The 114,158-nt window shown below is 48.0% G+C and overlaps 1 protein-coding gene across 2 annotated transcripts; it reads right to left on the reverse strand.

Moving 5' to 3' along the window:
* Window positions 1-269: 269 nt before the first annotated feature.
* LOC144111114 (uncharacterized) lies at window positions 270-101,481 on the reverse strand. 2 transcript variants are annotated; one of them, XM_077644255.1, is made up of 4 exons: window positions 100,996-101,481; window positions 35,812-35,884; window positions 6,697-7,049; window positions 270-4,184 (listed from the first exon to the last, which is right to left on the reverse strand). In XM_077644255.1, exons 3-4 carry the CDS (start codon window positions 6,985-6,987, stop codon window positions 3,924-3,926), a joined length of 552 nt encoding a protein of 183 aa, XP_077500381.1. In that variant the 5' UTR covers window positions 6,988-7,049; window positions 35,812-35,884; window positions 100,996-101,481; the 3' UTR covers window positions 270-3,923. The 2 variants fall into 2 exon arrangements, with proteins under 2 accessions (XP_077500381.1, XP_077500380.1); XM_077644254.1 differs by lacking the exon at window positions 100,996-101,481 and adding an exon at window positions 68,927-69,307.
* Window positions 101,482-114,158: the final 12,677 nt, after the last annotated feature.

Genomic DNA, 114,158 nt, shown 5'->3' on the forward strand with positions numbered 1-114,158 from the left:
GCACGCCAACTTGACAATGCCATTCAGTAGTAAGTAAATGATGGCATCGAAGCTTTTCAATTGAGCGGAAGTCCTGGTCTGCTTTGAATGCTGACGCATCGCAGGGATAGAGATAGAGGTTTTATTTAAGGCAAAGCTAGGGCCCCACAGGTGATCCTCCGCCAGTAGAACCATGGCCATTCGTTTTTGTTCGGAGTCCAGTAACCTCGGAAAGTTGATCCGAGACTGAAGAGTGAAAAAAAGACAGTCGAAGACCACGAGACATGCGGTACTCTTGTTCGGCCTTTTATTGCATAGTGATTTCGCCGCTTCGTATGTACAGTCAAAAGCACCCATTCAAACCGCAGGCATTCGTAGATATATTTTTGTACACAGGCGTCATTGCCATACCCACCAATGTTGGTGCCTTTAACGCCAACCACTCGCTTCTTTCTCGCATCACTTTCTTTTAGCGTGTGTCTGTGTGTTGGTTCAGTAGATCTCGTGTATATATACCTCTTTATTGTGTGTGGAGCAAAAATGGCGACGTCTAAAGCACACAACATCTGACTTTGAGAAGCACAGAGACTACAGGACACAGCGCTGGAATATGCAGTGTCATTACCACACAAAAGCTGCTCTGTTTGAACAAGCGAAAGAGAAGGCATGGAGGTTAATCGTACTAGAAGTGGTGAAAAACGTTCAGTCATTCGTGTCGCTGGGAGGTTAGCGTAGACAATAGGGAAGCACAGCTTGTAAAGAGATAGGCAGTGACAATTCTTAAAAGTACACATTAGAAGTTTCTCTCTTTTCTCGAATTCACCTTCTTTCATATTTTTGTTATAGCACAGACGGCGAGAATGTTTGACAGCAATAGTGTTTCAAAGCGAACCTCTTTTGCTATCTTGTTGTCGGCCGTCAGTCGGAACTGTGGAGCAAAGGACACTGGTTATAAAGACGCGGTCTCTCTCGAATGAAAATGTTCGTGATTTCTCCTCCAGAGTCCCGGAACTTACGTGTGACCAGTATCACTGATTCATCACTGTGACATATTCCGAGAGGAACACACGGAGGAATGTAATTACGTAACGTGTCCCTCGGATGGAACATGTTAAGAAAAAACTTACACACAGCGGATGACGCGGAAATAATAAGTCAGCTGCGCACTAACAAAACGCGCGTATTTGTCGTGCGAGCCAACCGAGCAATCCGCTTTTGGCTCCTCTGCAGCCCTTCATCAAAAGAAAGTGAACTAACAAAGCAATAGCTGGTATGTACGCACCGGGCTGGTGGAAATAGTTCAACTAGTTAACAGGTGGCCGTCATGTCTTGCTAGTGCCCTCTTTTTGAGTCCCTTATTCGCCTGTACGCTGATTATTCTAATGGCTGCATATATAGGCTATCAGCTAATTTGACTTTAACTTATGTAACATGCGAAAAGAAACCTTAGAGTTACTCTTATAACTTTACATTCTAATGGCAACAAGGCGTGATTCTTAGTGTGTAATAAAACAAATCAGGTAGCTAAATACCTGCAGTACACTCCTCCCGAACATTCTCCCTGTGCACTAATCTTACAAAAAGGTAACAACGGTCACCTGCGCGCAGACTCCTTTATTCATCATAAACACTTATTTCGACACAATTTAGGAACTGTTCCCTCCCCTGTAAAACCAGAACACACTGCAGTGCCAAACTGGCCACACTGATGCGCTGGCTGCCATGACTTCGCTGAAGAAACGCAACGCTCAGTCTTGAGCACAACCTGCGGAACTTGCTAGCATTGTTGCGACTACTTTTGGCACATTCGAACACGCTTCATGCGTACAGTGCAAAGCGTTTATTTCTGCTGTCCTTGCGTAATTGAATCTCCAATACTTGATAACTTGGCGTTATACATTTTCTTGCTCGCGTATTCGACAAAAGATTCCAACAGAGTAAGGCATTACTAGAATAAAAAATGGCGGTCTAGTGACGCCAGCTCGCAGATTGTGATAGTGTGTGCTCCATGCGAGGAACTCGACAGAACTGCGCGCCAGTGTGCAAGCCTTGCCATGCCTGACTCGAGAGCAGTTGCTAGAAGAGGCTTCTACTTGTCAAGCCTTCGACGCTGTATTTTCAGGTGGCGATTTAGTTGCAATGCACCCGATATTGAGCGCACAATATACACGGGTGTTATCGAAGGCACAAGGGTTTCTATTTGAGCAATTCATGCGACCCAAAAATTTCAGTACTGCTGCAACACACTAAAGGTGCCTTCAGTTATTTAAAAGAAGCTTGTTCCGCAAATACAAGTAGAAAAAGTAAGCGCCGACACGACTTCCTTCATTGTAAATGAATGCGATGTTATGAAATGGATCAATTCAGTTCAGCAAAGGGGCTTATTCAAGCGCGGTGCGGCAGCAAGAAGCCCATGTGGGCTGATAGGCCGCATGCCCCGTAGACCTGTAAACCTCATGTAACTGCATGCCAACGATCTTCCGAAAACCTTTGTTATTGGCTAACAATACACACAACCTAAAAGTAAAAAGGAAACACCATTTGTGATGATCAAAGTAAAAATATCACAAAACAAACAGCATGAAACCGGCCTTGGATGAAAGGCCCAAATAAGGTTCATGGGCTCGAATAACAAACAGGAAACTGCCCACACAGGAAGGATAACAAGATGAGCTTAGGGCATGATGGAACGCGGTTATTTCTAAGAAGTGAACAAGAAACATCAAATATACACAAGCTGCAAGCTCTTCAAGGGGGTATCTCGATGCTTCTGTATTTCCCAGCTTTCACCAGCAACGAAGTCGTCTTAGTTCACAAAATGGGAAATTTGTGCCATAAGCCGCCGTCTCTGTCGCACGGTCGAGGCACTGTTAGCCTTTCATTTCTGCCAACAACGCACCAAATAACGCACAAAAAACACGACGTTGTTGATAGGCAAGAGGCCAGAAAACGGCGCTGACCTATTTGCGAAACGATTCCTACGATGCTGGTATCTTACGTATGATCCTTAAAATATAAAAACCTGTGAGAGACGCCAAGCAAGAAATTGGCTCCGAAAACAACCTACTACGCACAGAAGTTCTAACGCTGTCTATTAGCAGTCTCTCTGTCGTGACTCAGCAGATGGGACTTGGCGCCATTGTTACAAACGCCAGCGCTTAACGCCAAGGAGTTACCCAGTAGCCTCCGCGAGTGTGAACAAAGAGCTTGCATCGACGCCAAAAGCAAGCGCTTGTAGATGCTGGCTTGAAAACAGGCGCACAGTTGGATGTATCCGCCATAGGACAGGACGTGCGATCTTTGTTGCAACTGCGTTCATATCGCGCGGCAAGCTTACTGGAATGCGTCGATGCTCACTACATGGAAAGCGTTCCGAAGTCATCAGCTATGGAACCCTTACAGTGGTGAGTCCTGGTAGTCGACAGTTCTGTGTCCCGAGCTCTTGTGACGACGGCGACTCAAGCCGTAATAGCCCAGCGAAACTTCGCCGGCGAACAAAGTTCGTCACCATGGTGCATATCGTCCATATCTATCTCTCACCTGCGAAGGACTAGCCGTTCCGCTAGGGGCGCTACGAAATGTCGCAACGCTGTCTTTCATCACAAGCGCGCTGCTTTTACAGCCACTAAGACTCGGCTCATTTGCGGCTCATTTGTCCGGGAACACCTCGACTCCAAGCAGCATGTGTCGCAGTCATCCCGCATTTCTGCAAAAGCCCCGCGACGTTTAGGTACAAGTCACGTCTTCCAGAAAAGTAAAAAAAAAATCCCGCGCACTTTTTCCTTAGGGGCGAACAAAGTCACACAGTCACAAATAGAAGCACTCATACTCGGAAGCCCCGTGGGAGCAAAGCACATAGAAAGATCGTAGAGGACAGTTGGTTGGCTTATCGCAGGTGTCTCCGTACCACACTGGGTCACGGCACCGTTTGTAAGTGGCGGACTTCATCGCTTTCCCTTTCCCTTAATGCCGAGGAACTTCCAGAAGGATGGCTGGTTCGAGGAGCAAGACTCGGTCACGGTCCTTCCGGTGTCCTCTACGGGCTTGTTGTTGGGCTCCTTGAGCATGTCCAGGAACGTCTGGTCCGAGCGAGCAATCTTGGCCCTCGTCAGCGTGATGACCTGCGGCTGCTGCGCCGGAGGCTGCCGGCTGTGGTTGTTGTTAACCGCATTGTTGCACAGCACCTTTGGGTCCTCGACAAAAGCCTGCACCATGAAAGCGAGCAAAGAGAATTCAGAATGCCGCAGTAAGATTCGAATACCATGGTGAGCGGTAACTTTTTTTCTACAAGTCTTTCGCAAAGCGAGGTAATGACAATTGCACTAAATCACTAATGCGTTAGCATTAGAGCGTCAGCATTAGAGCCGCGGCAGCAGCTGCTCCGTCCGTGGGGAACACAAATTCTAACGCATACTCTGCCGCATGAATTTCACCACGGCCAGGTTGTTGCTTTTATTTCTGCTTATCTAGCTTATGAGAGCTCGCTGTTTTGTTGTGTTTTATGGAACATAGGCAACTAAGGACATCATGCGCCAAGCACAAGGTATATACGAAAAGAGTTTCGTTGAATTTTATAAAAATGTGAGAAAATCATCGGTGGAGTAGAGGACCTAAAACGCTAGTACTACTAAGTGATCACATAGAAAAGTTTGAGAAATGACGACTAGTAAAAGCTCTATAAAGGGCTGGGTAACCTCAGCAGCTATCCTTGGCTGGGCACGGATCTTCAGGCTCCCAACGACCAAATAAAGATCTCAGCCTTTCTCTCAGGATGGACAAAGTGGCTAAAGTCTACGCAAAGCCCAGAGCAGCTGGTCAGAATTTACACTTTCTAGAGAAATACTGTTTTTCCCTTTCTCGAGAAATCCTAAAAACGCGACATGTCAACGATTTCATTACCTCCTAAAAGCATTGTTGGACGAAACGGAATGTATTCATTATACAATTGAATAAAGTGCTTTCTTTCTTAGTTTTTCCAGTTTCGCGCAAGAAAATAAGATGAGGTTAATCGTAAGTACATCTCCGCATTCTTCGCAAACAGATTTGTCTTGTTCCGTCAGCAGGAAGTTGTATAATTTAAGGGGGTTTAACGTCCGAAAGCGACTCAGGCTATGAGAGACGCCGTAGTGAAGGGCTCCCGAAATTTCGACCACCTGAGGTTCTTTAACGTGGACTGACATCACACAGTACACGCTCCTCTAGAATTTCGCCTCCAAGGAAGTTGTAAGATGTGTGTAGCCTATACTAAGACGGCTGATAATCACTTCCTTGAAACGTTCCTGGAGCACACATGACTTCCATTCACCTGCAACTGGTTTTACCAAGTCTAGTGTGATATTTATTTCGTTGTTCCAAGCGGACTGCCATTTTTTCCTTGATTTACTATGTACTAAGTTCATGCAATGTTTATAGGGCATATTAACATTTTTAATTTGCTTGCCACGCTTATGAGAGCTCTGTTTTCAGTGAAAGTACAATCTTTGCCATTGGAATGCGGTCACCTATCGATATAGGCAGCTCAGTTTTTCTCTCAGTGCCATTTCGATCATAAACAAGACAGGATTCGCGGCCGCCGAGGCAGAACAATTTTATTCATAGCGCACCACTCAGGTGTCAGAGATGACGTCTTGAGCCAGGCACGCCATAGCCAGCTGCCTGTCGGATTGGTCGAATCGAGGCAGGTGGGCTAGTCAGAAAAAAATCGCTGCAAACAGCGCACCCGAAAGTTCACATTGCCTACCCGCGTTAAGGCCCTAGCCTGCGCGCCAGCGATGTGGTGCGCAAGCATAGAGTTATACATAGAAATACCTCTAAGAAACACCTGCAGTACTCTGCGCCGCGGGAATGCCGGGACAATGTGAGCTTGGTGTATGGACGGCTAGTAATTTGCAAAAACGCTGACTTAATCTTAGAGCAGAAATGCGGTCTCCCTTGTATGGAAACCTACAAAGAGGGCTCGTTACAAATTTTGCGACGCGTGATTTGACTAATACATATGAATTCGATTACTGCACGCTTTTCACCGTTCTAGCCGTGTGCGGTGCGCTCTTCAAGGAACACGGATTGACAGTTGCGCATGCTTTACAGTGTTACGCATACGCGTCGACGCCGCTGAGTCAGGAGTTAACAGCTGTCGCTGTAAAATGTTGAGCGCGTGGTCGCGAGCGCCGACAGACAACAAAGCAGCCCTGCAACTCCGAAGGGGCTGTTCTCGAGTGGTTGCTTGTTATCTCGCAGCTATAGGGGACGCTCCTCTATAGGCTTCTTGGCAGATTTTCGGTTGTCTGCCACTTGCTCACACACCCGCAAGTTGTTGTAACTGAGGTGTCACACACATAACCATTCAGCACATCACGCTAAAACAGCACCAGATGAAACTCGAATCGCTTTAGTGAACATTGCCGCATCTTTTTCTCCTTTTCTCAGACACCCCATTATCCGCTTACACTCATAAAAGTGTTCCCTCATACATCCACTCGGACTCACGTCTACTTATGCCGACTTACACTCACATCTACTCGCATTCACCGGTGCTCACTCCAACTGCCTGCCTCGGTGCACTCATGAGCCTGTTCACAGAGAGCCCCTAACTGCTGCAGAGCTTGGTAGAGGTCGCAACCCGTCGGCGACTTTTTCTCCCTATTCAATAACGGGTAAAGCGACCCTTATATCCGACGTCAATAACAAGAACTGGAGAACTGCCTGTCGACACGTCACCTGAGCCAAGTTACGGCTGATCTGCTTCCGGATGGTCTTCTTCATGGACAGGTGGCGCTCCAGGTGCCGGAAGTCGCGCTCAGTCAGCGGGTTCTGTTGATGCGCTCCCCCTCCGTCGATGGGGTTGCTGGGCGCCTGGTGCCGGTTCTGATTGGACTGGTTGTTGGGGGCGTGGTGGCGCGGCGCAGGCAGCGGGCTGGAGGACTCCTTGCGCCTCGACCTGGGAGAGTGGTCGTAGGAGCGAAGGTCGCTGAACACGTCTCGGACGTGGGGAATTCGCCGCTCCATCATGCGCGGTTGTCACCGACTCATCAGATCGTCCTCCTCTCGCTCCCGGAGGCGGCCTGGTTCGCCTGCGAGATGAAAAAAATGCAGCGATCAGCCTTACATGCTTTTAGCGAGCTTGCAAAGACCGTGTATTCTGAGAACCGAACAACACGTCGCACTGATTGCGGAAACAATTATTTCGAGATTTCTCTAATATGATATTCACTTTCGCTGGGCTTTTCCAGAGTATGAAGTGTGACATTCCTTGTGTGCTGCGAGGTTCCACGTTCCACGGCGCGGCGTAGACGGAGACCCAGATGACAGCGGCATCATCAATTACCCAGCCATGCACTTTGAGTGACGACCAGAACGAAGGGACCCGCCGCCGTGACAGCGGCATCATCAATTACCCAGCCATGCTCTTTGAGTGACGACCAGAACAACCGGACCCGCCGCCGCCGCCGCGGGGAAACAGGCTTTATCCTCCCCAATTTCCGGGCACATTCCAGGACAAGGGAGCTGTCAGCGGGCCAGAGCGCGCCGTACCACAGCCGACGCTATGCGCTACCGCGAAGACAACATTCTTTCCCTCCTTCCCCTTTCGACGTGGGCTATCGCCGGGAAGGCACCCACAGCTTCCCGCCGTGCCTCGTGAACAAAAGCGCATTCCCAGAAGGGCCGTGACGGACACCTGTCATGGCGGACAGGCAGTACTCGCCAAGAATGTGGAAAGACAGGCGCTAGTGAATTAGCTCCGAAGAGAGAGCCTGTGTATACTCTCACTTGAGAGAGAGTGGTGGCGTTTTTGTTGTTTATTTAGTTTGTATTGTTAACAGACTCTGGGTTCGAGGCTAAGCCCAACCCAAGGGGTGGTCCCCATCTCGCATGTTATTTTGGATTGGAGAATTGATGCTTTGGGCGGGCCACTGGAAATGACCGCCCTTAGTCCTTTGTTAATCAAGTGCTTAAAAGCACATGTAAACGGATGCAGTCCAGTCTGAGCTGGGGCTCCATGCTTAGCATGTAATGTGATGCTACTTAGGCACTAACCTGCCCGGTCGATGAGTAAAGTAGTGCAAAGTTTGTTCTTTTGTAAATTCAGTTCTGCTTTTTCCAGTTTAACTCTCTGTATATGTATGTTGTAAAATTATGCTCTGCTGTCATCATCTACAAGCTCGCCTCCTGTTCATCTTCCAAGCCGAACGACACTAGAGGAAGGGTTTGTGAACCATCCTCGAAGAAACGGACGACTATTGAAATTCTACTGCAAACACGCTCAGGACGACATCGTTCGCCAAGAGGGCCTTCAGCGCCGAAGCCCGACGGCGTGCAGCTTCTGCCAGCAACCGCTCGAGCCCAACTCCGGAGCCACTCCATCGCCCCCATGAAGTCGTCGGCACGTAAGCTCGGACGCCCCAGCCTCTGATGTATAATCTTAATCATGTGTAATTATTGAATATACCTGTTTGTTTAAACTGAGCCATACGGTGTCTCTTTGCCTCTCCGTCCCGTGTGGACCTGCGCATTATGGGGGTCATCACAGAAGTTACGAGCGCCCTGTTATTCTTCTCATTTTATTCGCCCCTGCATATCATTCATCTTCTAGGTTAGCAATTTTATCGCGAAAAAAATGTGCGCTCTCCACCAAAGAATTCATGCGCACTGCCTGCCTTTCTAGCTCTATAACTCATGGAGAGAAATCTGTCTATAGCATTTGTATTGCTTACAGACTAGTCTACAGAATTTATCTATAGTAAGTATGCGGACTTTCAGACAAAAGATCTATGGACAGTCTATAGATTGTCTAAATAGATTTTTGTAAGGGACATGCACCGACATCGCACAGCACACGCGATTCTCATGTTTCGCCTCCATCGAAATGCGACCGCCGCTGCCGGGATCGAGCCCGCGTCTTTCGGGGCAGCAACCGAGTGCCATAACCACTGAGCCACCAAGGCGGCTCACGCAGTATGTTGTATGGTAATAGTCCTTATGTAAGCAATATAGAGAAGGCAGGTGGTTCCACTCCCGACATGTTTCTGGTAGGAACGAATAACAGTAATGAGCGGTGTTTTGGCGAGGTACGGAGCTTTGTGGGCATGTTCCAGACGCGGTGATATCAATGAAGGCGATCTCATTGATCCTGATTTGTGCAGGTCATTATGGTCATAAATTGTATGAAAATTTCTTATATCACAATGGACGTCAGGAGCAGCTAAGAGATACAGAAATGATAAAAGACACTTGTTCAGAAGAGAGAAAGTCCGAAACAAACAAACGGAGCGCATTTCAAGAACATTCCACCTCAGCAATAATAATGTGCGGTATCTGTCCGAACAGCAAAGCCGAGTTCCTTCAAAAAGGCCCTCTGAAGGATGCTTATAAACAATCTTAAGCAGCTCTCGCCGCCCTTAAAAACCTACGACCGCATCCTACCCATAGTCATTCTGTGGAACCGCTGGCTGGCAGCGATTCGACTATTGCGTTAAGCAACGACTTTTACTCTGTTTTGACAGGTGAAAGCAGCCGTGACTTCACGACAGCGACGTATTCAGTAATCACTGAAACCATGCAATCATGACGTCATTCAATAGCACAATAATCTGAACTACTTTAGGCTATCGACATTCCCTGGACCTGACAAGCGCGCGCGTTGAGGCCGGTCGTGATTTAGCAAAACGGAGAAGGTATAGACAAACTTCGCGTTTGTGAACAAAGGTGGCGTTGTTGTCGGCAGCGACGCAGGGTAGGCACGAAAGCAGGCTGCGCCTGCACATCACTCCACGTGACGCTGCATTCGAAAGCAACTCCCACACATGCGCGAGTGTTTTCATACCGTCGCCTGTGCTCAGCAACATTTTGGTTGATGCCAGAGAAGCAGTTTTGCGCTTTTTTCGTCTTTCGTTCCACGCGAAATTACCGTGCAAAGTAGTCAATCCGTTTCAGATTCAGCTCCTCGTTGGCAGCAAGTACGCACGGTTACGGTGGGCGACCACGTTGATGAATTAAATGAAAGCGAAAGAGCGAGGTATGCAGTGAAGTTAGTCGTCCGCGGCTCTCAACTTCCGGTCCCGCGTAAAGTACCCGGACGCTAGAGCGAGAAATGAGACGGCGCGAAACGTCTTTGTTCGTACTTTCCCGTGCATGACGAACATTATGACGTGGTTCCTGTTTTCTCCGAGTCACTACTGTCCGTATAAAACGTAATTATTGCAAGACACTCGAGTCATGGAATTACTTTGCACAAATACAATTCTGTTGTGTGCGTTATATATCAGCAACTTTCTTTACTCTGCTTGCTGAAACAGACAACAGTGGGAGGAGTCAAGGTCTCGCTGGACGAGCTATGGATGCGGGTCCGCAAGAAGGCACTCTCTTTTAATTCCTCTTTACAGTTTTGGGAAAGCTCCACATGAACTTATATAGAGGCTTTCACGAACATGAAACGAAATTTACCTTCACTCTGCCACGCACAATATTTCATGTCATACTGCTTTTTTTTTTTGGATTTGCATTCAAGTACGCCTCTTGTGAGTTTTCAGAGTGCCTTTTGGTGTGGCATCTGCTCCGCGAGCCCGGCTCTGAGCCACTTGCGATGAGGAAATTCTGAAATCTAGGAACATGCGGCGAGTTTGGCGAGACCACCTCGATGCTGCATCGCTTTCTACGAATTTACATTCACTCTGAATAGAGCCCCTTAGTACGCGTCGTACTAAAGTCGAACCTCGTTATAACGAAACGGTTTATAACTAAATAACGGATATAACGAAGAAATCACGATTCCCCTTGAATATCGGTCAACACGGGCTATAACGAAGCTAAGGCTATAACGAAGTAATCGCCGGACCCATCGTCTACAACAAGGTTCAACTGTACTACTGCCCAAATCCTGTGCTGCTTCGGCAACGTCGCACTCAGCGGCTGTCTGTGCTGCACGCCCAAGGCGACTGGCAAAGTTTTCCATCTTCTCGGCCCATGCGTATTCCAAGTGACTCGGGCCTGCCAACAGGCTGCCTTCGTTCAACAACTTGGGAAATCACTTTCCGCACACAACATATTGCTCCTTAATTTCTCCCCGTACACAGCACAACAGAACACGGAGAGAGTCTCAGACGTATCTTTGTACTGGTCGTCAGATATTAAATACTATAGTCGGATACAACTCAAGAAAAAAGCGGTTTTCCCCGTCAAAATCCCCTTTCCAGGCAAGGCGTCAGCCGCTTCCCATACGTGCTAGCGTGACAATACAGGGAGTGGCCGATGAAAGTCTCCTCCCTGCATTGTCGGGGATAGTCCCTTTCCTGCATTGTCATGCTACTCCCGCTACGGGTTCATGAGGATCGTCCGACGCCATTGGCTGGAAGGGGGCTTTTTGACAGGGAAAATCCGCAACGTACACCATATACCTACCATATAAGGTATGCCAACCAAAAACAATTTGTCGCAGCTGCCATGGGAGCGCGGAGCATGCATCCTGTATAAGTTTATCTAATACGTTCTCTGTATTAGCGCATTTTCATCGTACACAGCTCATTTCCCAATAATAGCAGTTGGAGCTAGATGGTGATGGAACACAGTGAGGGTTACAGTCTCACATGGTCTTCCTGCAGTGTGTAACGCTTATTTTTCACTACTATTTCGCCCAAACTGCCATCATTTTGAAGATAACTCTACACTTAAATAAAACACCCATCGACCTCATCACTAATTAACAGATTTCAGGTAATTAAAGTAGGTGAGAAAATGTGAAGTCAGAAATCGGTCAATCAAGGTATGTGGAACACCCTCTATAAACTGATTTTGCTGTTTCTAATCCACATTAACAAAAACACCCGCCGACCAGTTCACTCCATGCTCACACATTTTGACAGCGTGGGTGGAACCTAAGTATAGGTAGCTTCCGCGCTCGCTGCAATTGTATACTCCCGGAAGCGAGCCGCGGGCTTCCGGACTGAGCTATCTCTGTTTCTTTTTCCTCGAATGTATTTTACATTTTCGTTCTGAGCGACAGCCCGGAGCTTTATGATACGATTGCACACGTTTCGAATGGGAGTAGACGTCGCCGCTAGTCGGTGCAATGCTGTCCATGCAGACTCGAACGAGTGGGCGCCGACCGGCGTCGTGCATTTGGCTAAAGAAAACAATAAAAAAAGGAAAAGCCTACGAGGATGAGCGCGTACAACAGTGGGCAGCTCTTATAAGCCCCCCACCCCCGACTTTTGTGGCGCACGGTAGGCCTAGCCGACTCCCGTCCAGATCGCGCTCGCCCCCGTAGACAAGAAGGCTGCACCGAATCTCTGTCTGGAGAAGCGGGACAAGTGGCCGGGGGGAGAGGCAGAACAAAACACAAGCCTGACTACAATCGCGCCGTAGGAACAAAGCGGAGCGGATAAGTGGCGGACCGAGCGAAGACGGCAACGCCATTGTTTGAGGCCCAGCGAGCGAGAGAAGTGAGCGGCGGGCGGAGCCGCCCGGCTGCTTGCCGCAGGCGGGGTTGCCACTGACTCGAAAAGTGGCTCGGACAGTGCGGCGGCTGGGCTGCTACCGCCTCGGCCGGTGTGCGATTCGTGACTCGGCTCGGCTGGCTGGCTGGTTGAGTGGCCCTCTTCTGGGTCGACTTGCTGCAGTGCCAGTGCATACGCGCGCCGCGGTGAGTCGAGCCGAGCGGCAGTGTTGTGCGGTCCCTCTACTACAATTCGGCACGGTCTTCGCTGGAGAACTTTGCCTAGACCTGTAGTCGGTCGCTGTTTTCAAAGTAAAAAAAAATCAAGATTTAAATGTTGGACGCCAGACTTGTCAGTACGTGTCCTTTGTCTCAATATGTGTGGACAACCCTGGTAGTTATGAAGGCAGGGTACTTTGTCTTACCTCAAAAATGGATTTTCTTTGGCGCGTTGCCATGGGGAATAGAGCAAAATGGTTCGCAGTTGGGCCTCGTTTTACACAAAAATTACTCCGAGTCTCGCGTCTCACTCACTTGACCGCACATAACCGCAACATTTAAGACACCGCCATTGCCAGATAAACTCACTTCAGATAGCTTTATACGATTGTCCCCTTAATATTCCATTTGGTAGAGGGGGACGGGGTTACGTAAAGCGTCCTCTAGAGAGAAATGGATGATCTACATATGCATGTTTTCATGGATGGATAAGCAGTTGGAAGGATGGATTAGGAGAAGGGTGTGCACTGGCGGAGTTCATGGGAAGGCATTGACGGCAGTGTCGTGAAAGAGGCCGTTCCAGTTCGAAGCCGCACGATTTGAAAAAAACTGGCACGGAAAATGCAGCACTGCGAGCAAGTGGGCGGGGAATTTGAAGACGCGGCTAGTGCATTATATATACGTGCTGGAGGGAAGATGTAGGGCGCATGATCGAGTAAGGTGAAAGAAAAATAGTAGGGAGAGTAGAGACTAATAATGGCCTGCGACAAGCACTGTTGAATAATCCGGACCCTGTTTTCAAGCGAGATAGGGTATCGTAACGTTCGTGTTCGTTACCCCCCGACGTACATGTTTTCAGGGACTGCCCGGCGCTGCTCATAGAAGACTAGCCGGCGGCCTTGCCTTGGGGGTATCAAATATGCAGGCGCGCGGTGAATGACCGCGCGGGAGGACAGCCGGAATGCAGACTGCTTTTGGAACGGCAAAAACCGGCGCCATGTGTGTAAAAAAGGACACGGCGGTGGAGAAAAGGCCGAGCCGGGAGAATTCGAAGCGTGTGAATCGTGCACGTCAGCGTCAGCCAAGGAAGTGGTCGGTCGGCTAGCAAAGAGCTCCGGCCGGGACCCGAAACGTCAACTCTGGTGAATCTGCTGCCTCGAAGAACAAGCCGTCGGCGCACGCTGAGCGCCATCCTCTACGGTGCATCTATACGCCCCCTCAAGTCGGACTTCGTTATGCGCAGCGCTCGGTATCACTATCTGCCTTCTAAAGACTGCCTTCAAGTACGCCTTGTATTATTTTTTACTGGGAATCATTTTTGGTTGGTTTGGTTTATGGGGGTTTAACGTCCCAAAGCGACTCGGGATATGAGGGACGCCGTAGTGAAGGGCTCCGGAAATTTCGATCACGTGGGGTTCTTTAACGTGCACTGACATCGCACAGTACACGGGCCTCTAGAATTTCGCCTCCATCGAAATTCGACTGCAGCGGCCGGGATCGAACCCGCATCTTTCGGGCCAGCAGCCGAGCACCATAACGACTAAGCCACCGCGGAGGCACTGGTAGGCTGCTTTGCAGTTAATTTCAGGTATATCTGTAAACAGTCCTTGTATGCATACAGTATTTCACCGTAATAAATACTTCGCTAAATAAAAAGGCATCCGGGCTTAATGCCTCAGACTGCCCGAAAAAAAATTGAAAATTGATTTTCAGGAAAGGAAATGGCCCAATAACTGTACCACATATCTCGGTGGACACCCGAACCGCGCCGTAAGGGAAGCGATAAAGGAGGTAGTGAAAGAATAAAGGAAGAAAAAGGTGCCGTAGTGGAGGGCACCGGAATAATTTCGGCCACCTGGGGATCTCTAACGTGCACTGACGTCGCACAGCACACGGGCGCCTTTTGCGTTTCGCCTCCATCGAAACGCGGCCTCCGTGGTCGGGTTCGAACCCGGGTACTCCGGCTCAGTAGTCGAGCACCCTAATAACCACTGAGTCACCACGGCGGAGTCTGGCTTCGAATCCAGCTCTGGACGCTTTGGATTTTTTTTCTTGTATACATAACTGCCTTGGAACGATTACCTACGCATACGTACTGAAATTCCCGCCCGAGATTAGGTTCCAGTATAGGCGTAAATTCCACAAAATGTTCAATTGATAATGCTATGAATGATGCCTAAAGGCCTACAGACACCAAGTTCTTGCTTGCATGTTTCCTGCTTTTGAATGATGCGTTAGACGTTAAAATGCATGTATCACCACGTGGTATTCACCTACGACAGCTGAATAATTTATATTTGGTTTTCTTCTCTCTCGCATGTGGGAGGTGCGGGATTCGATCCCCAATGCCGTCGGGTACCCACCGGCGATAAAATGGGTACTAGCTTTCCCGTGGCCTGGTGATCGGCGTCTTTAGGTTGAAATGCTTGGGGAATGGGTTTTTGACCCCACCTTGAGGAGAAAAAAAAACGTGTGTCATGGCACTCTTTGGCCACAGATGCCCTTGAGCCATAAAAAATCATCATCATCGTCACAATTTCTTCTCTCACACTGTTTCGGTTCTGGTTTTGTTAACCTAACGTTGGCTGTGACGTGTAAACTAAGGCCATGTGAGGCACGAAAAAAACGGCAATATAACCGGTGACACGCCGTTTGTGGTCATTCCAGCTCTTGAAGCAGGCTGGTTAGTGAATTAAAACTACATATAAGCATTATATTGTAGGTTTTTCCGTGACTCACGTATAAATACACGACACCGTCATCGTTCTGTCGATGAAAGAAAAATAGCATGACTAGAAATTCAAATACAAAATTATTTAGCGGTAGTAGGCGAATACCACGCGCTGATTCATGTATTTTAATGTCTAACGTATCATTCGAAATAAGAAAACACGCAAGCAGAAATTTGGTGTCTATAGTAGGATACAATTACAAAAAAGCAGCAGTTGCTAACACATGGGTCATGGTCCGCGGGGCACTGTACTACCCCCCTGGCTGATCACAATAGTAAATGAAATCTATTTCTCAATGTTTCACTGTATTAAACAAGTCTCGTATCAAAATTCTCGAGCTTGTAATTTTAAAAAAGTTTTAACAACGAACTACGTTTCTGTCGTGGAGGAATTCTGTGCGGCTGTCTTGAATGTCGGCAGAACTTCACTGCAGGCTTAAGTTGTATCCGACTATACAATCTTTTAAAGAAGTAAGGAAAGGTGGTAGAAGACGGCTGACCGTGACGTGATGAAACTAGGCCGACGTCACTGGTCGGAGAGCGTTTCTTGCCGCTTTGCTTCTGAGTCGCGCTTCCGACAGCACCCTCCCTCTCACGCATGACCAGCACAGAAACGCACACTTGACGACGCCAACGACCACATATGTTTCCGCTTGGCTCCGCCCAAAAGCACGACGATCGCTAGTTCCTGTCTCGTTCACAACCAACGCATCTATTGCCTCCGCGGCCCAATGGGCCCTGGAACTCCCGTGGACGTACGGCGGACGTCCTAAACGTCCACAAGACGTCCATGGGAGTTCCAGTGCCCATTCGGCGCTATACAGTGTGAGCACCCCGACGCTCCGAATTCTGCTCTGTGAGGCGTTATCACTGGCCTCCATCTCCCGGGCCCGATTTATCGTTGTCTCCACCAGTTAATGTCTGCTCCGTCCCCGGTATAATGCGAAGCAAATGCACCCGTACCGCCCAGCACCTCCGCCTCGGCAGAAACGATCCGCGTTGCACATGCTTCGTCATCAGGGGCGCCAAATGCAGGGATCCGCACCCCGCCCTGTCTCTGAGCGGAGAACTCGCAGAGCTATTCCCCACATATCGGTGTTTCTTAACCCAAACTATTGCATATACTGATTTGATTTGATGTATGGGGGTTCAACGTCCATAAGCGACTCAGGATATGAGGGACGCCATAGTGAAGGGCTCCGAACATTTCTATCACTTGGGCTTCTTTAACGTGAGAGAGAGGGACAGAGAGGCAGAGAGAAACCCTTTAACGAAAAAACAGAGAATTTAGTCGGTGTTTAAAAATCGCTGGCATGCTACTGAGGGGAATTTGGGAGATGAAGGCGGAAGACAGCTGCGTGGAAAACGTAAAATAAAAAAATACAAAAAAGGCAGGAGATAAAATGCGGCCAAAAAACGCGTACTAGGGTGCACCGGCTCGTAATGATGTAACATATGAAATGATTAAGTGCATAGTCCGACAAATGACCTGACAAAGTTCACTGCGTGAAGAATGCATGAGGATACCATGGAAGGTGAAATTACAGCTTGTCGAGATATCCCAAAGTCATTTAAATATGCGAACAAAAAGTGTGTTTGTTGCCTAAGGCAGGCTAAGAGACCTATGTCCATAGTTACAGGAACTGGGGAGAGTTTCTCGATGGAATGTGCCCTGACGTACATAGCACAGTACACGGACCTCATGCATTTTGCCTCCATCGAAATGCGACCGCCGCGGTCGGGATCGAACCCGCGTGTTTTGGGTCAGCATCCGAGCGCCATAACCACTGAGCCACCCCGAGGCATTGCATATATTAACGGTCACTCTTTACCGGTGTTTAACGCATCGTATTCTGTTTTTCTATGCGCCTTTCGACACTCACACACTTTTGTTACGCTTTTTTTTTCAATTTAATGTACCGCTAATTAACGGGTGGCTCCTAGGCGTATAGCCCGATGTCCTCTCTCAGTCGCACGCATTGTCCCGTTCTCGGCGACGGACAACAGCTGAGGGCGCCAATTTCGACTACGACATGCTTCAAAAACGCGACAACAGATGGCACCAGAGACCCTGAAAAAAGTCGAGTCGACGAAATACGAAGAAAGTCCTGCATGCCTTGTCAACCGGTCCGTGACCGGCTGGCACTTCGGCCACTGAGTCCCGCTGCCATCAGTGATCATTCACTGGAGTCGGTTGTTACAAAAGTGAGCAATATTAGAGCTATATACCCTCCGTAATTATAGGTGCAGAAAATTGTTTCGGCACTCGAGAGAAGTTCTTCCATTGGTTAGCCCTTGAAAAGCTGGCGCAGGCCTTAGCGCGACGTCGCGCGCATTTTGCGAGGGTGCAGCAGCGCCGGAAGCGCTCCACTTTGTTTGAGAGCAGCGACTGCTTTCTCGGCTCTTTTTGGCCGTGCAGCCTACTCAACTGCGCATGCGCGCTCCGCAGAAAGCCAGCCTCCGGCAGTGCCGCGGATTATGTTGGTCGTCGAGGGGGCGACGCACGGCATCGGCCAGCGATCTCGCGCCAAGGATTTGCCGCCTGCTTTTCGCGCGCTTTTGGTCCCGATGAAGGTGAAAGCCCACGCGGGTTGGCAAAAGCCGAAAACGCGCGCGCTATGTATGTGCCGTGCTACTGATAGCAGCGCGCCAATAGCGCCCTAGGGTAATGCGGATTGCTTTGAATTTGCCCCTTACGGCTGTCTTCAACCGGCCGCTAGAATTTCCGCTTACAGCTAAAGCACTGGGGAAAAAAAATGTCCCTATAAACGGCCGAAATGTGGCGGATTGCTCAACGCCCCTCAATGCTCCCAATGGATATTAAAACTATCCTGGACGTCCTGCAGATGTCCTGAACGTCTGCAGGACGTCCAAGGAACTTCCAGTTCCCATTAGACTGCAATGATTGTTTTTGAAGAGCACAATAGTCAGTCATACGTACAGTAGTCATTCTGGCATCAAACGTTGATTCGTGCGTATTCTGACAAGGTTGCTGACTAGGCAGACGCTGTTGTAGGCCGGTCAAAGAGTTAGCGGGCTGTGAGAGCCCCCACTGTGTATCATTTTTAGAATCCTGTACGGCTTTGAGAATGAATGAGGGGCTTTCGGGTTTAGTCTCGTTAGAAATTTCAATCTCATGGGAAACGGTGCTACTTCCGTTGATATTCTTGTTAGAGTTTCAGATATTTCGGAGGCCAAACGCAAAAATCATCGTGCACATGTCCGCGATGTCCGCGCATGTCAAAGAACACCAGGTGGTCGAAACTTATCCGAAGCTCATATCCGAGTGCCGCTTTCGGACGTTAAACCCAATATACTACATATTTCAAATCTTCGAGGGCAGCTAATCGTGATTGCGCTTTATGAGCTATGCATGAGGGTATAAGGGCAGCGACGCTGCGCTGCCTGTGAGTGCTTTTTGCCCCCTTGGTTGATTACTAGCACATGCTCGCAGAGGATTGTTACGACGGCCCCAGGCGCGGCACGCTGACGTTAGAAAAAAAAATATGATCGGCCGTACAGCCTTGTTCAAAATTATGCAGCCCGCTGGATTTGCTCTGCACAATGCGTTTTGGTCGGTTTGGCGTCATCACCATTCACAATCTCTTTAAGATGAGAGCAACTCGCCCCCATTCCGTAGGTTAGGATATTGACGGATGATAAAAGGGCCAACCGCTCAGAAGCGAACCTCTTGGGCTGCGTATTTTTGAGAAAGACTGTATGTTCCTCGCGAATCATGACTACTTGGTGCGTGTGTCAAAGGCGCACTATTTTATTTAGACCTGAGGCACAAAATGGACCAGCCTGAAGTTTGCGAAAGAACATCTTGTAGGACTGTGGACACTTTGCCCGACTGATTGAAACCGTTTATTTTTTTTTTTGCGCGTGACCAGCGTTACGCAATTACATGACATGCAAAGCTGCTACAGTGCTCGATTCTGGTACACAGCTGGTTGTGTGTACCAGCTGTGTGCACAACCATCATGATGATAATGATGATGGTTTTGGCACACGGGTATGTGCTACCTGGGGCTCGCGCTTAGCGCGCATGTTTGCTTTTGCATATGCCATGGACAGCTTTCGAGGTTTTTAATAATACCACAGGAGCGTCATCCAGACGGTCGCTTAGCTTTCCACGCAGCACAGAGTTTGTCAATATTACCTAGGGGGAAAGGTGGCGCTACGATCGCTCGTCCACCATAAAAAGGCGCCGGAAATGGTTTTGTACTTGGCTTGGCTATTGTTCGGCATGAAACGTGGACTCACCCGAAACAATGCGACTCCTCTCGCGGCATACTTCGAAGAAATGCTGTGAGAGTTTGCATACCGGCCTTACACCCGGGTTAGATTTATTTAGAAAGTGGAAAACGCACTATTAAAATAGTTTAATGTCGGCGCAGAGAAGAGGTCCTCGCGCTGCATTTACTGATTCAGAGGCAGAATCCACTTTGTCGGCCCGGAATCAGCCAAGCCAAACACGAAACCTCGTCTTTCCGGCACTCCCGCGGTGGATCAAGTGCTCTGCATATAAGAAACTCGCATAGACGGTGACGTCACTTTTACATCTGGGTAATGATGAGAAAGTGTATGCTATGCAGGGCCGCAGTGGTGAAACGGACGAGAGTACTCGCATACGCACAGAGCGCTAGCGAGCTGCAGCTTTGGCTGCTGGGCTGTGCTGCTGGAGTCAAACATCCCCCCCCCCCCCACCCACCCAATGTTGCCTGCCTGGGGTAACTGGCAAGCGCTTTTTGCGCATGCGCGTACTTTCGTCCATTTCGCCACTACAGTCCCGTACAGAACACTGAAAAACAGCCAGGTCCACGCTGCCGTGATATTATTAACAAACTGAATAGCTGTACTGTGTTAGGACATGTCGCGATTTGAGATTATATCTGAATGCTCGATCACACGGCGGTTGCTCTTTGAAACACGCGGATGTGATTTCGTTTTGATGAAATGAGTCTTCACATCGACACCTGTGCATGATTCCAGCAATGTTGGGTTCTAACCTACATGTAACATTTGCCCTAAACGCGGCTTACTTCTCAAAGCTGCCAATTCTTAAGTATAGCCTCAGACTATCACGATTTCACCGCACGTGCGTCTTACGGCTTGCCGAATGCGGCGAGTGCCTTTCGTCATATCGCGAACCACTGTCTCTTAAACAATTGCTCGACACTGTCACGCAAGACGCTGCGGAGTGAATTTCATCTACTGGTATTGCTAGCATTGCAGAGGATAGTGTACACAACAAATGCAGCAAGAAAAAAAAACAAATGCAAGTTACCGCGTTTTCGATGTGCTGGCCGCATGCTACGAGGTATATGCCTGACTGCCACTCCCCTGTCACCGATCAGAAGATTTTTATCTGAGCTGACGCTACCACAGAGCGATGCGGTTAGCTGGGCTAGCTCATATGGTATCATGCTACGAAGACAGCGCCAACAAACCAGACAGAAAACACGTAAGACATCGCAGCGCTGTGAAGCGACCCAGGCAGAAAACACCAAAGACGACCCATTACTCTGTGTTGTCTAATATGTTTTCTGTCTGGCCACTTCACAGCTGTTTTCGTATGAGTGTCATCATGGACCTTTCAGGTTACTGACATGGAAAAAAAAGAAAACAAACCGAAGAAAAAAGAGTGGGAGAGCCAGGAGCTCTATACACACAGATCCTGTCTGCGCGTACCCCTTATAAAGATGGCCCACAGACAGTATCCAGACTTCTTATGAACTCTATTGCCTTCTTATAGATATTTCTTTGTCTATTCATAGTCTATAGACTGTCTATACAAAAGTCTACTAAAAGTGTATGGCCTTAAATCTATAGATTGTTCATTGAGTGTCTATAGGATATGTATTGCCTGTAGACTATTCTTAAGGATTTGTCTACAGGCAGTCTATAGACTCTATAGAAAAAGTCTATGTACAGCCTATGGACTGACTAAAGAAATTCTTGTAACCGGTTCCCACGCGTTGTACTGTTTACCGCTTTTGGTGCCGCGTTTGCCACTCGGCGTACCGTGTGCAATGGCTCGGTGCAGTGGACCTCTTGCCGGCCGGCCGACGGTGCCCTCGCTAACATACGAGGAAGGGCTTGGAGCAAGGAGAAGGAAAAAGCGGCGGCGGCGTTGGGTGGGCATCAATGGACCGGTTTTCTTCTCGCTCATCAACGCACCTCACGAAACGTGGGCCGTGAACGGGAGGCCATCGGGTGTGCGGCGTCGAATCGCCAGCAAATGTGAGGGTACACTCGACGCGCCCCGTAGGAGGCCGCGCTGCAGACTGCGTGCGCTGCTGTAGTATCTGTCGCTGGTGATAGGACTAAAGGCGAAGAAGGCGGGTTTCAAGACGCCTTCAGACCTGACGCTTCTTTGTGCAGACAAGTAGTGTCAGCGTTAAATTAAAGACGAACAAGATAGTGCAAGAAGGGGAACAACAAAATCAGACATTTACAACTGAGGGATACTGCATACTGAGGATTTGATCGCCACGTCTGTGTCGCGAAGGAACCTGCGTGGAAGTGTTAACGGATTCAGCCGGCATTTCATCCCCAGCATCTAATGTGTTTATGTTTTTTTCACGTTTCAGTTTTGTTAAATAATGTTTAATTTGACGCAGACAGTGCATTCGGACTTCTGAAATGAGAGCGCTACTGTTAAACAAAGACAAATTAGGAATATTGTCGCAGTGTCTAAGTGAAAGGCAGCGAAGAAAACGACAACACAAAAAGAAAGGCACATGCGTGGGTTAGAAAAGTGTTAGCTTTTGCGCATATCATATCCTGGCGTCTCGTTTTGTTGTCCTATGGGTGCTACAATCTATCGTTATACCTGATGACTCTGTGGCGATGAGACATGTGATGCTATTTGTGGTGTGTATAAATGCGTGTTCTGCTCATTTGAACAGGCACTTTGTAGTGTGTGCCTATGGGTATCCTTTCTTGGGTCATCTTCTTTGCGTCCTTTCACGTAGAGAACATGAAACCAATTCACCCAAATTTCACCAATCTGAACTGCCCCAGCCATAAGAACTAGATACGAACGAAGATGGTGACGCTTCGAGAAGAGACTTATTCTGAAGGTTGCAAAAACCAAGCCTTCCTCCAAAAGTCTGTCATTCTGAACTGCCCCAGTCATAAGAACTAGATACGAACGAACATGGTAACGCTTCGGCGAACCATGTTCGGTACATGTTCGGAAACCATGTTCGGAAACATGTTCGGTACGTACGACAAGGACAAGTCTTTCAACGGTACCGATTCCTCTATTACAAGCACAGTGAAGCATACAGCCCTTCTCTTTTCGTGTCTTTTTTTCTCTCAGTGATCAAGAATGCTGATCCGGAGTTCCCGGGTTCGAACCCGACCGCGGCGGCTGCGTTTTTATGGAGGAAAAACGCTAAGGCGCCCGTGTGCTGTGCGATGTCAGTGCACATTAAAGTTCACCAGGTGGTCGAAATTATTCCGGAGCCCTCCACTACGGCACCTCTTCCTTTCTTCTATCACTCCCTCTTTTATCCCTTCCCTTACGGCGCGGTTCAGGTGTCCAACGATATATGAGACAGATACTGCGCCCTTTCCTTTTCCCCCAAAACCAATTATTATTATTATTATTATTATTATTATTATTATTAGAGCGCTTATATAAACAAACCGTTGTCTCCGACACTTCTGGAATCCTGCGTTCAAGACAAAATCAGTTGTGGCCAGAACGCTACGTAAAGGCCAACGCTTTAAGATCCATAGATACGCGACCAGATACGGCAAAGCAAGACGCTGTGTATACGTCCCTACATTATTCAATAGCCTTCCTGATGATGTGTAATCCGCTATTTCTAAGGCAACTATTAAACGCATGATTAAAACTCTGTGAAAAGCGTTTGTGCCAGAAAACAAATGACACTTGAGATTTGTAGTTTTATTCAGTGTATTATTCAGTATTTATTAATATGTATTCAGTGTGTGTACTTTATTATGTGACTTGTATTGCCATCACTTTCCGCTGCCGATGATGCCGGGCCTAGTCCTGCAAGCCTCCTTTTGGCTTTGACAGGCCCAATCCTGTATGTATTTCAATATGCTGTGGCAATAAATTATTATTATTATTATTATTATTATTATTATTATTATTATTATTATTATTATTATTATTATTATTATTATTATTATTATTATTATTATTATTATTATTATTATTATTATTATTATTCCAGGTATTTGTATGAATGCCATGAGTTTTGCCTGAACCACTCGTTGGGATTTTTTCTAGCTTTGATTTAATTTTTCTCATTAATTAACTAATTATGCTTGCTTTCTGTGCGATGACTTGACTCGTGCTGCCAAATGTCGTCAAATATGGGGGAAGCCGTCTTTTCAAACTGATCTTCGAAGCAGCTTTATTGCCGTTCCTCCTTTCCTTGTACCAAAGAAAAATTAACTACTACTACTACTACTACTCCAGGTATTACTCCAGGTATTAACTGGAATACCTTTACATATTCACACAACAATCATTATGTAGTTAGTAAGTGCAACCGGCTTTTAGATTTCATAGCTTTTAACACCTTGCAGCAACACAATTTAATTGAAAACTGTTGTGGTAATGTTCTTGACATTTGTTTATCTAATTTTGAAAATGTTCGAGTCTCGTCATCTGACATCTCACTTACTCGCTGTGACAAATTTCATCCTCCAATTCTAATAACGGCTTCGGTTTCTGTCCCACCTTCTGCTAATTCAAATCGTGCGGGGAATTCCCCCCGTTTCGCTTACGCACTTGGCGACTATGTTGGTCTCTTCGCTTTTTTCTCTTCTGTCGACTGGTCTGTTTTAAGCGAAATCAGCGATGTTGACGAACAAGTCAGTCGCTTCACTGAAATAGTTCTCAATGGTATGCGCCAGTACATACCTATGCACACTCCTACTCGCAGCAAGTTTCCGTTCTGGTTTTCCAAAGAACTTAGAACAGCGCTGAAACTTAAGGAGCGGGCCCACCATAAAGCGAAACGCCCTGGGCTGGATATATGGGCAGATGAATTTCGCCGCTTGCGTTCCCTTTGCAAACGCCTGTACAAGCGGGATCATGAGTCCTACCTTGATTATTTAGAGAATAGTTCCTCTAATCGTCCTACTGAATTCTGGCGATACGTTCGCAAGCGTTCGAATAAATCTGATAGTCATATTCACTTAGTTGACTCTCATGAGAATGAAATTCGGAATGTCGCTGACGGCTTTGCTCAACACTTTTCCTCCGTGTACAAATCTCCACTTTTCGACTCCGTGTGCATTCCAGCTGGCGCACATAATTCCGTTCTTCTCGACGAGAAGTTAGTAAGTGAGAGTCTTAAGTGTTTGAAACCATCTTTATCCCCTGGACCTGATGGCATTCCAGCCGCCATAATAAAAGCCTTCAATAGTACCTTCGTCCCTGTTTTAACCACGATATTTAATAACTGTTTGAAAAATTCTGCCTTTCCCCGCGTGTGGAAAACGGCGCGTGTTTTCCCTGTCTTCAAATCAGGAAACAAATCTGATGTTTCGAACTACCGCCCCATTTCTCTTCTTTGTGCAACCTCTAAGCTTTTTGAATTAGCTTTGCACAAAGTACTTTCTTTCCACCTCAAAAATGTAATCATTCATAATCAGCATGGTTTCATAAAAGGTCGTTCAACTACAACTAACCTTGTGACTTTTATGACGTATACATCAGCTGAAGTCCTTCAGAGGAGTCAGGTAGACGCTGTGTACTGTGATTTGAGCACAGCTTTCGACGTTGTTACTCACTCATTACTTCTTCAAAAGCTTCTGCTGTTTGAGATCGACGTTTCAATTGTAGCCCTCCTACGCAACTATCTTCTTGATCGGTCCTGCTTTGTCAGTGTAAATGGACAGACCTCATTTGTTTACACTCCAACCAGCGGAGTTCCTCAGGGCTCGGTATTAGGCCCGCTTCTGTTCTCTGTTTTTATCAATGACGTTTCCTCCGTGGTCAAAAACTCCTCATTTCTCCTTTATGCGGACGATATAAAAATGTTCAAGGCAATACATACTCTTCACGATTGCTTGTCATTGCAATCTGACATATCCGCCTTCTCTGATTGGTGCTTGAAGAATGGGCTCACTCTCAATTCATCTAAAACCAAGGTTGTCTCATTTACGCGTAAAACGCACAGTCTTCTCTACTCTTATTCTGTGAATGGTAGGCCGCTGCCCAGGGTTGATGAAATTAATGACCTCGGCGTACTTTTCGACCGTAGCCTCAGCTTCTCCTCTCATACAAAACGCATTGCTCTACGGGCTATGCGTACACTCGGCTTCATCTGCAGGCTTTCGAGAGAGTTTCGATCCCCACTTCCTTTCTTAAAGCTCTACCTCTCCATATGCTTGCCGCTTTTGGAATATGCGTCTGTTGTTTGGAACGGCACTTGCCAGTCGAACTGTGAAAAAATCGACAGAGTTCAGCTAAAGTTTTTACGCATATTTCAACATCGGTTTTCTTGCAAAACTTCCAGCTCTCGTCCCAGACGGAGTAACTCACTGCAGCTTCCTTCTCTTAGCTGCCGTCGCGTGAGGGCAGATATAATTTTCTTGTATAAACTTCTTCATGGTCACATTCTATGCCCTCAGCTCCTAGCGCGTATCCTTTTGCGTGTACCGCGAAAGAGCATAAGGGAATTCAGACCATTCCAAGTTTCTGCGCTCCTGCACTCCCTCTCCCCTCTGGACAGAATGCAAAAGTTGTTTAATTCTCTTTGCCCTCACCTAGATATATTCGAAAATTCTCTCCCTTCCTTTATATTGGATGTCCGTGACGTTCCACTTTGAGCACTCTTTTTCTCATACATAACTTCCCCTTTCATGCATTTTGTCTTTACTACACTTGTGCGTTTGCACCGGTATTATATTGTTTTTCTCTCCTTAATTGTTCATCACGTGTACTTGTTTTCATTAATATTATTTCTTTAATACTGTATACTCACGCCTGATTGTCTGTAACGCGTTCACTAATTACGTTTCTTATTGTGTATGATTGTATTTCTAGCTTGTATTTCAGAGGTTTCATATTCGTTCATATTAGTATTGGCTTTATTCTTTTTTGTATTTTGCTATATGCTGTACTTGGCTGTTATCGGTCGTTCATTCTCTTTGTTTATTGTTTCATTAGTTATTTATATGTCTGTTGCCTGTTCTAGCTGCTTTCATTTACCGCTGTTCTCCCTGTTTTCTTGTTTTCGCTTTTTTGCTTCATGCTTGCTGTCACGCCTAGTTTATATGTCTTTTTTTTTTCTATCGCCTTGACTGCTGCATTACCTCTCCTGAGTGTCTTCCTTTGTAGTGAAATAAATTTACATTTTGTGCGTGTGAATGGTGTACCAGCACCAAGACCTTTGGGTTGTTCCTGGGCACCGAAAATAAAGATTGATTGATTATTATTATTATTATTATTATTATTATTATTATTATTATTATTATTATTATTATTATTATTATTATTATTATTATTATTATTATTATTATTATTATTATTATCAAGAATGCTGCATGAAGCTGTATACCAGTCACACGATTACGTGATCAGCTTATCAGGGCTCGTAGAAACACTTTTGGCTGAACAGAACTGCCGGACGCTTCGCACCTCCAGGCATTTTTGTCAACTGCCAGTTTATACCACGACGGTTCGTACCAAGACAGTTCGTACAGAAGGCCGATGTCATCTGGCGAATACGTTCCGGCCGTGGGACCGGCCCTCAATACACTGTTCCAATAAACTGTTCTACGCCCTGCTTTCTCACATTTGACAGTGCCAAGATTTGTCCAGAGTTGTTGGGTATGTGGTATCGTCTTTCGGTAATACAGCGGCCGGTGTAGCCTCTGTCGCATGACAGCAATACCGAATAAACTATACGCCCTATAGGTGTATGTTTTGAAATGCTGACAGTGGCGCTTCACTGCCTAGTCCCGAATATCCTTGCACAGTTAACTGACGCCATAGGGTTAGGCCATCTGGAACGATTCGACACGGACGGCGTATATATAGAGGCGGACAGCACTGCTGCAACTTTTCCTGTCCGCCTCTCTACACCATCAGTGCGAAATCCTGCATGCTGGCATAGCCGTATGGGATCGAACCACAATTAAACTGGGACTATGCCGGTTATTTGACGCGTTCACAAACACTAGAAAGACTACGAGGAGCTGAGAAGACTACGTTCACCCCTGTCATTACGTGTCATTCCTGCTTCAAATAGCTGCTGAAGCGTGGAAAAGAAAGCACGCTTCCTAAATAGTACTTGGGAAATTCCTCTACTATGACCTTCATCGATAGCAACGAACAGAGCGCATTCGTGTCATCATCGTCGTCAGCACTGCAGTGCAAAGTAGTAGTAGTAACTGGGTTTATTAAAAAAATATTAAAAATGAAGGAAAAGATTTTTTCAAGCCCGGCAGCCCCGCCGCGGTGGCTCAGTGGTTAGGGCGCTCGACTACTGATCCGGAGTTCCCAGGTTCGCACCTCTCTCTTCCTTTCTTCTTTTACTCCCGCCTTTATCCCTTCCCTTACGGCGCGGTTCAGGTGTCCAACGGTATATGAGACAGATACTGCGCCATTTCCTTTCCCCCCCCAAAACCAATTATTATTATTATTAAGCCCCGGCACCTGCCACCGATACTGAAGCACCTGAGCTGGGGCAGCGGAAATAAAGAAAGCCTCTCCTATATATTTCCAGTTAACCCTGTCCTGTGCAAGCTGCAGCCACCGTATCCCCGCAGACTTCTTAATCTCATCCGCCCACCTAACTTCCTGCCGCTCCCTGCTATGCTTTCCTTCTCTTGGATCCACTCCGTTACCCTTAAGGGCAACCGGTTACCTTGCCTTCACATTAATTGCATGCACTCCCCAAGCCCATTTCTTCCTTTTGATTTCGGCTAGGATGTAATTAGCTCCAGTTTGTTTTCTCACCCACTCTGCCCGCTTCCTGCCTCTTAACGTTACACCTGTCATTTTTCTCTCCATAGCTCGCTGCGTTGTCCTTAACTTAAGCTAAACCCTTTTCGTTAATCTCCACGTTTCTGCCCCAGAGGTGAGTGGCGGTAAGATACAGCTGTTGTACATTTTCTCTTCAGGGACATTAGTAAACAACCCGGGTGAAAATGCGGAGGTTTTTCCAAACTGTTGCAGGAAAGCGGTACCACAACAGATTTCTAGGTCCGATTAAGTACGGCGATTGCTGATTACAACAGAGAACATGATTGGCGCACACATCACTCGTCATCGACAGATGCTAAACGTTATGCGGAAGCTGAATGAACGCATACTGAACTGCCATCATTCGCTTCTCAGGAGTCGCTGATGTACTGCCTTCTGCACGGTCGGCCTTTATGATTGACTGGCGTAGGAGTTCGCCATAATCATCGCTAAGTGTATCAGAAGTTTCTCACCGAAACAAGACCGGACACACTCATCGAACATGGCAGTAGCTTTCCAGTACAAACACACTTGAAAGGCTGGAAAACACTTATGACAAGGAGTGCACGTGTGAAAAACACTGCAGGCCGACGAAATCCAGCTGCGCAGACATTTGGCATTTAACGGCCCTTCTAGTTACCGGTTCCCCGACGTTCTGTGCTCACAGGCCGATGAAAACAAATTACTTCTCGCTCCGCATCGCCTTTCCTTCCTCCCAAAAGCACAGTGGAGCGCTTCAAAGAATGACCTCTAATGGAAGGTGTTATGTGGAACAAAAAAAAAATAAGAGAAAGTGGCTGTTCTATTTAAACCACCGCGTTTCGCTTACGTGACGAAATAATAATAATTAATAATAATAATTGGTTTTTGGGGAAGGAAATGCCGCAGGATCTGTCTCATATATCGGCGGACACCTGCACCACTCCGTAAGGGAAGCGATAAAGGAGGGAGTGAAAAAGAAAGGAAGAAAGAGGTGCCGTAGTGGAGGGCTCCGGAATAATTTCAACGGCCTGGGGATGTTTAACACGCGCTGACATCGCACAGCACACGGGCGCCTTAGCGTTTTGCCTCCATAAAAACGCAGCCGCCGCGGTCGGGTTCGAACCGGGAAATCCGGATCGGTAGCCGAGCGCCCTAACCACTGAGCCACCGCGGCGGGTCTTACGCGACGAAAAAAACTGGAAATTTCGCGCCACAAATAAGCATGCTGATTCATTCTAAAACGAGTGTTGTTCCCAACAAAATTTGTTGAACAGAGGTTATATCTGCAACCTATGTGTAACAGACCAGAATATATGTAGAACTGAAGTGACTCATTTCGAAACGGGGGTCGTTGCAGATAAAATATGCGGAACAAAGCTTTTAGCTTAAACTTACGTGGAATCGAGCAAGCCATTTCGAAACCAAAGTCGCTCCGAATAAAATATGTCGAAAACAGGTTTTATCTGAAACTTATTTGAAACTGACCAAGCCCACGTAGAAGTAACCAGACTGATTTCGGAACGAGTGTGCTTCCAGATACTGCCGGCCCGAAAGACGCGGGTTCGATCCCGGCCGCGGCGGTCGAATCTCGATGGAGGCGAAATTCTAGAGGCCCGTGTGCTGTTCGATGTCAGCGCGCGAAAAAGAACCACAGGTGGCCGAAATTTCTGGAGCCCTTCGCTACGGCGTCCCTGATAGCCTGAGTCGCATTGGGACGTTAAACACCCATAAACCAAGCCAAACCATCCTTCCAGATATGTGGAACACAGATATCAGCCGAAACTTTAGTGGAACCGATCAAGTCTACGTAGCACTGAGATTAAGCTTGTTTGAGAACGACACGTGGAGCGAATAAACCTTCTCTAAAAATGCCAATTTAATGTATCGTAACCCTGCACAGGCTGCCCATAGATACCCCGACATCTCGAGGCCAGCCGGCTGGTAGTCTCGGTCCCGTTGGTAGCCAGTCAAAATTAATAATAATAATTGGTTTTTGGGGAAAGGAAATGGCGCAGTATCTGTCTCATATATCGCTGGACACCTGAACCGCGCCGTAAGGGAAGTGACAAGGGAGGGAGTGAAAGAAGAAGGGAAGAAGTAGGCGCCGTAGTGGAGGGCTCCGGAATAATTTCGACCACCTGGGATCACGAATACGCAACATGGGAGCCAAAAAGGGAGTTGGCTGTTCTGTAGCAGTCTTCTTTAAGACCAGGGTATGCTGACCAAGTTCCGGAGTAGGTTTCGATCACTAAATATACGGAATACTTACTCTTGGCAAAAGAAGTAAATTCTCACTGCAAATTGCAGTAACTTGATGTAGTTTACGATGGGAGGAGGCTTTTAAATCCGGAACTGGAGGTGTTAAGGTTAGCAAAGAGAGGAGGTTGAAACGTCTCGATTAAAATCTTCGTAACTGCTAGAACTTCACGTGTTTTCGAGAGGGAATTTGTATCCGTAGCGAACCCTGAGTATTCTGTATTTTTAGGGATGGAAATCTACTCCAGGACTGGCAGAATACTATGCCCAGTGAAGGGTGTGCCCTAGAAGACAGCTTAATTTCTTTTCGATCCCTTGCTGTTTAGAGTGTATAACCGGCCACAAAGTGGCGTAGCGTGCTGAGCCCGGGACTGTGCTGTCGCGTCAGGCGCATTTCGACGCATGAAACGCACGCGCGAACAACAGCAAGCGGCCAAAGTTTAAGCCTACGGCCTCCAGGACAGCTCACGGATAAGGCGCTTTCGACGCACATAAAAGCGTTGTGCTCCCCTTCAAGCAATTAGTCCGTGCCCTTTTGCAAACCGCCAAATTTTCTAGAAAACGTCCGAAAAAAAGGCGGACGCGATGAGCTCGTCGGCGCTTGCGTGTACCGGCGCTTCAGGCGGTCGAGTCCTAAAGGTGCGTTCCCAGAGATTCACCGCAGTCGGCAGCGACAAGGTCGGCGCCGTGAGCTTCGCGAGACACCCTCTGATGAAGAAAACGTGAGGCGCGAGTCAGCGGTGTCGTTTTCCCGCCGGCGAAACCTGTCGTGAACAGTGACACAAAGCAGAGAGAAACGGAAAATATAGAAAAAAACAGAAGAAATGCGCGTTGGCTTGCGCCAGTGAATCAGAAGAGTCCCAAGCGCAGTCGTATTTTGCGGCCGTCCTCACGATTGAGACAGGTTACGCGTGCGAGATGCATTATGACGGTCACCGGCTGCGCTCCTCTTCCGGTTTTCGTGCAAGAAAAACTGGATTCCTGAGCCGTCGCCATGTATTGTTCAGGTGAAGGTATATATACGAAGGAAACTCGCAAGAGAGGGCACGGCCAGGTATCGTCAGTCCGGCGCCACGCTCTTGACGCTGGTGACCCGCCTCTTCCGACGGTGCCAGGAGACTGGACGCTGGATAGACTAACGTTTTCTTGCGCCTAAGCTTTTAAACGCCACCTCTCCGGCACCACCGCAGCCACAGGGACACCCTGCACAGTATTGTTCTTTATTCGACGCGGCGACGTTGAAGTGTCCACGTTGAAGTGAAACAGTTACTGCGCCCTTTTCTTTCCTCAAATCCGATATTAATTTCCCACTGATATATACAGCGTCCTTGATAGTCACGTGGTAGTTTTTTTTTTGCGTGCTATTGTTCACTACGGCACCTCTTTCTTCCGTTCTTCTTTCCCTCCTTTATCCTTCCCTGACGGCGCGGTTCGGATGTCCACCGAGATATGTGAGAAAGTTACTGCGTCATTTCTTTTCCTCAGAAACCAAAACCAAACCACCCAGAAAAGATACCTCTTTAAAGAGACACATGACAGAGAAGATCGCCTGTATCAAGAGGGTGCCGCGTTCTAATCGCAAGGAGACCACTCTCACCGAAAAAGATTTTGCAAGATAAAAAGGCATAAAAACTAAATACAGGCGTCGCCATCACCAGTCGATTTCGGAACTAAAACACGTACGTTGATGCCAATTTCTTGACGCGGATCTAAAAGGCTACGCTGAGCAGCCATTGCCTTCAAAACGGTGGCCGCTGGCAACTCGCCCTTTTAGGTGAGGACATCCCGAGTTTGAAGCGACTGGTGGAGAGACTTTCAATTTTCAGGGCGATAAATGCGTCTTCTGATGTCGGAAAAACTTCAACATAGCCAGAAAGATTCAGAGAATCAATTTTTGCTCTGAATAATATTTGTCTTCAGTGTCCCTTTAAGACTGCATAAGCGTTTGTACGTTCGTTTTAGCGTAATGGTGATTGACCGCTAAGGTGAGTAGCATATTGCACACGGCACCATCTCGTGAGTAGCAATATAGGTGTTTCTTGATTAAGTAAGTTTGCAATGTTTGGTTTTCGAAAAAAAGTCCACTTATTCAGTCACGACGTTGAGAATAGTAGTAATAATAATAATTGGTTTTTGGGGAAAGGAAATGGCACAGTATCTGTCTCATATATCGGCGGACACCTGAACCGCGCCGTAAGCGAAGGGATAAAGGAGGGAGTGAAAGAAGAAAGGAGGAAAAGGGTGCCTTAGTGGAGGGCTCGGGAATAGTTTCGACCACCTGCAGATCTTTAACGTGCACTGACATCGCACAGCACACGGGCGCCTTTTGCGTTTCGCCTCCATCGAAACGCAGCCGCCCCGGTCGCGTTCGAACCCGGGAACTCCGGATCAGTAGCCGAGCACGCTAACCACTGAGCCACCGCGCACGTTGAGAAATTGTTGGCGCTTTTTCGCACGTCAGGGCCCTCTTTTCGTCGACGCTTTCGCTCGGCTCACGGTCGTGGAGGCCTCTCAGAGTCGTCGCTAGCACTCGTGATAGTGATGACATTCGCTTTACTCTCCAGAATACTACTTTGGCCAACCCGTCTTATCTCCCACAGCAGCCAGCGAGCAGCTCGCCGGCCACCTTGAGGTAGACTGTCGAGCCAAGGCAGGATAGCCCCCTAGCTCGTCCGGCCACTTACGGCGACAGCAGCTGCTAGGGTGCTGTTATCGCGCGCCTCTGAAGGGTTGCTCGGCAGCTGCAATCGGTAGCGCTTGCACGCGGTAGCTGTCACGCTCTGCTCAAAGGTCGACCTACTCTCCTTTGCACTAGCGCTTATCCTGCCACGTGTCTGCATGACGGCTTGCTTATGAGGAAACACCGGCGACGAGATTACAACCAACCTTGCCTTGCACAGCGGTTTAACCGGGTCGAATACGAAACCAGCGATCTACACAAACATGAAATAGCAGACTTTTCGCTTTCTTTCGAGACAAAGATACAACTAGAGATGCAGTGCTCCGCTTTGAGAGGACGCAGCCACCTGAATCCATTACCACAGATAGCCTTTTATCGCTGTCCGGCATTCTGATTCGACAGCCTCGGGTTTTTATTATCCAGGTGTGACCACAACTGGCTAGTCCCCAATACATTTTGCGTTTTGTACAAATCCCCTTAATGCAGCACTACAAAAGTGCCCCAGGCTTTTCCTCTCCCTTGACTGTACAGCACCGTCCCTGTAAAAAGGTCCGCGCCATTGGCCCACCATTGGCCCATCATCGGAACATCATTGGCACATTATTGGCCCACCACTGGTCACCGGGCGAAAGTGGGATTTTCCGATTACGACATCACAAGGCAAGGAGAATTACGTAAAGCCTCCACGGAAGAAAAAAAGAGTTGGCGCGTATTTCTTACATTCGCTTCGCTTCAAAGCGGCCTCCGAAGCGTTGCGCACGAGCCGTCTCAGCGGCCGGCCAATCCCACCGTATACGAAACAAACAGCGCCGCTTCATCTCTGCTCGCTCTCTTTGTTCAAGCACAAATCTACTGCCGACTCCTCGCTCGGCCCAGAACTGTCATGTCCGCCGCGCACGTTCGCCCCGCTCTGATGCATGATTCGAATACGCACGCGTGCAGTTCGTGCGAAGCCGTCAGAGCGAATACTCGAGAGACACGGGGAAGTCGGCGGGAAGCGAAATGAGAAGAGCTGAATGCACGTGACGCAACATATCGATTGGAGGAGGCGAAAAATCGGCGCCGCGCTGAGCAGCGCACGAATCCGGATCGAAAGCTCATCAAGCATTAGCTCACTAAGTTTCGAATTGATTGGGATGAAAAAAACTCGCTGGACGGTTACCACTGGGTAACGAGATATTCAGCGATAGCTATTGAATTTCTTTTTTTTTCATTTCGCAATAAAGAATTTGACAGGGGCATGCATCTATGTATTGTTTGCAACACATACTAGTTAGTAGACTATACTATAGTCATATATTGTTACGGTACACAGTCGCGAAGCGAAGAGGACGTTTTTGTGTCGCTGAGCAGTTGACGACAAGTACGCGCTAGCCGACCCTAATACCAAAGTCGTCATCAGTGACTCTCAACAGGCTATTCGCAATTACGATGCTGGCCGTATCTCTTGCCAGGCGTTACATATTCTACGTTCTACAGCACCCTCTTCCACATCTCGCTTACTTCTTTGGGCTCCAGCCCAAGAGTCGCTCAGCGGAAACGCCCAGGCACACACACTCGCTCGAGATCTCAGCTGCCGAGCCGAGAGTATGATCAGCCACCCTGCTTCCGCTGACACTAATATCCCACGCGCTTCACTATCTCTACTCACCACTTACACGGACATACTCCAGCACTACAGACTCCAAAGGTGCACATATCCTCCCGCACACCGCGATCTAACAAGGCGCGAGGCCGTCCAATGGCGCAAACTACAAACTGGCAGCTTCCCACACCCCCTCTTATACAGCAAGATCTTTCCGGAACAGATAGCCCCCATGTGTAAACACTGCTCAACTCCGGCCACACTCATACACATGGTGTGGACATGTCCACATTACAACAGAGACAACGCAAACACCCCAGAGACGTGGGAGTCTCTCCTGTGTACTTCCAAGCCAGCAGACCAACGCTGGCTTATCCAGCGCGCGGTGGAGGGCGCGGCATCCCAAAGGATCCCCGCCGACCTCCTCTAAGTCAGCGCAACCGGTCCTTTGACTGGTCCCCTGTTTTTGGGCGCAATAAAAGAGTTTACCTACCTACCTGCAGCTAGTGCTTGAGTGATCTGGCTTTTTGGTGTGTCTTCTGTGATTCCTGCTGCTGAACTAACCTCGTAATAATATAACTGAAGATCGAAGCAGCAGACAGAACTCAAAAGAGGACCTCCCGCCAGTGACGTCGTCCGATTGTCGTGGCTCGCGGTTAATCCTATTCCACGGAGGCACCTGCTAGCCACTCGCGATGCCATGCTAGGAGATTAACCGCGGCGTCATGAAATCCAGTCGACGCTGATGACTAGAGGGCTTCCTTTGGGGAGTGTTTGCAGTTCGTTCTAGCACTTCAGGTCTACTCCAGTCTGGCGCTTCAAACCCACGGCGTTCCTACGTTGGATCTGTGCAATGGCCGACTCACGTGAATATCTAGGCTTCAGAATAGCGAAAGCAGATTCCAGCGGGTTATCTATGCCGCTCTCACTAATCGACTATTCCCGAGGCTTTAAGTCGTTTCTTCCGAAGACAATCACTCACCTCTTTTCCTTTTTTTCTCCGCAATAGCGAGTGCCGCTTAGCCGCTCAGCACATCCTTCCTTTGTCCTTCATCCTGCAAAAGCGATAAAAAACTATCAGTTCATAACAACGTCGAAAGGTGCAGCCAGACAGGTATAGTAACACACAATTTCCGATTAGGAAACACCGCATACTTTACATTTCTGTGCACCGAAGTTAGAACAAAAAAAGAGGGAAAGATTTCTGAGGGTTCTCGCACACGTTTGTATGGTTCTCATTGCGCAAAGCATAAGGAAAACGTGCCGAACCCTCGATTAGGTTAGCAGACAGCCAGTCATGTGGCGCTACGTCACAGATTTCTATAAAGTGTCAGACGTGGTAAGGGGAGAGCGCTTATTTTGTCGCCCTTCCTGTGTCTTTCATCCCTCCGCGCTGAATTTTCCGCCAGAATGGTCCCGTACCGTGTCTTGTTTGTGGGCTTTTCGCGCAACTTTACCATGTGTGGTAACTTGACACCAAATAGCCTGGCAACATGTTCTACTTTTTATAAACTGATAGGCTGGTAACGAATATGAAGCATAAAAAAATGCTATAGTGCAGTCGACGGCCGGAAACGCCTCTTGGCAGTGCCGTGCAGCCATGCTTGAACCAACGTTGATCGCACGCGGAGCAACAGTAACCAAACGGGTTGTCCCGGAATCGCTTGTGAAACAAACGCATCCGTGCTTTTTCCTGCTTTCGCTTGCCCCTGAATCCGCCTTGCTTCGCCTCGTGCGCTACGCACTCTGCGGCCTTGATGCCCAAGGTGTCTTGCCCCAGCTTCGGAGACACGTGCTGCGATGTCTCGACGCCAACGCCTACTGGCCTCGCATTCTGCTGCACGGAGTGCGGGGTCCTGGCGGGATCCTCGCCTTCTTTCCTCGTCTTGAGCACCTCGTGTGGCTCGTGTGCCTCAAGGAACTAATCGTAGGGTTTTCCGTCGCATACGCTATACATCTGGCCGGCCAGCCTGCCAGGAGATGCTGGCGCGAGCCTGCGGACGCCGACGACACCGAGTCCGCGATCTCGGGAGTTAAGGCACTAACTGCTCTCGCTGTAAAATCATGGCATGAGACCACGAAGATGATTTTCCTTTGTGCTTTGCTGCAGGGGCCATAAGGATTTAAAAACCCAACGGAGAGTTTGTAAGTGGAGCCAGAAAAGGTCAGGCGGGCGTATCGTGACTGATGCTCCTGTCTTGTGCAGATGTTCTGTCGAGTGCTATTTTGCTCTACAGTCAGTGTCTATTACTTTTTTTTGTGAGAGCTTTTAATGGAGGCCATTCTATACGCAAAGATTTCATCCCATTTTCCCATGTGACACGCTTCCCTTCTGGGGGAAATTGGAATATACTCTGTTACATTAACGTGCCATCAATTATGATTCGCCCTAGTTCATTTAAACTGCGAATTTCGCTATCATATAAATGCGTATTGGTTTCTCAATCTATGCTGCTGCCTCACTGCCTCTTAAAGTTAGTTGCCCTGGTAGCGGTGTTTTCCATCGATTGCTGCACCGTCCTGATATCTAACTTCAAGCTTCTTCGTTGGCCTCCATGTTTTGGCCCCACGGAAGAGTACCGACAAGATACAAATACTGCACACTCTCCTTTTCGGCCGCACAAGTGAATTGATGTTCGCAATCCGAGAGTCCATGCCAAATAGGCTCCAATTCTCTCAATTCCAATTTTAACAGAAAACACATTCAGTGGACACGTGCGAACCACCTCACACTCATTCCTAACGGGAGCTAGACGCCGTTTGAGTTTCAGCGTGGACCTCCCGTGACGTGAGCTGAATCGTATACAACGACACGATGGCTTCGCTCCCACCAGCAGCAAGCAGCTGTGGGAGCGTGATTCGAAACCAAGTCTATAAACCGCGGTGCTTGCGCGGCAGCACGACGCCCCCGAAACCTTTATAGCCACCGCGCTTTCGCTTGTACGCGGCGGTTGGCTTTTTCGTTCTTCCCAAAATACATGAAGCGATACCGAGCAGCCGACAGACACGGTCATGTGTTTTTGCCCAGAGCAGGAAAAAGACGCCGAGCTAAACAAGGAGCCACCGTGCCGAATACCTTTTTTTCCTGTTCCCTCGATCAAATGGCTTTGGCACACGAGGGTCTCAAACTATTTTCTTTATCCTTGATGCCGGCGGATTTCTCTTGACTGTTACGGTGGGCACATGTTTAGACACAGGAGCTCGCCCACCAAGCGGGCTCAGCGCGCGAGCGGTCCCCACCGAATTCAAGCGATAGGTGGCCGCCGCGGCAGCTTCGGACAAAGGGTGATTGTTCAGACTACCGCCGCCGCCACTTCTTGTGTCGCGAAGTGGCGTGCAACGGCGGATCTTGGCGCTTGCCGTGTTTAGTGCTTGTGGCTGCGAGGCGTATTGCCGAATACGCATGTGGAAATGATCAGCGTAGCAAAGGGCACGATATTTTCTTCTTCTCTTTTCTTGTACAGTACAGCGGCGAGGCATTGTTGCCTCCGTCTGACTTCGTGGGAAGAGATCCACTGGCTTGAAATAGCGGGACCGGAAAACGGAGCACTGACAAAACGATATCCACGCTTTGAGGCACAACACTATACTCAGTGATGGTCTCCTGTCTCTAAAAGATGCTTCCCTGCTGTATACGTCGAGTTCGGGCGCAAGCTCTTCCTACCAGCCACAGACAGACCAGCCGCCGAGAGCCTCCAAAAGTGAACGAGACGCTTGGTGCATTTCTACTGTACTGAGTTCCGAGTTGATGGCTCGCCCCACGGGAACGTACACGTTTTTACGAACTGCGGTGTCTGTGACCGGATTATTACACCGCATCTAAAGATTACTTAGCACGCGGTCTCAGCGTTTGATCCTTGTGAGGATCTAACACTGAGAACCTGGGTGGGAAACACCTCCACCAATGAGAAAAATCGATAATTTCCAAGCGTAGCATGGAGAGCGTTTGCTAGCGGCTAAGTCGTCGCCTGCGTCATCTTTCATCCGGAGCCGGATGAGTCAAGATAAAGAAAGCCGCGCCTACTCTCGCCAACGACACACGAAGGTGAGAAGGCGGCCGAGGCTATCGAACCTGTCGCTAAAGCTGAACAACAGCAGGCGAGCACATACAGCACGAAAAAGAAAGCGACTGAAAGCGCCATCTCGTAACGCACCAAAAGCGAAAGCGGCGAAGTATACGCCAAATGCACTTTTCAAGTGGAAGTGACGCCAGTAATAGCGGCACCTCCTGAAGCCGCGAAAGCTGCCAGGGAGTTAAAGCACGCTGCCTAGGTGTCAAGTCCGGATGGTGTCATGAGTTCATGGTTTTTGCTGTTTTTTTTTCTCTTTGTATGTGTTTTCGTCTTTTACCCACGATCGGGTTTGTATAAATATGAGCCCCTTCGAAAATAAACTCAGTTGGTAGTTTGCCCTCATTGTCTCGTGTTGTTTCGTCCGTTTCGTCCGTTCTGAAGTTAAGCGCTCCCCTATAATAATGAACCGAAGAATACATATGTGTGCGAAAGCAGCGGCTCGCCAAGCAGCCAGAGAACCTCCCAATACCCGGGTGCAGCTGCCACCATTTATGAACAGGCATAGAATGTATTACGCCTTTCCTGTCATACATTTTACGTCTGCACTTAGTCGCCATCGAGAGCAAGACAGTAAATTCTTAACGCGAGAGCGTTAAGGCTCATGTTCAGCAGAAAATCCAGCGACGTTAGTGTCGTCGTCATCGTCACTGATGTTGCAAGCGAAAAAGCAGATGGCACGCCTGCCATCTAGGTCACGTGGCCTCATGACGCCATCAGAACCTGCCCACCATGGGAGGTGGCATTTCAGTTAATGATCGGTCACGACAGCTTACTTGGGGAGAGCAACCAACGTCTCGCAAGACACACCAGTGGCTGTGTTTCAAACAGCCACCTGCCGGGTCAGTGGCGCTTCACTTTAACGCTGCCCCACTGCGCCAGAGTATACTGTGGGGACTCGGCGCGATCTATGATCGTATAGTAATGAATGACTAATTCCGCATATATGCGCATGTAGGCAGAACCTTGGCAACCGGAAAGGACTACTTGTGCGGGAGGGATCTGTAATGTCATCATCATCAGCAGCAGCAGCCTGGCTACGGCCACTGCAGGGCAAAGACCTCTACCATAAATCTCAAATTAACCCTGTCCTGTGTCAGCTGTGGCCACCTTATCCCCGCGAACTTCTTAATTTCAACCGCCCACCTAACTCTCTGCCATCCCCAGCTAAGCTTACTCTCTCTTGGAATCCACTCCGTTACCCTTAAGGAGCAGCGGTTATCTTGCCTTCGCAGTACATGCCCTGCCCAAGCCCATTTCCTCCTCTTGATTTCGACCAGGATGTCATTAACACGCGTTTGTTCCCTCACCCACTCCGCCCACTTCCGGTCTCTTAGCAATACACCTATCATTTCTCTTTCCATTGCTCGCTGCGTTGTCCTCAACTTAAGCTGAACCCTTTTCGTTGGCCTCCACGCTTCTGCACATATTGGTGAGTACCAGTAAGATACAGCTGTCGCATACTTTTCCCTTGGTCTCTAATGTAATCTTATTTTATTTCATTTAACCGTTATATGATGGGGGATGCCCATAAGACGGAACTTAAGTTTCCCCTCAAGATTTCCTAAAGTTCAGGGTAGTTTCGGCTGCGGCTTCGCCGCGGTTTCGGGACAGTGTGTTCACCTGTGGTTGCGGAAAAAGGGAACTAAAAGAATTTTATGTCCAGCATTCCTTCATGAGCGGCCTGAGTCGTTATGAAAAAGGAACTGCCTGTCCCAGTGCGGGTGTGGCCCATATTTCACGCTCGCTGCAGGAACAGTAACAGGCAGGACAACCCTCTTACCACTTCGCGTGCCTTGAGGTGGTACAGTAACGGTGTCGGCGACGGTAGGGTACGCTAATCGGTCGCGCGCCTTAAATAACGCTTGGCGCAGCTCTCCCTCTTGAAACCTCCTTTCCCCGTGACCCGCTGTCAAGCCCCTTTCGGCGACGCACAAAGCGGAACTCCAGAGCAGACCGAAAGGACACAAAGGAACTGCCGCTTTCAACGCCTTACTGAATGTGACCATAGAGGTGGAGGGGGTGACGTCTTGCCAGCGGTCTTCCAACGGCGCGAACTCGGCCGTCCAAAGCCCGACACGCTTTCTTAGCGCCCGGCTTTTCTAAGACAACTCTTTTTCCCATACGTGCGTTTTCTGCAAGGACGATGTCTTGTGAAGAAGAGCCTCGCAAAACAGGGGAAAGTAGGCGAGAAAGAAAAAGAACATAATGAGATTAGAAGCGCCCTCAAATGGAACACAGGGTGTTTCACCCAGCACTTTACGCAATTTTAAAATAAAGCCTCTGAGTTAGAAGAGCGCTTTCATCGGCATAGCATTGTCAGACATCAGAATACAGCTAAGGCGTGCTAACTAGCAGGCTGGTAGGAAGTCGAAGGTATCGCCGCATGGTTCAACGAGCAAGTTTACAGGCTGAGGCCCGAACTACTAAAAAAGTTAAGCGAGATAGCATCCCTGGCACACAGGCGAGCGCGCACAGGACGACAGGCCTTCATCCTTCCGCCAGCGGCCAGAAGAAGTGCGATTCCATAGTGATCAGTGTCAAGGCCACAGGCGAGGGGCAAGAATTTGTTTCTCAGCAGGCATGCATATCTAGTTTGCATTCGACCCCCTGGTTAGGTGACACTGCAAATGTCCAGATGACAGCCATGCCCCGTTGATTTCGTGTTCTGTTGGGTTTGATGGCTCATAGGCAACTCAGGTCATGCATGCACCAAACTCAAGGCATAGGGAAATTGTTTTCTGCAGAATTTTATAGAAATATTAATTATCGCTGATATAGAGGGCCTAAAACATTGGTTTGTATTACCTAGTGACGAAAGAAGAAATTTTATGAATGGCTAATACTTTCGTAATGGCCTCACGGGAAACCACTGCAAACTCGACCTTAGTGGGAGGCATTACCATGAGTATTGATATGGGGACGTGTCAGTTAGTCATAGCTTAAAAGACAGCATCAAGATACAGCATTTCTTGTCGTTCCTAAATAAAGTTGTTCGAGGCTGCGAGGGAAGCCGTAAGAGTTTTGAATGAATTTCAGCCACCTAGTATTATCTAATTTGTACTGGCATCGCACAGCCCACGGGCGCTATCGTATTTCGCCTCCGTGGAAATGAGGCCGCCACAAATGGGATTCGATCCTGCGACCTTGGCTTTTTGGAATAATAACTTCGACACATTTGAAGTGCACTACAGGTAAACGGCTACTGATTCGAAATCAGCCGTGCAGCTTGCGCCGACCAGAGCCGCAGTGTATCTCATCAAACTCCAACATAACAAGCAATTCTGGACAAACGCATTTTTGAACGGGAAAAAGTTTATGGGAGCCGTCTTGTCTTATTTTGTAAGATTTCACTATAACAATCATTATATTCGCCGATCTCCCGTCGGCAGGCTTGCATTATTTCTGCTATTAGCGATCTTGTTATCGTGAGAAGTGTTCGCCATTGGTTTTCTGTGGCAGTCTTAACTGCTCGATGCAAGCAATGGAAACACAATATAAAATAAAGATTTTGTTTGCAACACATCGGAACATATCGGAATTCAAAATTTTTGTTCAACAATGTTGGACATGGGGAGGCGACCGCTCCTCCGTCAATCCTTCCCACAATCCCCCACTGACTCCAGCGTCAAGATCCAAGAGTTTTGTCCAAAAATGTCGGACACGACACAGCTAAACATTCTTGCACCCATAGTAGGCTTATTTGTGAAGCACAACTTCACGAGGCCAAAACGGACCACCGAGAGTTTGTGTGAAGCTTGACCTTCAGGGTGACCTCGGCCAATCCATAAATAAATAAAATAAATGTTACCGCGGCTAGGATTCCAACCCATGGAGGCGCAAACAGGTCAGCTTCGCAAGCCACTGCCCGAGAACACTATGCTATCGCCGCAGCAGATCACTCCTCGTGTTAAACTGCAGCACACTCTCGCGTTGTGCACTGCACATCTTCATCACTTAATGCTACTCTCGAACTAATATCGTCGCTAGACCTGCCGACGACCCAGCGAAGCAAAACCATCCCAACATGCTACACACATGTATGCTTTCCACGGTTTAACTACGTTAGAACCCTACCACTTTTTTGCTATCCACTGCCCCAAAAACGCAGTCGCGCTGAAAGTCGATAGAGTCACGAACGGGCACCCACACTGTGGTTGTATTGACGCCGTACGGTGTTTGCTTTCTTCGGAGTCCCCACGAAGATTGACATCACTTTACCACTTCCACTGCGGGAATTCTCCGGAAGCTTCGTTAAGAAAGAACACAAAGACAGCGCAAACCTCCGTCCCTTTGGCCGCGGCGACGCGAGCCGACTGCGAAGCGAACGGAACGGGAACAATAGCCGTAATGAGCGCCGACACGCGGAAGCCGCGGTCGACCGCGTCCGTGGGCCGGAACCATTCTCGGCTCCTCGCTGTGACTCCTGGCGGTGCGGTGCGCTGCGCATGCGCCGGCAGCAGCACTGCGGGCTCGGAGACGCGCTTTTCTCGGTTGGACGGCAATTTCTCACCGCAGAAGGCCGAGAAGAAAACTCGTTTAATGCAAGATAAGGGAACACGGGTGAAAGAGACAGATGGAATTGTAGTTGAACCTCGTCATAACGAAGTTGAAAGGGAACGCCGATTACTTCCGTTATAAACGTAGCTTCGTTATAGCCCTTGTTAGCCGAGCATCCAAGGGGAATCGTCATTCCTTCGTTATATCCATCATTTCGTTATAACGAGTTTCGACTGTTCATAATGGAAGCAACGAAAATAGAGGAAAGCCAAGAAGCGACCTTATGTCATCAGGATCACCTGACAGTCCGTAGAAATGCGCCACTTATCAAATTATCCGTAATATCCGTCGGTGAAACGTTGCGGCGGCCGTTCTGTGTTCCAGGCGTGCTCCGAGGGTGCTTTTGCCGCGTTTCCATGGCCTGTCCTTCTGTACTGGGATCGCGCGGAGTTCTTACCCTTTCTGCCTATAGCATCAGCGCGTCTTCAACCTTCAGCGGTGGCTCAGTGGATAGCGCGCTGGGCTGCTCAGTCCGATGACGCGGGTTCAATCCGGGCCACGGTGGGCCGAAGCCGCGCGTTTCTTGGTTGGGCAGCAATCCCTCTTTCGTCTTTCACTCCAACCTTTCTCCCTTCGGTCAAGGCGTGGTCCATGAAGTGAGACAGTCACTGGACCTTTGATTTCCGCAAAACCAATTTAACCTATAACGCGATGGCACTGCGCGTTAAAGACCCCCAGGTGGTCGAAATTATTCCGGAGCCCTCCATTACAGCACCTCCTTCTTCCTTTTTTCTCTCATTCCCTCCTTTATCCCTTCCCTTACGGCACGGTCCAGGTGTCCTCCGTAATGTAAGGCGGACACTACGCCATTTTCCTCTAACGAAAAGGGCTCAGCTTAAGTTGAGGACAACGCAGCAAGCCATGGAAAGAAAAATGATGGGTGTAACGTTAAGAGACCGGAAGCGGGCAGGGTGGGTGAGGGAACAAACGCGAGTTAATGACATCCTAGTCGAAATCAAGAGGAACAAATGGGCTTGGGCAGGGCATGTAATGCTAAGGCATGATAACCGGTAGTTCTTAAGGATAACGCAGTGGATTCCAAGAGAAGAAAAGCGTAGCAAGGGGCGGCAGAAGATTAGGTGGGCGGATGAGATTAAGAAGTTTGCAGGCAAAAGGTGGATGCAGCTGGCAAAGGATAGGGTTAATTGGAGAGATATGGGAGAGGCCTTTGCCCTGCAGTGGGGGCAGTCAGGCTGATGATGATGATGATGATGATGATGATGATGATGATGATGATTCCATTATGCGATGGAAATGCGACAGCTTTAGCAGAAGTTGATGCCTTCACATTAAGTAACGTCACTTCTGGTCTGGTGATGTCACTTTCCTGCAGTTAATGGACGAATTTTACGACAGACGACGCGTTTTGGCCACATGGGGCTTCTAATGCTTTAAAATTATTCCGCAGCACTCCACCATAGCACCTCTGTTTCTCTTCCTGACTATAGATATGAGGTCTCATTACAAACCAAAGATTACAAACAATGAAACAAATACAGCTCTTCTTGATGCAATCAGCGCGATGTGTCCAGCCATTCGAATTCACTATCCGAAAGAGCAATGCATCCAATGCTGACACATCTTTTTTTTTTCTATTGCAGCAGCCCTATTCACATACGCTTCAAGAAGCTGCCTTTCACCTTGACTGTTTGAATTTGCTATTTCGGCGAATATAACTTCGTGTAGGAGCATTACTGTTTTTTTGTGATATACGTGGCACCCCTGTGAGCTCAAAAGCCACATACAGTTTACCTTGGCTCGTTTGCTAGCAAGAGCTGTTTATGTTCAAGTAATTAAGGCATAAATGGCTCTTGAGAAACTAATCGAATGGTTTAGACAGTTTTGAATCTTCCCCATTTGGTTCATTAAGCGAATCGAAAGAGAAGATATTCGAATCACTAGCCGAAGACAGAGTAAACAGTCCAGGTCTATATAGAACAGTGGTGAGAACAGCAATGCCATACCTCTTGCGACCCCTACGTGACCCTTAAAGGAGGCCTGCGTGCAAAAAAAATATGAAAGTTGCAGAAACGAGAACTTTGAGATGGGATGTGTAGAGTGACAAGAATTCCTCCAGAACAACCACATATCAGCAACGGTCCAGATCACAGATGTTGAACGAGCGATTCAAGAAAGTAGGCTGCTATGGTTTGGTCAGTAATGAGGAACGGCAGCGAATACTTGGAAACCCCGTGAAGAAACTTGAACTGTGTGGGGGGTAAGAGGCTGCAAGAGCGATTGAATAAGTGGCAAGACATGAGGAGGAAGGGGTGAAGAAGCTCAAGAGGGAATGGGTTAATGACAGGTTAGAAGTGGAGAGGGCTCACTAAAAATATGGGACAGAACAGCAAAGAGGTGAAGAATATTCAAAAATTTCGAGTATTCGCAAGCCTTTAATTGCTCACACTACTCAAAGGGCGTCGTCTAATTCAGCACCTGAGCTTCTAGAATTGATCTTTTCAGATATGGTTACATACCGAACAATTCTGGACAAAAGCATTTTTCAACAGGAAAGACTTTATGAACGCAATTTTTTTTTCATATATTTTAAGATTTCACCCGCCGCGGTCGCTCAGTGGTTAGGGCGCTCGGCTACTGATCTGGAGTTCCCGGGTTCGGACCCGACCGCGGCGGCTGCGTTTTTATGGAGGCAAAACGCTAAGGCGCCCGTGTGCTGTGCGATGTCAGTGCACGTTAAAGATCCCGAAGTGGTCGAAATTATTCCGGAGCCTTCCACTGCGGCACCTCTTTCTTCCTTTCATCTTTCACTCCCTCCTTTATTCCTTCCCTTACGGCGCGGTTCAGGTGTCCAACGATATATATGAGACAGATACTGCGCCATTTCCTTACCCCAAAAACCAAACATTATTATTATTATTGTAATATTTCACAATAAAAATCAATACTGCAGATCTCCCGTCAGCAGGCTTGCATTTTTTTGCTATTAACGTTTCTGTTATCAAAAACGTTCTCCACTGGTTTTCTATGGCAGTCTTAACTGGTCGATGCGAGCGATGTAAAAAAAAACTTTATAGAAAGATTGCGCTACGCATCGGAAGTATCGACCGTTACCTTCAATATTTCCATAACAGTACCTTACAATATTCCAAATTTTTGTCAAGAACACTGGGCATGTAGCACCTCAGAGCGCAACATCAGAGGCGTTGACAAGACGTGCGTTCTGTACGAGACAATTATCGCAAAAACGCTTCTTTACAAACGGCTGAAAATCACCGATTGCACGATGCTGTGGCGTACAATCGTTTGGACGAAACGGCACCCAGTCCCGAAGGTTCCGTTGCCCACAAAGCTCATGCAAGCGGAGCGCACCCTAGTAGCTCCATCTGGTGTTTAGCGAGACACGTTTGCGCCCACCAGCGACAGCCCTCATGGGAACTTGATTTGTACCGGAACAGTCGGTCGCTGTAGACAACGTATACTACTGAGGACAAAAGTTTCCGGGACGCGAGTTCTAATATAAACGTTTATAGTAGCTCCACCTCACTACCCACCCTTTAAAAAATGTCTTTAAACAGTCTGTAGATTGTCCATAGACTTCTGTCTATAACGTCTATAGATCTCCACAGCAAACCCTACAGAAAAGTCTATGGCCAATACAAATCCCATAGACAGTGTATACACAATCTATAGATTTATGGCCATACACTTTTAGCAGACTTTCATCTATAGATAGTCCGTAGACTGCGAATAGACACAAAGAAATATCTATAGGAAGGCAGTAGAGTGTATAAGAACCCTATAGACTGCCTATAGACCATTTTTGTAAGGGCAGTCGCCTGATATTGTGAAGAGAGGAAGGAGCATTTAGGCCTTTAATGACTTCGTACAAAATCGGGCGACTGGGTATCGAGGGGGAGCTACTGTGAATGTTTGTACTAGAGCTCGCGTCCCGGAAAATTTAGTCCCCAGTAGTACATTCGTCGATTCCCTTAGTAATATTACGGGATCATCGACCAGACGGTCGTTCACCGTCTTATGCAGGGCCACAGTGGTGCAACCGAACACGGAGTTTCGTTATATTGACTAGAGGGAAAGCTGGCGCTCAGTTTATCCGCTATGGATGGGCGCAGGAATCCCGAAAAGATGAGGTTTCGTATTTTGCTCGGCTATTGTTGGGCATGAGACGTGGATTCAGTCGTAACAATAAGACTATTCTCGCGGCAAGCCTCGAGGAAATGCTGCCAAAGTTTCCATACCAGTCTAACACCGAACTTCCACTGGCGTTAAATATTCTGAAGAATTCAAAAAAGCATTATTCAAAATCATTTAATCTGCACACGGAGGAATGCATCGCGCCGCAGCTATCGATTCTGAGACAGAATCCCCGTTTTAGGCCTAGCACTAGCCAAGTCGAAAAAGAAACTTCGTCTTCCCGGCATCCCCGACGCGAATGAGTTACCCTTTAATAAACTTGCATAGGCGGTGGCGCCAGGTTTCGAAATATTGAGAAAATTTATGAAACGGACATGACACGCATGCGCACAAACCGCTTGCCAGTTGCGCAAGCACACGAGCCGTGGGGGTTCTGCTACGTCAGCAGAACAGCCGAGCAGACGACGGTACAACTGGAAAGCCCTCTGTGCGCATGCAAGTTCTCTCGTCCATTTCGCCACGCCACTGCTGTCTGGCGTGGAACGCTAAACGACAGTCCGGTTGCCGATCTCGTGATATTACTTCAAAAGAATCAAAGAGCTGTACATGAGCTTTTGAGGGACAGGGGGGGGGGGGGGGGGGTCCCGCCAGCGGAAAAGCATAGCGGAGGAGGCACGGTAATTCTCGCGCTAGGCACACCCTCGGTCGTTCGCGCTTAAGAGGCAAGGGGGTTATGAGATGAAAGGTTCATGCATAAATTTGGTCCAACGTTCGCCCACTTGAGTGCAAATTTACGTGACTGGTGTAAGTAAAAACGTTCAATTATCAGCAACGCCACGTAGACTAGTTGAAGCGTGGCACGGCACGGCCAGACACGCCGCAATTACACGAACAGCACCAAGTGGATGTGCTCATATACCTGTGAGTCAGTGCGACAGCTTAAAGTGAAATAAAACTCGCTGCTTGCGTCAGAGGAAATCGGTACGCCACATGCCTTTGGCGAAGAGTGTTCGCTCACTAAACGAACTATATATAGTTCGAGCGCGAACATAGGCAAAATAGGGATATTAGCCTTGAAAAAAAGTGTTGTGTAAGAGCGGTTACATCCGACCCGTGCGTGCATATGAACATACGATAAACGCGACGTCAAAACATGTTGTCTCGGTTGTCGAGAATTAATTCCACGCTAAGAATCCTAATGGCCATTAGCCAACTTCTCAAGGTTCGGTAAGTGTGCGCCGGATTCGACTCTTCGCTTGAAGTCGGTCAGCCGAATTTGCCATTAGTCACACCACCCACCGCGGTAGTTCAGTGGTTGAAGCACTCGGCTTCTGTGATGGAGTACCCGGGTTCGAAACCGACTACGGCGGCCGAGCTTTAGTGGAGATGAAACGCAAAAGGCGTCCGTGTGCTGTGCGATGTCAGTGCACTTAAAGATCCCCTGCAGGTCAAAAATTATTCCGCAGTCCGGCATCTCTTTCTCTCTTTATTCTTTCAGACCCACTTTCCTATCTTCCCTCACAGCGCGGTTGAGGTATCCACCGAGAAGTGAGACAGCTACCCCGCCTTTCAATTCGTGATAAATAACCGATCATGAGTATCACCATACACCTACGGATCGATAATAACTGTCGTCGTAATGGCGGCATAAAAAGGTACGCCTTACAGCGCCAGCTGTTATAGCCGAGTCCTCGCGGTTTGACGAAGTCGTCGTCGTCCCGTCCACACACCCTCCTCTCTGCCTTCCCTTTCCCAAACGGAGAATGGGGGAGGAGTGTACAGGATTGAACAGAGGACGAACGCGCTCGGGACGCTCTACACACGCTGCACGACAAGATCCCCGTCAGTGCCCACACACTTATCACAGTATAGTCCCATAACAAAGGCAATCGTCGTAGCGTCATGCGTTACGTCATTGCGTCAATAATTTGACGAACCAGCCAGTGCTGATCCCTCGTAACCTTCGGGTAATCGGTAGAAACTTTTTAGCGGTTCGCAATATAAGCATGCTGTAGAAGACGAGATGTAAGAATGACGTCACATTAATGGCGTCCGTCATGGTGCATTCGGCTGCTTTTGAAGCGGCCGGCCTGGGCGACGATGAAAAGGAGCTTGGCGAATAAAAGTAAATGCTGCAGATCTAGGACGGACGTGAACGAAAAGCGTCCAGTTTGACAGGCTGAAAATAAAAAATTAAAAAGTGTAAAGGAGAACTCAGAAAAAATGAGGGACGAGAAGAGCATTGTGGGAAGGTTAACTCATCAAGAAAGGAGAAGCTAGGTTTCACGTAACTGGCATTTTTTTTCTCCACAAAGGAGTGCGCGCACGCGGGCGCTCAGTAAAAGCAGGCGTCATCAGGGCTTACGCACAACGAAGCGAAGAAGCCGGGTTATTACGCTCCAGGAAGGTGTGAGTCGGCGCGCGAAAAAAGAAAAAGAAGCAGAAAGAGCACCAGATGGCAGCGCCGAGCGTAGCGCGAACGGCACTGTGAACCTCGAGAAATCAGCGCTGGTCAATAAAAGACGGCGCGCACGAAGCGCGCGGGAAACGTTAGTCGCGACGAAAAAGAAGTCCAGACTTGTTCTCTGCTCCAAGGCCGAAGGAGAGAAAAAAGGTATGAAAGAAATCACGCTTTTAGTTCTTTTTTCTTGCAGAGGAAATCGAGGTGAAACCTCGAAGCTCGCAGCAAAGAGACTTCGTTTGTCTGCCACGTTCCTCTCCTCGAAGCTCACCGCGATCTGTTCTTCACTTGCGCTCCACGGCCGCGCGAGCGACTGCAGCGCCGTGACGGCGCGTTGCAAAGCGGGCGACAAAATACCACCAAAGACGGCCTCCCGTCCCCCACGGTTGAAGCGCGCACTGCCATGCTATAAACGACTCGGGCTGAGGAAAGAACAGTCACTTTGCACTTCCAGCGATGCACCTTTTCCTGCTTATTCCTCCGCACAGCGGCGGGCGAGCGATGGAGCACGTCCGCAGTTAGATCGACGGTGTCGCCCCGCGCCGTCGCCTGCGGAAAGCTGTACCATAGCGCGGCCAGCGCGACGAATGCCGTCTGGCTCGCACATCCGCTGCTTCTCAGTGCTTTGTGTTTTCATTGACGGGACCACGTCTGCCTTGTCTGCCTTGCGCAGACCGGCGTAAATGGAGGAGATTGTGGAAATCTTTGTACTGGTTTTCATTCACGCTGTTACCTTTATGTTCTGTCTGCGGAATTTCCTATGATGCGTCTCTTTAGTCTTTTCATTGTTAGTGGCGAAACCCGTTTGTTGGTTTAAAGCTAGAGAGGACACTTAAGCACCGCCTTAAGGGTATGACGCGATAGCGTAGTGGGTTAGGCTTTCCATTCTGAGCAGTTTGACACCTTTGAACGAATTTTTCATTTTTCAATTGTTTAAATTAATTAATTGACCAATTGCACGCTATCAATTCTCTTAACTAACATCATCAAGCATTGGCTTTTCATTCTGACCATTTTGACATATTCTGAGTATTTTGACACTTTTTTCCTTTAATTAATCAATTGATCAATTAAATAAAACGATCTCTAACTCGTCATCGCCAATCACACACTAATCAGTCATCAATAACTAGAACCACAAATTACCACGATTCGATTTTTTTACGCAGCCCCCTATTATTTCCGAACAGTGGTGCCGACTACTACACTACGCCGACGGCTTTTCGACCGAACGAGCTGTATACGCTATCGCGTAAAAAAGGGATGAACTTAATCGCCGCTCGATAGGTGGCGCTGATGCGAGTTGCGTTGCTTGTGGAGAGGAAGAGGAAACGGCTGAACACTTGACACTTTTCTGTAAAGGGCTTCAACCAACAAAAATTATGGTGGGGCAGGCAAAAAGATTGAAAAAATAAAATGCCCCAGCTCCTGTCACTAGGTAAGGGCTGCAACCTACAGTGGAAAGCAGCGGGGCTGATTTGCCCAAGGCATTGGGGTTTAAGGATAGTGAAGGGAAAGTGGATTTTAAGCGGGTAGAAGTAACCAAGCGAAGGTTATCTGATTGGTGCCTAAAATCAAGACAAGAATAAAATTTCATAAGTCATGGCTAGGTGGCTTGAGCCACCGCCCCATTTTAAGGGCTCAGCCTTATCCATCCATCCATCCATCCATCCATCCATCCATCCATCCATCCATCCATCCATCCATCCATCCATCCATCCATCCATCCATCCATCCATCCATCCATCCATCCATCCCTCCATCCATCGATCCATCGAAGGTGAAAGGGATGGCCGCTCGTAGGAGGCGTAAATTTATTTACGGATTATAAATTTATTTACGGATTATATGTTTTTCTTTCTGTTGTTAGGCAGCGCCTACCTCAAAGTAAACGGGCCAAAGAAAAGGTGCGTCGTGGGCGAGGAAATAGTTTCTGCGTATCTCATTTCTCAGGAGTGAGAAATGCGGGCTCAGAGCAAACAAAGGAAAACAGAAAAATATCTCGCAGGATGGTTACCGCGGTCTAACAAGAGATTAAGCGTAATCTGTTTGCGGTGGTCAATACAGAGCAGTTTATTCATTAAAAATGGTTGTTGTGGAAAGGAAATGGCGCAGTATCTCTCTCACATCTCGGCGGACACCTGAACCGCGCCGTAAGGGAAGGAATAAAGGAGGGAGTGAAAGAAGAAAGGAAGAAATAGGTGCCCGTAGTGGAGGGCTCCGGAATAATTTCGACCACCTGGGGATCATATGATCTGGAACTGCCCGCAGTCCCTACCCGCGAGTCACTTCATTACCGACTCTGCTCATCGGGAGGCTCTATTGCTCAGCCCCGACCCGGGGATACAGATCAAGCTCCTCCAGCTGGCTGAAGACGCCGCCGCTGCCCAAGGGATAGCGGCCGCCGTTTAAGCGGGGGGCGACTTCGTGTCGCTCCTCTATATCCGCTGGAAATAAAGTTTCACAACCAACCAACCAACCAACCTGGGGGTCTTTAACGTATACTGCCATCGCACAGCCCACGGGCGCCTTTGCGTACCGATTATATCGAAACGCGGCCGCCGCGGCCGGGTTCGAATCCGGGTACTCCGGATCAGTAGCCGAGCGCCCTAACCATTGAGCCACCGCGGCGGGTTAGCTTATTGATTATTATTTTCCTTGTTGGCAGCGAGAGATTCTACCCAGCTCGAAGAACAGAAGGCGAATCTCCGCCATGCCCGGCTGGCAAGGGGACCTGGCAGATACCAGAGCTGCAAAAAAAAAAGGGGGGGGGGCAGTGCATTTCAAAGTCAAGATATCTTATTTAGGCAGAAACAGTTGCCTAAGAGACAGCCACAAAGGCAACTAATTCCTGACTCAGTGTCAGCTCCTTCCCCCCTCCTCCCAGACAAATCTCTCAACAGTAGAGTAGATATAAATTAGTCATGTCTTTACCTCTATTCCCTCGACTATCAGGTAAATTGTATTATATTGTTTTACAGCGCAGCTGCTAAAGGGTCATTCCTGGCGCATCCCGCGCAGACGGCATCGTCGGCGCTGTCGCTGAAGCGCGCTAATCACATGACCCTGAGCCATGACGTCATAGCAAGCACATGAAGCCGTTTGCGCCGCAAAAGCACAAATCACAAATGCGTTCAACTGCTGCGCCGGTTAAACGGATCAATAAGAAATCAAAATGACAGGGACATACTATGACTTCTCGACTTTCCGACTGTCAAAGTTTTGACACTAGATGATCATACACCCATGATGCTTCGTTCCGATCACGAACTTTCCGGTTTCCGGTTTATCAAAGGAGGGTTATCGTTACCATCCCGCCTGGCTGCCACGTCGCCAGAGCGGTGCGCTTCTCCTTTCAAAGGACGGCGATATCCGTCACTTCTTTCCCCCCTCCCCTCCGCGCGAGTTCTGCCTCCGCCTTTTGTCTGCAGCCAAGCTGGCCCCCATTGTCTCGCAACCACTCCTCACCTTCTTCTGTCGTTCCGTGTGCACCGCCGCCACGGTGAAGGAGAATACGCTCCTCACCGAGAAGCGCAATGGCCCGGCACACACTCGCACGTCCTCCTCCTGTGCTTTCTTACTTTCTGTTTACTCTTCCCGTCGACACACGTCGGAATACGTCGTAATCACCGTAATACGCCGTGCACAGCAGCGCACAACAGCGCACCGCTCGGCGCCGGTCCCATGAGCTCGCCGAGCCTCTCCGAGACACGCTTAATTCTGTCTCGCTTTCGTGGTCTTTCCTCGTTTCTTTCATTCACCGCTTTGCCTTCTTGTATTTCTTTCTTTCCTTTCTTTATTTCTTTGGTTCTTCCCTTTCCCTTTCTCTTATTTGTATAGCGTCGTTTCTTGGCTAGTTCTTGTGGATAATTCTTTCTTTCCATATCTCTTTCTTTCTTCAATTCCGTCCTCCCTTTCTTTCTTGCCTTTCCTTTTAGTTTGTATGTTGTACCTCCGCTTCTTCGTTCGTTCTCGTGGCTCCTCCTTCTCTCTTTCCCGATTCGGTTCAGTGCGCGGTGCTGTTTTCTCTGCACGCCTCGCAGACTGCCGCAGTGAAACGAACGACCCCATCATCACCGTCGGCTGGCTGCTTTTGCTGAGCGTGTGTGTGACATGCCGTGCGATTTTCTCCGGCGCCTCGGATTCGTTCCTGCTCGACTGGCTGCGTTTTTATTCATTCATTTAGAGAGTATTGCCAGCCTTCGTCATTGGACACCTCAATCAGTGGACACCTCAATCGTGCTTTCAGGTTCTGCCTGTCCCCCGGTTCTGTTCTATCCCTGAACTGACCATGCAGGTTCGTGTGAAGGTTTGCTTATTGCCTTCACACCGCTCTGCTGCTGACGTTCTCGATTGCTATAGTGAGATACAACTCAAGAACGTAGCGGCTATACCCAGTCAAAGGACTCCCTTCCAGCCAATGGCGTCGGCCGATTCTTATGGCCCTGCTATAGCGTGACAATGCAGGGTGCGGCACCACAATGGAGAGAGAGCTCTATCCTCGACCATAAAGGGAAGAGACTATCTCTCTTCATACACCACTCCCTGAACGAAGAAGGGCGAAGACATGACGGTTGCTACACTTACAACTGAATAGAAAGAAACTACATACATAGTTCGAAGGCATTTTTGAGTGTTGTGCAACGTGCGGCTTGTAATCCCGGTGAAAGCAAGATTTGAAGTACCTGGGTAGATGTTCACCTGTCACAGCCGTTGCGCACTCGTATAAGCTGGAATACCCGAATAACATCGCGCGAGATCTCTCCGCTCCGTGCGGCACATGCGTGGGGCACAAATAAACGATTCGCTGTATTATATCAGCGCCGTCGCAAGTGGCCGGCGCTATGGGTATGCCAGAGGTTACAGCCGTCCCACAATTTGACTTTGTCATAAAGGTATTCAAATGAATGACCTCTACAAAACTCTTTTTTAAAAAGAACAAAAAATTACTTGACATGTCGATGACGATCAGAGGTTTGTGTTGTGTAGTAAACGGCGGATAAGAAAGCCTGAGGGCAGCGAATAGTCACGGCAATGCTACAAGAGTCACCCTACGAGCACAGTGCAAACCATTGCTTAAAACAGGTCTGTACAGGCAGTCGCCGTCGCATGAAGGGCGCTCACTGGGCAGTGAGATCCCGCTCCTTCGCGCCGATAACTGGATTTACAAGGCTACTCATCATCATCATCATCAGCCTGGCTAAGCCCACGCCAGAGCAAAGGCCTCTCCCACGTCTCTCCAATTAACCCTGTCCATTGCCAGCTGCGGTCACCATATCTCTGCAAACTTATTAATCTCATCCACCCACATAACTTTCTGCCGCCCTCTGCTACGCTTGCCTTCTCTTTGAATCCACTCCCTTACATATGAGGCGGCGCGGTTAATTTGCATTTGCATTACATGCCCTGACCAGCGCTGGCCGTTCAAGAAGCGATATTATTCAAGGAAGTTAAGCTGCGCAATTCGCTGCGTTGCGTTGCAGTCGCAGTGAATTTGAGCCAGGATATAAGCAGTTTCCGTAGCGTTCGTGACGTCACTTCTCTCCGGCACAGAGCCAGAGGTCGGGGAGTTTTTTAGTCTCCTGCTTTGCAGTAGACATCGAGTTAAAAGGCGGGTATCACTTTCAGATTTCGGCCTCCGCGTGTGATTATCACCTCCGGTTTACGTTTTTTTCTGGTTCAGAAAAACAAGACGACAAGAAAGTTTAGTCACAGCGCACGTGTGGACGTTTCAATACTTTCCTTTCTCTATTTATTTTGCACTGAATTAAACGAATGCGTATACTTCACGACCTCGTAGTCTAGTCCACGACCTACGATCACGCTCATCCGACTTGTTAAAGCAGCAGTCACACCATACACCACAATCCCGTCGTGCCTTAAAAGCAGACGCACGCGTTTGCACACGACCCTTATTATTTTTCGTCTCAGCGTTGCCCCCATCACGGCTAAGAGCTCCCGTTGCTAAATTCTGCCGTCACCCTCGAATCTCCTTTCTTTTTTGTCGGCTTTACAATTCCTGCGTTTCTTTTGTGCACAATGGATACAGGACCACTTAGTTCGAGGGTTCTCGCTCACTCGATTGTCGTCTGCCATTTGGTCGGGTACGTACAGTCTTTGACAAAAGTAACCAGGCTGCATGGTTTGCTTCTCCCTCATATAGTGGAGCCCCTACAACTTTCCTAAAAAACCAAAAGGTAATGGAAGGTGGGAGAAAATGTTCTCCATACCTCACGGCGGTTTATAGTTTGATTGCCGCGATAACTGTTCCGCTATACAACTGAGAAGCAAACCGGGTTTGCTTCTCAAAAGTAACTAGGCAAATTCTGGCTAGTCTTGGCAAATGGGGTACCCCCTTTGCAAAAAGTAACCGAGCAGCATGTTTTTGCTTCTGAGCCGTATAACGAAGCCTTCACGGCACCTCTAGTTACCAAAAAGTGGCTAAACGTGAGGATAAGGGTCCAATTACCTTACACACATTCAGAGCTTAAGGGCTGCCATAAATGCTTCGCTAGGCGGCTAAGAAACAAACCACCGCTGCCCGGTTACTTTTGGCAAATACATTTTTCTTTGCCGATGGCCGGTCGACTGGCTTCGGCTTGCTTTGGCTCGACCGCGTGCACGCGCGATCCTGTGAGTGATGCCATCGTTCCCGTTTGCATATTTACGCCCGCCACCGTGGCACGCCTGCCTCCGAACGCGAAAAGAGGGCCACCGAGGGGGAGATAAACGCCGAAGCGGGGGCTCATGCAGCGACCGGCGGCCCACTTGCTTGCTTGCCAAGGCGGATGACACGGGCCGGATCATTACTATACCACGACGCTCTGTTCTGCAGGACGCGAATTCCGCTTAGTACGACGAATGCCGCTTAGTATGACAGTATAAATGGGACCTGCACAAATGCCGCTTGGTATGACAGTATAAATGGTAATGCGAAGCTGATAATTTGCCACAGAACAAGAGTGGCAAAAATGCTAAGTCGAAGCTCGCTGCAACTCACAAATGAGGAGAAATAGAAGTAAAATAAGTTTCGTAGCTAGTTTGCAGATGTTGTTAAGCTTTATGGAGCCATGGTTACTAGAGATAAGTTGAGTACTTCACTTCTCAAAGGACAGATAGATAAATTAAACGGTGTAATAAAGCTAAACAAACAAAACTCAGTCATCAAAGAAATCCTTGGATTACTAGAGAAATAGGCACTACACGTTATGACTGAGACGTAAATGAAACGCGTTTTCACTTAAGCCGAACTCTGACAGTAACCTTTCCACTAGTAGCTTCAGCCAGGAGTTAAAGGTTATCATTAAGAAATCTACACAAGGGATTTATGATGTGACAGTCGTCTGGCATACCTTTAATAAATGTCGCCAGGATCAGGCACCAACAGAGCTGCAGTATGTGATACAACTCAAACACCCTGAAGCAGACATTAAAAAAATATATATATTTTTTTATTCAGCGGCGCACCAGCAAAGTTTTGAATACAATAAAGTTTCTGCTCCTCCTTCTTGTTCCAACTTCTTAGCATAAAAAAAGCTTATTACTTAGAAATCAAGGCTAATAAAGCATCAGGACACTGCCAAAGTAAGTTTAATGAATTATCAGTTTCGCATAATGATTGTACTTAAGTATTGTTATTTTCCGCACACAATCAAAGACTCGGGCAATGTACCATACTTTCCTGTGTCATTTTCATCACAAAGCGAATACATCCAGTAAATAGAAAAATTTATGTAAACAACTACGGGAAAGCAGTCCGATTTTCTTATGTGTCTTATTCTGAGACCTTAACTTAATGCCTTTTGTCTCTCTTTAGATATTTTCAGTGTTTATGAAACTGCATTCCTGTTTTATGTGCGCTACCAAAGCCTTCAATGTTTTGCCTCTTTATGTATTTCATACCTTGTATTATTATTTATGTACCTTCCGCGGTGGCCTTGTGGCTACGGCGCTCAGCTGCTGACCCCAAGATATTGAATCCCTGCCGCGTCGGCCCCATTTAGAATCGAGGCGAAGTGCCAAAACGCGCAGGTGCTGTGCCATGTCAGTGTACGTCAAAGAACTCCAGGAGACCGAAATTAACCCGGACCGCACCGCTACGCCTTCTGTAATAGTCCATGTGCAGGGTAGGACATTAAACTTTACGTACCAAATCGCTTATTAATTACCTACTGACAAACAACTTAATTAACTCATGAAATGAAACGAAAATAAAATGAAAATTGACCAAGAATGTACGGCTGCCCGCATATTCAAACCGGACAAGCAAGGCATGCTTCCAGGGGTCTTATGTGGCGTACATTTGCGGCAGATGGTCCAGAGACAAATCGAACATGTAGTTCAATCTCCTTGTGGCAGATCTTATTCAGAGTTAGTGAATCTTAGTGAATTCGGAGCTAGTGAATCTCATTCTGACAAATAAAGGGATTTGATTCGTTAGCAAATCGCGCTTCGGAATGTAGCAGCGGAACATCCCGATCGTTGAGCATGTGTTACAGCTTCGCCTTTATTTCCTGCAACAAATAACTATCGTCTTCGAAAAGACGAAAGTACACCCGGCTGCTCACAGATATATAGCAGATATCACTCAGCTACAAGTCTCGTTATCTCTGCGTACGAAGGTAAAATGGAATACTCTGTCTCCGTCAAAAGGCAGGATATTAGTTGTTTTTTTCTTTTAAGGTACAAGCTGGGTCGTTTTAGAACTCAGTTGAACAATTCAGCTGTTCTGAATTGTGTTTGCTAGTGCAAAGAAAAGATTAACTACCGATCAGTCTTGCGCAATATCAAATAAATTATTTTTCCAAACGAGCAATCCTAGAAACCGACGCTCTAGCGCCTTCTTGTGGCGTCTTTTGAGTACCACAACGGAAACTCCGGCTTTGATTGGGTATTTAACACTAGCGCGTAAATTTGCGCGTTAGCGGTTGCAGAGAGCTTGCTCAAAGAGAGCAGGGAAGTGGTTCGTAACCAGGACGGAGCTGACAGAGATTGGAGAAAGAATATGACGGTATTGCCGTACATGCACACCATCGCCCACCAGCTCAAAAAAATAGGAAAAAGAGCAGGAGTTCATGTGGTCTTTTCCGCACCTGAGAAACTCTCTAAACTATGCAAAAAGGTGAATTCCGCCGTCTCTGTCAGCAACTCCTGCGCTGTTAGGCACAGGCAGCCATTTGTGAAGTGCGCGAGAAACGTGGTGTACTCGATTCCATTGCCCTGCGGACGAGCCTACATTGGCCAAACAGGCAGGTGCCTCAACGAGAGGCTCATGGAACATAACAACAGCTTCATCGGGGCATCTCGTCATCTCGGCATACACTGCCGTGATTGCCAACAGTGCAAGGAACGTGGTCCTTCTTTGGGAGGAACCACCATCCTTCACAAGTACATAAGCAAAGCAGCCAGAGAGATTGCTGAGGCTGCAGAGATTGCAAAAAAAAGGGATCACTGTGTCAGCACTCCATCATTGCTGTTAAGTGATAAGGAGCGTCATATCTTGGGAATTTCGGAATGAGTATTATGGCTTCGACGTTCTTGTGCGCGTACTACTTTTTTAGGTTTTTTAGCTTTTTGTTTTTTCCTTTTTTTGTCGTGTGCAGAAAATGATGTGTTCGCTTGCGATGTGGCGCCGCTACCAGATGCTCATGGATGATTGTACCTTTTCGTTGCTGCGCATGCCCGCTGTACACCATATATAGTCGCTCGCACAGCAATAAACTTTTGTTGAAGTCGGCGCTTTGTGGTGTCTCCCCTCGTGTCCGTGTTCGTCTTGCGCTGTGAATGTTAGCGTAAATTTATTTCTTTTCTGGAGTTTACGGCACACATCGGTCGGTACTGATTGCTGTGCGAAACATACAGAAAGTACTTTAGTAGGAGGTGTTGTTCTTTGTTCAAACATGTAAAGATTATTGAATGTTACTCAGAAGCATTCCAGGCGTTTATTGATTCAAAAGGCTCCTAGAAACCCATTCCACCTGTCTTGCCGTTTCAGTGACAGCCTGTTGTTTGATCGGGAAAAAAAATAGCTCTAGGAATGGTGGAACACCGAACGCTATGAGAGTCTGTCTGTCTGTTACTGCTAGGAAGAAAGGAAAGTGCACAGGCCTACTTACTGGCTCAAGCCGAGCCACAATCGCTACCACGTGCAGATAGAAAGAGAGTTGAAAGATGGGATAGAAAGACAGGATAGTAAAGACGCGCTAAAGACAAGGCCGATCCCGGAGGGAGTGCAATACCGGGCCAACCGGTGGCGGGAGTGAAGCATCCTTCAAACTCTCCGCCACATTTCCGAAAATAAGTCCAACTTGAACCCGTAACAGATACTCTACGGGTCCGGACCCGTAGAGTATCTGTTACGTAGTGTATCTGTTGCTTTGGGAGTGTCTGAATCGTCGAGGTCATCTGCGATGCCGGTCGGAAAGTCTCACGGCTTTTTCAGAACTCCTGCGCACGTTATTCACGAATGAATTGTCTTTCGATTCCCACGTTTCGTTGCTGTTATTAATTAGTTGTTTTTTCCTTTTTCTTTTATTAGACGAAACGCAAAAGGAGGCCGTGCGCTGTGTGATGTCAGATAATTCCGGAGCCCTCCACTACGGCACCTCTTTCTTCCTTTCTTCTCTCACTTCTTCCTTAATCCCTTCGCTTACAGCGCGGTTCAGGCGTCTACCGAGATGTGAGACAAATACTGCGTCATTTCCTTTCAAAACTGAAAGTAACAAAATTTGCGCATTCATCTATTCATTGCTACGTAAATGTGTGTGACAAGCTAGATTTTTTTTTTGTTTTCTAACTAGTTTCTCAAGCTGCATAATATCCAAAAGCCATTCTCAAATTTACTGCAAAATAGCCACAAAATTGGCAGTTTTCGTGCAGAAAGTTAGTTTCTTCCCATATTGCTCACGACCGTAGATACCGAACTCGCAGGGTTTTTCTGAGAGCGTGCTGCAGTGCCTTGCATTGATTTTTCTTATTGACGACGAATTTAACAACCTCCATGTAGCAAACAGTGTGCTTTATCAAGCCAAGTATAGAACGCAGTACATAATATTTCGCAAAACATTGAGCCTGGCAGCAACGTATTCCCACATTTTAGTGCAGATAGATTTTACCGCATTTAATGATACCATTGTGTTTTTCCTGAATTTCTCGAATCTTCGCAACACAAAATGATTCCATGATCGCACGAGTGTTTAGTTGAGAAATTCAGGTTAACAAATTCCAACCACTGTGACTGTTGTAACGGAATTTTGCTCAAGCGTGTGCAGAACGAACCGTTGGGGTTCTGCATCGCAAAACAAATTGGATTGCTTCAGGCCCAGACATACAGTCTAGGCGGAAGAATATTCGTTTGAAATGTAGACAACCAGCAGTCCCTTAAAGGGTTAATCTGAGGCCAAGGATTCAGTTCGTACTTCCGCGTATACAGTTTGGACGGACCGAAAGGGTTTGTCCGTGTAACAGAAGGCGAACAGATAACAAAGCCGTTCATGAAGCAACACTCCTCTCCTATGTTCCTTCCAGTCGTTACCCCTAAACTTAGTATTTTTAATGCATCCTCGCATGCCTCTATTCTTCTGAAGTAACGCGACAGATATGTAGCGGTAAATAAAACAAACGCAACGGCCACCCATACAGCCTCAGTGGGTAGAGCCCAGCAGCCCTGAATAGAAAGACGTTCACAGCCTGCATTCGCGCGCTCTTTCGTGGCGTGCACCTTGCTGGACACGCTTCGAGTCTCAATAGGGCACGGCGAGCCTGGAGACAAAACCAAAAGCCGACACACACACACACCAATGCCGGTCTACACAGAAGCAGAGGAGCCATGACTGGTCCGCACTGCCGGACTGTCTAAAGCTAGCTGCCCGCTCTATAAATGGAACAGGACATGCGGGGCCGAGACAAAGATGTAGCCGGAGCCACAAATGACCCCCCCCCCCCCCCCCTTCGCGTCTCCAAGTTTTCTTTGCTGTTGTGCGTGCCCGTCCGGTCGACAATTGTGAGTGATCGCGTTTCGCCGCTGCTGTGCGGCGGGGGTCCAGAGGTGAAGCAGAGTTAAAACATGGAGAAGACCTGCGTGGGAATCGAGACGGCAGACCCCGCAAGAGAGTTCGTACGCGGACGATTGAAATGTTGACACGAAGGGGAGGCCGGAGAAAGAGCGCGCTTGGTAAATACGGGGCCGGCAAGGGGCGCCTCAGGCACATCCCACGGACGGCATGGAACGAATGGGGCCCACTATGCGACGCTCGGGTCGAACATTTTGAGCACTCGGATGCCTACGCGAATGGCTTGCGTCGAAGTCAGTGCCATCGCCAGCAGTCAGGGTGCGTCCAAGGGCCATTGGTCTCCGTTTAGGGCTGGTCTATGTGAGCCGATCTGTCGCAGCAGTATATACAAATCTAAATGGCACGGATGCCAGTAATGTATGACGGACAACTGACGAAAATTTGATGTCGGCGTTGTGAGCAAAAACCACGGGCATGGCTCAAGCATGTGGTGCCCAGAGACCACCCTAGGAGGCAGGTGGGCCACTTAAGTCACGTGACCTTGCGGCGTCATCACAACCTGCCCATCGGATAGTGATCAAACTGCCCACTGTGGCAGTTAAATTAATTATTGGTTTATCTGAAACAGCAACCTTGGCCGCAGAAGGCACACCACTGGGAGGAGCTACCATCGCAGGACAGTGATGCATCGCTTAACCACTCCACCACTGCGCCAGGAGCGGTATGACTACCAGGGATCTATGAATGTAAAGTACAGAATGACATTCTGCATATACGAGCATTAACCCATTAAGGTTAGCGCGTCATATCCTTAAGGCGGAGCTTAAGTGTCACATCCAATTTTTTATGCTGATGACAAAAATAATAAACTAACGATATCTCTTTTCACCAGCAAAATGCGATGTGTTATTTCTGAAAGATGCCTCGTGCGATACGCAAGCAGGTGCAGAACATGCTGCAGGCGACAGGGGGTGGTGCAACGATTTCTTGACGGTACGACTAAACCTAATGTATACTTTAGCGATGCCCGAAATGGAGCCATGGATCTGTGAGGTACTCGGGAAGACAGGGATGGACAGTAAGTGCTAGTGGGAGAAAAAACGCAATGGCAGTTTCTCACACCACTTTATTGCCTAGATTTACGCAAACAGTCGCCGAAGACGTTGAAACCACTTGAAAGCAACGCCGGATAAAGTGGCGAAAAAGGAGGAAACTTTACGAACCACGACCATGGCAAGTGAATACCGAATGCTAACGTTCAGTTAACGTTGGTCGCGCGGCCTCACGCGCTTAAGGCTGCCACGGCGAGGCAACTCGGTGCCGACATCTGGTGTGGAAATCAACGGCATTCTGCTCGTTCTTGGAAAAGCCTTGCGAAGGGACTTACGCGCTGCGCAACGCGCAAAAAAGTGCCGCGCTCAAACCGACAACTTGCGCCACAACCTTTTACAGCGTGAGATGTGGTTACTGCTACGTCTCCCGCAACATCGGTCGGTCCGCGATTACTTGACCATCGCCAGCGCGCAGGCCTAACCATTTGCACGCTATGTACACAATAGTGTACAGAGCGGACTCGCAGCTATTTCTGAGAATGATTTCTTTGTTTCAGCTTATTTTCGCAACCTTCGTCTCGTGAATAACGTGCTTTTTTTAAAGCGAAATAGGGAGCGCAGTAAATAATCTTCCGAAAAAACATTCAGCTGTGTAGCACGTCGCCTTCCATTCTTGTACACACATATATTTCACCTCCGGTAGTAATGTCATTATTTTTTCGCAATTTCAAGCGTGATATATGTGAACCTTCGAAGTAGAAATTATTTCTACGATCCTTCAGGTGTTTGCCTTATAAGACGTTGCAGTTCGACGTTGCTGATTTCATAAATTGACACTTTATTACGAAATATCCTACACCCCCGCAAAAAAATCAATCGCTATTATACTTTCCGCTGGAAAAATAACAAACTGCACTTCTTAAGACCTGAACATACTATTTAGGGAGAAAAAAAATCCACTTAGATGACAAAATAATGGTGTATCAGATCGCTAAGAGAAAAAAATTGCCTGCCCATACTCGAAACTGCAGTGTTCTGATCCGCAGTCAGACCGTGATTCTTTCCTGCACATATGTCTACAGCGATAACTACTGCTGGTACGTCCTCTCTACGGCGGGGGAACTCGCAGACAGTAGTACCATCTGACCGAGGTGGCTCAGTGGTCAGGACGCTCGGCTACTGACCCGGATTACCCGGGTTAGAACACGGCAGCGACGACCTGGTCTCGATGGAGGCGAAACGCATAAGGCGCCCTTGTGCTGTGCGATGTCAGTGCGCATTAAAGATACCCAGGCGGTCGAAATTATTCCAGAGCCCTCCACTACGGCACCTCTTCCTTCCTTTCTTCTTTCACTCCTACCTTCCTCCGTTCCCTCACGGTTCGGTTGAAGTGTCCATGAAGAAATTAGAATTAGTGCGCCATGTCCTTAATAATAATAATAATAATAATAATAATAATAATAATAATAATAATAATAATAATAATAATAATAATAATAATAATAATAATTGGTTTTGGGAGAAAGGAAATGGCGCAGTATCTGTCTCATATATCGTTGGACACCTGAACCGCGCCGTAAGGAAGGGACAAAGGAGGGAGTGAAAGAAGAAAGATGTGCCGTAGTGGAGGGCTCCGGAATAATTTCGACCACCTGGGGATGTTTAACGTGCACTGACATCGCACAGCACACGGGCGCCTTAGCGTCTTGCCTTCATAAAAACGCAGCCGCTGCGGTCGGGTTCGAACCCGGGAACTCCGGATCAGTAGCCGAGCGCCTTAACGACTGAGCTACCGCGGCGGGTCCATTTCCTTTCCTAAATAAAAAAACACTATAGTTGGATACATCTCAAAAACGAAGTGGCTTTTCGCCGTCAAGGGATCCCCCTTCCAGCCAATGGCGTCGGCCGATTCTCATGAGCCTGCTAGCGTGACAATGCAGAGAGGGGACTATCCCCGACCACGGAGGGATTGGACTATCCCCTTTCATCTGCCACTGCCTGCACTGTCACGCTAGCAGGCTCATGAGAATCGGCCGACGCCATTGGCTGGAAGGGGGTATTTTCAAGGGGAAAGACGCTTAGTTCTTGAGCTGTATCCGGCTATATTATCGTCTGCCCGCGCTGCTGTTGCTTCACGCTTGATTCTAAGCGCAGCTAGAGGAACGAGAGCTTTTACTCTGCGAGGCCGCACAGTGCGCGGTTGCTTTAAGTAGTTACAAGGAAAGGCGCGGTAGCAGTTTTGCAGAGGATGAGAACCTAGACTTTACCGTGAAACTAGGGATTACGCAAAAGGGTGAATGTGGTCGAATATTAAAGGCAAACTGGCAACGTACACGCTAGCTCTCGCCGAATTTCTCGGTTTACACACCAAGCGCAAACATTGTAATTTTTTTTTCAGTTCTCCCACCGCTCTTACTGCTAGAACCGAATCGGGTGCAAAACGTCTGCTTCGGCGCATCGCCGTCTGCTAGCAGCGTAGCAGCAGACGCGGCTCGCGCCAGATCGGCGGGTGTTCGAGATCGGTAAAGCAGACAAGGCCGACTGTTTGCCATTGCGAACAGCGCGCGCAGCCGTAAAACAGGATATATCTTCGGCAGCAGCAACAGGGGGAGGAGGGGGGAGCTAAAAACAAAAATGGCGCCGACCTTTCCTCTGTCCCGGATTTCGCAAACGTGGTGCGGTCATGATCAAGCGAGCCATCACGTCGAAGTAGCGAGAGACAGCGCCGCGTGCGGTCGTCCGCGAGCGCATACTAACGAGGCTGGTCGAGGTTTCGCGCCAAGGACAGGTGTAGCCGGCGGCCAATAGAGGACGCCGGAAATCGCTGACGTCATCGGCGAAGGGCAAGAAGGCGACTGCGCGTGCGCGCATATGCAGATCTCGACGGGGAGCCAAAAGAGACGAGGAGGGAATAATGGGGTCCATAAAGAAAGGTCAATTATCTAAAGCGGTAACGGACTGCGGTTTTTCTTAGAGGATGCTGGCCAGAAGCGGCGCAAATATAGCCACATTATTTTCCTCCGTGTTTGTCGCTGAAGACGCGATGACTTCCCCCTTAGAAGCACTTCAGGGGACGAGAACACGTTTTGGAAATCGGTTTTCCAGCTTATTATACGTGGTTTGCACCGACGTCGTAGTGGCGGCCATGTTTCAGACCAGACGAACGGCGGAAAACAGCACGTGTTTAATCCGCTCATCACCGCTTGCTTCTGCCTGCACTGTGGTAGTTACGTTTTGGACTCCTTCATCGCGCCAGTGACGTCATACAGTTCGCACTAACATGTGTACAGTTCGTGTTCCACCTTTTTTTAACTTTAGCCTACAATGTTGCATTCAAATCTGATGCGTGCGTACGATGTTGCGTTCACAACAGGTAAAAACGAAATTTTGAGTTCGTTGTACAAACCAACAAAGAACATTAGAATAGCGCATAAATTTCGACCGGAATGGTTTATGGGGCTTAACGTTCCAAAGCAACTGAGACTATGGGGGACGACGTAGTGAAGGGCTCCAGAAATTTCTACCACCTGGGGTTCTTTAACGTGCACTGACACCGCACAGTACACGGGCCTCTAGAACTTCGCCTCCATCGAAACTCGACCCCCGAAGCCGGGATCGAACCCGCGTCTTTCGGGTCAGCAGTCGACATTTCGACCGGAATGAATTACTAGACAGTTGTAACGTAGCCTGACAGCGGTACAGTAAAGAGTAACGAGTTGCCGTTGCCAGGCTTTCCAGACACATATCTGCCGTACGGTAGCAGTTGCCGTAGTTACCTTGTTTACTGTACGATGTCGCTAAAACTCTCTACTACCAGTGGCATTACGTAAGAACGGTGCCAACGTTGGTACAAGAAGTGGCGAAACGCCAAGACGCCCGTGTGCTGTGCGATGTCAGCGCAAGTTAAAGATGCCCAGGTGGTCAAATTATTCCGGAGCCCTCCACTACGGCACCTCTTTCTTCCTTTCTTCTTTCGCTCCCTCCTGTATCCCTTCTCTTACGGCGTGGTTCAGGTGTCCGCCGATATGTGAGACAGATACTGCGCCATTTCCTTTCCCAAAATCCAATTTTCAAAGTGACTTCAAGAAACTCTTGTTGATGTGTTGTTAACGCTTACTACTACTGTCCATAATCGGCGACTGAGCGTAGTGACTTGTTTTCCTTTGCATAGGCGACGCTGAATCTAATCTATCACTTTCACTACGCATCGCTTGTTCTGAGGGCACCCAGATAATAGTTCTTTCGATAACTATTTGCTGCTGCTTATGGCTGAAACGCCATCCACGGCAACTTTTTTGTTTTGTTTTTTTTTTTTGGGGGGGGGGGGTGGCGGAAGGCTAATTTATGGGTGAAAGGTACGGAATGGTGTGACCTCTGTCGTCCAGAGACGCAGACGTCTCCATACGCGAGCGTACCGAATAATTAAAGTGCAATTTGATGCGCACGCGGTTAGCCGAAACACAAGAAGGACTCCAGCGTCAGTTAAGGCTAAGGCTGATTCGACAAATCTCCGCTCGCCGTACTTACGCAGCTAAGAGTCCTTCCCCGATAGCCTCATACAGCCGGGCAACAATTGTCATAGCACTAGTCGCAGCACTTCAGATTACCAATGCAAGCTACACGCACGAAAATTTGAGTGGTAGGGTCGAGCTGATCACCCAGGTGGCGCCGATAACGGTTTCTGTAGGAGTAACGGCCATGTAAATGCCATGTTCACGAGGAAAACCGTCCAAGACAAGCAGACGTTTACTGCAGCGCATCAGCACGGCTAAGTCCGAAGGCAGTCGTGCATTATCTTTTTCCCAAAGGAGATAATGTACATTGATAACGACTCCGGAGTGTTATTGTCTAGGCGATAATGATGTACGTGGCTGAAATAGCAGCGAACGCGTCGCAAACACGGACGTCATGCTTCTCAAAGATAGGAAGATAGGCTGGGGCAGACACACTCTTTCAGACGTGTGTGTGCACGCTTGTTTGACTTCGATTAGAGACAACAGCCAATGGACAGCAAGTTTCTGGAATACGCTGTGTCCGGCACGCTCTTACAAGCGTGTGTAGGTACCTTCTTGGATTTTCCTCCGTGGCTTCTCTAAGCTGCATTGTAGCATTTCCCTTCTATTTCATATTAATAAATACTCATGAGTAAGGTTTGGTTTATATGGGTTTAACGTCCTAAAGCGACTCAGGCTATGAGAGACGCCGTAGTGAAGGGCTCCGGAAATATCGACCACCTGGGGTTCTTTAACGTGCACTGACATCGCACAGTACACGGGCCTCTAGAATTTCGCCTCCATCGAAATTCGACCACCGCGGCCGGGATCGAACCCGCGTCTTTCGGGCCAGCAGCCGAGCGCCGTAACCACTCAGCCGCCGCGGCGGCTCCTGATGAGTAACAATACTGAAAATAAATTACTGTGATGAAGACTGGCCTCCAGTCAAAACATTGCTAAACCATGCTATTGTTTGTTTTTCTCAGCCCACATCATTCTACACAGCGAAACATATTTGCATTGACGAGGCACGGGCGAAAGGTGCCCCGGAACATTGCTATCCCGGTGCGCCATTTCATATGCTAATTAATAGGGTCATGCTTGTGAGGGAAGAAAGCTCATTTCAATAAATGCATACCCCAGGACTTGCGCCTGCTCGAGCACACGACACTAGTGATACAATGCAAAGAACGTTCTATCAAAGCAGCTCTAAGTACTGCGGAAAGAAAGAATAGCTTAGCGATCACGTTCAAGCTAGCTCTGGCACACCACCATCTGCCTCCATCTTCCTTCAGGAGCAATGACTAAGCATATTGTATGCACACATGGACACCAACCTCGAGGTAGTTCGCTCGATCCGCCGGGTATCCAAACTGAGGAAATTCTTCTGTCGCCACCAAGAGAACACAGCACGGTCAAATCCTCGCTCTTTCTTCGCCGATGAACAGCACTCCGACCATCACAGCACACTCGCTTCACTGCTGACTTGCACGTCGCCGCTCCGCCGTTGCCTCAGATGCGTGTGTCCACGTCGAAAGTCCGAGAACGCTTCGGAAACGCTCGGCACACAGAGGCGTCGTCGTCTCGGGCCTTTAAGGAGGTCAGCCGGGACGCTCAACTTCCCCGGCGTCCCGCACGGTCTGCCTAAAACACAATGCGCGGCCCGCGGAGCTGCGCGCGGAGCGCCGAGCGTCGTCTGCTCACGCACTACGTCGTCTGCTCCGAGCGGGTGTGGAGAGGAGGTGCGTCCAGAAAAGAGAGAGAAAGGATGCGGAGGCGCAGTGCTGCCAGACCAGAAGCCAGAAATGGTCAAGATTGGTGTCACCTTATCCGCGCAGAGAAAAAGAGGCACCCTGTAGCGTGCGCTTTAACCGGGCCGAACCCATTTTCTTCCGGCCTCGCCGCTCAACCTCCAACGTGCTTCTGCCGCTGCCGCTTGCAGGTGGTTATAACCCTACCTGCTTATTTTGACGAACACGTTAACAGCGCGGCACTGGAAACAAGTGCAATAAAAAAACGCAAAGCAAGCAGAGCGCGCTGATCGAAGACCGATATGGTGGAAGATATAGGCGAAGGCTGCGGCCGCGCAGAATGATGGTGGAAGGGAGCACAGAAAGAAAAAAGAGGAGTCCAAAGGCAAACGACTTTGAAACTGGAACCTGCCGTTCGGCGGACCGCTTGGCAGAAGGAAAGAGTAGCGTTCGTTCGCAGCGAGGTTTGTCCCGAAAGTTGAACTTGATACAGTTTTGCAGCGCTCGTGTGGGTGCATGCGCGTGGGGGGGAGGAGGGTCAAAGGCCGAGTAACCTGTCACGTCCGCTTCTACGAGCGCCGGCAGGGAAAAGAAATACGAAACGACAGGCGTGCGCACGAGTGTGTGTGTGTGTCGTACGCGCGAGTTTAGGTGGTGAGCCGTCATCTTGTGGAGAATCGGGTCGGGCCGACGCCACAGCCGATGGCCCAAAACGATTGCGCGTGGGCTGGGTGCCATATGTTGCCCAGATGAAAGAGGCACAGTGGATATAGGTTCGTCTTCGGGCTTTGGTGTTGTCCGCCTCGGCTTGCTTCAGTTTCTATCGGGAGCGCGGCGGTTTTCATTTAGCAAGGAGAGGTGCCTACCAGGAGAAGAACCTCGTATAGCTCGCCGTTTTTTTAAAGCGCGAAATGCTTTTAGCTTCCATTCTCGGCAAACTATGGCGGGCATCGTACGGAAATCACGGCGAACCTGAAGCCAACATGAGGGCGAACCTAAGGTCGAACCTCCTGGGGAACCCTATTGCTAGAGGTTATACTGATGCCCTCGCCATCTTTCATTCTTTTGTTCTGTGCTTCGAAATGCTGGGCGCCATTAGCGTCGCCGAAATGGCCTTGCAATGGATCCGGATCAGTCAAGGGACAGAAAGGCTCGCCTATTTCGCCAACGGCAGTTTTATACAGGAGGCATAAACTTAAGCCACAGTGGTCGCCCTTTTGTCGTCCAAGCAGCACGGCGAAAGGCTACGGAGCGTGTCTAATCGCCTTATCCCCCTCCTCCGCCTGCACCGCTGAAGCTTGGCGTTGGATGCCAATATTGAATCCGTGACGTCACGTTCACAATTCCTATAGCGGCGCACGAAGGTTAGAAGGCGACGAAAGTGACCAAACGAAGGCCCAAGAACAGTGGCCAAGCGCTATGGCGCGTCAAGCAGAGAATGCAACGATGGACGCTGAGTGCGCTGTCCAGGGCGCAAGAAAAATGCGGCTGACCGTGGCAGCACGGAAATCATCGAAAGCGGCGAAGAACACCGGGTGCGCTATCCAGCTGGATGTGGAGGAGGCGATGGCAGCTCATCGAGCTGCAAAAGCAGCCAGGGAGATCGTACACTCTACCTCGTTCGGGGAACAGAAGAGGGATAAAACGGCGGCACGTCGAGGAGAGAAAGGGTATGGCCAATATCTGAGTACGGCTACGACCACCTGCAAGCCGTCCTAGAATATGCTACACCTTTGCTCCAACGCATTTAAAGCATACATCTACTGACTATGACGAGACAGACTGTTTGTTTTTTCGCTTTCCTCTCGCTGAAGATTCCAGCAGAGATAGCAAAGCCTCGGTGCTCAGTGGTCCTGAACAATTTTTCAACTGGAAGCATCATTTCGGCGGATCCCACGAGACAGCTTTGTTTGCTGTAGTTAGAGGCGGACCTTGTCATTTGCAGTTGAGGTGCAGTTCGTATGCAGCATGCTGGGACGCAGGCTGGATGAAGGCAAAATATCCGAGGCGCCTGTTGAGTTGTTTTCTAACATGGTTTTTTTTGCGACGTCCGAGAGTGTGGGCTTCTACACGAGGGCTTCTGCACCGCCTGAGAGATGCAGCGATACGTATATTCCAGTCTGTACCGCCATATTCCACGTACATGCAGCTGCTGAAGCGATTATTCGATTTCAAGATCTGCTAAAACAACGAGAAGAATCATCTCTTGGCAGTCCAGCCACGAACTGGAGGCTGCGCTATTCGTTTCCAAGCAGAACCTGCCCTGCCTACAAGGCACTGTTCAGCTTCCAGAGAGCGACTGGCTTGAGGGACCAGTTGTGACAGTGCCCTTCGCACCATCTCTCTTTCCCTTTTCAATCCTCTCATCCCTCTTTCCCAGTGCGGGGCAGCCAAACAGAATACCCTTCTGGTTAACATGCCTGCCTTCCCTCTTCATCCTCATCTCTCTATTTCTGTAAGGGGTTTATATAATATGCCTCTGCTGTGCAGCAGACGTAGTTAGGCTGATGTTGGGGATGACGAGTCAAGCCTGGTGTCCAGGCTCCGCGGTATGGCGTCACGTCACGCTTGTCCGTTCCCTCCGCTCAGGAAGCCTGAACCAGCCACGACAAGTATAGCGGGAGGAATAAACATCTTAAGCGAGGCTTATCGCGTTCAACGCCACTCCAATCGGGCAATGCGGAGTACGTTACAGGCAAAGAGAGAAACGAGAAGGAACAAGCGGCTCAGCAGGAGTTGATGCGAAGACAGTTTTCGTAGAGCGTGAGCGCTCACTCTACGCGAGCTGTCAGCCAAACGAGTCGCCCTGCTCGGCATGCACACCCTCGGCAGAGTAGTGACCTCAATATTGGCTTTCCGACGAGCACGCTCGACCTCGAAGCTCATCTGTACATGTCATTGATGCAAACGGATCGATCAACCCCTACGATTCCGGTGAAGAGTGAGGTTGACTGCCACTTGCGGTGTCCATGGCTGTGGCTCAGTCCCTCCGTTTTAATGGGGCCAGCTGAGCAGAGGACGCACAGAAAAGTATGCTGCACGTGTTTCTGGACACGCTGGAAGCAAATAAGCAGATGAGATAGTTTTAATATTATCGCGAAAACACTACTAGTAACGTACCAACCAAGAACAAGATTCTTCTAATCTTGTCTTGCCTTGTGCTCTCGGAGTAACTCGGATAAGCCCGGGTTATTTCGAAGGAGCGTCGCGTAAATGGCAGCCAGTGGAAGGAAGCTCGAGTAATTTCGGGGGAGCACCGCGCCAGCTGTAGCCAATGGGAGGAGAGCGTCGCACCACCTAGCTTACGTAACCCTGTGACGTCATTACAACCAACCCACCGGATTGTGAGCAAACTGACCACTGTGGCAGGTGGTCGCGAGAGGTTGCTCGCAAAGGGCTGGGTCAGAGGGCAACGCGGGGCTCCCATCGCACGGTAGCGGCACAACACTTAACTGCTTCACCACTGCGCCAGGAGTTGTAGGAAGACTCCCAGGGATCTATGAATGTTAAGTAGAGAATAACCAATTCTGCATATATGGACATTAATCCACTAAAGCTATCGCGTCATACCTTACAGGCGGAACTTAAGTGTCGCCTCCTATTGAAGAATAATTTTATTATTCCCAGCTCAAACAGCAGCCATACATCTGCGCACCGCCATCACGCACGTCTCACCGCATTGGTCATCCGCTGAAAGTTTCACGCCAACGTGCCCGTACGGCTACATTTTCCAAGTCATTTTGCCTCCGAACAGCAAGCGACTGGAACGACCTTCCCCATGAAATTGCAGCCATCACCTGTCCATCAACCTTCGTAGAAAAAATTGCATCCCACCTGTCATCAAGAAAAAATGTTTTGCTTCCTCATGTTAACCCCATCCCTTATGTAAAACCTCCTACTTTAAGGAAATAAAAATGAAATGAAATGAAAAACACATGCTTTCACACGTCGACTACGTTAACCCTCTCTCACTGTTTTTTTTTATTATATCCCTTTACGGCACCCTTCTACGGTGGATCGACACAGCAAGAAAGGCCGCCTAACGCCTGAAGTCAAACTATAAGCTTGCTGCTTTCACGCGAAACTACTTACATTAAATTGGACGAGCGGACACTCCGGACCGTTCCACTTGTGGCATGGCCGAAAATGTGGGGCATGTTTTAGTGGTTTCTCTGGTGTATGCGCACCAAAGACTAACGTTGACTGCTTCCTTGAAGCTGAATAGGACAAATTGCCGGGCTAGTTGGTAATGATCCATTCTTGTTGACAGCGCGTTAAAGCACAGGGACAGAAGAAACACAGAGGACGACGTCATCAGTGCCTGTGACGTCGTCCTCTGTGTTTCTTCTGTCCTTGTGCTTTAACGCGCTGTCAACAAGAATGGATCCTTGAAGCGTTTGGACAGCAGTCCACTCTCTGAGGACTTACTGCTAGGCGCTTGGCCGCAGCGTTGGCAAGCAGCCCAGGCAATGCGGGCGTTTTCGCGAGTCACCGGCCTCGACTCCCGGTTGTGATGCCATCAAATGGGCATGCACATGCTCTCATCTCCCTTCTCACCACATTGTCACCCATCACGACCCTCTTCTTCTCCCTTTCCCCAGTGCAGGGTAGCAGCCCAGATCTCAACCTTTCTGACCAAACACTCTGCCTTCGTTTCATTAAATTTCTCTATCTATCGTAAGCCCTTTACTTATTCATCTTAGACTGGTAATCTTATATTAGGGTTCTTTCCCTTTTTTCCCCGTCTTGTACCACCGTTATTCGACAAGCATCATTCTTTCAAGCAGCACTTATACTACATTTATAACCTTCTAACTTTCGCTGATATGTGTATCTGCAAATATATATTTAGTTTACCATAATCGTATACAACTCAAGATCGAACAGGCAAATTCTTCTCCAAGAAGGCCCTCAAGCTAATGGCGTCCACCGAATTCCATGGCATATCATTAAATTAGTACCTAATCTCATGTCCCGCTAAGTTAATCTGCGGTTAATCGCCTGTCACGTTAGCGTTGATCTGCGGTTATTCCCCTGGCACCATATCCTAACAGGTGTCAACTAGGGATTAACCACGACATACTTAATGAAAATCGGTCTACACCATTGGCTGGAAGGCCTCTTTTGAGTTGCCGATACAGTTTCGTTTACAAGACAGTAACGCACTTGAAATTATACATTTAATGTGTTTACATTTACGTGACATATGAATGCGTGACTTTTGATATCTCCTTATACAAATGCTGAATTACCTTATCTTGCTATATACTTCTTCTCAAGTTCTTAAACCTGTTCCGATCGATTTATCTTTTATCACCTATGTACCTGGCTTCATCGTTTGCTCAATGTTTTTTTAATACTTTGTGTCTTGATCAATGAATCTGTTGTGTTTTTGTTTGATGAATCCTCTGTATGTAACGGCCGGAAGGACTCTTGGGTACTCGAAACAAATACACATATCAAAAATTTACTTCCGGCTGCCCGACTCCCATAAAGCTAATTATATTCCAGGGCGAAACAGGGCGAACCGCAAGAAATCTTGCCCGGCAACATGAAAAAAAAAAGTACCGTCATCTATGGTTAAGTGGTGCGCCCATTTATACCGGTTCGCGTCTTTAATGTCCGGACGACAAGCAGAATACAAAATCAGGTGCCTAGGGGCACATGAATGCAGCAGAGAATCGACGGTGAATAATAGGTTGGCAGCGATGAAGCAGCCGAGAAATAAAAAAAGGGTTCGCAGCAGACGACACTTTTTTCCGAATCCGCCTGCGTTCGAACACGTACGCACGCGAATACGAAACTGCGTCTGCGGAGACAATAAAAAGCCGGTTAGAGTGAAGGGCTAATGTTTCAGCAAGATCCGATCCGTGAAAGAAGAAAAAAAAGATTATACAGAAATGAACGGCGATGGCGAAAGCAATAAAACGTACTACTCCCCGAAGATCGTCGGGCTAAAGTAGCGGCGCCGAGTAAAAGCAGAAGGCAGGACGCAAAGGACGCGATAGCAATCAAATGGAGCACGCGTGCTGCCGAAGCTACGCCAAACAGCCCACACCTGACCGCTGCGTATGCTGTGCTCTCGAAAGCATACATACGCGACAGCGGCGCGGCTAAAAGAAGGGCCATGCCTTCCAAGAGGAAACGCTTGACAGACGACGACACCAAACTGCCAATCAGGTCGCGCACGCGCGCCTACGTCACGACAGCGTTCGCGTGCTCGTCTGCTCATTCCGCGCCGTGCCACCGGTCCAGAAAAACAGGTACCCCCGAGATGAGAGAAAAGCTACAAAAGCAGGAAAGAAGAAAATAGCGTTGGCTAATTTGTCCGGGACAAGAGCGCGGTGGCGTGCAATCGGTTCGGGGCCTTACCGAGCCGGATTCGGCCTGGCCCGCTGAACTCGACGGAGCGCAGACATAAATCGGCGCCACCGATCACACGACTGTTCTGGACAGAGGAGCCATCGCCTGCAGTCGTTGACTCCAGGCAGTTACCGAAGGAACAATGCATGGAATGCTAGAGTGCGCCTACCGCCATCTATGCACCGTCCTACACACTACTACGCCTCTACTGTAATAAATATCATGCTTATGTACCTATCCACCCCAACGACGAGATAGACTTTTTTTTTCTTCAGGCAGATTTAAAAGACGTGCACTTGAAGTGTTAAGAAACCTGCACTGCTATCACAAAGACTTCGGGCCTGAAGGAATATTTTTTTTTTCGTTTCAATTTACATTGTTTAGTGCCGTATAACAGTCCGAATAACGACGCAGTTATGACTCCCAAAATGAATTCCCGTTCTCAGCCAACCACTAGCCAAGACAAGTTCAAAGTATCCCTGTCGTGGATTAAGGTGCCAGTTGCTGTAAGAAACACGCGCAGGTGGCGGCCCGCTTATCTTTCTGGGTGAATTTGAGAAACTCTGTCCGCTACGGGCCATGCCTCGCGCACGGTGCAGACAATCACCTTTCGCGTTGTAGACGATAAACACCTTTTTGGTCAGATCAACTGAGAAGCCCAATAGTCTATAGTCTGTCTTATGGACTCTATTGTCTTTCTATAGATATTTAATTTCGTCTATTCATAGTCTGTGGACTGTCGATAGTGAAAAGTATGCGAAAAGTGTATGGCCATATATCTATAAATTCTCTATAGACTGTCCATAGGATTTTTATTGCCCATAGACTGTTCTCTATGGTTTGTCTATAGAGAGCACAGGTAATACAGGGTTTGTATTACCAATGGACTAGTCTGTAAGATTTGTCTATAGAAAGTCTATAGACTTTATATACAAAACTCTATGCACAGTCTATAGATTGACGAAAGAAATTTTTGTGTGAGACGTCATGCACACATGTGGAAATCACGTGGAAACTGTACGGAAAGGTAGTGGAGACAATACGAAAAAGGTATGGAAAGCAAATAGATTTCTATACAATTTTGGAGGTTATACGGGCTGCGTATTACCGTATTTGTTTGTTTTAATGAGCCAAATCCGCCTAAATAGGGAGAGAGAAATACACGAAAGCTACTTATCTGCATAAACCTTAGCGCTAGCTAAACTGTTAAATGATACAGTTTACATGTAAGCTAGAGCAACTCTACACCACCATATACAGGAACATTATGCAAAGAATTTGATTAATATCAGCATGTGAGGTTTGGAGTTGTCTCCTTTTGATGCAAAACTCTAGAGATGACGGAGTTTTGCTCCAAGGACTTTACTTCTGCAAAATAAACCCAAGCTCTGTTCGTGAAAATATTGCTGAAAAAGGATTATGCTATGAACTGAGCAGAAGAACAATTAGAACATTCGTTGTGTGCAATCAGGGGTGCCGCGGCTACTGTATCATGCGCTGTCGTGACAGCCTTCTTTCCTTATGTTCCCACTTCGGTAGCGGAAAAGCAAACTAGCTGGAATATATGCATGGTATCTCTAATTTATACTTCACTGTAGAACCCAAAATTCATGATTAATAGCGAAATAGTAGACAGAGACAGGACACGAAATGATAGGACAACCACTATAGCAGTGCAGTTTCCTGCCAGCGTCTGCCATATCGCTAGTGATACTGAATTTAAGAAGCCGATACCAACTAGCCCAACTAAGCAAGTTCAGTCTAGCAGAGGCACATCCTTATTTCCTCGGCAAGGGGGCTAATGATTCCATCGTTATCGTTGTCTTCTGGGTTCAGATCTGCCGATTTCTTCCTATCCAACGCAGCCTATCGTGCTGTAGCGCTGGCGAAGGAATAAATCAAGCCTCTCTCAAAACAGTACAAACTACAAGGCTCAGGCAGACAAAGAAGGCTCTCACGAGTGGATTTGGATCATTTTTCATTTGAAACAGGATGTGCGTGCAGGTTTTCTAGGCTTTACGGAGCCCCTTTTTCGTATCATAGTTTCTCCAGAGTAAAGATGCACGGACTAGCTTGACATTACAGTATCGTATGATTAAGTTTATTTTCCCGGATTTGGCTCATTTCGAAAAAAAAATTCATATAATTCCTACTCCCATCTTTCTTTCCGGTGATTTTTAACTTTTCCGCAGTACCGTTATCTGAACCCGCTTCAACCACATCTTAAGATAACTTGGAAAGCCGCTTTGTCAACACGTTCCTAAACTTGGGTATATGGCAGTTCGGATCTGTACCCATAAGACAAAGTAATCATTCCTCAAACATACTTGATATCATTCCAACTTCGCTCCCGGATAACGTTTCACGGCTTCGTCATTTACTGGGGTTCAGTGAACACATTTGCTTCCCATCTGCCTCGCCCCAAAGAAGTCAACAAAGCGTTAACACTATAGATAAAGGAAGCTACTCGGCCACCAACTAGGAACTCGCTGATTTCTGCACGCGGTGTATTCGGGATTCTCCAAAATATTCGTCTGAACTAACTGGTCTCCTTTCAAGAACAAAACACATGAACTAAGAGGCCAGCACATTTAATGTTGTCATCACTATTAAAATATAATTGTCACTATGCTATAACAAGTAGCTGAAGCGCCTCAATAACAAAAAGAAATGCTGTTTCCAACACGTCCGAACACCGCCTGCGCCCAGAAAGCGTTATTACATACGACAAACATTCCTACCAATATTCTATACCACCAGCAGGAAAAAAAAAACTTTTTCTTCCCATCAGTCGAACGGGCTATGTTGCTCACAAACCCTATGGATTTTGGAAAACCATTAGCCCTACATTATTAACCCTACGTGTAAACCCTACAGGCAATGATCTTATCATCACCCATGATGTGTGGCGAGTTTCCCTTCTGCTAAGTTTTTACTAAAGAACCCGACAGCGAATTGCCGGGCGTTTCAGCTCTCGTTCACCGAATAAGGCCAGACGTTATTTTTTGTGTCGATGGTATTCTGAAACTAAACGAGTAAACACGACTTGAAACCTAATCTGGTGTTGACAGCTTGAATTCTAAAACACTAAAAATGACTAGGAACACTGTAAGCATCATCTCGTGCCCTCTATTTCAGCAGTCGTTTTCAGGTGTGCTTCCAAAGTATTGGAAAGCTGGTGCAATTGTTCTAGTCCCCTCCCCCCTCCCCCCATGAAAAAAAAGAAAAATTTTCTGTCGTATAAAAATCTCATTTCCCTCTATTTTCCTCTCTTTATGCATTTATATACATTTACCCAGATCACTTTTCGTTTGTAGTTACATCATCTTGCACTATCACATGTTTTACTAATTTGCTTTATGTCGTCAGTTTCAGTTTAATCCGCTGTTTGTACTGATGATTTTTTGCAAGTTTGTAATAGAATGTCCCCTGTGCCGCTATTGGCTTCGGGACCTCCTCCTGTATTTATCAAATATGTGTATGCACTCGTTTAAAATAACCTTTAAAATAAGTATCGTTTAAAAGAAACTGATTCTGATTCACCAGTGTTTTGTTCGAAACTAATGGAGGATGTTGTTTATTGTAACATTGTCAAATGCCTTGTTTAAATTGCGGAGGGAACTTAAGACTACTTGCGTGATTTTAACACCGAAGCATTGTTTTTAATGTTCCTTTTCTTTTATGTTTAATTTTTAGTTATTTTATTTTTCTTCCTTTCTAATGACGCGCCTACTGATGAGCATACATTCGTAAGGCAACCCATATACTAGGCACTTAGTTCGCCAACAAGCAACGCGGTTTTGTGGCCTATGGGTTGCGTGCTAGCCTCGCATTCTGAAAGTCATGCGTCGAATTCCCCGCACCTTAGCAAGAAATTGATTTTCTTTGATACCACGGTGACATCATCTGGGATTTTTGAGACCATTGCCGGTGGTCAAGACGCCGACACTGGGTTTCATTGCCGAGAGACCATATAATGTTTTCGCATTAAAATACATCGTTCTCACAAATATGGCTTCGAGGGCAACTCCGGTCACCCTGTTCTAATAAACTTACAGAGCAGGTTTTTCCCAAGTTCTTGATCACTTTCATTAAGTTTGACAACCATGCCACATGCAATTCCGGCTTAAATTCTTCTCACGGTTTACTGTTTGCGTGGCCTGATTGTGTTTGACGCATGAATGGTACAAGGCGGATATGTATGGGTGTGAATCCTTTTTTTTTCTAATACACCACCAGTTGTAAGCCAGCGCAAGCCTGTTGCCTTCCTCACTTGTCTCTCGTTTTTTCCCCGTGTTAAAATGATTTACTGACTCGATCACTTCGCAATGTTGCCACAGTCCAAATCCAGTTATGAGCAACCACCGAAGAGAACGCAAACTCAGCCTGTACACTACTTCTCTTGCGCAAGACCTATTTAAGAAGCCTGTTGTGCTGCGTAGAATCAGGTTAAGAAGTCAGAGCAAATCAAGGGCAAACCTTTCACGGTGCAGCTCTGAAAAGATTCGACAGATCGCGGAAGGCGATAAGACGCAACTGGGCCTCCGGGACCTTACCAAATCCGCTGGAAGGATTTGGCGACTTACAGGTGGCGCTGTGCGGTGTCGCGGCGGTCGGCGGGACATGCAAGCGTAGTCACGATTCACCGCAGCGAATTCCTCCGAGCACCAGTGGACAGTCGAAATGCGGGACGAAATGCCGGACTGTGCCCCGCCGCGGTGGCTCAGTGGTTAGGGCGCTCGACTACAGATCCGGAGCTTCCGGGTTCGAACCCGACCGCGGCGGCTGCGTTTTTATGGGTGAAAAACGCTAAGGCGCCCGTGTGCTCTGCGATGTCAGTGCACGTTAAAGATCCCCAGGTGGTCTAAATTATTCCGGAGCCCTCCACTACGGCACCTCCTCTTCCTTTCTTCTTTCACTCCCTTCTTTAGCCCTTCCCTTACGGCGCGGTTCAGGTGTCCAAAGATATATGAGACAGATACTGCGTCATTTCCTTTCCCCGAAAAAAACAATTATTATTATTATTAATGCCGGACTGAAATAACAGCACCTGTCGGAGCGTGTCCACGCCGGGAAAGAAGGCTGCTTCCCTCACCAGAAGCCCTTGTTGAATCGCTTCTTCCACGACGCACTAGTTAACCCATTCAAGGCGCGAAGCCATCTGCCTGGCATTCCAGGACAGAATAGATAGCCAGACGCTTGAAGCATTAAGGAGGGGCGCTCAGGAATTCGAAGAAAGAAGCACGCATGCAAGCAGGTGTTCAGCACAGGTGAATCAGTGCTTCGTTTAAAATCGTCTACATGCAGCAGCACCAATTTTCGTGGATAAGTGGCTACAGCCTTATCAGATACCAGGAGCATATTCCGTTAAATCGGGCCTCAACACTAAGGACTGCCTTCGAGACTGATGGTGTATTCCAATCGACGATCCGGAGCAAGCCTTCTTGCTCCGCGAAACAGAAGAGTGTATTGTAATGGGTGATTTGGGTTCAAATCCTGAGCTCTGATTGGACCACAACGGTATGGCCCCTGTACTCGCTAGACATATTGCTCTTTCGTGGATTCGGAGAGGTGCTGCGGATCGCTGTCTGAAATTCGCGATAAACCGGCAGCCTTGCCCCGGTGAACTCTGGACACGAACAAACGTACACGAGACCTGCATCGTGAAGGACCAAGGTCAGACGACTTTTACGTAACCAAATAAGGAGCACATGCACTATCTCCTAAATTACGTATTTACTCGAATATACGCCGACCTCGATTTTAAGCCACCCGAAAGTCGAAAGCCAGATTAAAAAAAAAACTTTCCTTGAATGTAAGTCGGCCGGAAAAGCAACTGAGGACAGCAGAAACAGCATGCAAACGTATTTTATTTCCACGAACGTGCTTCCGTTCACTCGTCCTCATCATCGCTGACCTTATCACGTGTCCACGCCACAACACGAAGAGAAAACGAGGTCAAAACGGCAGCTAATGCTCGTGTTTAATTTTATAGTGCACTACTATACTTGCTTTCATCGGCATAGGCTACGGACAGTAACGGCTACAGTGCCGTCTTCTGTTGGCGTTACGTGGAGGCGTCACCTGCGTTTTACTTGAAAATGCAATGAAAATTGGTTTTGTGGGAAAGGAAATGGCGCAGTAACTATTTCACATAACGGCGGACACCTGAACCGCGCCGTAAGGGAAGGGATAAAGGAGGGACTGAGAGAAGGTAGGAAGAAAGAGGTGCGGCCGTAGTGATGGACTCCGTAATAATTTCGACCCCCTGTGGATCTTTAACGTGAACTGACATCACACAGCACACGGGCGCCTTAGCGTTTTGCCTCCACACGTTAAAGATAATAATAATAATAATAATAATAATAATAATAATTGTTTTTTGGGGGAAAGGAAATGGCGCAGTATCTGTCCAAGTGGTCGAAATTATTCCAGAGCCCTCCACTGCGGCACCTATTTCTTCCTTTCTTCTTTCACTCCCTCCCTTATCCCTTCCCTAACGGCGCGGTTCAGGTGTCCAACGATATGTGAGACAGATACTGCGCCATTTCCTTTACCCAAAAAACCAATTCTTTAACGTGAACTGACATAGCACAGCACACGGGCGCCTTAGCGTTTCGCCTCCATCGAAACGCAGCCGCCGCGGTCGGATTCGCTTTTTTTAGCTTTTATGCGTTGCCATCTTATTTTATTAATACAACGACAAAATCCTTGAATCTAAGCCGACCTAATAGTTTCATGTTCACAGGACTACACCGCCACTGACTTGCATGGTTACCACGGGGTCCTTTTATGCGAAGCATAATAGGGACACTACTTAGCTCAACCATAGCCCAGCCTGGCGCGGCCGCGACCACCAAGGCTAACTCCCGCTCCTCCCGCTAGGGGCGCTGCAGCCGAGCACGTGGTCGGACGTCACGACAGCTGAGGAGAGACGGGGCTCAACTCGCGCGGTCGCCGCGCGGCCGCGACCACCAAGGCTAACTCCCGCTCCTCCCGCTAGGGGGCGATTGTCGTCGCGACATTGTATAAAAGAGCCCCGCTTCTCACGCCGAGGCAGTCATACAGCATTACCAAGCATAAACCAAGTGTATCCATGCATTACCAAGTATAACCAAGTTTCACCAGGCTATACCCTTTCAAAAATCTATTATGCTTCGCATCCTAGGCTTAACCTTAGCTAAGCCAGGCCATTTTTTGTTTTGACGTGAGACCGATATTTGGTATGAATAAAAATTGAATGGAGCTGTTCACAGTGTTCTTTTGAGTTCGTTCTTACGGAAGCACAACATATGTGAAGGAAAGATCTGAGCATTTGAGTTGGAAACGCCGGATGCTTCGGTCTTAACTGCTTTGATGAAAAGCTGCACCCAGAAAAAGTATGAAGGGGACAATAAGCTCCTACACTGACATCTCAGAGCAAGTTGACCGAGCCCAGCGCTGAGTAAGGTGTGTACTCCGTATGTGCTATTTCAACACAGGCCAACGGCAACAACAAATGCGCATCGCGCGACGTCTGCGATTCATTGGTACAGCAACGAATTCATTAAATTGTGCTTCATTACTTCACCGAGAAGGACACTCGCACCAGTGATGTCGCGAAACGGGTTAAGCTTTTCCGTCGTGAGTTGACGTTTCACAAAAGTTGTTTTCGCGCCTGTAGGTCACCTTCCCGTACATTGCATTTCTTTTAATACTAAGGTTTAAGTAAACAAAATCCTGCCGTCCGTCGTGTCCTCAGTCCAGTTTCCTTCATCCCGAAATTCTTATTCGCTAGCAAAAGTCGCACCTAATCAAGCTTTGCTAGAATGTAAGGCCGCTCTCTCTCGCTGCTTTCCCTACCCTCATTCAGGCTGATATCAATATCGGCCCTAATCTGCGGCGACCACGTTTCGATGGAAGTGCAACGTAAATTGCGCCTTTGCGCTGTGCTATGTCAGCGCATGCGTTACGGAATCCCAGGATGTAATCTGTCCAAGTCCTGCGGTATATGTCGGTCCCTGAATATACAGAATGCTTACAGCCGATAACGGAGGCATAATCCCATCTGAAAGCATAGTAACTTAGCGCAGTCAGCAATGGAAGGAGGCCTTTAAACGCGGCCACGGAGGTCTTGAGGTTAGCAATCAGACGTGATTAAAACCTTGGTTAAAATCTTGGTAACCGCAAGAACTTCGCATGCTTTGCTAAATGAACCTGTTTCTGTCACCAACTCTAAGCAGTGTCTAAGTATTCCATATTTTTAGTGACGGAAATATCCGCAGGGCTTGGACAACATACCCTGTCCGTAATAGGGAGTGCTATAGGAAATTATCCACTCCGTTTTTACTTATAGGGTAATTCGCGTTCGGAGTGTAACTCTTCTCTCCCCCACTGTGTGGTATAGCGAGTCAGAGAATTACAGCCAGGCCTGACATCTCCACTTTTCTGCTATAGATAAACCTCTCTCTCTTTTTCTTTGACGGCACACAAAATAAGTCACGCCCGTCATTTATCAGTCATCTGAGCCGTCGTGGCGTTTTCGTTAAAACGCGAGCGGTTCGCTCGTCCACCTGTGCCATCTCATGTTTGAACAGCCTTACGATCGTGCAACGTTAGTGCTTTTCGAAGCGGTCTTTTTTTCTCGTGTTATGCTGTTACCGGTCGAGCACTGCCTCAAAAGCAGTCCCATGGCTTAGACAGGCATGAAATTGCAGCTTGTTCTTTGAAAATCTACAAATATTGATTATTATTATGTTATATTCACGTCAGCAGAAAACATTTCATGTTTTGGTGCGGTGTTGCATTTCATTTTTATTTAGCGTTTCGTTGTTTTTGCACCTCTCATATGAATGCACTTCCTGCATTTGTGCCGTGCTTATCGGTTTAGTTTCTTTTTTCTTCTTTTAATCTTAACCTGTTTTTGAAGTTTGTAATTTGCACTTTAACTGTACTTTTTCGTTTCAATTAGACTGTTACCTTTTGTGCTTTCCACCATTGGTACCAATTCAATATGTGCACCTCCCCCCCACCCCCCTGTTACTGAACGCTCCGCCAAAGCACTGTGAGAAATTCTGGAAAACAGATAAAATAGATAAAAACTGTCCCTTTCAAGCGTCGACAACCGTGCGTCAGTTCTCATATCTGCTAAATCAAAGAGCAGGCCTGGCTTATGTCAATATCGCTTACTTTTACGGGAGCTCTGAAAGAAGTGAGAAAAAAACCCGTGTGTACCACTGGGTTTCCCGGAAACCACATTTCTCGGACATCGCTGCCTGTTTCCGTCACCGTTCTCAGAAAATAAGGCGTTGTATTCTCGAGAGAGGCACCGGCGAGTATTCCAAGGAATACTGCACTAAAAATATACCGGCCTGCGTGCACGCAGGGAAGAAAAAAAACGTATATCGTTTTCTTTAATGTAACTGAAAGGTGACCAGCACTCCAGATAAGCTGCCTTTTCATTTTGAGAGTAAAACAAAAAAAAACGCGGGTGAACTATTATAAAGCACATCCAGCTGTGAGCCTCAGAAAACATCCGGATTTAGAACCCGAGCAGGTTTCGAAACAGCTTCCGCTTCCTGTGTCGATCGCGCCTTACTTTTTTATTTACTTATCTTTATTTTTTAGTGAATTCCTTGCTTTCACAATGGGGAGGATTCATAGACGCTGCCACGGCCGTTGAGGCCGCCAAGTTTTCGATCGCGGCGTTCGGGGTAGAAGCGTCTGAACGTTCTGCTGGGCTCGAAACATTTTCTTCGTCTTACCCCCCCCCCCCCCCCCCCTTCCTTCCAAGCTCCATTGGCGCCGTTGCAAAAAGGATGGTTGTTCATCTGTCCCTACACAGCAGCTTCTTCAGTCGCCCACCCACAGACACTGTACTGATCAATTGCGAATCATATTTATTCCTTTCCTTCCTTTGCGGTTCTGGAATGAAATTATTTCACCTCAGACCTCGAAGATATACCTGCGAAAAATATGTAGGAAGGACTCGGTTCTGATGCCATACAGGTAGCTAAAAACGGTTTTCGCCTGGCTGCGGCGGCGCTCTCTGCTTTGCATTGGCGAGATGATGGCCATGACAGTCGCATAGCATACCGCTACCGCTATGAGGACCCGTCCGTGAATACCAACAGGTGTCCTTCGTTGCCCAACCGTTTTTCAGCTATAAAGCCATCCCAGCGCATTGCGTATACGTATATATGTCCAATGCGATGAGAAGTATCACCTATAATAGAATAGGTAATGAGTGTAATTAAACCTGTCGCCTGTGTGAGGCTCCTCAGAACACACTATACCAGCATGAACGTAACGATGCCACCTAGTTAATAATATTAATAATATTTGGTTTTGGGGGGGAAAGGAAATGGCGCAGTATCTGTCTCATATATCGGAGGACACCTGAACCGTGCCGTAATGGAAGCGATGAAGGAGGGAGTGAAAGAAGAAATGAAGAAAGAGGTGCCTGTAGTGGAGGGCTCCGGAATAATTTCGACCACCTGGGGATCTTTACCGTGCGCTGACATCGCACAGCACACGGGCGTCTTAGCGTTTCGCCTCCATAAAAAAACGCAGCCGCCGCGGTCGGGTTCGAACCCGAGAACTCCGGATCAGGTGCCGCATCCTTGTTTTGTGTGTGTCCCGAAAGCGCTGTTGTTCACTAGAGGCGAACATCGTTCAAGCTTTCAGTCGATCAATTCGGCATCGCTCCGTGATCTGCCTGCTCAATTCGCAGAACGCACGCCTCGTACAGGTGAGAGACGATTTTTTCTTCAATTGCGAAGGCTCTGATAAAGTTGAGCAGTTTAAAAATGCACCCGACCGCGGCGGCTGCGTTTTTATGGAGGAAAAACGCTAAAGCGCCCGTGTGCTGTGCGATGTCAGTGCACGTTAAAGATCCCCAGGTGGTCGAAATTATTTCGTAGCACTCCACTACGGCACCTCTCTCTTCCATTCTTCTCTTAGTCCCTCCTTTATCCCTCCCCTTACCGGCGCGGTTCAGGTGTCCAACGATATATGAGACAGATACTGCGCTATTTCCTTTACCCAAAAACCAATTATATTTTTGTTTTAGACGAACGGATGCGCTCGAACGGAGGCCGATAATGACTCCCGTAATATATGCGCGCGCACAAACGAACCGCCTGATGTCGATAGCTGGGCGAAAACTCGTACATCAGTGTAACGATGTTAAGAAACAATAAGTGGCCTTCAATGCTAGCGCTGAACACTAAGTGTCAAAAGGCGACGACATTGAATGCGAGAACGTACGTGCACCTACTCAGACACTGAAAGAAAATTATTTCCTCCCCCACATCCGGAATCACTAATCCTCCAAACGACTAGCAACGCGGTAAGCGCAGCGTCGAAAATATAAACCCATGACCAAGGACTCCGGAACTATTTTTCAAGGGGGGGCAGGTCTTAGAGTTTTTTAGTTGATTGTTTAGTTATTCCATTTTTTATTTAAAAGTTCACACAAGTTTATTTACTTTTTATTTATATTTTTATATTTCGCTGCTCAAAAGTGCACTTCTAATGCATACAAAAACTTCAATTGAAATGGGCAACATTATGCATTTAAAGATGTACACATGAGGTGTGATCGACTGCAGTAAAAACGTTTGTTCATTCTGTTTAAATGCTAGTGCTCACGCTCATGAACAGAGCTCTGTCAAATAGCAATTTCTGTTCAGATATGATTCGTTTAGGTTACTGAAATAAACGTTTTAAGGCTGGCTATGAAGCCAATGAGCTCAGTCACACAGTGCTTTACATTTATAACGTCCTAAAATTGAAGCGTTTCTCAGGAATCTGATCTGAGTGCAAGAAGTTGAAGACTTGGGGGAAAGGTGGGGCGCTGCACCCCCCCCCCCCCCCCCCCCCGAAGAAATGGTGGGGGGTGGGCAGCCGCCCCCTTTGACCCCCCCCCCCCCCCCTGTTCCAGAGTCCCTGCCCATGACTACGGATACTCCCTGTGGCCTCTGTTGAAAAGTATATCAGAACACCTGTCACATTTAGTACCATTTCATTAAGAACAAGGTTCCCGTGTGGTCGCTAAAACGGCATTTTTTGCCTTTCTTTATTTTTTGGTCGGCTTCCGCTTTTTCACGTTTTAACACACCAATTCTATCCACATTTACTTGCGTACCTAGCAATTCTTACCAAAAAGGGATTGCCTGAAATCTCTTTTCCAATAAACGATGTGCAAACGCGGTACCCTAGAGGCGCCGGGAGCGAGAACAAAAAAAAAACGCTGTCTTTACCTCACACACTAACTATCCTGTATCATGCTAGGTGACTTAGACACACGACCGCGTCGACGCTGCCTCGTGGGCATGGTGTCCGCGCGTCAGTGCCTAACAAAATAGACAAATAAGAAGGGTGTGGAGAGCAGTCCACATACGCGTTTCTTTCGCCAACATTCCTTCGTATTTTTTTTCTTTCCTTCCCTCACGACTCGCGCAGAGAGAATCGTGACTCGGTTCACGGCGAAACCTCCACTCGCCGCAGCCGCGACCACGACTGGCAGCCAGCCTCAAGGCATATTATATGAGGCACGAAGCAAACTGGAGAGAGGCAAAGCACCGCAATGGAAGATGTGCGGCTTCAGCAAGTACCCCGGCCCGCCAGCAGTTCTGCAGAGCGCTCCCTCGACACGCACGTCCTCATGTTGGCAGCCGGCAGAGCTGCTGAACTGCGCTAGTCTTTTGTAGCTTCGCGATTTATTTCTGTCAAGTAGCGCGCCGCGCACCGCAGGTCTTCAAGCAGCTCTCTGTCGTGCGGCTGCCGTTTGCGGGCGCATCTGTACGCGGGTGTTCATGACCGTGTGTCAGCGTATCCGTGAGCCTATACGAGGAGCGGGTCCGTGTAAAAGCTGCAGACGGGTGATGTACAGGTCTTCGCATGTTTACGTAAAGCAACCAAATGACACACCCTCTACTGACTTTTGCGAACATAGGAACCACATCGGTTCCTGTTCCTGCATATTTACATATTTCTTCCTCTGCTGCTCTGGATTTCAGAATTATGCAATAGGTGGCCGTTTTGTTTAACACTGCCCAACTATCCGCCTTCACTTCTGTTTGTGTTTTATTTGTGACCTTTTTCGTACGCTGTTATCCATCCTAACGTAAGCGCTGATAAGTCGTTTGCCAAAGTTGCTAACCGCTCGGACTACATTCCCATCACACGCTGTTTTTACATCGAAAGCTGTAATAGATTTGTGCAAGCCATTTAGTAGAGTCAGTGAGTGATAAAAAGTTACTGAGCTGGCCTCATGTGAGGCTTATCGATGGTCGGGGCCCCTAATTTCAGGGCTCCGGAAGCCTGTTGACTCTTCTCACCAGGAGGATCTGGTCCTCTAGGTCTGAAATGGCCAGCAATGCCTTCCACTTATCTCAGTTTAGATTGGTCATGCGAGGTTAGCAATTTGGTGGATGCAACGAGAGCCATGTAAGCGGTTCTTTGCAAGTGGACACCATTGCAACGTACCTCAAAGCGCGACTGAGGTGTCCACTGACCCAGTGAGCCAGTCATGTGTCTTGCCTTTCCTCAAAAGCAGCAAAGGGTTTAGGCTAAGAACAAGACAACAGTGGGAACTAGACTAAAATTTCCTTCGTGCAAGCCGCCCCTGCAGTCCGTGAAGTGTGCTGGGAACGCGATCGAACTGAAGACCTCAAGCAGAAGAAGGCCGAGTATGCACATGATCGTGCAGACGTCAAAAGTGGCCTGTGTGACGCCCAAAAGGGTAGTCTCCTATGAAACGTCGCAATTGGAGTGCCACTTGAAACCTCTCGGCCGATAATGCAAATCAGCACTCGTTGATGTTTGGTCGGTAAGCTGATATCTAATAATTTTTGGGGGTACTGCTTCTTTTCTAGTAGCACAGAGCGAAGACACGGACGATCGAGTATTTGTGTTTTACTCGCATCAATAATACTTGCATAAGGACGAAGGCCTTCCCTGTTAGCCGCGGCATACGTTTATTGACACGGCTGCCCTGCTCCAGCGTAATCTTTACTGAGTGCCACCCTCTGTTGCCTTTGCCTATCCTAGGCACCTACTCAGTTCTCCCAACAGACCATCACGCTCTTGATTTTCGCTATGATATCCTTAATTCCCATTCCTCACACGGCTGCTGTGCGCATGCGTGCAGCGCTTCTTGTCCTCCACTGCCCTCTTCCGCGTTCCACTCCTTGATAACAAACCGTCAGCTACCACCGCGCATGCGCAGTACCCGTTGGAGGCAGCCGCCAGCGGCAGCTGCAAGCGAACTGAATAGTGCAGCTGCTACTTCGCATCAGAAATTGGCGTCTTGCAGAAGTGAATAGCTTTCTTCTTTCACTCCCTCCTTTACCCTTCCCTTACGGCACGGTTCAGGTGTCCAACGATATATGATACAGAAACTGCGCCATTTCCTTTCCCCCAAAACCAATTATTATTATTATTATTATTATTATTATTATTATTATTATTATTATTATTATTATTATTATTATTATTATTATTATTATTATTATTATTAAGTTGCGGCGTGCATTTCCATTTGTTTTCAACCAGTTCTGTGCATATCCAACAAATTTTCCGGCAGTCACCAGACGGCAGCACATCTCGTGACAAAGGCTAAGTCCGATAGCTAGAGCACCTCTTCTGTTTGCAGCCGTTTCGCCGATGTAGTTTTCACCCAACCGCTTGTGAATAAGTTGTGGGATTCAAGTGAATTATAAGTTTTCATTTCCTCCAGTGTCACGAAGCTTGAAAAGAAAAGGACGTCGTTGTTAATGTCTCCGTGCGAAGCCTCGGGGAAGGCGATGATCGTCCATCGTCGTATCCACATCCGGTCGCAGGGTGTACGGGTCCACATCGTGGCACAGTTTTACCTTTTCGTGACATCGCGCACGCGCCGGCCGATTAGCCCCGCGTAATACGCCTCGCTGAACGCAGGCTTACTGTAAACGGGCGGAATCTCTCGCGAGATGCGGTGACATCCGCTTTGAAAACGCAGTGAGAGACAGCAACAATAGACACCTCTAACATACCGTCTACTGTGCTACCATCACCGGAGTACCGCGAGCCCGCCTACCGCCAGTGTGCTCGCGCTGATTGGTCCCGACACGGCAGGCGCGCACTCAGCTGACGGGTACGTGGAGCCATCTGGCGGACTCTGGCGCCCTCAGAGTTTTCTACGCACGCTCAGTGGCGCCTTGAGGAAGCGGGAGCTGATCGCGCTATGGTATACCTCTCTATCAGCGCAGTGCGTTGATCCAGCTTATTGCTGACGCAGCGGCGCAAGCGGAGGTGACGTCACGTGCAAGCCATGTGTGCCATTTTGCTGTACGTGGCAGGTAGAAATCTAACATCTCGCCGACATCACTAAAGGACCACTGCGAGGATTTTCGAAGGTTGTGAGATGGGCGCTTTCCAAAGTAATGAGCAAAGCGCTTCTAAAATAAGAAAAAAGAAATTGAATATATAATAATAATATTAACAATAATAATAATAACAATAATAATAATAATTGGTTTTGGGGGAAAGGAAATGGCGCAGTTTCTGCCGAAATATATCGCTGGACACCTGAACCGCGCCGTAAGGGAAGGGATAAAGGAGGGAGTGAAAGACGAAAGGAAGAAGACGTGCCGTAGTGGAGGGCTCCGGGATAATTTCGACCACCTGGGGATCTTTAACGTGCACTGACATCGCACAGCACACGGGCGCCTGAGCGTTTTTCCTCCATAAAAACGCAGCCGCCGCGGTCGGGTTCGAACCCGGGAACTCCGGATCAGTAGTCGAGCACGCTAACCACTGAGCCACCGCGGCGAGGCTTGGGAAATATTGGTAAACTGGAATTCATGACCTGAGAATGCTTACCAAGTGTCCTCCATCTCATTCTTACTCTCCTACTTATTCCACACCCGTGGTCTTCTAGGTCCGAGGTCACTGCCTGTCCAAAGTAGATATATTGCCTTACCCCTTCGAATAATTCATTGCCTGTCAGAATTAACACACATCAGGTGCAACGCGCCTCGCTGATTGTTTCAGTTAAAGTGACATCAACAGTGACGTCATGACAATGCGCAACGCTTAGTGCGAGCACAGTGATGTCACGAGTGACGCCATGCCAACGCGACAAGCTAATTAGTGTGAACACAGTGTCGTCACAAGTGATACCATGAGCATGAAATAACGATGTCGCCCTAAGGGTGCTTCCTCGATCAGTTCGTGTTTTTGCCGCTGTCGCCAACCACCCAGAAACTGCATAACCTAACGCCAAGAATACCACAACACAAAGAAAGAAAATAGTAATCATGAATGAACAATAATGTACATTCATCACTGCAGAGAGCTGTTGGTGTATCTTAGGCTACACAGTGGTAACCGTCCTGTGAGTTTTTGTACTTCTTTCTCTTCATGCGTCATACTGATGCCCGGCAACACCTCCTTGTGTACACAGAAGGCCTTCAACAACAGGCCTCTCTGCCTTCAACACTGACAACCGGCGGCGCGCAGAAGAAACAAGGCTCGTCGTAGTTGACGCACCAGAGAAAGGGTCGTGGAGGAGAAGAGGAGTTGGAGGGGAGAGGCGACATTCCGACTCAATACGCGTATGCAACTGCTGTCGCTCGTCACATGCTCACTGCGTGACGGCGACACGACCCGGAGCCGACATTTCCGGGTGGCAGGTGAGCAGAGGTAACTAGAGGAGAGGGAGTTGTCAGGCTTTTTAGAAATGAACGTCCAGGAAAAGTCACGCCGCACAGCAAACGCTGTCGTTTCACACAAACACCGAGAGTCGCAGGAACACAAACGCAGGAACCGTCCCGTGTGACCTTGTCGACTAGGCATGGCGCCGGTGCGCCATGGCGTATGAGGCACTAGTCAAAGAAGCGGTGAACGATTTGAATAAGCGCAACAAAAATAGGGAGGGGGGGGGGGGGAGGCACGCGATAGCGCGACGACGCGACAGCGGTTCCTCTTGCCCAGGCAGACGCGGGCACTGTTTACTCTTTCACGGTCGCAATCCTTATGTGAAACAGCGCACGACATACATACTAAGACCCGCTTATCTACTGCCAGGCCGACAACCAGGCAGACGACTCTTGTTTCATTAAAGTCCCTCCTCTTTCTCCTATTATCTATATGTAAAGCTACGACCCAAGGGTCAGGGATTCGATTCCTGAGAAAATTGGAAATTGGTTTTGGAGAAAGGAAATGGCGCAGTATCTGTCTCAAATATCGGCGGACACCAGAACCGCGCCGTGAGGGAAGGGATAAAGAGGGGGCTAAGACTAGGGGAAATTAATAAAGAGGTGCCGTAGTGGAGGGCTCTGGAATAATTTCGACCACCTGGGGATATTTAACGTGCACTGACATCGCACAGCACAAGGGCGCCTTATCGTTTTTCCTCCATAAAAACGCAGCCGCCGCGGTCGGGTTCGAACCCGGGTACTCTGGATAAGTAGCCGAGCGCACTAACCACTGAGCCAGCGCGGCGGGTGATTCCTGAGAGTTTAAATTTTTTCCAGCGAAATGAATTTACTTCATGTGTTTACCTGCCTTAATGACGTTTGAGTCATGTTGCCAGCCTCTAATCACCAGATTTATTAAGTTCTGATCACTTTTCAAATCCGCCGCTCCATGTGTGACGTAGCCACCTTTTCGACCAATCAGGATTATTCCGTTACAGCAACAGCAATCAATCAGTACCACAGAAAGTCAATGCTTTGGTTTTGGTTTTAGGTGGTGTGTCGTTACAAAGCGACCCACGCTGTGAGGGACATTGACACTGACATTGCGCAATACACGGGCCTCTAGCATATTGCTTCCATCGAAATGTGACCGCCACTGCCGGGATCGAACCCGCGTCTTCCGGGTGAGCAGCCGAACACCATAACCACTTAGCCACCGCGGCGGCTAGAAAATGACTGAATTACGAGTTCACCGCTGCTATGTTTTAGCGCACTGTTTCTTGAGCAAAGGTTGAGTATGTTTGACGCTAGGAATTTCTCCCTAAATCGAGTAATAAATGAGTTTTGCTCAGTTCTGTCCGATCTGCCTACAACGACAGCAAGTCAACATTCATGTATCAAGAGTTGACGCGGTGTGTGGCCACAGCACTCGACTGCCCTCAAGGCCTACAAGGAACTGCTTTGCTACCTGGGAACGACTGGCTTGAAGGGCCAATTGTGAATGTATCCCTCGCCCTTTCCCTCTCTTCCTTTCAAATCCCGTCATCCCTCATTCCCAGTGCGGGGTAGCCAACCGGAGCACCCTTCTGGTTAAAATCCCTGCATTCCCTCCCCCTCTTTATCTCTCTCTAGTGTCAGCATGTCGCCATTAATGCCCTTGTGAATACTATTGTGGCATTGCAGATAGCTCGCGGATGCAAAGGGATCTACCGGATTAACCACGACGTCATGGCAATCGGTCAACGCCATTGGCTGGATGGCCTCCCTTGAGAAGAACTTGTCTCTGCGTTCTAAGGAGAGCCAGACTCTGGAAGAGGTCTAGAACATCGCTGTCCAGCTTTTCTTCCCTCTCCTCCTGCATATAAGAATGTAACTCCGTGGTGCGTAGCTTCACCGACACTAGATTACGCTGTATGCGGCTGACAAAGTAACGTGGAAACAGATGGGATAGAGAATCTCATGCTGGAGCAGTGGGAGGCAACCCATTGCTCCATCTCTTAGGCTGGTAGACCATGCAGCTCAAATAGCTAGAGCCACCAGAGCCACATCGGACAACAATACTGCATTGAATCCTGGGGTTTCACCTTCGCATCTTACTTAGCAAAAGTTAGCACTCTCCAGAAAAGGGCTGTCAGAATAATATCATATGCACCGAGAGCAATACCATCCAAACCTCTTTTTGATGAATTAAACATAACGCCCTTCACCAATGCACGTGAGTACAAAACGGCCATTTTAGTCCGCCAGATAATTAGCACGAACTCTCCACATCCTTCTTCCATATTCATCTCTCCCAAACGTGACACTAGGCAGGCACAGCACAATAATTTTAATTTACCCATAGCTCACAACATATACGGGCGGCGCTCAATTTCTTTTATCGGGGCTAAAATATGGAATACCGTGCCGTGTTACATGAAATACACGTCCAACTTTGTTTCTAAACTAAAACGCCACTACCTTAACAAGCAATCTGATGCACCAAGCTAAACACGTGTTGTTGCTCATAGCAATGCTCCATATAGTGATTGTTTAACTCAGACAATGTTTGTAATGGATCCATCACTAGCCATAGCGGCTAAGGATCCAGATGACTACACAGCATTTTGTGTATCAATTTCTGCGTGAATAAACGTTCTGATTCTGATTCTGATTCTGACCAACGAAAGAGAAGACGACACGGGCGCTGTGTTTGTCCTCTCTCCCTTTTCCTCCTATAGAATGGCAAACAAGTTTGACGATTTCGAGTATACCTTCCTGTCAGAGCTGTCAAAACGTGTTCCATTCACGTCTTGCGACCCCAGTCACTGACGGCATCATTTTTAAACAATGATAAATAATTTGCTTGGGGAATGAATGGCGACTTAGTGGAGCTTCTTAAGTATTGCGTTAAGAAGGCCGACGCGGAAAAGCAGGCTTTCGCACTGCCTAAAATGCAAGACGAAGTGTTGCCTTTAGACAATACAAAGCTAATTTTTTAAACCTTGAATCTTTTCAGACTGGCGGGAACGGTGTGTTTTGGGCCATATCGCAGCGAACTTGACGCCGAACGCAAAGCCTTGCGTACTGACTCCGAAGAACAGGGAAAATTTCGTCCGAAATATTATTATTTCATCATATAAAGCACCAAAGGTAGACAAAAAAGAAATGAAAAGACGGCTGAGACACGACCATCGTCGATTCCTTGAGTCTATTCGGTTATCTGAAAGTTATAATCTCAACATCATCCTCCTGTTGCAAGGTCGGCATATAGCTACTTTCCCATGCAGGTTCTTTTTCTCCAATCCCCCAAAAAAGCTATGAAAATTACGGACACGCGTGATATATATGATTCCGAGCCTCGAGGAAAGGCGCTGTAACTCTCTCGCCCTTGGATGACACCTCAACCACCCCGCGTGGGAAAGGATGAAAGAGGGGATGAATTAAATAAGAGAGAAAGAAACGCCGTATGGTGGAAGGCTCGCTTTCATCCGGCGTCGGGTCACTGCCGTCGCCCGAGTTTTTTACGGTGTCTTAGAATACCGGAGACTCTTTAGAGGAAACAGGAAAATTCCAGGCGCCTCCGGGCATCACAAAGAGACTATAAAGACGGAGTTTATAGTCGGGATGACCTTGCTATAACGGAGTGCGTTTAGTCGGGATGAAAGATGAAGATGAATATTTAGAGCACGTAGCGCAAGAAGCTGCTGCGACGATGACCGAGTGGTCTAAGGCATTATGAAGCGAAGCTGTTCTTTTAGTGCCGGCTATGTGCAGGCCTGCTAATTGGTATGGTATGGTAAGGTTCCTGAAGCGAAAAGCTTCACTACGGTAGGTAAGGCAGTCTTCGGGTAGGCAGAACAACGACCTTGAACGACCTTCAGCCCAACAAAGGATAGCCGTGTATGACCATATGTGGTGCAGTTACGGTGTCGAACCCTCGACCTCTGACCTTGACCTATGGCCTGTAGTTTACATTTGACATTGCGTGACCTTTGTGTTGACCTTTGACCTTAAGAACATCCGACGGGGTGATGTGAAGCCACATGATGACATCCGATGGGGGTGTTCTAAGACCATGTGATACCACGTCATAGCCACATGGTCGTGCGGGTATATATAGAACGGCTGTCGCGAGCTTGCAGCGGAGCTGCCAATGGACGAGCCTCAGACGGTTAGCAAGCGTGATTTCTTTTCACTGAATTGCAGGGCTAGCCAAGTTAAACCACTGCCAATTTTTTATGCTGGATACTATTCGGACAATTTAGGAATGTTTCAGAAAGGTTTGGTTTCATGTTCGATGTAATGTTTTGCCTAAGTTCGCCACGATTACAGGACTATGATCGCCTTTGATTGCAGAAAATCCAAGCTGAAAGTGTTCCCTTCTTAAAAGAGCTGTGATTTAGTGCGAAGTGATGAGGCAGGTACGGGCGGTATGCAATTAAGTGCTCGATACAGAGTTGATACGACCATCGCGCGCTGTAACTATTAATAGCGTTAGTGTTTGGTCACGACGCACAACACTCCCCACCGATGATTATTAAAGTATCAATAATATCGACGCCAAAGATTGTAGCGACAAAGTATATACAACTTTTCGAGGCCATCCTCTTTCTTATCACCAGTCAGGCTACGTGCACAGCAGAACAAACTCCTCCCAATAGTATCCAATTAGCCCTGTACTACAGAAGCCGCGGTTTCCTCGTACCATCTATCGTATAGATTTTTAACGTACGTGGGAAGAAAATTGAAACTCGTGTCAGTTTAGGAGGTCCGAGCGGCCATCCCAAAACTTCAGGCCCCGTCATCCTAAACGCTGGATCCAATTGCAAACTACGACTTCGTGCGGGTAGAAGCAGACTGTCTCGACTTGCATCGAGCGGAAAAGTTTATTTGCTGTTCAGTGTATAGCATACCAGAACACTATCATGTGGAATAGATACAGTGTAATTTGAAACTCTTTAGCTTTCTAATTGAAGCTCTTGGCGTATCCCAAGCGATTCATCTTCACTATTTATTCGCTTTAATTCGAAGCAGCAATTACTCCTGTTCGCTGTGCACCCTCGACCACTAACTTCTATATTCATTAAATTCACTAAATTCATTGCCCTTTATTCGTGTGGAGGTATATGTGTCGTGCCCACAGCTCGCGTTGCACATGACACCCTGTACATCCCGGACCCTGTATACAGCAGGACAGCAGCTTATCCTTTACAGCAGCAATAGTAAAAGACTAGCTGCGCACAAGATGTGGAAAGTTGAAAACACGAAGAACAATCTGACGAGGAAATTGAATAACTGTAGAGAGTATTCTACAGTAACACAGTAGAATAACACACACACTAACAATAGAGCAACACTGTAGAGTAACAGTAGAAAAATGACAAGCACAAGCAAGCACACGCTGCATTTTTTTTTTAATTTTGCAAGACCGGTCAACTGCTGCACTCAGTGGGACTCATGCAAAACGCCTCCTTAGTGACCTATTACAAGGGAAAACGTGTTCGCTCGCTACAACTGTTTTTCTTTACCCGTACATTGACTCAGAGCATTTCGTAAAATTGGCACACAGCGGTGAAATATGTTAACAGTATATTCTTGCCGTTTGCCTCACTGTAAAGTGTGCGTATGTGCTCATTATGAATCGCTGTTATTATCAGTGTTTATGAAACGTTGCGCATGCTTGTACCCGCCGCGGTGGCTCAGTGGTTAGGCACTCGACTACTGATCCGGAGTACCCGGGTTCGAACCCGACCGCGGCGGCTGCGTTTTTATGGAGGAAAAACGCTAAGGCGCCCGTGTGCTGTGCGATGTCAGTGCACGTTAAAGATCCCCAGGTGGTCGAAATTATTCCGGAGTCCTCCACTACGGCACCTCTTTCTTCTTTCACTCCCTCCTTTATCCCTTCCCTTACGGCGCGGTTCAGGTGTCCAACGATATATGAGACAGATACTGCGCCATTTCCTTTCCCCCAAAACCAATTATTATTATTATTATTGCGCATGCTTGATCAAACCAGCTAGATTGCGTTCACCAAGGAGCTCAACTAAGGGCAAAATTTTTCATTGATTAAGACAGCACTGTTGGATTGAAGTGAAACATTTCGCAGAATTCACTTAATACACAAGATTACGGCTACGGAGAATCCCTGGGGCCACGCAAGCCTGGAATGATGCATCATACGAACGACCCCAGACGCGCTCGAGAGTATACCCAACCTTTCTGGACAAAAGCATTTCCGAACGAGGAAGAGTTTATGAACCAAATTTTTTTTTCATATATTGTAAAATTTCAATACAACAATCAATATAACCGCAGAACTTCCGTCAGCTGGCTTGCATTTTTTTTTCTATCGACGTTCTTGCTATCGTCAAAAGCGTTCCCTACTGGTTCTCTATGGCAGTGTAGACTGCTCGATGCCAGCGATGTTTTTTGAAAAAATTTTGCCTTCGCATTAGACGTCCTGCCCAAGCCCATTTCTTCCTCTTGATTTCGGCTGGGATGTCATTAACCCGTGTTTGTTCCCTCACTCAATCTGCCTTCTTCCGGTCTCTTAACGTTACATCTGTCATTTTTCTTTCCATAGCTCTGTGCGCTGCTGAACCATTTTCGTTAGTCTCCACATTTCTGCTCAATAGGTGAGCACAGGTATGATACAGCTGTTATATACTTTGCTCTTGAAGGATACTGCTAAACTGCCATTCATGATCTAAGAGAGCCTGCCAAATGCACTGCACCCCATTCTTATTCTTCGTTATTTCGCTCTCGAGATTCGGATCTGCAGTTACTACCTGACCTAAGCAGACGTATTGCCTTGCCGCTTCCAGCACCTCGCTACCAATTGTAAACTGCTGTTCCCTTCTGAGACTTAATAATAATAATAATTGGTTTTGGGGGAAAGGAAATGGCGCAGTATCTGTCTCATATATCGTTGGACACCTGAACCAAAAACGCTAAGGCGCCGCGGTCGGGTTCGAACCCGGGAACTCCGGATCAGTAGTCGAGCGCCCTAACCACTGAGCCACCGCGGCGGGGATTTCTGAACATAACTTTGGCTTTCTCCATAGTAACTTTTAGAACCACAGTAAAGCTCTGCCTGTCTAACTCAGTGATGGTGCTTTGCCGTTCACCTCCTGAGTGACTTAGCAAGGGAATGCCATTAGTTAATCTCAAATTGCTAAAGTAAAGTATTTTCATTAACTCGATCTTATCCCCCACTGTTCCCAATCCAGGTCTCTGAGTACCTCCTGTAAACAGGGGGTTTTCACGTGACCATATACCGGCAATTCAGGATATCGATTGGTACCTTTTGCGCGAACTTAATCAAGTAGTTTGTAAGTATACACGGTCGTAGAGCAACAGTAAACCAATTCTAATCGTCGTTTTCTTGGGTAAGCCGCTTGCCAGACGTCCGTAAAAGCATTAAATTCAACTTAGCATTACAGCTCAATCAATTGTCAGCATGAGCATAGGCAAGACGTACTATTTCATAGCTCAGCTCACCGGACACCCCAAAAGGTAGACGGGAAGAGAGCTCGACCCGCCGCGGTGCCTCAGTGGTTAGTGCGTTCGGCTACTGATCCGGAGTTCCCGGGTCCGAACCCGACCGCGGCGGCCGCGTTTCGATGGAGGCGAAACGCAAAAGGCGCTCGTGTGCTGTGCGATGTCAGTGCACGTTAAAAATCTCCAGGTGGTCGAAATTATACCGCAGACCTCCACTGCGGTACCTCTTTCTTCCTTTCTGCATTCACTCCCTCCTATATCCCTTGCCTTACGGCGCGGTTAGGGTGTCGACCGAGATATGTGAGACAGTTACTGCGCTATTTCATTACCTCAAAACCAATTTTTAATTTTGAAGAGAGCTCGTCACCACTATTTTTTTTTTTTTGCTGTCCCATGTGTTGCGCTATGAAGCATTCCGCCTTTAACCATGAGCTAATTAGCAGCAAAGAAAATTCTGTTAACATAAACAAAGTAATGGCCTCATTTCGAGGAACGGCATGCCCTGTTCATTTTAACATACGTTTAAATAAGTAGACGATACTGCGGCGCTTAATAAATTACATTACTGTATACGGACCGTCCGAGGAACTTGGCCAAGCCTTCGGCATGTTGTGCGTCGCACGTCCAAGCTCCTTGGTTCGCCCCGATCGGAATGATGGAAGCGCATCGTCACCAGCATCAGCAAGCCTGCTTGCACATGAACCGAATGCTTATCGAACGCATACCAGGGTTCAAGGCCCCGACGGCAAACTGCTCGCTGTAGCATGCTGACAGTGGTCATGACAGGGGCGTCGTACGCAATGGATCCAGTTGTTGCTGGTCGCTGCCGCAACGTCATCGTGCACGTATAGAAACCGTGCCTGACACTAATTGGTTTGCTGGGCGATAAGCGAACGGACGACCACGTCGTAAGGCGGAACAACTGTCGACTGTGCACGGCATTGCTTATGGTGAATGTAGTAGATCTGTAACATCGCCTTGTAATGAAGTTGCATGCAAACCCCTTCCTTCCAAGCAGGAGGGCTGAAAGAAACCATGCATAGCGCTGGGCAGTTTTGTCTAGAAACATACTCGGCGATGCCTGGCGGTGCAAGCAGACGATCAAACGCGAAGAGACCATAGACGGGATGACGGCACAACACTCACCTTGAAGGTTGCAGACGCGGCCGCGGTCAAAACGAAATCACCAGCACTGTGGTCGTCCTCTCCGCCGGCGATGCGGACGTCGTGTAATCCTACGGGCGACGGTAATCTGCCGATAACCCTTGATTGACTGCGTATCTAAACGGCGTTGGCAGAAGTACACTCGATAACCCGCGTATCTTCTCCCACAAGCGAACCAGGCGTTCACGGAGCGACACAGCTGAGCGGCGATGGCTGGCGAGGATGGAAGTCGGAGAAGGCGACTGACTGCAGCGGTCGTGAGAACAAATGAAACAACGGCGCAGTAGAGCAAGCGCTGCGAGCGAACGAGATGCCGAGAGAGAGGGGGAATAGAATAGCGTTGCGGGTCCACAGGAGGGGGGGAGAGATGGGAAGACGGCCACGTAACGCGGGGAGCGTCGGTGCGCACAGCGGCGGCGGCCCCCAACGAGTTTCTCGGACCAACCTGTTCGCCGCCGACAGCGGTGTGCCGCGCTAAACCGCTTCACGGAAAGGAGCGGTGCAAACAGCGGCCGCTATGGCTGGGCAGTCCATCGACTTGCGGAAGTTGGTTATTATAGCGCTTTGGTGGAATCAGTGATGGATTTTTTTTTTTTTACGTGCGAAAGCAACACCTGTAGGCTACGAGGGGCGCCGTAATGGACGGCTTCGCAATAATTTCGATCATCCGGGGTTATTTAACGTGAACCGCAATAGCTGTGCACGGCTGCTCTCGCACTTCGTGAAGTGCAGCTCCAGGGGCCTAGCGGTTGGATCTTCAATAAAACTTCGGTTGGGGCTCTTGGCGAATGGTATTCTTATGGTCGACTATAAGCGCAAACACTAAGCAAAACACGAAGAAGAGGCAAGCACTAGGACAGGTGCTACACTAACAACTGCTTTATTCTTCATGAAACAACGCATCTCTTGTGCAAGCCAACCAAAAATAGACAAGTCATCCGATACATTTTACCAACGACGTGAGCACATATCTCGGCAGTGTAAATGAAAGTCATGGACGTGATAGTGCATTCCCTCTCTCATGTGCAAAGACTTACATCGGGCAGACTGAGGGAGCGTGCGCTAAATGCAAATAAAGTTGACAAAGTTGCACATCTTGCGTCATACATTAATGATTGCATTAATTGTGTACTGCGATTGTGTACTCTTCCTTCAGTCGAACCGGAAGAACAAGGAAACACTGCAAAAACTCCAGACAACCGTCAATATGACGGTAAGACTAATTAGACGAATTGCAAGCAAAAGGAAGGGAGTGAAGGAGACAGAACTTTGCAAAATAGTACAAGCATTTGTAATAAGCAGGCTTGTCTACGCACTCCCATACTTAAAATTAGACAGTAGTGAAAAAGCCAAAGTAGAGTCTTTGATTAGAACAGCATACAAGGTAGCATTAGGGCTACCGAACTGTACCTCCACAGAAAGGTTTCTGGGCTTGGGAGTACACAACACCTTAGACGAGCTTACAGAGGCACACTTTACAATGCAGAGAGGCCGACTTTCCCGCACCAAAGCAGGAAGAACCATACTTGATCGTTTAGGACTAGGCATACAGTTGCCACCCCAAGATACCAAAACACAGATACCTAAACGCATCGCTAAGGTAATAAGAGTTAAGCCGCTAGCTAAGAATATGCATCCTGCTCACCACGAGGGGAGAAGGGCTAGGGCAAAAGCTCTACACAACATATACAATCAAGATGAACATGCAGTATATGTAGATGCCACAAAATATCCCCAGAAACAAGCGTTCGCACTAACGGCGGTGGATACGCAAGGTAAACTGATAGTCGCCGGCACTACCATAACGAAATCCTCGGAAACGGCAGAAGAGGCGACAATCGCCCTTGCTATCATTAACACAGAAGCTACTACCATACTCAGCGACTCTAAATTTGCCATACGCAATTATGCGAGGGGCAGAATTTCTCAGGCAGCAATGAGCATATTGGGTCAAACCAAAGACTTAGACAGAATTATTGAATTGATATGGGTCCCGGCTCACTCGGGAAACCCTGGTAACGAAGCGGCACACATAACAGCTCGAGGATTCGTCAGCCGGGCAGGGGACGCTGTCGTTGCTGAGAGTTTTTCGAAGGACGGCCTATCATCTTTTCACGATATTACTAATCATTTTAATCTTGAAAGGGGGATATTCCCTCCTCCAGACAAAGCCTTTAATAAGGAGCAGGAAACCACTTGGAGGCGACTCCAGACGCGATCCTTCATGACCCCTTACCTGTTGTCAAAATTCTACCCCGGTGAATACGACCCTGCATGTGCATTATGTGGTGATTTAGCCACTTATGATCACCTATTGTGGAATTGTAAAGAGGAGCCGCCTCCGAAATCTCTAATGCAGGTTCCTACTTTCGAGCAGTGGGAGGCCGTGTTGGTCAGCTCAGACTTGGGAGTTCAAACCCGGGTCATTGAATGGGCTACCCAGGTCGCTGTCAGCCGTGGACTGATAGCCACCTAGCACGGATCGTCTGCATTCTGCCTTTTCTGACGAATTAAATGTTTTCCAATCCAATCGAAGAGGCGTCGATTCTTGGAAGAAAAAATGAACACGCGCGGCTGGCCGCAGAAGCTTATTACATTAAGAAAAAATCAGAAGGCTGCATTAGCGATAAGTCGCTATCTCTTTACACAGCCGAATATAAGTTCGCGTCGTTGCTAACTTGTCTAGGATGACTTGTCTGTTTTTAGTTTGCCTGCGCAAGGGTGGCCGATGCGTTGTTCCAAGAATAATAAAGCAGTTGTTAGTGTAGCTACTGTCCTTGAGCTTATCTCTTCTTCCTGGATTGCATAGTGTTTGCGCTCATAGTTCGCCATAAGAATAATAATAACAATCATCATCAACCTGACTACACGCACTGCAGGGCAAAGGCCTCTCCCATGTCACTCCAATTAACCCTCTCCTTTGCCAGCTAGCTGCGCCCACCCTATGACTGCAAACTTCCTGATCTCATCCGCCCACCTAACCTTCTGCCGTCCCCTGCTACGCTTGCCTTCTCTTGGCATCCACTCCGTTACCGTTAAGGACCAGCGGTTATCTTCCCTTCACAGTACATGCCCTGCCCAAGCCCATTTCTTCCTCTTGATTTCTACTCGGATGTCATTCACCCGCGTTTGTTCCCTCACCCACTCTGCCCGCTTCCGATCTCTTAACGTTACACCTATCATTTTTCTTTCCATGGCTCGCTGCGTTGTCCTTAACTTAAGCTGAACTCTTTCCGTCAGCCTCCACGTTTCTGCCCCGTAGGTGAGTACCGGTAAGATTAAGCTGTTGTACACTTACCTCTTGAGAGATAACGGTAACATGTTATTCATGATCTGAGAGAACCTGCCATATGCGCTCCACCCCATTCTTATCCTTCTAGTTATTTCCCTCTCATGATCCGGATCAGCTGTCATTACCTGCCCTAAGTATACGTATTCCGTCACAACTTCTAAGCTCTCGCTGCCAATTGTGAATTGTTGTTCCCTTGCTAGGCTGTTGAACATTACCTTGGTTTTCTTCATGTTAATTTTTAGACCCATCGTCATGCTCTGCCTGTCTAACTCATTGATCATGATTTGCAGTTCACCTCCTGAGTGACTCATCAAGGCAATGTCATCAGCGAATCGTAGATTATTTAGGTATTCTCCACTAATCATTATTCCCAACTGTTCCCAATTCAGGCCTCGAAATACCTCCTGTAAACAGGTGGTGAATAGCAATGACGAGATCGTGTCCCCTTGCCTGACGCCTTTCCTTATTGGAACTTTGTTACTGACTTTATGGAGGACTATGGTAGCTGTGCAGTTCCTATATATATCTTCCAGTATTTCGACATAAGGCTCATCTGCACCCTGATTCCGCGATGCCTGTATGATTGCCGAGTTTTCCACTGAGTCGAATGCTTTCTCATAATCAACGAATGATATATATAGGGGTTGGTTACATTCTGCGCATTTCTCTATCACGTCATTGATATTGTGAATATGATCCATTGTGAAATACCCTTTACGAAAGCCTGCCTGATCATTTGGTTGATTAAAGTCCAAGGTTGCTCTGACTCTATTAGCGATTACCATATTAAACACCTTGTAGGCAATGGACAGTAAGCTGATCGGCCTGTAATTTTTCAAGTCTTTGGCGTCTCCTTTCTTATGAATTAAGATTATATTTGCGTTCTTCCAAGCTTCTGTTATGGTCGCGGTCACAAGGCATTGCGTATACAGGGCGGATAGTTTTTCTTGCAGAATCTCCCCTCCGTCTTTCCATAAGACCATAAAAATAGCGGCTGGATATTTAAGATAGTACGCACAAGGGCTAGTGGATCATTTTCAGTCCCAACGTGCACTGAAATGTACCCCCTTTTCCAAAGGTAACCGAGCAACAGGTTTTTGTTTCTCAACCATATAACGGGGCCTTTAAGGCACCCTTAAAGACCCGAGGGTGTCAAAACGTGAGAACAAGGGTTCACCTTATTTTACACTGATTTAGAGCTTAAGGGCTGCCACAAGTGCTTGTCTACGTGGCTATGAAACAAACCCTCGTTGCCCGCTTACTTCTGGCAAAGACGGCACAGCCATCTTTTTATGGTGTTCTTAAAACGCACATAACTTCTGCAGCTTAAGTGCAATTGAAATTCGGACTACTTACTGTGCTCCCTCGTCAGTCACCTCGTGAACAACTGCGTGGGACCAGGGGCGTTGTGAGCAGCCTTCCAAGTTAAAAGCGTTGTTTAGGCCAGCTTCCTTCTCTGAGCGGTCAATTAAGCCCCAAGTGTGCTTCGCACGTCACCGCAAGATTAACAGCAATTTTGGTTTAAATATGTATTTTTCCGCGTACGTATTTAACTTAAGATGAGTGATGGGATGTTGCTGTGTATGATTCTGAATTCAAAGAGACCCGTAGGTCAGAACATGAAGAAATGTGATACGGCCATCGACAACATAGAGGAGGGTTACTAATGCTCCTATGTATACAAAACATGGGAAAAACCCATTCTTGAAAAATACATATCTTGAATAACGATGACAAACCGAACTTTTGCTTAGATCTAACGCGGATATAGAGCACGTCGGTGACATACGCGGTGATATTTGTACTCGGTAGCTCGTGGCAGCTTTTAATATTTACTTTCGTGCACAGTTAATGACCCACCGTGATGACATAGTTGTTAGAGTTCGGCTGTTAAAGCCCAAGGTCCCGGGCTCGAATCCTGGCCGCAGCTGCCACAAATCAATGGTCATGGAAGCTAGAGGTGCAAAAGAAGGCGAGTGCTGCGTGTTGTCAGGCATAATAAAGAACCCCAAATCAATCAGGAGCCCTGACGCCTCTCTATGTAGCTCTGCCTCTTTTCACTCTCTCCTACATCGCTCACATCCCGACTTGGTCCTGGATTCCTCTGAAAGTGCGACAGTCCCTCTTAGAAAGTTTTCATATTGTTCACTGCCGCCTAGCTATAAAACGCCCGATTTATCTCCGAAGTGGGCGAACGCGGCAGCGCTCGCCAGGTGGCCGGTCGGCTGATGAGTCAAGTTTAAAAGACAGTACGACAGGCTTCCATTTAGCTCTCGGCAGTTTCTGGTGCTCTCATTAACAATGCTTTTAATAAATCCGTTCGGGAAAGTTTCCGATCTTAAGTGAAGCTGATAAGCCACTATCACAGATCGAGGAGCTTCAAAAGCGGATGTAGGAGGAAAGGTCTGACAGAAGGAAGGATAAGTAGAGCAGAAGAAAGCCAACGCGCCGGTTCCACTACTCAAATGTAACACTGTGAACACCTTAGTGCGAAACATGCCGATCAAAACGACAGAATTTTCTGCCTTATTTATGTCGCGCGACACAACTCTACGCCGTGCGACAAGCGTTCTTGTCGAGCGTTGTGTCGTGCGACAGAGTCTCATGTCGTGGGTTTGGTCGCAAGACAAAGGTGGGAAGGAGGAAGATCGCCCACCCGCGGGGGCAAGCAGATGGTAAAACCGGAGAATACAAGAGAGAGGCGGGAGCCACATGGAGGCGCTGGCACGAGACAAACATAGTTTAGAGATAGAAGGCATTAAGGAAGCCAATCCTGTAGTCACAGGCGACTAGAACGTGATGAAGAGGTAAGGAAGAAATTTTTGACAGGCTCAATAGTAAGATGCGAGTGCAGGCGGCCGCGTTTCCGAGCAATATGGTGAAGGTTGTCGTAGAAAAGGCGAAACAGAAGTTGGGGAGACGAAACACGACAGGAATCCAGAAGCTGTAGCCGGGGGATTGGATTGCATAGTTAGAGGTGAATCTGGCGGTGTTGGGCATAAAATCGCAAAGGGTTTGAACAGAGGTGGGCAACCTCATGAGGTTTCGACCTCGTGAGGTCGACCTCAACCTCGAAATGACCTCAACCTCAGGTCGTGAGGTGAGTTCGTCGACGGCTCGAAATTTTGTGCGTGAGGTCAGCAGATCAGACCTCGACCTCACGCGTGGGTTTGAGGGAGTAAGGTCGTCACTCAGCGAGGTAGAAATTTTGAGGTCGAGACTTTTTGCAGTTGCCACGTCTTACTCCGACGAGTGCAGCTTCCGAAGCGGAGTTACAGCGCATCACCGCAATGACGCTTGGTGTTCGGTTTCCCGTCTTTGGACAACCGGATGCCACAGACAACCGGATGCCTCTTGCCTTTGGACAACCGGATGCCTCTTAGCTTCCGGTGCTGCGCCGTAATGTCCGTTCAGTCCACGGTGTAAGAGTAGTGGTTCAGTCCGAGCCTACAGGAAGACGCACCCCTCTGGTCTTCCCGGAAGGAGTGTTACTGTCACAGCACGCCACTCTCCCTCCCCCTTGCCCCGATGGCGTAGCACTACCCTGGCTACCGGTCGGCTCCAACTCCCGGGAGCGCGCAAAGCACGTAACTCACGTTGACCCGCGGTAGCTTTGTTTGATGCCGCAAACAAATAAGTTCAGCCCAACAAGCACGCAATAAATTTGTCACAGTGCAGATGGCCCCAAGCAAGACTGCTTCATGTTGATGCTTGTGTCCGGCACTGACGTCATGGCTCCTGCCTTGCAGTCGAATAAAAGGGATCTTGCCGTATGTTACCAGCTGGCTTAACAGAAACGGGAGTAGTCGGCACAGGCGAGAGAATGTGATTCAGGTGGTTCCTAACAAGGACACCTGCTGATTTGATTAAAAAAGCACGAAGCCAGAAAATGCTGTATAACACCGTCGAAGCTCTTGATCGGTGACTTCCCCTTTCGAATCGCACACTAATTCTGTATATTCTCGTTCCGTAATACAAGCAGATGCAAATATAATTACGGTTTTTTTATCATTCCGAATAACCTCTCTTTGATCTCCCGGTCCTTGTTCCTTCTCAGAAATTTACTTATTATGCCGACACCCCACACAGCATATATCGGTGTCGCAGCGGCGAAAAAATGCAAAACTATAATGAATGTACGGTGATGTGGCAGTTGATTCCTTTTCCTCTTTTTCTTTTAATGAAGATGTGTGAACTGAACTGATTACATGCTCGCGCTGTGCTGCTGAGTCGCTGTTTCAAACATTCTAATATGGCGTTTAATGGGGCACGCTGTTGTTAGCTTCTGTTTTTAGTGTGCGATTTTTGTTTGTATGTTTCTAATCATTCTTCTTTTTTTCTTTTCTCGTACGGGATCCGGCAGGTTGGCGGCCTGCCATGCAGACGACCTGGCACTACACGTTACCTTCCCTTTAACTATTTTGCAGAGACCCATCGTTCACCTTAAACGGCTTCGCAGAATGCTCGGGCGGTGCTCGTGGGTAAAAAACGTCGAGGATGCTGGCGTACCATTGATTAGTTCAGTTTTGAAGGAGAACAAGTGATTGACTTAAGGCAGCTTGTCTCAGACTGGTTGACGAAATGGTAGCCATAATTCTGTTGAGGCGTATGAGTACTTCGCCGGTTTCCCCCTCCCACCCACCCACCCCCCGGGTGTGCGTGTGTGTGTGTGTGTGGGGGGGGGGGGGGGAGGGTGTCACGGAAAAAAATATCGCTGCGTGGAAATTTGAGTGGATGGAGAGCCATGGTGCTCTTCATAGAGAGAGCGGTTCACGCTCCTTACTCTACGCCAGTTATTTTGACCCGTGTGATTTTAATAGCTGGCACAGTTTTCGAGGACGCAATCTAGCCCTTTCTTTCAAAATGCCGCAGGTTCACTGATTCTTCGGAGAATTCCCAGGATTTCGACACCATTACCATCGTCACCTGGAGGGAAGTGGAGGAAACGGGGGAGGGTCTTGACCTCCCAGGAACATCATCATTATTAGTTGCAGGTATTCCTATTTTCCTGCACAATAATTGTCTTCGGTTGCTGGGTAATTTACAATATTAATCAATATTCTGGCAACATTTAATTAGGTAGCGATATATCAGACTTCCCCGGGCTCATAAGGATGCACTGTTCGCATTTCGTGGAAATATTTAATAAAGCAGTTTTTTTTAGAATGGAAATGGCGCCGTAATTCTCTCACATCTCGGTAATAACTGGAACCGCGCCATGAGGGAACGAAGGAAGGTGGGAGTGAAGGAATTCGAAAGAGTTGCTGTAGTGGTTTCCGGAATAATTTCGACCACCTGGGGATCTTTAACGTGCTCTGCCACCGCACAGCACACGGGCGCCTTTTGCGTTTCGCAGTAAATGTCTAAGGTTTTCGAATAATTAGCGTGAAGTTCGAATAAGGCGCGCGTTTCAAAAACAGGATCTACAACAACGCTGCTCAGCTGGCTGCCGCGATCGATCAGTGGTGGTGGTGGTAGTGGTTTTATTAAAAATAATACCAAAAAGGAAGGAAAAGATTTTTGCTGGCCCCGGCATCTGCCATCGATACTGAAGCACCTGAGCTGGGGCAGCGGAAATAAAGGATAGCAGGCAGAATGGAGAAATGAAAAGAAAGAGCTGAGGAGACAGAAAGAGAGGGTAGGGGCGAAGTAATATGCACAAACTATCTACACAATAAGAAATGTGTCCAGGTATGAGTAAGAATGCAAACATAAGAAAATGCATACGAAAATGAGAGCAATATAGCAAGCAGGAGATCAAGCAACCGGCAAACAAGCAGTGCATGTAGCAAACTGGGAAATAAACCTGACATGAAACACTGAATAGAAATGGCCATGGAACGCAACCATGCTCAAGGAGTATAGATAGCAGGAAGAGAGAGAAAAAGTGCCGACACAAAAACTTTCACACTTGCTGTCATTCTCCATCAGAAAAAAAAGCTTTCTATATTCTTAAACTCCGCCCTAAGAGTGAAACACCACAGCGCCCGCGTCCATCCGCAGTGCTCCTAGAGGCCTAAGTGCAAAAGAGTGCCCCCCTACTGTGTGACGCCAGTGCACGCCAAAGATCCCCTGGCGGTCGAAATCGTTGCAGAGACCTCCACTACTCACCTCTCTCTTCTTGCACTCCCGCCCTTATTCCCTCCCGCACAGCGCGGTTCGGGCGTCCACGGAGACATGTGAGAAAGTTACTGGGCCATTTCCTTTCCTCAGACATTTCTCACGGGGGCTCTATCGAAACGCGGCCACCGCAGTTGGGTTCGAACCCGGGTACTCCGGCTCAGTAGACGAGCGCCTTAACCACTGATCCACTGCAACGGGTAAGCCCCCGTGCGCAATGGCAGCTTTCGTCTCCGCTAACGCAGATCTGTGCGGGAAGGAGGGTTCAGCGCTGCGATGCGGTCTGTTCTTGCGGCGGCGTTATGGCCTGCAAAGATGATCTGTGCGACGGGATTCAGACAGGTTCAGCAAACCCTGCCTCCATGCCCGATATCGGAGGCCATGGCTTCGTCGTTCCCATCAAACAAGGTGTGGCGCTCAATTTTCCTAGTCGATGACATGACGGTCACAGATTTAATATACTCACTTCGTGTTCCGCATCCCCTTGTGGAGATTAGTGTTGCGTTTTTTTAAAAGCTTCAGCTTCAACTACAAGCATGACTAACGGCGCCGCCGCTAGCGCTTGTTTCGAAAAATTCGCAGAAGTAGCGATTGATCACACAATTCGGTTTTCAACTGCACTAATCGTACAGTTGAGTCCACTTATTACGAACCTGATGGTCACGCGGATCTCGTTCGTTATATCCCAAGCTCGTATTGACTCTCCGTATTTCAACCAAAATATTAGGTTCGCTTGGAGTGCGGTTTATTTCTTTAAAGATCTGCGTTAGCAGACACTACCGCGGTACTTTCCAGGCTGTCCGGGAAGGTCATGTTCTCGCCGAGACCCTTGATACCAACAATCTGGCTTAGAGACGGGGTATAACTAATCCCGGACGAAGCGTCCACAGCACCTTGTGGCAGGTCGGCCTTATCAGATTCCTAGGGGTACAAGCCTTCGCCTGAGCATGTGACTCTGCGATGTCGTCCGCAAGAACTGTCATCCGAAGAAACATCTGGCCAGCTATGCACCGATGGCGCGTTGTCATAAACCTACACGAGTTTGATCGCGTGTTTTCGACATCATCTATCGTTCCTGGGCCCATATATATGCTGCGACGAAAGTAACGTAGCGCTCGTGGTACATAATGTATCATCTGCACTGCGCTGTATGACGCTGCCTGCACACGGTAGCAGCACGAAAGATGGAGGCGACTGGGGCAGGTGACGCATACCACGTGGCCAGCATGGTCTGCAAGGCGTGCAAACGTCTGAAGTCGTTGCTAGTTGATCCACTAACATGCGCAGTACATTCGATTTCGACGCTGCCTCTGACTCGCGTTCACTGCGCTTCTGCATCCACTTGTGCTTTGCACACAGGCCAACATGGAAGTAATGATTAAGGTTGCAGATTATCGGCGAGCACTCGGCCGGCGCTTAGTTACTTTTTGAATGCAACCTTTCTATTATTCTTTGGAGGGGGGCGGGGCGACATCTTATTTTCGGAGAGCTGTTACAAAGGCTGAGAGACATTTTCGATCTTCGCGCTTGCTAAATGCGCGAGTTCAACTTCGGAGGACGTATTTACGGCGCCTCTTCGTTCGCTATAACCGAGTGAAGAGGTCAAAGCTGTTCGTTGTATCCGAGACGAGTTCCCATTGCCCTAATGCATATTTTCATGGCCGCACTGCACTCTTTCGCAATAAGCGAGCATTCGTTATACCCGGGGCCGTTCTAGGTGTGCTCGAGCGTTTGTTTTGGTACCAACGCTTGCGAGTTCGTATTCGATGCGGTTTCAAAAAAGGCACTTTTCGCACACCCTTACGCATATCCTAACAAGGCAATCATCTTTTTGATAGCATCTTGCGTGCACAAAGGAACGTCTGAGCAGCTTAGCTGGGTGCAAGCGATTTTTGCAAGCAGAGATTGAGGCTTACGATTTCCTTTCATTGTTCGAGTTACAAATAAGTGCATGCCACTGATTGGAGGACTTCCTCAGAGATGCCCATACGCCGCTTCATTCTTCAGCTGCGATTTTCACGAAATCGGCGCCGTACTGCCGTCGCGCCACGAACTAGTATATGAGGATCGACGTTCGTGGAAGTGAATCAGCTCAATTGCTTGAGTGATTTGCAGGCACAATTCATACGCTATTGAGAGTTCGCCGCAAAAATAAACTTTAGAGGCGCTTGCACATAATGCCCAGTAACAATACACATGCACACCAACAGAAGACACACGAACTATCAGAGACTTAGTAAATGGCTCCGGACTAATTAGACCACCTGGGGTGCTTAACGTACGCTGACATCGGTCCAGATAGCTCCGATACGTTACGATGCTACTTTTTCATTTTGATCAAATGTTAATAGATTGCTCGTGTATTTTTTCTAATGCTTCTGAAGTGTTACAAATAGACGGAATAATTTTGTCTCGCATCCTTTTGAGCTTCTCTGTGGTCCGGCTTACTGGCGGCGTGATATGGTCCGCTGGCTCAGCCTCCCCAGCACCTAACCAGTCACTATGTGCACAACTGCATGATGTCACCACCTTAAAGGACCCTGAAATTATTTAGATGGGCGTGTTCTAGTGCAACAGATCTGTAGAGGTGGTATGTGTGTGTATCGAGTGAAATTTGAAAGCTCTGCACAGACCCTATAATAAATAATTTTTAAAAATCACTGCTAGCAACCCCTAGAATCCAATTAAGGCAACACTTCACCGCGCGTCCGCTACCCCGATGACGTCAGTAGGCAGTACGGGCTAAAGCCCCCTGCATAGCATTTCTGTCTGGGCAAGCTTTGTCTTGCCCAGACTGCCCACTGACGTCATCGGAACAGAGTACTCGCGGTGGAGTGTCGCCCTAATCGGTTGCGAGCTACAGCGAGCAGCAATTTTTAAAAAGTATTTCTAAATCATAGAGTCCACGCAGTGCTTTTAAATTTGACTTGCATACACACAAAGATCACCTCTACAGGTCTGCTGCACTAGAATATGCCATCGAAATCATTTCAGGGCCCCTTCAAGAAGTACACTAAGAGTAGCTTTTATCATCGTCTTGCGGGGAACTGTTTCTCTCCCTCTCTTCCCTTGGCTAGTATTTGCGTAGTGCTAGAGCGAAAGGAGAGAACCGGAGAAGCACGATGTTCAACCCCTAAGAAATATTTCAGAAACTCTTCAGTATAAGGGCGAAAGCGAAGATCACTCCGTTGGGAAACAGTATGTCGGGGAGCGTCGTGCGAGCACGAAAAATCTGGATTGCTTGATAGAAAGCGGGAGCCTCTGCGGGCCCAAACAGCATATGGAGCTCTCCGATGATGGACCATTTGATACCTGAACTTGCGCGTTAGCCATAAATTTGGTTCATGGGGTCTACCATGCCAAGTGAAAGGCTCCAGATAATTTCGATCATCTGGGCTTCTTTAACACACAGACATCACACAGCGTTTCGCTTCCGTGGAAATGCCACCGCCACGGCCGGGATCGAACACAGGTATTTCGGTCCAGCAACCGAGCACCATAACGAGTCGCCGCGGCAGTTGGCGATAGATGTGTACCGCCATCCAGCTAGGCCTATTAGCGTCATGAGCACAGTTGGATTCGTTTGGGACATAGGGCGAACAATAATGCGTACCAGTTAAGTGACACTAAAGAGTTATACTTACCATTAATGACGTGCACACCGCAAATCCGATCAGCGCTTGAGTGCTGTCATTTAGCTCTTCACATGGCAGGCAAACACAGCTTTCGCCCC

The sequence above is a fragment of the Amblyomma americanum genome, chromosome 11, assembly GCF_052857255.1.
Source record: "Amblyomma americanum isolate KBUSLIRL-KWMA chromosome 11, ASM5285725v1, whole genome shotgun sequence".
NCBI lineage: Eukaryota > Metazoa > Arthropoda > Arachnida > Ixodida > Ixodidae > Amblyomma > Amblyomma americanum.

Excerpts from the sequence above, each read along its gene's own strand:
- LOC144111114 (XM_077644255.1), bottom strand. The coding sequence starts at position 6,987 with ATGATGGAGCGGCGAATTCCCCACGTCCGAGACGTGTTCAGCGACCTT. Across the intron at positions 4,185-6,696 it reads TCAGCCGTAACTTGGCTCAG|GCTTTTGTCGAGGACCCAAA; the intron begins GTGACGTGTCGA and ends TTCATGGTGCAG.